Source organism: Dipodomys spectabilis, unplaced genomic scaffold (assembly GCF_019054845.1).
Source record: "Dipodomys spectabilis isolate Male_0828 unplaced genomic scaffold, ASM1905484v1 ptg000002l, whole genome shotgun sequence".
NCBI classification, from domain to species: Eukaryota; Metazoa; Chordata; class Mammalia; order Rodentia; family Heteromyidae; genus Dipodomys; species Dipodomys spectabilis.
Window position 1 is genome coordinate 10,905,339 of NW_024870679.1, and position 109,265 is coordinate 11,014,603.

Here is a 109,265-nt window from a genome sequence, read left to right on the forward strand (position 1 = left end):
TATTAAAATGTGCAATAAATGCACTGCCCAGTATTAAGAACACTATAGTAAAAGGTGAGGACCTTCACAAACCACAGCCTTATTAATTTAAATATTGTTGAACAGAATACACACCACAATTTAAAGGTACCTCCTTCTTATTTCTTCCCATTTTCACATATGTATAACTTGAAGATAACTTAATTTTATTTCAACGAATTCTAGATTTCTACGCATTTAAAGAACATTTATTGAACTCTAAAGAAAAACATTCTATTGGTAATGATAATTTTTCCTTCTGATTCAATCTGAGAGGTACTTTTGTATATTAAAAAGTTAAGAAGTCTGGCGCTGGTGGCTCACGCCTATAATCCTAGCTACTCAGGAAGCTGAGATCTGAGGATCGAGGTTCAAAGCCAGCCAGGGCCAGAAAGTCCATGAGACTCTTATCTCCAATAAAAACCACTAGAAAACCGGAAGTGGTGCTGTGGCTCAAGCGGTAGAGTGCTCGCCTTGGGCTGAAGAATGCAGGGACAGCGCCCAGGCCCAGAATTCAAGCCCTACGACCGACCAAAAAAAAAAAAAAAAAGTTAAGAAAAGAAAGAAAAAGAAGAGCTGGACTTGGTGGTATATGTCTATAATCCTAGCACTCAGATGCTAAGGCAGGAGTATCATGACCTCAAGGTTAGACTGGACTACATAGTGAGGCTGTGTCAAAAAAAAAAAAAAAGACAAAGCAATGCTTTCTAATTTACCTAACAGGGCATCAACATTATATGAGATTTAAAAACATATGACTTAAGCTTGTGCATGTAAGGCATTTATATTGTATTTTGACCCTATTATTCCATAGGTGGTTACATACTTATTAAATCTCCCTGTATTAACTATAAATCATAAAGTGTTTCAAGAACAGTAGCAATTGACCAGGCTTGTGTCTCACAACTAAAGGGACAGTACTGGCCATTCTCATTGGTTAGTTCTGGAAGTCCTTTCCATGGGGATCTAAAAAAAAAAAGAGAGAGAACATTTTAAGAGACATAATCTCACATACATTTAAGCAGACAAGAACAGTTATATTTGTCTTCTATTATAGGAACCAATCAACAATCATTTTAGTCACTTGATACAGAATGAAACCATGTCCTGCATCAATCAAAAGATATTGTATTTATAAACTGACATGTTGAATTGAAACCTCTTTTTACAACTACTTAAAGATAATAATAATAATACAAAAAAAAAAAAAAAAGAAGAACACATAGTCCATCACTGTTAGCTGCTAGTAAGACAAAAGAGGTAAGAAATACTTTTCCCCCCTGGTCATGGGGCTTGAACTCTGGGCCTGGGCACTGTCCCTGAACTCTTCAGCTCAAGATGAGTGCTCTACCACTTGAGCCACAGTGCCACTTCTGGTTTTCTGATGCTTAATTGAAGATAAGAGTCTCACGGACTTCCCTGTCTAGGCTGGCTTTGAACCCTGATCCTCAGATCTCAGCCTCCTGAGTAGCTAAGATTACAGGCGGGAGCCATCAGCGCGTGGCTTGACTTTTGACTCTTATTTCCATTTAAGAATCCCCAAATGAAAGCCAGATGTAGAGCTGTGGCTCAAGTGGTAAAGTACTAACCTTGAACACAAAAGCTCTGGGACAGAGTTAAGGCCCTGAGTTCAATACAAAGAAAAAAAAAGAATGAAAGTTTCAATTCTATTGTAATAACTTAAGTACACAAAAATGATAAGTATTATTCACCTAATATTTAATAAACTGAGCAGACATAAGTTGTGGAAATTATATGCCTGTGATAACTTACCTCTCCAGGTGAACATAATGTCGAGAAAGAACATTTTTAACCAAATATATAGTCTTTGCGGTAGTCTCTGGACCCAACAACTTGGAAAAATATAACTTTGCACGAAGAAAGTACCCAATAGGCCAAAGCCACTCCTAAAAAAAAGTATGATGTGAACATATGATTTAAATAGCTGTGAATACTTAACATTACTCAAAAAATACCTCAAACTGAGAATTCAAAGGAATGAAACAAAATTCTTACAGGTCCTTGGTGATAATTGAAACCTCGAGCAAGATTGTAGTTGTCGTTGTCTAAGGCATTGTCATAAGTTCCACAGTAAACCATATCACTGCAAAACAATGGACATTTAGTTAAGTATCATGAAGCAAGCATAGAAAAATTGCAACACCAAGAGAACTGAAAAAATAGTCAAATGAGAAATAAGAGAAACAGTCAAATCATTTTATCTGTTAATCTATGGCATAATACATTAGCCTTATTACATCATCTAACCACAAACAGTCTATACTGATAATAATGAGCTCAGGAAGGATAAACAAATAGTTATAATGAAAGCCCTTGCTTTCAAGGACTGAATACTATTGAGTTTCAAGTCAACTATTTTACTAGGTTTCTAATATCTGTGTAATCATTAAGAACTAGGATATGTCTATGATTTTTTTCTTTTTTTCTTTTTGGTTGTGGCGCCTGGGTGCTGTCCCTGTGCTCTTCAGCTCAAGGCTAGCACCCTACCACTTGAGCCACAGTGCCACTTCTGGTTTTCTGATGGTTACTTGGAGATAAGCATCCCTGGACTTCCCTGCCTAGGCTGGTTTTGAACCATGATCCTCAGATCTCAGCCTCCTGAATAGCTAGGATTACAGGCATGAGCCACTGGCACCCGACTGTCTATGATATTTTTAACAGGAGATCTCAATAACCCAATTGCTTTATGCATAGGACCATAAACAATGAAGCATATCAATATAACTCCAAGGTATGGGAACAAGAGGTTCTTATTATGTCCTATATAAAGTTTTTCTTTTTTTCTGTTTCTCTTCTTCTGTATCTTATGTTTTGAATCTAAGTTTATTCAATCTGTGGAAGGGAAAAGAAATCACAGGACAAAGGGCAAAGGATGAACTAATACAACATTGATACTCACTTGTCACTATACTGGATATGAACTTTACAAGGGGACTAGGGAGGGATAAGTGGGAGAAAATGAGAGATGGGGTAACAGTATTTAAAACAAATGTACTCATTACTTTACTTATGTAACTATAACCCCCTCCTGCTCATCATCTTTTCAAAAAAAATTCAGCTGGGAATTTGAGCTAGTAAAAATTAAAGTGCTGGGAACTAGTGGCTCACATCTGTATTCCTAACTTCTTAGGGGGTTAGGATCTAAAGATCACAGTTCAAAGCTCAAACAGGAAAGTCTGTGAGACTCTTATCTCCACTAAACTACCAAAAATCCAGAAGTAGAGCTGTGGCTCAAGTGGTAGAACAACTAGCTTGGGGGAAAAAGGTATGGGACAGAGTCCAGAACTTGAGTTCAAGTCCCAGGAACAGCACACACACACAAAAATTTAAAGTAAAGTTAAAAAGTAAGATTAGGGCTGGGAAGGTAGCTCAGTAGTAGAGTTTTGTTGGGTAGGACTCAGGGTCGGATGTTCTCCAATGGCTTTTTTTTTTTTTTGTCGGTTGTGGGGCCTGAACTCTGGGCCTGGGCACTGTCCCTCAGCTCTTCAGCTCAAGGCTAGCGCTCTACCACTTGAGACACAGCGCCACTTCCCGCTTTTTCTGCTTATGTGGTGCTAAAGAATCAAACACAGGGCCTCATGCATGCGAGGCAAGCACTCTACACTGAGCCACCTTCCCAGCCCTCCAATGGCTTTTTTTTGTTCATGTGAGTGCTATAGCACTTGAGTCTCCACTTTCAGCTTTTTGCTGGCAAATTGTAGGTGAGTCTTCCCTAGGCTGGCTTTGAACTTGGATCCTTAGGTCTTAACCTCTTTTTTTTTTTTTTTGGGTCCGGTCGTAGGGCCTGAACTCTGGGCCTGGGTGCTGTCCCTCAGCTCTTCAGCTCAAAGCTAGCACTCTACCACTTGAGCCACAGCGCCACTTCCGGCTTATTTTTTTCTGCTTATGTGGTGCTGAGGAATTGAACCCAGGGCCTCAAGCATGCAAGGCGAGCGCTCTACCACTGAGCCACTTTCTCAGCCCAGGTCTTAACCTCTTGAGTAGTTAGCATTACAGGCATAAGCCACTGGAGCCAGTTTGTTTGTTTTTTTTTTGGTTTTTGACATAGGGTCTTGCTAGGTAGCCCAGGCTAGCCTACGACTCTTTTACCCTTCTGTTTCAGCCACTCAAGTACTGGGATTATAGGAGTGTACTACCATGCCTTTCTGAGAATTTTTTTCTTTTTTTGGGGGGGGATGTGGGGCTTGAATTCAGGGCCTGGGAGCTGTCTCTAAGCTCTTTTGCTCAAGATTAGTACTCTACCACTTTGAGTCACAGCTCCACTTTTGTTTTTTGAGTGGTTAATTGAAGATAATGGTCTCATGGAGACTTTTCTGTCTGGGCTGCTTAGAACCCTGATCCTCAGATCTCAGACTCCTGAGTAGCTAGGATTATAGGTGTGAGCCACCAGAACCTGGAAGAAAGTTGTTTTTTTAAACTTTTTTATGGAGCCATTTTAAATAAATATAGTGTCAGATAACAAATAGCAACTGAATATGCATATTGTTATAATCCATATAATTTACATTTCTAAACACTACAATAAGCATATTATAACAAATAATGTAAGAGCTGCATTCGATTTGATATTTTTCTTTTTAGTGATACAGACATGGCCACATGAAGAAGCTTCAACTGTGAGTTTTAGTTTTATACTGTGAATAAACACACAGTGTGGTAAATACACACACATACAAATGTTTGCATCTCATGACTGAAATGAGGTCACATAAAGTAGGGAAATGACAAGTTGAGGCTCTGTCTTCTACTGATACATAAAACATGGGAATGACAGGGCTGGGAAGGTGGCTCAGCGGTAGAGCGCATGCCTTGCATGCCAGAGGCCCTGGGTTTGATTCCTCAGCACCACATAAGCAAAAAGAGAAAAGCAGGAAATGGCGCTGTGGCTCAAGTGGTAGAGCGCTAGCCTTGAGCTGAAGAGCTGAGGGACAGCGCCCAGGCCCAGACTTCAGGCCCCACGACTGGACCCCTCCCCCCCAAAAAAACATGGGAATGACAGGTAGCAGTCAAAGAAAAACAGAAAGGCTATTAGAAACATGCCATGAATACACACTAAAATAAAAATAAAACTGTTCACTCAAAAAAAAAAGTGAGGTGACTACATGGGAAGGATGGGAAGGTCTGGTAGGGAGGTAAGAACAGAACTGAATGTGGTCATTATTGACAGTACTTAAAATATAAAATAGTTGTAGATGCATGTTATTTAGAAGCTTGGAAGGAACTATTAGGAGACACAACTTTAAATATGATGACTGTCTCTGGGAAGAATTAAGACTAAGGAAATGTAGCAAGGGTAGAGGGCTTGCGCATGCTAGGCATGTGCTCTGCATACAGCTACAGCCCCAGCCCAATAGCTGTTGTTAGTTTATCTCTTTGTGTACACAGCTGAGATTTAACTCAGGAAAATACTTTGTGTCTGCATGCTATACCAGTGAGTTATTTCCTTAGCCCCAAACTCAGGAAATTTTTATACAGATTCTCCTAGGTATATGCATGTATGGTCTAAAAATGCATAGAAGCCATGAATGGTAGCACAGCTTGTAATTCCAGCTACTCAGTCAGAGAAGGCAAGAGGATTAGGAATTCAAGACTAGTCTAGGCAAAAAAGGAGCAATATCATATCTTAAATACAAAATAGAAAGAAAAAAAAAAAGCATATGGCTCAACTGGTAGAGTACTTGCCCAGCATGATCAAGGTCCTGGGTTCAACCCAGAAGAAAAAGGAAAAGAAGGGAAAAAGAAAAAAAAAAACCATAGATAAGATTGGAAAAACACAAGGCTGTAGTAATGTTTATTTCTGGTAAAGAGATTTAAAGCAACTTTACTTTTTTGTATGTATATTGATACTTTCAAATATCCACAATAACCACATATTACTCTGTGTGTGTGTATATGTGTTTGTGTGCATGTGCACGCTGCTACTGAGACTTGAATGCTAGGCCTGGGCACTGTCCCTTAGCTTCTTCATTCAAGGCAGTTGAGCCACACCTCTACTTCCAGCTTTTTTTGTTGACTAACTGGAGATAAAGAATCTCACCGACTTTACCTGCCCAGGCTGGCTTCAAACTGTAATCCTCATATCTCAGCCTGTTGAATAGCTAGGCATGAGCCATGGGCATGAAAAAGCTAAGAGATAACAGCTATGACCTGAGTTCAAGCCCTAGTACTGGCACACACAGAAAAAAAAGCATTAAGAAATATTCATGGCATATTAAGCTTTTTTTTTTTGTGTCGGTCATGGGGCCTGAACTCTGGGCCTGAGCGCTGTCCCTCAGCTCTTCAGCTAAGGCTAGCTCTCTACCACTTGAGCCACAGCACCACTTCAAGCTTTTTCTGCTTTTGTGGTGCTGAGGAATTGAACTCAGGGCCTCATGGATACAAGGCAAGCACTCTAACAATGAGCCACCTTCCCAGCCTGGCATATTAGTTTTATAAACTAAAAACTCTTTAATTGATGAGTGAATACAGGATTAGCATTTTAGCCCTGATGCTCAACGAAGACACCAAACACTTCACAAACTCAGTTTGAATGTAATTTCAGAGATGTTCTTGGTAAGAAAAGGTAAATGGCTGAAGTTTGTGTTTTCAGATACAACAATCCATGTTTAGATACAATACCAACAACATTCTTAATACTACTGTTCCAACTTACTCTGGATCTAAAGTTTTCATGCCAAGGGGACCAAGCAATTTTTTTTCTGCAATCTCCAAAGCTTTCCATGCTTTTTCTGTAGTGAAGAGTTCAGGGGCCTAAAGGAGGTCAAATTAAATACGCAAACATTTTAAGATCACAGAAGAATTAGCTCTCACTTATATAAGCTAATCATAAACTTAGAAAATACAACTTATTTGACAATGCAGTGTGGGTCATAATTTGCACAGATACTCAGGTTCAATCCCTGGGGTCTGACAGGGAGGTGAAAGCATATGGAGGTGACCATGACCCCTCCAAACTTCCAGACTGAACACTAGATCCCAAAGGAAGCTACAAGGAAGGCAAAACTCACTCCTATCTAATTGATTCTTTTACAAGATTTATCAGAGTTTCCAGTAAGTATATCTGAATCCATTTCTTTTAGTTTTAGGGTCATATGAAAATACAGAAAAACTTGTCCTCTAATAGCATGAGTAACATTACTTGTGATTTTTTTGCACAGGGAAGAGAGAGAAGTCTATATCAATTTCAATGACTAACTGAAGTCAAATGCAACTGCACAAAGCTGCTTTGTGTATCTTTAAGCATTCCATTCTGTACTACATTTAGTAATTTTTTTTTCTTTTTGCAATACTGAAGTTTTTTTTTTTTTCCTTTGAGGCTTGAAGTCTGGGCCTAGGCACTGTCCCTGAGCTTCTCTTTGCTCAAGCAAAGAGCAAATAGCATTCTACCACTTGAGCCACAGTGCCACTTCTGGCCTTTTCTGAGTAGTTTATTAGCTTCAAACCATGATCCAGATTTCAGCCTCCTGAGTAGCTAGGATTATAGGTGTGAGCCATCAGTGCTCAGCAGTACTGAAGACTGAACTGAGGGCCTTGAGTTTGCTAAGGAAACATTCTACCACTTGAACTATACCCTAAACCCTTTGTTTTGGATTTGTTTTTCAGATTGGGTCTTTGCCCAGGCTTCAGATCATAATCCTCCTGTCCAAGACACATGAATATCTGGCCTGAGTAGCTGGGATTGCAGGCAAGTACTACTACACCAGGCCAAGTCACCTTTTGCCAAAGCAGAAATACCTAAGCAGGCTTAGACAAATATAAACCATGATTTTAGTACTCTTATAGCTTATAGTTGATCTTAATGCTATTTAAAAAATAGAATTGTGAACTTTTGAGTAGATAAAACTAATTAGAATAATACAACAAAGAATGTGAGTTTAAACTATGCATGGCTGGTTCACTAGTTGAGAGCTTTCCAAATAGTGGTCAGAAGACTATATAAAACTAGTAAGGAATATGCTTTTTCAGCTAAATGAACTTGAAAACAAATAGGGAAAATTTGATCACCACCATGCTTGAGGTTTGAAAATAATGGGGAACTCACTGACCACGACCATGGTTATGGTGAAATTTGGCCTGAGCTGGTAGTCACACCAGGGGCTTGATGCGCCGTAGCTGTCTTTGTATATGCCACGCTTGTGAACTAGGTTCGGGTGCTTCTCATTAGGGTCTGATGGGTCTTCTGAAACATGAAACAGCTTTTCAAAGTTGTTTTGTATTTTTCTGTTCCATTCATCATAGGAGACTGTTGTAAATTTCCCTGGAAAAGGATGAACGACATAGTTTTAGATATTTAAAGCATTTCAAGCATCTAGTCATATTTAGTTTACTTATTTTTATCTTCTAGGAGGAAAAGATAGATGTCTACTTTTTTTTTTTTTTTTTTTGCCAGGCCTGGGGCTTGAACTCAGGGCCTGCGCACTGTCCTTGAGCTTCTTTTGCCCAAGGCTAGCACTCTACCACTTGAGTGACAGCGCCACTTCTGGCTTTTTCTGTGTATGTGGTACTGAGGAATCAAACCCAGGGCTTCATGCATGCTAGGCAAGCACTCTACCACTAAGCCACATTCCTAGTCAGATGTTTATTTTTTAAAGATCTTTCTGACTGGTCTAAATTGAGATGTGCTATGCATGAAACATATTCATAGGATTTCAAAGATTTATACATCCCAAAAAAGAATGAAAAATAATTTTCATGCAATAATTTTGCATTGATTAGACATTGAACAGTATTTTACCTACAGTAAGTTAAAGATCTTATAATTAATTCCATCTGTTTCTTTTTACTTTTTCCAAATGTGAATACTAGAAAATTTCATACTATGTATGTAGCAATACTGCAGTATTCTAGAATACAGCAGTATTCTAGAAAAACATGTGAAGACTTCAAAAGTGTGCATATACTCTGCTCTGTAATTGGAAAAGAAAATAGCACAACATGGAAATAATAACTAGGTAGATGTTCTTATCTGAGTTCAAAAGTACTATAAAAAGTGTGTGGTTGCTAGGTACCAGTGGCTCATGCCTATAATCCTAGCTACTCAGGAGGTTGAGATCTAAGGATTACAGTTCAAAGCCAGCCTGGGCAGGAAAGTCCATGAGACTCTTATCTCCAAATAATCACCAGAAACCAGAAAACTAGAAGTGGCGCTGTGGTTTAAGTAGTAGAGCACTCACCTTGAGCTGAAGAGCTCAGAGACAGCGCTCAGGCCTAGAATTCAAGCCCCATGACCTACAAAAAAAAAAAGTGTGTGGGGGCTGGGAAGGTGGCTCAGTGGTAGAGTGCTTGCCTTGCATGCATGAGGCCCTAGGTTTGATTCCTTAGCACCATATAATCAGAAAAAGCCAGAAGTGGTGCTGTGGCTCAAGTGGTAGACTGGTAGTCTTGAGCTGAAGAGCTGAGGGACATTGTCCAGGCCCAGAGATCAGGCCGCACAACCGGGGGGTGTGGCTGCCAAGTGCTGGTGGTTCATATCATATCCGTAATCCTAGCTACTCAAGGAAGCTGAGCTCTGATGATGATGTTTTGAAGCCAGCCTTGGCAACGAAGTCTGTGAGACTCATATCTGAAAGTAGAGTTGTGGCTCAAGTGGTAGAGCCCTAGCTTTGAGCACAAAAGCTCAGAGAGTACCCAGGCCCTAAGTTTAAGGTCTAGTACTGGCATGGGTATGTGTGTGCACACACACACACAGAGTGTGGTTTGTAACCAGGTTTGTTAAAATTTCCACACTAGGAAACTGATGATTTTCACCTCCTCTTGAGGAAATAGTTAACTGAGCCAAATGGTAATTATACTGGTGAAAATAAGCACAGTACATTAGAAATTTCTTGGTAAACAAAATGAACAGCTTACCATGTCTTTTTATTCTGACTTCTTGATAAGGGAAAATATTCTTTCTGGATAATTCCAGCAACCAACGGACGGTAGATTTACACAGGCCGACGATTTCCACAGCAGACCCATCTCTAAATTAAAAATAAACTTCATTATTCTAAGCTGGATTCATTTAAACACTATCTAAAAGAGAACTTGAGAAATAGCCTAGTACTGTATGGGTGGCTCAGTGGTATAAGACTAGCCTAACATGTAAAAGGCCCTGGGTTTGGGCTCTAACACTAAAAACACCCAACCAACCAATCACCACTTCAAGTAAAGACCCCCAAACAAGAAAAATTTTAATTAATATGACTAATCATGACTAATAGCTAACATGAATTTTTTATAAAAATTATAACAGTAATAAAATTAATTATATTAATCAACTAATGCTATGAGTAATGTTATATTTAATATTATGACTAATGTATAACTATGTACTAAAAAAAGTTCTCATTTTATTAGGAATTTGTATTATATCATGAGAAATGTCCTTTTACTATTTTGGCATTATTTTTGTAACATATTTATAAATAATCATTTCCAAGGAAAGTAAAAAGAAAATATAAGATCTGATAATGTTGGCCTGGGTTGGAAGAGATGGAGTGGAGAATGATGGAAGGGGAGACATTAATCAAGATGCACTGCATTCATAAATTGACCTGTTGGATTGAAATCCTTTTGTACAACTACTGAAAGACAAGACAAGACAATACAAACAAATAGGATTTTTAAAGAATTTGTAAGCAAGTAAAGACAGAAACTTTCTTTTATCTCTTTTTTTCTTGCGCTAGCAATTAAACCCAAGGCCACAGGCTAAGCAAGTGCTCTCTCTGAGTATCCAGTTCAAGATGAGCTATTTGATTAGTTTTGGTACAGTTCTGATGGAAGATAAAATCTTTTAGAAAACAGATTCGCAATTTTATATAGTATCAGGAGCAATATTTAGGAAAGAATCTATATAAGTCTATATAAATCATAAGAAAGAAAACTGTGGGGCTGGGAAGGTAGCTCAGTGGTAGAGTGCTTGCCTTGCATGCATGAGGCAGGCCCTGGGTTCAATTCCTCAGCACCACATAAGCAAAAAGAAAAAAGCTGGAAGTGGCGCTGTGGCTCAAGTGGTAGAGCGCTAGCCTTGAGCTGAATCACTGAGGGACAGCGCCCAGGCCCAGAGTTCAGGCCCCACAACCGGACCCCCCCCCCAAAAAAAAAAAAGAAAGAAAACTGATTAAGTGGCAAATTATAGGATAAAGGAAAAAAAAATTAGAGAGAAAAAAAGCAAAGTTCAGGAAGTGAAAAAATTTCCTGAAAGATGGACAACTGGTTACTTCTATGTTTGCAATAGATGGCATAATGAAATAGTTACACTGAAAGCAGTCTAGATTCAGAAAATGTCTTAACCACGTGCAAATCAAACATGAAAGTTTTCCTTAGCAATGTTTGCAGGGACGCACATCAACACACCATGAAAGCTTCCAGAGGAGAGGAGATAGCTCTTTGACATGACTGACTTACTCTAAGGAGATTGTGTGCTTCCACAAAGGAAGAGGAAGGGGTGAGTAGAAGAGGAAGGGCAGAAGGAGGAGAGAGATTCTGATTGATAAAATGGGAGGACTGAATTTGATGGAACTCTGAATTTCCTTTATTTGGTTAGAAAAGTAAAAGATTCAACAGGCATGCCTTTAAAAAAGAAATGGTAGATTAAAAGGGTATAAACAAGCCAGGAGGCTGAGATCTGAGATTGTGGTTTGAAGCTAGCCAGGGCAGAAAAGTTTGTAAGACTCTTATTTTTAATTAACCTTACAAAGGCTAGGAGTAGAGCTATGACTCAAGTGGGAGAGTGCCAGCCTTTAGGGGAAAAACTAAGGCCCTGAGTTCAAAAAAGCACAATCACATAGCAGTGTAAACAACACTACCTTGGTGTGGCCGGGATTCCTCTGTTTCTAGCTCTGTCACTTTCTCCCATTTTATCCATCCATGTGCCACAATTCAAGCGATTTCCTCCATAAACAAACCCCGTTTCTTCGTCAATCCCAGCAGTTATATTAAAGCCTCAAAGAGCAAAATAGAACATTTATAAAATAAGATATTGAGAACAATTATACAGTATAAATAGCATGTGGACATAAGTATTTAAAACATCTGTAAAAATTTAAAGGAATAAACTAGGACAATTACTCTGAAGATAAATTTCATATTACCTCAAAAGTTTAAGATATGCATATCCAACCTCATAGAAATTTCATTTCTCTCTCCTTAACCAGGTGCACATGGAAATGTCTATCAGGACTTTGATTATAACAGTGATTGCATTAGGAAATACATAAACCATCACTCAGCAGAGGAGTGGCTAGATTTTGTTTATACAATGGGAAACTGTATCATTTAAAATCAATGACTGAATTTACACCTATCAAAATGGATAAGTTCCCAAGATAAAGTAATTGAATAAACAGGATACAAAAAGATATACTAGTAAGGAGATTTTCTGTAAAAGTATATAATATAGATGATACTAACATATATATTTTTGTATGTCTAGTGCAAGTTTCATGTAAAACTTAAACAAGTTTCATTTAAAACTGAAACAAAGTATATATTACAGCACTGAATGTATACTACATAAAGAATATCACATATGATTTATATATATATATATATATATATATATATATATATATATATACACACATATACAACTCCTTAACATATGCAAGCATACAAGGAAATAGCACACCCTAATATGAGATAATCATTAATTCTAGAGAGGAAAGAAAGAAATGAAACTTTGAATATATCTGATATGGTTTCTTTCTTTTCAAGGTAAAACAGGAAGATCTGAAGAAAATATTAATACCTGTTTAAACTCAGTGCTAGGTTCAAAGTTAAAAGAAATCTTACTTTCTGTGAAGTTAAAATGTTAAAAAGTTAATTAAACTAAAATAATTCAGAGAAATCACAAGAAATGTTCTTTAAATATAAAATCTGTTTCTGTTGATTTCTCTTAGTGAAGGGGAGAATAGTATGTGATTATTACCAGGTGATTTGGGCTAATAATTGTGTTACCACTACACAAAATAAATGAACAATTTTTTTTGTTGTTGTTGGTCATGTAGCTTGAACTCTGGGCCTGGGCGCTGTCCCTCAGCTCTTCAGCTCAAGGCTAGTGCTCTACCACTTGAGCTACAGCACCACTTTCGGTTTTCTGGTGGTTTATTGGAGATAAGAGTTTCACGGAGTTTTCTGCCTGGGCTGGCTTTGAACCGAGATCCTCAGATCTCAGCCTCCTGAGTAGCTAGGATTACAGGTGTGAGCCACCGGCACCTGGCTTAAATGAACAATTTCTAATTTAATTGTATACAACATAATTCAGCAGAACACAGAATTAAGAAAGAATTAAGCTAAGTGTATATCAATATTAGCTAATGAGTTAGTGAGTTTGGAGCAGCCACAATAGATTATTCAAAAGCTTGTTACTATATGCTAAAAAACACCGTTCTTATATCAATATAGAGATGATAAAAGCTTATAATCCTATTACAAAAACAATACTCATGTATTTCCCTCTGGTCTTTTCACATAATAATATTTTCAGAAGCAGCCGGGTGCCGGTGGCTCACGCCTGTAATCCTAGCTACTCAGGAGGCTGAGATCTGAGGATCGCGGTTCAAAGCCAGCCCGGGCAGGAGAGACCGTGAGACTCCTATCTCCAATAACCACCAGAAAAACCGGAAGTGGCGCTGTAGCTCAAGTGGTAGAGCGCTTGCCTTGAGCTGAAGAGCTAAGGGACAGCGCCCAGGCCCAGAGTTCAAGCATCACGGCCGACCAAAAAAAAAAAAAAAAAATATATATATATATAAATCTATATATATATATTTATATTTATTTTTTTTTCAGAAGCATTTTTTCAAAGCATCATGATCATGGCTTAACGAGGATTATGGTTTGAAGTCAGCATGGACAGAAGTTTGCAAGTACCTTTCTCAACCAGAAGCTAGACATGGTAGCATGTGCCTGCTTTCCTATTTATATATTCATAAATCTTCCTAATAAAATATATTCCTAAACTGCTTTCAAAAAGAAATGAATCAGATGGGTGCTAGTGGCTCATGCCTGTAATCCTAGCTACTCAGGAGGCTGAGATCTGAGGATCAACATTCAAAGTCAGCCTGGACAGAAAAATCTATGAGACTCTTATATCCAAAAACTACCAAAAAGCCAGAAAAAGAGGTGTGGCTCAAGTGGTAGAGTGAAAAAGCTCAGGGATAGCACCTAAGACCTGAGTTCAAGCTCTAGGATTGGCACCAAAAAAATGCAAAAAACAAAAAACAAGTACACAAAAGGACTGCAGGTGTAGCTCACGGATAGATGGCCTACCTATTAAACACAAGACCCTGGTTCAAGCTCAGTATTCCCCCCCCCCCCCCCCCCCCCCCCCCGGTCTCTCTGTCTCTCTCTCACACACACACTACACACAGAAATCAAATTTTATCTTTCCTCTGGAAACTAAAAACCATGGTAAGCTCAAGAAGTAATCTTTCTCATCATTAGATCTGGAGGTTTTGCCTGCAAATATCTGCAAAGTTAAGGACCAATTGCAAGGTTTACTTTTACCACACAAGTGAATCTAGATGGTGGAGTTAGTGAGTGATTACCTTCGTCCTTCATGTTTCGATCTATCTGCGGCCCAGCATTCCTCTCCCGGAACTGAATGCCCTGCATGTGCCTCTGCATGGCTTCCTGTATGACTTCACACAGCGGTTGGTCCTGTTGCAGAGAGAGGGTGTTACCTCCATTACAAAGGACATGCCCTCCCCAAGATCCTCAACTAAGCAATGGGAAGAGAGATTAGGGACTGGTGGGGATGGGAGAAAAAAAAAGAAAAAAGCATTTCTTATACCCCAAAGGATACACTTGACATGTGAGTATTTGACATTACTAGTTTATTCAGGTCAGTGATTACTAAATCATTTGTAATTCTGTAGATATATGTAAAGGAATCTAGTAAGCATATATAGTTTCTATTAGCATAATACATAGTAATGTATCTAGTACATCATCCAGAACCTCCATTTTAAATTGACATACATACTTACATAATAATATATTTTATACACACACACACACACATATGTATAAGTAATATAGCTGGGTGCCAGTGGCTCACGCCTGTAATCCTTGCTACTCAGGAGGCTGAGATTTGAGGATCAAGGTTCAAAGCCAGCCGGGCAGGAAAGTCTGTGAGATTTATCTCCAATAAACCACCAGAAAAGTGGAAATGGTGCTGTGGCGCTGTGGTAAAGCACTAGCCTTGAGCTGAAGAGCTGAGAGACAGCGCCCAGGCCCAGCATTCAAGCCCCAAGACCGACAAAAAAAAAAAAAAGTATAAGTAATATAGGTTTTATATATATATATATATAAAATCACATTTATTATTTGCCTAATATTTATCATTTATTTACCTAATCTATATTAGGTAGTAGCAATAAATTGGTATAAAAGTTGTGTCCTCAAAATGGGGCTCTACCACAAATCTAGAAAATATCCTACCACTAGCCAGGAGCTAGGGGCTCAGGCCTGTAATCACAGCTGCTCAGGAGGCTGAGATCTGGAGGATTATATTTCAGGGCCAACCAGGGCTGAAAAGTTTGTGAGGTTAAATGTCCAATTAGCCATAAAAGCCAGGCTGGAGGTGTGGCTCAGGCAGTTTGTTGGAGGTGAGCAAAAAAGCTGAGTAAGAGCAAGAGGTGCTGAGTTTAAACTTTAGAACTAGCCAAAATAATAATAACAATAATAATAAAAAGAGCCAAGTGTTGGTATTCATGGCTGTAATCTTAACCACTCAGGAGCCTGAGATCTGAGGATTGCAGTTTAAAGCCAGCCCAGTCAGTAAGGTTGGTGAAACCATTATCTCTAACCAGCAAAATGCCAGAAGTGAAGCTATGGCTCAAATAGTAGAGTGCTAGCCTTCAGTTAAAAAAAAGCAAAAGAGAATATGAGGCTCTGAGTTCAAGCCCTAGTACCAGCACATCATAAATAAGGAAAATATTCTATAGTGAATGTAAGGAGTACATAAATAACTTTTTTACCATATAAATAACAAATGTGATATTCAAGAGATATATAACTATATTTTAAAAATAAGACGAAGCACATTAGAAGTAAAATGTTTAGAGCAATTCATTATATTTCATTTGAAAACCTCTGAACAAGACTATCATGTAAAAATTCTTTTAGAAATAATAAAAACAACTATGAAGCACCTTTAAAATGCTAAAGAATATTATTATTATTATTATTACTAACAAACTTCAGGAAAACAATGTAACTATCTAAATACCAGTGTGCTGGATAAAGTAAGCCTACAGTCACCAAACTAAAAAAGGTCAGTTGGCAACAGAGTATTAACAGAAATAATTTTGAAAAAGTGTCTGAGTACTTCATGATATAAACATCACGGGAAAAACAACCTATTCAAGGCTGGAAGTAGCTTTGACCCATACTATGGCACATGTGCAACAAATGATGAGAGCAGATCAGAAGTAGCCCCCGTGTTATCTCTGAGTAGAGAAAGAATTGCTCCCACATCTATGAAATGTTCAGAATGCCCTGTACTGGGGACCGAGGCCCTCACAACTGGCTCCCCCTTCCATAGTCTCTTACCACTGCTCACACTAGACTGAGCAGCAGGTCCTAAATTGCCTCAATGAATGAGTTTTACTATTTCTGTCATCCTGTGTGTGCCGAGCTGGGGATGGAGCCCAAGGTCTCATGCCCACCAGACAGGTGTTTACCATTCTTAGACCTCCTTGTAATGAGCACCCATAATTCCCCATCTCTCTTGAAATCCTACTCACCTTTTAGGTTCAGAGAAGGAATAATTTGGCTACTTTCAGAAGTGCTCCCTGAGACCCACTTCTAGCTCTCCACTTCCCTTTAATAAGACCACATAATACTTCTATGTCTTTCTGCAATGACATTTCTGTACATATCCCCACTTCTACCACTCTACCCCTCCTAGTACTAGTAGATTCTAAATAAATAGTGGTAATTGGAATATTTCCTAAGATTTGGATTCTAACTTATATTTTAGGTTCAACAACAACAAAAGTTATATTTGAGATGGGTGTTAGTGACTCACACTTGTAATCCTAGCTATAGCTGAGGACTATGGTTCAGAGCCAACCCAGGCAGGAATGTCCCTGAGAGTCTCATCTCTAATAGTCACCAAAAAGCCAGAAGTTGAGGTGTGGTTCAAGTGGTAGAGCGCCAGCCTTGAGCAAAAAAAGCTAAGTAACAGTGTCCAGGCCCCAGTGCTGGCACACACACACACACACACACACACACACACACACACACACACACACACACACACACACACACACACACACACACACACACACACACACACACACACACACACACTACTTACCACTGTGCCAGCAGGCAGAGGAGCAGAGTCGTCACTGGGATACATTCTGGACACAGGGCACTTGAGGATGTTGACACCATTGGGAACCATTTTACAGTAGTCCTGGATACACTGTAGCCACCACCACACAGCGTCCCGGCAATTGTACCTGGCGTAAGTTCCTTCACCGAGGAGATTGGGTATGAGACCGTGCCGCAGGGTACCAGCAAATGCTAAAATAATGTTCCTAAAACAACCAGGTACGTAGGTCATTTGAAATGAAAACAAATACTAAAAAAAAAAAAAAAGAGGACAAAAATGATCACTTTTGGTGACTATGTTTTAAGTGCATTTTCTCATTTGCCCTCACTTCTTTATCTGTTTTGTAAAGTCATATTACAGAACAAGCACTTGATTTATTCTTTTTTTTCCTGTACTAGGGTTTGAATACAGAGCCTTGGGCTTGCTGAGTGTGTGTTCTAACAGTTGAACCACATTCCTAATTTTGCTTTTTATTTTTCAGATAGGGTCTTGTACTACTGCTCAGGGCAGGACTAGGACCATAGTGAGTCTATCTACATCTCCTGGGTAGGTAGAAATATAAGAATGGACCACCACATATAGTTTGTTTTTTGAGATGAAGATATCATTGACTTTTCATTCTAAGAGCATAAAATGGTTTACAAAATTTAATTTATTGGAACAAATTTACAAATGATAAAGATAACTTTATCTGCAATATGGAAGATTAGAACTTAGTAACTTTTTCTTCCATTGAGTAAAGAGACTCAATGGAAGAGTCAATCCTATTCAATAAACAGATGAGAAAGGAAAAAATTTAAATGTATGCAGAACATACCACTGAAATGCTGGGAACAAATGGATAAAAAGGGACATTGGACAAACATGCAGAAAGCACTGATTTATAAATCTGCATTGCAACTTTTACAGAAACTCTTACCTGGCCTCTAAATGGCGTCCAGTAACAAGCAGTAGACCTCTAAGTGCAATGAATGTATCCCTGCCCCAGCAGCGGAAAAGACCAGAAGAAAAATGAGGTAAGCCTAACAGAAAAGATGACAAAGCAATAATATATCAATCATAATAATACAGCCAAACTATGAACTACAGTACCTCACAACACTAACCTGGGTAAGTGCCAATGATCTAAAATTATCTATGGAGTATATGTCTACATTTATGTCAACTTTTGTGGAGTGAGGTTGTGCAGTCTCGTGAGGGGATTCTTGAAGGTTAAGAACCAAAGCAAAACAAGCATTAGCTCTGGACTAAACCTCTAGCCCCAGGAACCACAAACAGAGGGATTCTCAACTGAATCCATTTGAATGTGTTCTCAAATAGGGAGCAATTTTCTTTTAATAAATTAAAAGCTTAAAAAAATCAGAGCTCAAATTTTAACATATGCCAGGCGCTAGTGGCTTACACATGTAATCCTAGCTACTCAGGAGGCTGAGATTTGAGAATCATGGTTCAAAGCCAACTAGGGCAGGAATGTTCACGAGACTCTTATCTCCAATAAACTACCAATAAACTACCAGAAAACTAGAAGTGGTGCTGTGGTTCAAGTGGTAGAGTGCTAGCCTTGAGCTGAAGAGCTGAGGGGCAGCACCCAGGCCCAGAGTTACTGGGCCTGACAAAATAAATAAATAAATAAAAATCAACATATGATGTAGCACTGTAATATAAATTATATACTCTACAAGATTCTCCCTTGATGTTAAGGAAATGATACACATTAGATGGAACCATTACCTGGAGGACACACTTAGCAAAATGTGTTTACAGATCCATTATTTTTCATCCAAAATTTAGTACAAAACTTTAAGGTATAGTGCTATATACTTCATACAAAATATCTATATCTATGTAGATAGATATAGATAGATGCAGATCTTGTGAATGATTTTTTAAAGTATTATAGTTTCATGGAAAGGCTTTTTTGTGTGTGTTTGGGTCCTGGGGCTTTAACTCAAGGCTTGGGTGCTTTCCTTGCGCTTCCTCCCTCTCCCCAAGATTTAGTGCTCTACCACTTGAGCAATACTTGCACTTCTGGATTTTTTAGTGCTTAATTGGAGGTAAGAGTCTCACGGACTTTCCTGCCCAGACTAGCTTTGAACCATGATCCTCTTAGCTCAGTCTCCTGAGTAGCTAGGGATACAGGCGTGAGCCACTGGTACCTGGCTTCATGGAAAGTTTTAGCATACACTAGTTATATGGGAGGGGGGAATCTCATTATGACATGTCTACCTCAGCGTCAGTGAGATTCTTCATCCTGTTTTCATTGATGATTGCAGTGTATGTCTAAATTATATCTGAAATTTCTTTGTTTCTTATTTATTCAAGGACCATATCTCCTATCTCCCCAGTAGAAAGTTAGTCTTAGGATGGCAGAAAACTTATTTGCTTTTTCACCACACTGAAAATTAGAACTGAAATTATTACTGAAAATTATAGGTGGCATATATTCCTATAAATATTTGTTGAGTAAATGAAATAAAAGACTAAAGGCTAGGGGATAAATTGAAACATGAAAGAACTTGACTAAGAAGAAAAATCTGGCAATTCTTACAAGTACTTCACAATGAAGTTTCTGGTTGTTTTGTTTTTTTTGTTTTTGATTTTTACTTTCTTGGGAATTAGACATTCGTTTCTTCTATTTAGAAAGATCAGAATTAGCCAGGTACTGGTGACTGTAATCCTAGCTGAACAGGTAGTTGAGATTTGATGTATTGAGGTTTGAAACCAGCCCAGGTAGAAAAGTTTGTTAGATTTTCATTTGCAAGGTAACCAGAAAAACATAGTACTGGAAGCATTGCTAAAGTAGTAGAGTGCCAGCCTAGCAAGCATGAGGCAAAGGTCAAACTCAAGTACTGAAGGAAAAAGAACAAAAGAAAAAATAAAGAATGAAGGCTTAGAGGCAGCATTAGACATTTTTTCTACCAAGTACTCAAAATGATGGTTCACAATTTCCTCAAACATGCTGGGTATTATTTATATATGGGTGACATATATAGATGGCTGAAGATGATTATGACAGTGACAATGGTTACCCACAGCACTTGTGTCACAGAGATTTTCCAGTGCTTTAACATCTTGTATGTGACATGTATTCAGACTCAAGAATGAGTCTGAGCTGGCATGTCTGAAATATCCAGTTTTTTTGTTAAGAAGTAAAAACTACCTAGGTACTGGTGGCTCATACCTGTAATCCTAGCTACTCAGGAGGCTGAGATCTGAGGATCGTAGTTCAAAGGCAGCCTAGGCAGAAAAGTCCATGAGATTATTATCTCCAAGAAACTACTCAGAGAAAGATGGAAGTGGTGCTGGGGCTGAAGAGGTAGCGTGCTAGCCTTGAGCAAAAGAGGCTCAGGGACGGTGCCCAGGCCCTGAGTTCAAGCCCCAAGACTGGAACAAAAAACAAAAAAAAAAAAAAAAAGGAAAAGCTTCTGTCCACTCATGTCCGTAATACTAATTACTCAGGAGGCTGAGATCTGAAGACTGTGGTTCCAAGCTACTCCAGCAGGAAAGTCTTATTGACAAATTAGTTACACAAAAACGAGCTGTGATTTAAGTGGAAGAGCACTAACCTTGAACAAAAAAACTCAGGGACAGAGCCTAAGACCTGAGTTCAAACTCCAGGATGGTCATACACAAACAAAAAAGGTACAAAGGTAAGTGAACATGGTGGTGCATGTCTATAATATCAGCACTCAAGAGGCAAAGGCAAAAGGATCATAAGCTTGAGGCCATTCTGGGTAACCTAGAAAGATCATGTCCCCAACCTCTCACAAAGAAAAAAAGCTATAAAAATCTCTGGCACTGATATAAGAAAATGTTTTTTGTTTGTTGGCTTTTTTTTAGTTAGTTGTGGGCCTGACTACAACTCTGGGCCTGAGCACTGTCCCTCAGCTCTTCAGCTCAAGGCTAGCACTCTACCACTTGAGCTACCGTGTCACTTCTGGTTTTCTGGTGGTTTATTGGAGATAAGAGTTTCATGGGCTTTCCTGCCTGGGCTGGCTTTGAACCTCGATCCTCAGATCTCAGCTCCCAAGTAGCTAGGATTACAGGTATGAGCCACCAGTGCTTAGCTACAAGAAAATGTTTATATCACATTTTTGACTTTTTTTTTTTTTTTTTGGGTCCGGTCGTGGGGCCTGAACTCTGGGCCTGGGCGCTGTCCCTCAGCTCTTCAGCTCAAGGCTAGCACTCTACCACTTGAGCCACAACGCCACTTCCGGCTTTTTTCTTTTTGCTTATGTGGTGCTAAGGAATCGAACCCAGGGCCTCAGGCATGCAAGGCAAGCGCTCTACCACTGAGCCACCTTCCCAGACCAACCTTTTTGACCTTTAAGAGTTTAAAACTTATCATTCACACATAGTTGGAGTTAAGTTGTCAATTATTGTAAAAGTTTACAATTAAAATTGTTTTGTAGTAAATTACCATAGAAAGCCATTTTCAGTGTCTTAAGATAAGCTCCCTCAAGACCTATTTGTGAGTTTGAGTGTAGCTCTATTTTTTGGTAGTATGGATCAGGCAAAAGACCCCATCAGGTTGCTGGAAGCAAGTATTAGAATTTGTTTCTACTTACGGATTCTACTTACATGCCTGACATATTTAATAACTTTTTACAATTGTCCTAAATAAAATGGCAATTTCTATTTCAGTTGTTGGGTATCATAAGCATTTCATCTGATCTGAGCAGATGTACAGTTAAAGAAATTTCACTAACAGAGCCAATATGTAATGCAATAGACACACAGATGGTAGAATTACTTCTCTCCTATGGTTTTATGTATTTCAGTTTAGTTTGGAGAGTTCTAAAGTTCAATGGCCTAAAATACTAAGTACTTTCTAGAAGTTTGATGGAAATTATTAAAAAGAAAAGCCTGTCCTTCAGTGGACTTTGCTTATTTGAATTTGTGACTCTTGGTAATTGCAAAGTTGGGTTTCTTTTTAAACACTGAAGAATAAACACAATTGGAAAAAAACAGACACTTGTAGAAGAAAGGTTTACCCAGCCACAATCCAACAACACATAAATGCTTGGTGTATAGTTATAAATAAATAATAAGTATGGTTAGTATTTTTACACGTGAGCTTCTATGAAACTTTACTAAGAAATAAAACAAAAATCTCCCATAAGATGATGAATTTAAAAGACCCAATCATTTCTCATGGGTTTTCCTTCTTGAACACAATGGACTTGCATGTTTTGCCCTCTCTAAGACGCCTTACCTGCGGCCAAGGAAGCACAGCACTGCTCCTTTTCTCTGGTGATCTGGTTCAGCCTGTACGGCACATCCACAAGGGAGGGTGAGAGGAGGGGCAGGGAGGGGAATCTCCCCACTCCACACATTTGCACAGACCCCAGGGAAAGGTGCTTCACAAAGGTTGAGCCGTTCTGAACAAAGCTGCAACAAATAGTGAACAGTTTAAACAGATGTAGAAATACCAAATATTTTAGCAGTCTTATTTCACTGGGTTTTCTTCCATCATGTGATTTTTTTATACAAATGTGTGTAATTGATACTATGACTTAAAAAATGTTGAATTTAGTTAGATTTCAAACCTGCTTTCATATCACTTTTTACTTATTTATTTATTTATTGTCAGTATGGGGGCTTCAACTTGGGAAACTGTCTCTGCTTTTTTTGCTCAAGACTGATGCTATACTACTTGAGTCACAGCTCTACATCCGTTTTTTGCTCGTTAATTGGAGATAAGAGTCTCATCTGCTCAGGCTGGCGTCAAACTGTGATTTTCAGATTTCAGCCACATGACTAGCTAGGATTATAGGCGTGAGCCACTGGCACCTGGCCACCCTTTATTTTAGTTAGCTATTGAAGTTCATGGTACTGTGAAACAAATGGTAGGTCTTTTTTCCCCTTGAAGTGATGTCCAAGTTAATTTGGTAGCTCCTGTGGGTACATTTCAGTTTGTCATATTATTTTACAGAATCTCACCACTAAAAGCAAATTTAATTTATAATAATAGCAGAGTATTTTTTCTTTTTAAGTGATGAAAAACTATATATTCTAAAAATATCAACATTCAACCATACTGAATAGATAAAACCAAATAATATAAAATACCATTTTAGTGGGTTTATAGAAAAGATTTTTAGTATCTGAATTTGCTTTGATAAACTATAGACTACAGACTAAAAGGTACTAATAAACTTAGTATTTAAAAACTTCTTCAGCTCTGAGTCTATGACAATTCCTTTAGTTTTGATCTTTTCTTCCTTTTTTAATTTGTGCTGGTACTGTTGTACTCTAGACTTTTTTACTCTCCTTAGGCTTAATTGTTCATGGCTGGTACTGTACCACTTCAGCCTTGTCTCTACTTCCAAATTTTTGCTTGTTAATTGGAAATAAAAATCTCATAAATTTGCTGGGTACTGGTGGCTCACACCACCAGCTACTCCTAGCTACTCAGAAGGCCAAGATCTGAGAATCATGGTTCAAAGCCAGCCTGGGCAGGAAAGTCCATGAGACTCTTAGCTCAAATTAGGCAGCAAAAAACTGAAAGTGGTGCTGTGGCTCAAAGTGGTAGAGCACTAGCCTTGAGCTGAAGAGCTGATGTCCTGTGCCCAGGCCCAGAGTTCAAGCCCCATGACCAACCTAAACAAACAAACAAACAAACAAATAAATAAATAATCTCATAAATTTGTCAGCTAAGCTGGCTTTGAACCTCAGTTCTCAGATTTCAGCCTCTTTTGTAGGAAGCATTAAAGCCACTGGCACCTAACTATGTTTTAGTTTTTTTACACCAATGTATCAAGTGACTCTGCAGATAGCTACTACACAAACATTTCTATTATCAGAGCTCTGTTGTCTATACCTTGACATCTGCTTCCATGCTGTATCTAGAAGAGTGGTATATGCACCAATTAAAATAGCATCGAAGTAACATGGGATGAGGTATCGTGGGATCTGCTTCAGGTAGAAGAACATAGCCTGTAACCATTTACCAACCTGTTATAAAAACAATTTAAAAGGTTAATTTGCTGTGTATATGTGAAAAGGTAAATCTAAACATGTAACTTTGCTATCCAGATATCAATTAACTAGATTTCCATTTATTAGAATTTAATGATAATGAAGGGAAGCAAAAAGCTCAAGAACATATGTAAATATTATATATAATAGTGATATAATAAAGCTTTACTTTACCTCAGCAATATTTCCTGATCGAGAAACAAGCCGGCCACTGACATAGTCAATCATCCAATCTCCAGATCGCAAATTATCACAGAAGGGATGCCCCAAGTCATTCTTTGGTCTTATTTCTGCCAATACGGACATTAATCCTGAAAATGCAGACATTTCTACATTACTAGCAGAGCTGAAATGCTCCCTAGACTTGAATGATTTGGGGTAAACACAGAGGAGAAGACACAAAGGCAGCCTGGTCCACAATGGTGCTTAGTGTGGTGGCAGGTAAAGGTGGTACAGGATAGAACAGGATACCAAGACAATGGATGGTGACTACTGCCACAGGAGCCAGAGCTTTCCCAGAGTCAGAACTTCTGGTACGCTTATTCAAATACACCTGTACTGACTTCAAGAAGAAAACGGACACGCCTGTATGTATTGATGTTAAGACATGGTAGACTCAGTACTATTCAGGCAGATTTAAGAAAATCATAGAAATGGTTTCAGAAAGAACAGGAAATCCAATGTGATATAAGAACAAAGCCAGGGGCTGGGAAGGTGGCTCAGTGGTAGAGCGCTTGCCTTGCATGCCTGAGGCCCTGGGTTCAATTCCTCAGCACTACATAAGCAAAAAGAAAAAAGCCGGAAGTGGCGATGTGGCTCAAGTGGTACAGCGCTAGCCTTGAGCTCAAGAGCTGAGGGACAGCGCCCAGCCCAGAGTTCAGGCTCCACGACCGGACCCAAAAAAAAAAAAAAAAAAAAGAACAAAACCAGCTTTGGAAAGAAGAAGCTGTTATGTTTGAAACATAACAGGAAACACTTGGAACTAACCAAAGTATCAAAGTGCAGTATTAGGCATCTAATGATTAGGCTGAGTTCTTAATCAGAAGTATTAGAATTCCTATGACTACACAGTGGATTCTGTCATTTAAATGATATAAGAACTGTACTTACTTCACTCAATAAGACAATGATTTCTACCTTTAAAAATATTTTGAAGCCAGGCACCGGTGGCTCACGCCTGTAATCCTAGCTACTCAGGAGGCTAAGATCTGAGGATCGCAGTTCAAAGCCAGCCCGGGCAGAAAAGGCCGTGAAACTCTTATCTCCAATTAACTACCAGAAAACTGGAAGTGGTGCTGTGGCTCAAGTGGTAGAGCTCTCGCCTTGAGCTGAAGAGCTGAGGGACAGCACCCAGGCCCAGAGTTCAAGCCCCACGACTGACAAAAAATAAAATTTGAGCCAGGCACTGGTGGCTCATGCCTATAATCATAGCTCCTTTGGAGACTGAAATCTGAAGTTCAAAACCAGCCCAGACCGAAAATATGTGAGACTCTTTATTTCCAAATAACTAGCAAAAAGCTAAAAGGGAGGTATGGCTCTAGTGTTAGAGCGCCATCCTTGAGGGAAAAAATGGCCAAGCAAGAGGACAAAGTCTTGAGTTAAACCCCTGATACTGGCACAAAAAATTATTCTGGCTTTACTGTGTCCTTTTCACTAAATTCATTTGGTTAGAATTTGATGGATTTTACTGGGTCAAGTTTTCAGAAATTAAAAATGAATACATTTAAGATATAGCTTTTTCCCCTTTTCATCTTCCCTGGTAAATAAACTTTATAAACAGACTAGGTAACAAGATAGTATAAAACACTGTTCTACGCATGTCCTAGCACTTTCAAGGAAGATGAACATTGCTCAGGAAATGCTGGCAGCACACTGACTAAGGAATAGCATGACGGAAGCAGTGTTTCAGAAACATCTGACAGAGACCAAGGGCAATGATTTGTGTGGGGGTAAGAAGAGATTGGAAAGCTAGTTAGCTGGCTTGGATAGGATGGTAACTATAGAAAGAGGAGATGGTCTGCAAAAGAGAATTTGAGAAAGTGTCTACACAGCATAACTTCTGATTACTGAGGAAATCTAACAGAATATGGAATATTACAAGAAGCAGGGAAGGAGGCAATGGAATGTTGCTTAGGAGAGAGAGATCAGGTTTGATTTTGTTTTAGGATGCTATTAACTGTGTTAGAAATATCCAATGTGTTGCTGAAACTGTTAAGCTGTTAAAGGTAGCCGGATGCTTTATAGGTGGCTCACATCTATAATCCTAGCTATTGAGGCTGAGATCAGAGGATTGAGGTTCAAAGTTAGCCCAGGCAGACAAATCCATAGACTCATCTTCAATTATGGAGTAAAAAGCTGAAGTTCCTCAAGTAGTATAATATCAGCCCTAAGCAAAAAAGCTAAGAGAGCCTGGTGCTGGTGGCTCATGCCTATCATCCTAGCTACTCAGGAGGCTGAGATCTGAGGACTGCGGTTCAAAGCCAGCCCAGGCAGGAAAGTCTGTGAGACTCTTATCTCCAATAAAAGCATTAGAAAACCGGAAGTGGCACATGGCTCAAACAGCAGAGTGCTCGCCTTAAGCCGAAGAGTGCAGGGACAGCACCCAGGACCAGAGTTCAAGCCCCATGACTGACCAAAAAAAAAAAAAAGCTGAGAAAGTGCTAAGCCCTGAGTTAAAGCCCCAGTACCAGTACAAAATCATCAACAATAACAACTATTAGATGGAAGAGGGATTGCTTGTAAAGTAAGAAGCAAATAAGATGAGAGTAATTGTATTTAGAAAAGGTAAGCATGGTCACTTTATAAGACAAAAATCAATTAAAAAAAGGTATTACAAAAGTGTGATATAGTAAATCAAGTAGTAGGAGTTCAATAGTTTAGAGCAAAAGCATAGTAAAATATTTGATTAAAACTTGTAACATAGATGCTTCTTTATAACTCATGCACAAAGTATTTTGCATTACAACAAGAATATTTTTAGGAATAAAATCCAAAATTTCCTAAGTATAAAAAGTCTCAGAAAAGTTCACTCCTGTTTTGTATGTGCTTGGTTTTCTAAGAGGGATAAAAGCTACAGAAAATAGCAATAACAATAATGGAAAAGATAAATCTGCTGGGTATGGAAAGTCATGTGCAATTCCAGTTACCCAGGAGACAGAGACTTGGAAGACTGTGGTTCAAATCCAGCCTGGATAATAAGACCATGAAAATTCATCTCAATAAAAAGCTGGGTGTGATGGTTCTAGCCTGTCATCTTAGCTATGTAGGTGGATCACAGCCCAGGCTGACCAGAGCAAAAAAAAGTGTGAGATACTATCAGAAAATTAAGTAAAGTAAGACTGGGGCGAGGAGGAGACATGTCACTGAAGGAGTAGAGGACCCCCCTAGCAAACTCTGGTATCATAAAAACATAAGTACGTAAAGAAACAAACATACACTCTACTTTCTCAAGGAACAATCTGTGCAGTGGAATTTTATATCGAAGGCTTTCCAAGTCCTTACCTTGAACTAAGCCTAATTTACAAGAATTAACTCTAAACCTATGCATAGACCCCACTGCAGGCATTTACACTATCTCCACTTTCCAGAAGAAACACTGACATGCAGAATCTAACTCTCTACTCCATGGTTCTTCAGCTAGTCAGTGTAACCCAACGAGTCTGGTGGTAACACCTATTTCTTAACACACGCACCCCCCCCACTCTCTCTCTCTTTCTCTCTCTCTCTCTCTCTCACACACACACACACACACAAATTAATTCCTCAAATAAGGGACCATATTCTCAGGGCAAGTAAGGTTATAGTAGCACAGAAGTGAACTAGGTACCAGTGGGAGAATAAGGACATTATTATGAAAAGGAGGCACTGGGAAAGCACAGAACCAAGAATACAGGTTCTATGGAAAATAAGAAAATCATAACAACCAGCCGGATTAAACTGATAGCAAATACTTAGTTAATTAGCCCATCTTACTAAATACATAATATTTTGCTATCCATTCTCTTTAGAGTATGAATCAAACATGTAATAAAAAATTCCAATCAGATAAAAAAGAAAAATGTGTTATATTTACAACCCATTCCCATTTGGAGTTCTACTGGGCAAGTTCTGTATTTGATTACAGGATAAACCAAGTCAAGAAATATTAATCAAGATTAATATATATTTAAGAAGCATAAATGACCTGAAGGAAAGACACAGAAACCACAATTCTAGGTTAATACTTATTACTGAGTACTTTGTGCCAAATCCTGTTTTTAGTGTTTTATGTGAATGATCTCATTTAATCCTCATATAGTCTTCTATTTACGTAATATTATTCAATTTTATTATTACTCTTTTTTGAGACAGCGTCTTGGTATGTAGATCAGTGTGGCCTCTTCCTACCTTGGCCTCCTGTGTGCTGAGATCATAGATGTGTACCAACCCACCCAGCTATTAGGCACATTTTGTTGAAGCAGAAATTGGGCTTTAGAGGTGTTATGTTCCAAAAGACAATGAATAAGGGGCAAAGTCATACTGTAAACCCAGGTGTTATGCTCTAAGCTCATACTCTTACTTCTATAAAGAAGACACTTAACTTGTTTAACCACTTTATAACAGCTTACCTTGGAGGCCTGCATACTTAAGCGATGACCAGTTTGGTATATCGTAACAGCCTCCACCATCTTCTTGTTCTTCTGACTCACATCGATAAAGTATCTGGTTTAGCTCAGCCAAGGTTAATTTAGAGGCAATACTAAGAATTAGAACATAAAGACAATTGAGTAAATACTGAAGTTTTACCTGTTTTATACACAAAAACAAAAGGAGAAAACCTAGGTCAGAAAAATGAAGTGCATACGTGTGTGTGTGTGTATCTACATGAATATAACATGACAAAGCACACATGGGCACAAATGAGAAAGCAATAGTAAACAAATGTCCCCAGCAGCGGGTGCTGACACTGCTGATCCTTGGACCATCCACTGAGTAAGCAGCAAGGCTATGGAGGCTATTTAAAATCAGTTAAGTCAGGCCAGTCACTAACACAATAAATCTCTACAGAATAAGGTACACTTACGAAGAAAAAGGGATTTTTAGTATAGGATCTGAGTTGTCAACAGCCAGGCTCCCAGATTTAAAGTGAGGACTGAACTGTGTCAGATGATTTCGAAGAATTCCAACAGCAACTTGGGCATGTGGATCAAGGCTAACTCTGAATAATGTGAATAAAAAAAAGTTAATTTTTAGGAGCAACGTACTCAAAATGAACAGGCTATAAAAACTATTTTAAATATAAGTAAGGTCAACAGTGTGTACTCTAATGAACATACCTGAATATAATAACACTTCCTGGAGATAAATTTTCAAATTCTATTTCTTGAATATATTCATTGGGTCCTTTTGTACCAACTCCAGCTTGTTTAACAATTTTACTTTCATTCAGCTTGGAAAAATTATTTAAAACAATTCATTCAACAAATAATTTTAATGTCCTTAAAATATTAAACAGAATAGAAATAAGTGCATCCCAATACCTGAATATGTTCTTTAATTTCTACTGTGATATTTGGCAATCCATTGATTGACTTCTCATCCTTCCTATAAGGATTTGTGCTTCTCTCAATAGTTCTAGCTTCAAGAACTACCTCTTCAATTTTGCCTAGTAATGCATAAAATTCTTAATGAAATATCATTCTTAAGATACACTAAAAATTAAATAGAAACAGTATTAACCATAATATTAAAAATTAAATACTAGTGTAACAGCACATGAGACAGTGAAAAATCAGTTTTGTAGCTGACAAAGGGAAATTTTTTTTTTTTTTTTTTGGGTCCAGTTATGGGGCCTGAACTCTGGACCTGGGCGCTGTCCCTCAGCTCTTCAGCTCAAGGCTAGCGCTCTACCACTTGAGCCACAGCGCCACTTGCGGCTTTTTTCTTTTTGCTTATGTGGTACTGAGGAATCGAACCCAGGGCCTCAGGAATGCAAGGCAAGCGCTCTACCATTGAGCCAACTTCCCAGCCCAAAGGGAAATGTTTTGAGAACCATCAATGACCCAAAGAAAGGTTGCACTAACACTGTACAGTGACTGAGTTCTAGATAAAGAAACTAAGTGGGGGAGCTGGGAGTACAGGTCAGTGGCAGACTGTATGCCAAGCACATGAGGTCCTAGGTTCAATCCCCAACATGAAAAATACAAACAACTACAGAAAACTAACATGAACACTATGAACCAGACAGATTACTGAATAGAAATTTAGGTATAATCAAGGAAAATGATGATCATTTAAACCCAAAACATTTCAGGTTGACCATTTTTCCAAATTGGAGTTATATGCATATTTAGAAACTAGCAATACATAACAGAATGTTATTATTTTTACGGGACTCTTCATTCTCTCAATGAACTGGTTAGTGGTTGATGCTTGCACAGAACCATGCTATGCTATAAAACACCATCTGTAACACCAAATAGAATATATCTAGAACTAAGCCACTCAATAAAAAAGAGAGTCTTGGGGACTTGTTTTATAACTGTTATATGTTTAGGGGAGACAGTGATTATTCAATTTTTTTTTTTTTTTTGGGTCCGGTTGTGGGGCCTGAACTCTGGGCCTGGGCGCTGTCCCTCAGCTCTTCAGCTCAAGGGTAGCGCTCTACCACTTGAGCCATAGCACCACTTCTGGCTTTTTTCTTTTTGCTTATGTGGTGCTGAGGAATCGAACCCAGGGCCTCAGGCATGCAAGGCAAGCGCTCTACCACTGAGCCACCTTCCCAGCCCAACAGTGATTATTCAAAAGAGGCAGAACTTCAGTTCTTAAAGAATATAAACAGCTGGGCCTTGGTGACCCATGTCTGTAATCCTAGCTACTAAGGAGGCTGAGATCTGAGGATCATGGTTTGAAGCCAGGCAGGAAAGTCTCTGTGAGACTCTTATCTCCAAAGAACCACTCAAAAACCAGAAGTGAAATGGTGCTGTGGCTCAAGTGGTAGAGTGCTAGCCTTGAGCACAAAGAGGATAAAGAACGGCACCCAGGTCCTGAGTTCAAGTCTCACAACTGAACCAAAAAAAAAAAAAAAGAATATAAACAATTCATGTACTGGTAGAGTAAGACTATTTAAAGACCAGTAAAAATATTTATGTGGCTAAAATAGTGGTATGATATGGGGCTAGAATGGTAGGTGAAGATGAATTTTTATGAAGAGGCTTAAAAATTAAGATAGTTTCCATTTTATATGTATACATATACTTAAATTTTGCTTTCACAATATATAATTATATATATATGAATACATACATGTGTAATGTGTATAAATATACAAACATATGTAAACATATACACATCATCATCATATATACACACACAATATACAAATAGATTGTCCAGGATGTGAGACAAATGTCCATTATATATGTATTAGGAAAAAAACAGAATATGTAAGATATAAACAAGAATATTTCACAACTCAAAAGCTTAATTAACATTTGAGGATATTTCTGTCCAGAGTTTGATTCACACAGAAAAACATGTTATATAAGTGTGGCACTTGTGGCTCCACCTGTAACCCTAGGTACTAAGGATGCTGAGATCTGAGAATCATGGTTCAATGCCAGCTTATCCCCAATTAACTACCACAAATATGGAGGTGGATCTGTGAGTCAAGTGGTAGAGCAGCAACCCTGAATCAAAAAGCCAAGTGAGAGTGTGAGGCCTGAGTTCAAGCCCCAGGACTGGCATACACAGGCAAAATACAAGCCAAGATTCTAATTCCTTTTCTCAATAGCATTTATGTTTGTCTTGCACTACACATGGCATATAAAGACAATGGCATGAAACATTTGAATACAGTTGAATGTAATGATAACAGTTCTCAGGTTACATTACCAGGGATACACATTTGAGGCACTTCCTTGCTGTAAAAGGAAGTTTTGGGATTCCTGAACGCAGTTCTGGATACAGCCACAACCGACTGGTGGGTACTGGGCGAGTGTCTCGTGACTGCCACTATGTCTTCATCAACCTGATCGACATACACCTGAGAAATGGAAAGAGCAAGGAGGTTAACACTCCACCTGGAAGCTGGTGGTCCTTCAGAAAGAAATGCAGAAAACTTAAGTTTCTTGCCTGAATGAAACCTTTGGCCCCAAGCTCTTGATGAAGTTTATTGACAGCACACCTGGCTGCAATAATTCCACTCTGGAAATTGACATCACTTGTATTGGATGGCGAGGCTCCAGGATTCCAAGAAGTATAAAATCTTTCTTCAGAAACCACTGAAATCTAAAGAAAGGTACAACTTGATCATGTATACATTACAGTTACAATGAGAACTTTGGATGAAAGTGATCAAAGTTGGTAGTCATGTGGCTGGTAAGGAACAGCCGGTGAACCAACCTGGTGAGGCACTAGCTCATCATAGCCTCGAGTGCTTCCACTAGCGCAGCATGCCATAGAAACAATAGTGGTACTCGGGAGAGCATCATAGGCAGATCTATGCTAGAAAATGAGAAGAAAGCAAAAGTTTACTTTCTTTCATATGCAAAGTGCTAGTATATAGCATAATGAAAAGGATAATAACATAAATACATTGTGTGTGTGTGTGTGTGTGTGTGTGTGCGCGCGCGCGCCCCAGAACTGGGGTTTGAATTCAAGGCCTAGGCAGTCTTAGTATTTTTCCTCAGGGCTAGCACTCTACCACTTGAGGGACATTACCACTTGTGGTTCTTTTGTTGGTTAATTAAGGATGGGTCTCATGTACTTTCTTGCTCTGGGTGGCTTTGGACAGTGACCCTCAGAGAGCTAAGCCTCCTGAGTATCCAGAATTACAGGTGTGAACCACAAGTGTGAACCACTGATGCCCAGCTTAAACATACTCTATTACAAACGTTTATTTAAAACATACCACAAAACATCCTAAAAACCATATAGTACAATCACTTTTAAGCCTAAGCTACTACTTTTTGGAGTATGTGGGTATTATAGATACTAAGCATAACTAAATGTCATGAATCTGTGAAAAGGACTGGTGCTTACCACAATAGGACATTCGTTATCATGGGTAATATCCATAAACAGGGCATGGGCGATAGCTGGCATCAAAGGCCTCAGACAGGGCTGAACAAAGGATCCTACAGGCTCTCCTCCATATCGGTAAACCAGCCTGCCTTCTTCATGACTGTTGTATGCGCTCATTGCCTCTGTCAAGCAATACAGAAAATTTTAACAATCAGTATTACTTGTGTCCAAGGAGAGGTTGCATTTCTTATCACGACTGATTTTTAAAATACAAACCTCATCAACATTATCACAAATAGGCAACTAAATGTTTACAAATCCTAAGAAGTCTTCTAATAACTGGAAAAATAGCTCTCGTAGAAAAAAGAACAGGGGATGGAGGGAGGCATGGCTCAGTGGTATTTTGCCAGCCTTTCAAGTGACAGGCCCTGAGTTCAAACCTCAGTACTACCAAGAGAAAAGAGAGGGAGAAAAAGAAAAAATGGTAACAGTAGTTTCACTTACGCATTTTTACATGATTTGTATCAAATCAATGAGAGAAAAACATAAAATCTAGTTAGGAGATGAAAAACAGATTTGTATATTTTCTATAAAAATGCAGTTTTGTTTGTGAACTATCAATTTACTCCACTGGATTTTTATTTTTTGAGAAAGGATCTTGTGTAGCTGGTGCTGGCCTTGAACTTGTACTGCTGTCCCTCTGGTCTTCCAATCTTAGTAAATTCTTTTTTTTTTCCTTCCTTCCTCCTTCCTTCCTTCCTTCCTTTCCATTCCTTTCCTTTTTTTTCTTGATTCTCCTTCCTTCACTTCCTTCTTTCTTTCTTGGTAATAGGGCTTGAACTTGGGGCCTGGACACTGTTTCTTAGCTTTTTCACTCAACACTTGCACTCTAACATTTAAGCCACGGTTCTACTTATCTTTCTATTTGAAATTAGTATCAACAAAAAGCAGAATTTTACTGACAAAAATTGGCTGAGCTTGGGAAAGGAGAATAATAGACACACTGATCAAGATGCATGGTCCACATAAATTGACATGTTGAACTGAAACTCCTTTGTACAACTATTTAAAAGAAAATTTTTAAAATGATTAAAATTAAAGAAATATATTGAGTTATATAAGAAAACATATAAACAATTTAATAGACTTTTAGCTGTGTTAAAAATTTTAAAGGTATTATATAACTTTTCATCTACTTAAAGAAAAGCTAAAGTTTTAGACAGGAAGTGGACTTCACCAACCTTACCTCTTATCAAGGAGCTAATGCCAAGTCTAGTCACAAAGATATTGTCCACCTCTTCACTTCCCGTGAACAGTTCAGCCACGACATATAAATTGGGTTGCAGTTTCCTAGCAGCATCCAACATGTACTGCAAAAAGTACAGTTGCATATGTAAAAGAGAAAGGAGGGCAAGGTGGACAGAGAGGAAGGAGGCACGGCTAGGTGTGGATTTGACACAGATTATGTGGTTAGACAAAACAGAAATTCAGAAATAATTTCCAAATAGATTTTGTACGCATGTAAGAAAACACCAACAGACCAGAATGCATAGGTAATATGAAAATGTTTACAGTACAGTAAAAAAAAAGGAAAGATTAGATTTTGTAAAGACATAGATAGGGACACAAGGGGGAAAAGGGAAGAAGAAAAAAATGTTAGTGTCGATAAAAAATGTAAACTGTGTGTATTTTTTTAATGCCTTTCTTAAGACTGTCAGTTTCCTGGTGGTTGACTAAGTTTAACTGGTAGGTACTATAAAGCTATGCTCTGAATGGCCAAACTAAAACCAGTACTAAACTCTTAACACTTTACAGTTTTCACATTGGTGCTAACTTTCAAGCTGAGAATCACAATATGCTGGCTTATAATAGGAAATCAGATTGGTTCTGATTTTTTTTTCTTTTTTGTGTAACATCTGCACAAAGGTAAATAAAAAATATTTGAGATTCTATCAGGTAAAAAAATACAATCCTACAGGGTTTTGTAATACCAAATGAGGGGCATTAATTTTAACCTCCATTTTTTTCTCATAATATTATAACAATGTTACAAGTATATTTTTAGGGTTTTTTTTTTTCTGTTGTTAAAGGAATATTTAAAAAACACACTTCAGGCAGGTGCCAGTGGCTCATGCCTGTAATCCTAGGTACTCAGTGGCTGAGTTCTGAGGATGGAGGTTCAAAGCCAGCCTGGGCAGGAAAGCCCAAGAGACTCTTATCTCCAAATAATACCAAAAAGCTGGAAGTGGAGCTGTGGTTTAAGTGTTTGCATCAGCCTTAAGCACAAAGTTCAGGAATAACACCTAGGCCCTAAGTTCAAGCCCCAGGACTGACACACCAAAAACAACAACAATAACAAAGACCCTCCAACACTTTTTACAGCTAAAGCAGCTTAACTAACATTTATTACTAAATCATTCCAAATTAAAAGACTAGATTTTTTTTTTTATCACCAAGCTAGAAATAGATGTAATACTGTCCTCAAAGTATAAGCGTAGATATTTTCAGACAAGCACGTATTTTCAAAGATCATCTATGAGTAGGAAGCTACTATAGATCTTATAAGGAGGTTGAAAAGTGTGTTCATTTGCAAACTTGTATTAGGTAGAATATAGTATTATAAATACTGGCATTGTTAAAAAGTTGCTTAAAAATCCTCCAAATGAATAGACAACAATTATGTTTATGCTTTTGTTTTTATGAATAATTGATAAGAAATTGAATCAATGCAGCTAAAATTAACTTCAAATGCCACAATGTCAATTCTAAATAATCACTGAGGAATAGGGGTACAGTTCAATAGTAGAGCATTTGCCTAACATATGAAAGGCTTGCCAGGCACTGGTGGCTCACACCTGTAATCCTAGCTACTCAGGAGGCTGAGATCTGAGGATCACAGTTCAAAGCCAGCCCGGGTAGGAAAGTTCGTGACACTCTTATCTCTAATAAACCACTCGAAAACCAGAAGTGGCGCTGTGGCTCAAGCGGTAGAGCACTCGCCTTGAGCTGAAGAGTGCAGGGACAGTGCTCAGGTTCAGAGTTCAAGCCCCACGAACGACAAAAAAAAAAAAAAAAAAAAACACAAAAAACCATATGAAAGGCTCTGGGGTTGATCTCTAGTACCACACACAAAAAATTAAAGCAAGCCGGGGGCTGGTGGCTCACGCCTATAATCCTAGCTACTCAGGAGGCTGAAATCTGAGGATCGCGGTTCAAAGCCAGCCCGGGCAGGAGAGACCGTGAGACTCCTATCTCCAATAAACCACCAGAAAACCGGAAGTGGCGCTGTAGCTCAAGTGGTAGAGCGCTCGCTTTGAGCTGAAGAGCTGAGGGACAGTGCCCAGGCCCAGAGTTCAAGCCCCATGACCGACACACAAAAAAAAAAATTAAAGCAACAACACTAACAAAAAACTTCATCAAACAACAAAAAAAAACTTCATCAAAAGATCGCTAGTTAGGTAAATTATGCAATGTTTAAATATTACCACCAAATCAATGTAGCTAACACAGTGAAACAGGTATCTACAAAGTCTATTTTTGTTGTTGTTGTTGTCGGTTGTGGGTCTTGAACTCTGCCTGGATGCTGACCTTCAGCTCTTCAGCTCAAGGCTACCATTCTACCTTTTGAGCCACAGAGCCACTTCTGATTTTTCTAGTGGTTAATTGGAGATAAGAGTCTCACCGACTTTTCTGCCTGAGCTGGCTATGAACCGTGATCCTCAGATCTCAGCCTAATGAGTAGCTAATGTTACGGGTGTGAGCCACCAGTGCCCAGCTACAAAGTCTATTTAAGGATAGGATACTGAGTGTCGATTCTGAATGGAGATGAACTGTGAATTGTGCTTCTGTACCTCAGCCACGTGGAGAGGTGTTGAGTGGCAGTTGTCCAGACGTACTCCCTGGAAATAAGTCGCAGTTATTTCCGTGTATTTTCTCATGTGTGCCCAGAGGTAGGGGCAGTCTTCTGGTTTACTCCCATAGCGTAATTTAACACTGTCTCCCCAGCAAATAAGCTCTCTCCTTAAATACACGTTTGAACCTGTTAAAAGAATCTTGCTTTCAATGGTTCAAGAACAAAAAATGAAAATAATTACACTAAGGAAACAATTTTTGGTTTTTTTTGGGTCCCATCATGGGGCCTGAACTCTGGGCCTAGGCACTGTCCCTCAGCTCTTCAGCTCAAGGCTAGCACTCTACCACTTGAGCCACAGCGCCACTTCCAGCTTTTTTATTTTTTCTGCGGTGCTGAGGAATCGAACCCAGGGCCTCATGCATGCAAGGCAAGCTCTCTACCACTGAGCCACCTTCCCAGCCCAGGAAACAATTTTTAAATTGCATTTTTTTAAACCACAATGACATATTGGTTATAATTTTATCTAAAATGGGGATGAGGATATAGCTCAGGGGCAGAGTATTTGTCATGTATGTGTGAAGACCTGGTTCAATCCTGAAGAACAAAATAAAAAAATGCTAAGATGGGAGATAAAGTTTCAAAAAATTAATATTAACTTAAATCTCATGCGTATTCTGCAAAAATTCTAGTATAGTCTCTTCTAGAAACATGGGTTTAGTTTCAAAAATCCAAGTTGTTTCTTAAGGAAAAATGGTAATAGAAATATAGAAATAACAGTATATATAAAAACTTTAAAGAATATAAACACACACACAAACACACACACACTTTGTTTTTTGAAACAGTTTTGCCCTGGGTCTAACCCTGAGTCTAACCCAGGCTGGCCTTGAAATCTCACTCCTATGACACATAAGATAGACATATAAATAGATATATAAAAGCTATTCAGCTGGGCACAGGTGGCTCATGCCTCTAATTCTAGCTACTCAGAAGGTTGAGATCTGAGGATCAAGGTTAACAGCCAGCCCAGGCAGGAAAAGCCATGAAACTCTTATCTCCAATAAACCACCAGAAAAACTGGAAGTGGCTGTGGCTCAAGTGGTAGAGTGCTAGCCTTGAGCTGAGGAGCTGAGGGACAGTGCCCAGGCCCAGAGTTCAAGCACCACAACCGACAAAAACAAAAACAAAAAACAACAGAAAACCTATTTAGTAGCTGGGCACTAGTGGCTCATGCCTGTAATCCAAGCTACTAAAGAGGTTAACATCTGTGCTGGGACTGTGGCTTAGTGGTAGAGTGCTTGCCTAGCATGCATGAAGCCCTGGGTTTAATTCATTAGTACCACATAAACAGAAAAAGCCAGAAGTGGTGCTGTGGCTCAAGTGATCATGCTCCAGCCTTGAGCAAAAAGCAACTCAGGGACAGTGCCCAGGTCCTGAGTTCAAGCCTCAGGACTGGCAAAAAAAAAAAAAAAAAGAGGCTAAGATCTGAAGACCACAGTCTGAAGTCAGCCTAGGCAGCAAAGTTCAGGAGACTCTTATCTCCAATTAACTAGCAAAAAAAACAAAACAAAACTAGAAGTAGAGCTGTAGTTCAAGTCGTAGACTGCTGTGCTACATTTGTGCAAAAAAGCGCAGGGAAGGCTGGGAAGGTGGCTCAGTGGTAGAGCATTTGCCTTGCATGCATGAGGCCCTGAGTTTGATTCCTTAGCACCACATAAGCAAAAAGAAAAGAGTCGGAAGTGGTGCTGTGGCTCAAGTGGTAGAGCGCTAGCCTTCAGCTGAAGAGCTGAGGGACAGCGCCCAGGTCCAGAGTTCAGGCCCCATGACAGGCCCCCCCACCCCCCCAAAAAAAAAAAAAGCACAGGGAAACAATACTGAGGCTCTGATCCTAGCCCAAAGCCCAACACACACACACACACACACACACCATTCAGTTTGAGAAAATGAGAGGTAGGAAGACAAAGAAGAAAGGAGATAAATCCTATCCTTTTTGTCAATACCTTCTCTTTTCTCTTAAACTGATGCATCTCTGATATCTCTGGTGAAAGAGCTTAAAAATCATGAGTCTAGTGAGGGGATAATAAACCAAGGGAGCTGATTATATTGTGAGCTTTCCATGATGTCTTCTTTCCCTGTCCACAGAGAAGTCAAAATGATGCACCTGGTTCAGCAAAGTTTCGAAGAGGATCATCTCCCATTACCCATCCATTGTGTGCCATCAGGAAACAAGCTTGGTTTGGGAGGTGGATCATAGATTCTTCTGCTGATAAGGCCATTTCTCCAAATGGGAAAGTAAAGTACCTAGAGAGAAAGAATTAAATTTAAATCCACACAGAGTCCTTGGAGAGAATTTTAATTAGCAATATTAAAAAAAAATTACACTTCTTCCCCAATGCGTACAATCAAGTAGTTTGCTAGTATTTATAATATATGTGCAAGATCATCAATAGACTTTTTCAGTAAATCTAGTAGGATTTGAAGAATGGAGAATATTGTAGCATGCAAGAATAACACTGTAAATAATTTTTGAAACCTCAAGAAATGATAAGAAAGGAGAACGGGTATTGCTTTGTGAAAGCCTGTTTACCCTCTAACACCCACCCTATGCTACATGTTTGCATTAATGTAAAGACCTATATACTTGTTCAATTCCATTAACAGGGAATTTACGAGTGGTATAGTTTGAATATGTCCTCCAAAAGCTCATGTGTTGGAACCATAATTCCTGTGTGTGTGTGTGTGTATAGTTTTTGGATTTTCTTTTTGTAAGGCAAGGTTTCACTATGTAGCTAGGCTGTTTCAAACTCTCAATCTTCTTGCGTAAGCCTCCTGAGTGCTGGGATTACAAGTGTGTGCCCTCATGCCTAGCTTGGAACCTTAAGTCCTAAACATGGTGGGGCATCAGAGTAGTTACTTGGGTTCTGGGGACAGAGCTCTCACAAAGGAACTAACATCTCTGTTCTGTGAATGAGTTCTTGCTCTCAAAGGGCTGAATTAGTTATCATAACAGTGAGTCTTTAGGAAGTAAGGCTGCCCTGGTGATTTCTCTCTTCCATATGCCCTTCTACTTTCAGCCATGTACTTTGGAAACATGAGGCTCTGTCTAGAAGCTGAGCAGATTTTGGTATTATGATCTTAAGTATTCTCAGTCTCTAAAACCCTAAATCAAATTAAACTTTATTTCTTTAAAAATTACCCAGGATTCTATTTTAATAACAGAAAATAGACCAAGATACTATTTAGTCTCTATACACATTAACAGAAATAATAAAAGTATAACTTGTCTATGCTGATGTTAGTTTTTCTAACTAAACATTTTCCTAACAAAATTAATAGTAACTCTACTTCTGACACAAAACTTCTATTTTAATTTCAGAAATGTCTTTAAATCACAGCACTAAGGAAGATGTTATGGTTAATTTAGAAAATTAAATATGGTTTTCCATTTTTAACTATCAACAAGAAGAAAACTGAAATGGAATACCTGGTAACTAAAGGGTACTTTCTAGTGACTGGTCCTAGTTTAGGACCATGGCCAGCTAATCGTTCATAATATACATTTCCCAGAAGGCAATTGACTGCCTGAAAAAAAAAACACGTTAAATTGTGTTACATAGTCATCATCAACAGCAGCACACAGACTTAAACAAAAGGCAAATCAGTAATTCAAAAATAAGAAAAATTTAAAAATAGGTAAAACCTGTTCCTGGTGAGAGTTGATGAGGTGACGCTTCTCTGAATTCAAGTCCTCAATTCTCTTTCGGAACCAGTTACAGCACTCTTCAATTGCAGCTGGCCCATTGCTAGTGCAGACAGCACAATACAAGCTCAATGAGTGGTTTCAAACAACCTTCATTCAAAAGTTTTCTAGTGAGAGTCATAGAAGCCCTAATTATATTGATCTTAATTATGACTGAATAACTTTTCGAATTGTAAAAATGTTTATATATCTACATAGGAAGGTGGACTGGTGCACAGAAAAACCAGGAAAACGTCGGGTGGTCAAATAGTAGAAATACAGTGCATTACTTTATTCTACTTTAGATGGAGGGCTTTAATGAATAGTATAAAAATCCTACTAGTCATAAAAGTTTATAATAAGATTATTATGATTTTTTGGTTGGTTGTGGGGCTTGAACTCTGGTCCTGGGCAGTGTTCCTGAGCTCTTCAGCTGGAGGCTAGTGCTCTACCACATGAGCCACAGCACCACTTCTGGTTTTCTGGTGGTTAACTGGATATAAGAATCTCACAGATGTTCCTGCCCAAGCTGGCTTTGAACCATGATCCTCAGATCTCAGCCTCCTGAGTAGCTAGGATTACAGGCATGAGGCACCTGCCTAAGATTATTCTTTATTTCACAGGATAAGATTATAACATACCCATGTGGTATGAAAGTTGTCAGTGCAATGTTCATATCTACTGTGCAGCCAAACCGTCTGTATTCAGGATCCTGAATAATCTTAAGATGTTGCCCTGGATCAGACTTGGTTACTCTCCTATTTTCTGGAAGAGAGAGAGAAAGCAAGAGAGAGACAGGAAATATACATGCCATCATGCCCAGATAGAAGAGATGATATCTTAAATGCAAATATTCACAGGGAGACTCTAATCTAAAACTTTAGCATAAAGCCAGGCGCTGGTGGCTCATGCCTGTAATCCTAGCTACTCAGGAGGCTGAGATCTGAGGATCGCGGTTCAAAGCCAGCCTGGGCAGGAGAGACCGTGAGACTCCTATCTCCAATAAACCACCAGAAAACCGGAAGTGATGCTGTAGCTCAAGTGGTAGAGCGCTCGCCTTGAGCTGAAGAGCTGAGGAGCTGAGGGACAGCGCCCATGCCCAGAGTTCAAGCCCCACGACCGACAAAAAAAAAAAAACTTTAGCATACAATTTAGTTCTTAAGAAACAAAATAAACTACTCCAGAGGCATCTTTTGTATCTACCCTCCCCATGTTAAGATCAACAGGGAAACTCCAATGTAGCTTTTACTTTGAACGGATGATTAGGGATGACTGGGTGTATATATATCCTTTACCTTGTGTGAGAAGTCTTCTAAATTGCTCCACTAATTTGCACACATCTACTTGGAAAAATTCCCAGAGTTGAATCTTTGGAAAAATGTCCTCCCACATTATTTGCCGAATGCACTGAAAGATGTCAATATTAAAATATATATGTAAAATGTTTTCATTGAATACTATTGCAACCATATATTTAACGTATACTTTAGAAATGTTTTTCTGAATTGGTGCACTCTAGACATACTTACATTCATGTGTTGGTCATTTTCAATCAAAGCAGGGACTCCTTTTTCTCTGTATTTCCCTTCTGCAACATCACAGGAGAAATGCCAAAGGGCTCTATCTAAAACCCAGGCAGGTTTTAAGTGTGGTGAGTTCACAAGATTATATGCAGATTCTGGATGTTCCTGGATCCACTTACTATTAGTAGCTTGAAGAAAAAGGGAACATGTGTATCATAATTAAATTAAAAATCCTATAATTAAATTGAAGATAGTATCTATCCATTGAAGAGAGTAGTTAAAGGAGAAATAAAATATCAACATCACTTCATATTAGATACTGATATTTTTATATGTCATATAAAAATTCCTAGGTTATCATTGTACAAATAGTTTCCAATTCAGTGTGCCAATTTATGTGCACAGTGCATCTTGATCAATGTCACCCTTTCCATAATTAATAATCCATTTCTCCTTCATTTCTTTGGTAGTACTGCAGTTTGAATTCAGGGCATTTTGCTTGCTAGGCAGGCATTTTACTATGAAGTCATACCTCAAGTTCATCTACTCTTGTTTTTCATCTACTTTTTATTTTATTTTATTTTTATATTATTTTTTTTTGGGGGGGTCCAGTTGTGGGGCCTGAACTCTGGGCCTGGGCACTGTCCCTCAGCTCTTCAGCTCAAGGCTAGCGCTCTACCACTTGAGCCACAGCTCCACTTCCAGCTTTTTTCTTTTTGCTTATGTGGTGCTGAGGAATCGAACCCAGGGCCTCAGGCATGCAAGGCAAGCGCTCTACCACTGAGCCACCTTCCCAGCCCCTCATCTACTTTTTAAACTTTTAATATTTCTTGGAAAATCTAGATGAAAGAAAAATCAGTTTTCTCAGAAAATTCCTTTGCATAGCCAATCCTAAAGGTTAATAACGAATGGTGCTTTGAAAATATTGAAATAACAAAGGCTGAGAAATTGCTAAAAGAAATACTCAAGGACTAAGGGTCTGGTTTGTATCTCATTACTCATTTGTGTCAGTAAGTTCATATCAGAATCAGGAGTTCAGCATGGTATTAAAGTATTTACAATATTAACACATATAATCTCTGTGTGAATGTGCTCATACTGAAGATGAACTCAGGGCCTTATGCTCTTGCTTAGTTTTTTGCTCAAGGTAGCACTCTACCAATTGAGCCACAGTTCCACTTGTGGCTTTTTGTGGTTAACTGGAGATAAGAGTCTTGTATATTCTTCTGTCTTTAGGCTGTCTCTGAATTGATATATCTGCAGATCTGAGTCTCCTTAGCAGCTAAGATTATAGGGGTAAGCCAAGAAGACCCAGCCATAATTTGTTTGATTTTTTACAAAGTTCTGACGGTCCATCAATTCATGCTGAGGAGTATGAAGAAGTTTCATTATATTTGTAACCTAGCATCACTATATTGTTTGATAAATTTGATGTAAATATTATAGAAGTCTAAGAAATGATCAATATATTTTTTCAAATGACAATGAGTTGTTGCATTAATTTTCAGTGTAGACTTTGAAGTGTGATTTCCAGATTCATATAGAAACACCACATTTTAGAGTGTATCTAAATTTGTTTATTTTGCAGGTCCTGGGGCTTGGGCATAGGTACTGTCCTTGAGCTTTTGTGCTTAAGGATAGTGTTCTACCACTTGAACCACAGCTCCATTTCTGGCTTTTTTGATTAACTGGAGATAAAAGTCTCATGATCTTTTCTGCCTGGGTTGGCTTTGAACCACGATCTTCAGATCTCAGCTTCCCGAGTAGCTAGGGCTATAGACATGAGCCACCAGTACCTGGCTTAGTTTTATTTTTAACCTACCTTTTTCTGCTACGATAATCAGAGATTATTGTCTATCTTAAGACAGCTCTACAGTTCTTTTACTGAAATTTTTTATTTAAGTAGTTGTACAAAGAGGCTCTATTCAGCATGTCAGTTTATGAGTACAATGCATTAGTCTCCCTCTTTAAAAGCTTTATATTTTCTATGAAACTTGAAAATATTTTGTGAAATAGCAGATATTGCTTTTAAAATTCTGGGCTACCTAGAATTCCTGTTCTTTACACACACATATTGGTGTTTCCAGACTTTCTGCGCTGTGACATAAACGGGATATGAGTAAGGTAGAACTGGGTTGCACTGACAGCTCAAGGATATAGATCACCAGGCTAGGCCCAGCTGCTCTAACTGGTCAACAATCATCTTCTTGATGATCACCATTTGGGAACATCTGATAAGTTTTATTGAATTATATACAGCTAATGTACTTTGGGAACTATGATAGTCTAACTTTATTCATTTTTGGTGCTAGGGATACTGAGCTAAAAATGCACATCTGAGAGTTTACCAATAATTTTCTCTCTAATAAGACAAGTCCTTCAATTTTTTTATATATATGCTATAGTATGTTAGTTGGAAAGTATTAATACTCAAACTGAAATATATGATTATGTCTTTATGATCACTCTCTTTTTTAAATATCACATACGAAGTACTTCTATGCTGTCCATATGCTCAACTAACACCATTTTCTTTCTTTTTTTTTTTTTTGGTCGGTCATAGGCCTTGAACTCTGGGCCTGAACACTGTCCCTCAGCTCTTCAGCTCAAGGCTAGCGCTCTACCACTTAAGCTACAGCGCCACTTCCAGTTTTCTGGTGGTTTATTGGAGATAAGAGTCTCATGGACTTTCCTGCCCAGGCTGGCTTTGAATCATGATCCTCAGATCTCAGCCTCCTGAGTAGCTAAGATTAAAGGTGTGAGCCACCAGTGCCTGGCCACCATTTTCTTTATACTATACAATAAAATGATTTTTAAAACTGAAGGGCATATCATTTTCGTCTTTTTTGCTCAAGGCTAGCACTCTACCACTTGAGACACAGCTTCACTTCTGGCTATTTTGGTGAATTAAGCTCTTACCAATTAATGAAGATAAGAGTATCATGGGTTTCCTGCTCAGGCCAGCTTTGAGCTTTGATCCTCAGCTTCCTGAGTTTACTAGAATTACAGGCATGAGCCACCAGTACCCAGCTTGTGTCTTTAAATTTATGTTATACAAAAGCTGGGGATATGTCTTAGTGGTACAGCACTTACCTTGCATTTATTAGGCCCTGAGTCTGATCTCTTGTAACAGAAGAAAAAAATTAATAAAGCAAAATGAAATAAAAACATCAAAGAAAGAAACAGAATTTAATATTAAAAATTAGTGAAGCTCATACCAGTATGATTGTAAACAACATCTGTGATACAAAGAATATTCCACTCTCTTTTCAGTTTTTGTACCAGCTGTCCCACATCATCCCAGGTATACTGTTTATTAGGTCTTGAAAAGTCAGGATTTAATTCTAACTGATTAGCCAAGGAGTAACATGACCTAGATAGTCCAAGAGTCTGTAACGGGGTGAAATGAATCATGTTATAACCTACAAAGAGAGAAAACAAAGGCCACTGTAAGAGAAAACAAACAAGAACAACCAACAATTAAACAAAGCACAAACATTAATTAAGTATAAGTAGGAAGTAAACATGCTAGTGGAAAAGGAACCAAAGACTTGGGTTCAAAGCCCAGCTGCCCCATAAGGCTTGAAGCACATCTACTGAATTCTATCTATTAGAGTCCTCAGCTACAAGACAAGGATGATGAGAAGTTCTTGGAAGCAATCACAAACATTGTTCAGTTTATAATTGCTGAATGGTAACTTTGTATGTAGAAAATACAGCCCATTCAAGTACATCTAGAGGGTTGGGGGAATGGTTTAAGTGGTAGAGTGCCTGTCTAACAAGCATATTAATATGTCTTTCCTACTTTTAATATTCCATGGTATGCATATTTATTCATAATACTTATGTCACTCAACTTTTCATTCTTTCATTCAATATTTAACTGAGGAATGGAAAATTAATGTCACTTAAAGTAAAATACTTAAGTAAAATGAGTGACATTAATTTTCTGCTCCTAAAGTTCAATAATACTTGCCTTCCACATGGAAAATGGCTAATCAATGTTTGTTAATTGAAATTATACATGATTATGCATTTAACTTCATACTTTAATATTTTACTACTAATTTTCATGTCAAGTAAAATCCTAGCAATAATAACTAAGTCATTTAATTATAGTTCCGCCGCTTACTATGTTGAACTATATAATTTGTCATTTTCATAGGTTAAAAATAGTCAAGTACAAGCCGGGCACCAGTGGCTCACACCTGTAATCCTAGCTAATCAGGAGGCTGAGATCTGAGGATTGCAGTTTGAAGCCAGCCTGGGAAGGAAAATATAGGACTACAATCTCTAATTAACCACCAAAAACTATGGCTGTGGCTCAACCAATAAGAGCACCAACCTTGAGCAAACAAAAACAAAAACAAAGAACTCCTCAGAGACAGCTACTAAGCCCTGAATTCAAGCCTCAGAAATCAATCTCTCTCTCATTCTCTCTCTCTCTCTCTCTCTCTCACACACAATCACATGCTGTTACCTACTTAATGTTACTAAATATTTTAATAACATTAATCTGTCAGACGAAAATTACATAATTTGTAAAATGAAGAAAGCAAGTTGACATTACCTGATTCTTTTGCAACCCTAAGTCTGCTTTCCCATTCATCAAAGGGTCCCAAACACTTAGCTAAAAAGGTCTGGAGAGTGACACAGTCCAGGGGCAATATGTGATTGTCAGCCCCAACACGTAAAACAGGGTCCACCACTATGTAACCTCCACCGCTTCTCTCGTTTCTGAGAAGATAAAAACAAAAACCTTTTAATTAATGATAGGAAAAGAAGTTCTTCATCTAAAGTCGGACCGGAAGTTAATTGTCCCAATTTGAAAAGCTTCCTTCAGCTGGGGCGCAGGTGGCTCACGCTTATAATCCTAGCTACTCAGGAGGCTGAGATCTGAGGATCTCGATTCCAAGCCAGACCAGGGAAGAAAAGTCCCCAAGAGACTCTTATCTCCAATTAACCACTCAAAAACAGGAAGTGGCGCTGTGGCTCAAGTGGCACAAATGGCCCAGGGACGACTCCCAGGCGCTGAGTTCAAGCCCCACAACCAACATAAAAAATAAAAATAAAAAAATCTTCCTTTTCATTTCATTCATTTGTTCATTCCTTCTTTTTTGGGCTGATTCTAAGTCTTTAAGTCAGGGCCTGGGTGCTGTCCTTGGACGTTTTCTTTTCTTTTTTTTTTTTTGGGTCCGGTCGTGGGGCCTGAACTCTGGGCCTGGGCCCTCAGCTCTTCAGCTCAAGGCTAGCGCTCTACCACTTGAGCCACAGCGCCACTTCCGGCTTTTATTCTTTTTGCTTATATAGTGCTGAGGAACCGAACCCAGGGTCTCAGGCATGCAAGGCAAGCGCTCTACCACTGAGCTACCTTCCCAGCCCCTCCTTGAACATTTTCTCAAGGCTAGCATCTATGCAGCCACAGCTCCACTTCTGTCTTTTTTTTTGGTGCTTAATGAGATAGAAATGTCACGAAGTTTCCTGCCTGCTGGCTTTGAGCCTCTATCCTCAGATCTCAGCCACCTGAGTAGCTAAGGTTACAAGAGTGAGTCACCAACAACTGGCTTAAAATGTTTATTTCTAAGCACATAAAACCATTTTTCAAAGTTGCAACAAAACAATGGAAAAACTTTCATCTTTTTCCTAATAATTATTATATAACAGAATATAGATGATTTTCAATACTGTTGTTTTAATGAAAAATAAATACACTAAAGTCTATCAATAACTACAAAGGCACTCAAGTTAATAGGTTCCTATCATCAGATTATAGGAAAAGAATATTTTCTTAAAATTATATCATCTTTGAATCTGCAATGCTACATAATAATCTTTTTTTTTTTTTTTTGCCAGTCCTGGGGCTTGAACTCAGGGCCTGGCCACTGTCCGTGAGTTTCTTCTGTCAAGGCTAGCACTCCACTACCTGAGCCACAGATCTACTTCTGACCTTTTCTGTTTATGTGGTACTGAGTAATCAAACCCACAGGTTCATGCATGCTAGGCAAGCACTAAGCCACATTCCCAGCCCGTAATAATTTAGAAGAACTATATTCTAAGCCCTGTATAAATTGCACTGAAATGTAGTAACTTTTGCAAATTATATAGCTTAAGGTTATCTAATACTTAAAAAAAAAAGAGCTGACTTACCCTTGGAGGAAGTGATACTGAAATGACCCTGACTGTTGCAGGTTAAGTTTACAGTACTTGTCAGAATCATCTTCTCTTTCTGTTGGATTTTCCCAATCCAAGGAATAGAACTTTTCTCGATTAAATGCTTCTCCAGGAAATGGGTAATTTGTATACACAGTTACTGCTTTCCCCTGCAAAGTTGGGCCCAATCGGAACTGTAGTTCAAACCCTGTAAAAAAGCGTATTTTAATAAACCCATTATAGGACTTCAGTTAAAAATGGTTAATTAGTATTAGTAGGATTACAGGTGTGAGCCCCCAGCCCCCAGCAACTGTTTTGAGAACCAAAGAGGAGGGAAGTCCTGCCTCGTGTTGATGTCACTGTCACACACACTGGGCCGCTGGGGGGGGGGGAAGGGGGAGACAAGGTTTGGGGGCGGGGTACCCAATATATATAGGCTGTGTGTTCCAGGGAAGGGGGAGACAGAGAAGAGAGACATGCCTCAAGAGACACGCCTCCCAAAGTGGAGCTGTACCTGGGCTCTCCTCAGGCCTGAGGAGAGTCAGGCAGCCTATGGAGAGCAGAGAGGCCTACACAGAGGCAAGAGGCCTGTGCAGAGGCCTGAGGAGAGTGAAGAGGTCTGTGAGGAGCAAAGAGGCCTGCACAGCGGCCTGCAGAGAGCAGAGAGGCCTGGGAAGAGGTCTGAGAGAGCAGAAAGGCCTGGGCAGAGGCCTGTGGAGACTGCACAGAGGTGAGAGTACTGCAGAGGCCTGTGGAGACTGAAGAGGCCTGTGAGGAGCAGAGAGGCCTGTGGGAAGGAGGAAAAAAGGGGAAAAAAAGCCTCCTTGGAGGTTGCAGCTGCTCCTCATTCTAAGGTAGCTCAGGACAAAGCAGCTGTAGAATAATAAAACACCATTGTAACCTTTAAATGTGCCTTTGTGGATTGTCTTGCTCCCACGTCATTACATTTGGAGGCCCCTGTGAGATAATTCACCTGCATGGCATCGGGCCATGGCCCCTCAGGAAAATCCCTTGTGCATGTGCGTGACTGCCTCAGCCTTTGGGAGAGAGCCTCCCTTGAACATCTGTTTCCAGAGAAACAATGTGGACAGGAGTCATTCAGAAACCCGCCAGTGGTGAGTCTGGGCAGGGCTGCATCTGCGGAGACTTAGTGGAAGGCTGGATGTAGCACTACTTCCCGAGTCTGAGGCTAGGATAAGACATCTCCCATGCCTCCTGGGTCTTCCTTGAGAAGCCATCTGGGACTTCCTTGGGAGGTCATCTGGGACTTCCAGAAGTTATCTGGGGTTTCCTTGAAAAGCCATCTGGGCTGGGCAGGCCTGCATCTTGGGAGACTCAGTGGAAGGCTGGACCCAGTGTTACTTCCCAAGTATGAGGCTGGGATAAGATGTCGCCTGCACCTCCTGAGGCTTTCTTGAGAAGCCATCTGGGACCTCCTCAAAATGTCATCTGAGATTGCTTTCAGAAGCCATCTGGGGGCTGGGAAGGTGGCTCAGTGGTAGAGCGCTTGCCTTACATGCATGAGGCCCTGGGTTTGATTCCTCAGCACCACATAAGCAAAAAGAAAAAAGCTGGAAGTGGCGCTGTGGCTTAAGTGGTAGAGTGCTAGCCTTGATCTGAAGAGCTGAGGGACAGCACCCAGGCCCAGAGTTCAGGCCCCACGACTGGACCCAAAAACAAAAACAAAAAAAGTACTTTTCACCTGACTTATATAAGTGTATAACCCCTGTGTACATCGCCTTTATAATAACAATTAAAATTTTTTTTTTAAAAAAGAAGCCATCTGGGGCTTCCTTGAGTGGTCATGTGGCACATGTGGGTGTCTGTGGCCACTTGTTTTAGTCTTTCAGTGTTGACACTGGGATTCCTTGGAGCCACTGATGGATGGCCTTGGCTGGCCGGCTAACAAGGGACAGAAATTCCCTCAGGGGAAGAGCCCTTTGAGATGTTTCAGGGACTATGATCTTTCCATCATGATCCACTCCTGGATGCTAGACATACCATAAAAATTCTTTTTATAGTCACTCAGAAATCTTTCATTAGTAAGTCAAGACAAATTGTCTTGCCTTCTGTTTGCATGTTTTCTCTACTTTATTCTGGGGATCGATCTGTCTGGAACAGTGGAGACAATGGGGAGTGGACAGTCTAGGTAACCCATCCACTATCTCCAAGAGTGCGATGGCACTGTGAGGTTCTGTTCTATAAGGCCATGGTTGAGGGAGACCACTCACCAAGGCAGTCTGGCCTTAGTTGGATTCTACCTGGCACCTGGTTCTGCTGAGGTTGGGGGGGGGTGGTTCTGAACAGCCCACCCGTTATCTGGTAGTGCTCTCATCCTATAAAATGGGGAATTTGGCTTGCTGAGTTGGCATGGCAAGCTCACTCAGCAGACTTTGAGTTCAACTTGCTGAGTGGGAGTGGCAGGACCACTTGGCAGACTCAGAGTCCTGGTAGGGATGAGCTTGAGGCCACTAGGCTCCAACTCAGCCTTTGGTTTTTGTCTTGTTTTGTTTTTGGAATTGGTACCAGTTTTAAATGTAGATCTGTGTTTTTGAAGCTCATTTGGACATCTCTGGGGGAATAAAAGTTCCAGCCTCCGGCTGGGCCTGATCACAGGCCTACTATGTCCCTCTCCCTGTGTGGTGGCAGTCAAGAGGCAGGGCACATGGGCAGTTGCAGGCCTGGTTTGGTCCTCTAGCAGTCTGGCTAAAGAGACTGCTGTGGGCCTACTTCAGACATTTGGCTGGTCCTGGCAGTGTAAACAGTTGTAAAGTGCTCTTGTCTAACTTGGATAAAAGACAGGGTGACCCCTATCCAGCCTTCCTCCAAGTGAAGGTATTCAAAAGGTCTGTGCGATTTTTAAATGTTCTATATAATTTCCAGTTTGGAGTAACGTATTCTTAATGACATCCAATCTTGACCAACCCCTTGGTAAAATAGGCTAAGGTTATGGGTTCCTGGCTAAGTAGGGTCAGCGCTCCTGAGTCAGCTTGAAGAAGTGTTACAGAGGATGGATGATCTTTGCCCATCAACCTCCTTTAAGATCAAGGAACCAGTCATTTTTTGGGAAATGAGGCACGATAAGATTAAAGGAAGAGGCATGAAAAACAGTGGTAAAAAGTGTAACAAGTATGGAAAATGCACTTGTGGAGGCTCAAGCCTTCTGCATCTGTCTGTATCTGGTTATTTGTCACCTTGGTAAATTGCCTCAGGCCTCTGCCTAAAACTGTCTTGAAAACCAATGGGGCCTCAGCCTTCCAAGCCTATGTAATATAACCCAGTCTATGTAGAAATTTGCAGGAAGCACAGCAGGAGGTGTGATAATCCATCAAAGCCGCTGGGAGAACCACCACAGCCCAGCCCAGATCCAGCCCATCTCTTCCAACCTGAAGATTCCGCTTGGAAAAAAGTTAAAGAATGGCCTGTTATTATCTGCTGGACCTGCCTCTTCTCCCTGGGGGAGTTTAGGATTTGGCCCAAAAGAAGGATGTAAACAAAAAAAAAATCAATGATTTGATTGGACATAAAAACCAGTGGGGAATGTGAGAATCAGAGGGGCAGGAAGTCCTGCCCTGTGCCGTCCTGTCATCACTGCCACGCATGCTGGGCCACTGGGGGCTGTGTGGTTGGGGGCAGGGCACCTGATACATATAGGCTGCATGTTTCGGGGGAACGGGGAGATAGAGAAAGAGAGACACGCTGCAAGAGACCTGCCTCCCGGAGGAGCAGAGAGGTGTTTGGTCAGGCCTGAGGAGAGCAGGGTTGGCGTAGAGGCCGGAGGAGAGCTGGGCAGCCTATGGAGAGTGGAGAGCCAGGCAGCCTGGCAGAGATGAGAGGCCTGTGCAGAGCAGAGAAGCCTGCAGGAAGAAGGAAAACAGAGAAAACAAAAAACAAAAAAACAACCTTGCCCCCTTGGAAGCTGCAGCTGCTCCTGGTTCTGAGGTAGCCCAGGACAAGGCAGTTACAGACAGACTAATAAAACTCCTTTGTAACCTTTCACCATGCCTCTGTGGATTTTCTCACTCCCAGGTCATCAAACTGTCAGTTTCTTAATGTCCATTCCCTGGAAACTGATTCTAGGCAGAGATACCCAAGACTCTCCAGCGGTCACAGTGAGAGAACTTTCTACACCGAGTAGAAGTGATGGATACACTGGGGTGAAAGGACAGATTTGAAGAGCTTAAAGAGACTGAATTGGAGTAGGGGGCAGAGTAAAGCAACAGAGACATATGTAAAAGTGCTCTAGAAATTTACTTAGGGAGACCCTGAATCCATCTAATACTAAGCTATACGTGAACAAAAGTTGACTACTGAGAGGTATAAGCTGAATAATTCACAGAATTCACCTAGGCCTGGAAGCCATTCAATTTCTGACCTCCAGGGAAACAAGATCTTGTTGAATCTTTACAGTATTCATTTAGAGATCTAGAAGAGTCATGCCTTTAGTAAAAGGGCAGCCAGGGTAAGCCAAGAAATCTTTTCTATCCAAGCTTATACACGAGCCTCAACAAGATTAAGATGACCCACAGGTAACCTAAATGGCTACTAAAATAAAACTCACCAGTCTTTTAAAGCAAGAAAACTAAACCCAGAAATATCAAAGAATATTCACAATGTCCAACATCCAATGAAACATAAACAGAAAGAGGAAGTTTACCACACAGTAAAGAGGCAGTTAACACACAGACACTTAGAAAAGAGGAAACAGGATAGAAAGGACCTGAAAAGTAGGGGGTTACTTCACAGACTCATTTCAAGAACCTTAGGAGGCAGAAATCTAAACTCTAATCCCAGCTCTGCTAACATAATTTGTAGCAGTGTGACTTGAATAACTATCATTCTACTTCTCAAGGTCCTAGCTTCTTGTAGTCAAGATCCTGAACTAGGATCACACTGTAGGTGCCCCAAGAGCTGAGGTTCCATATAAAGTCACAGAGAAAACCACCCAGGCAATGCCTTTTTTGAAGGGAGGAAATATTTATTTTGGCTCAGTTTTTGAATAGGGACAGTTGGAGGAGCTAGTGATGCCATTTTTTCTAACAGCACATGTATCATATTTAGTACTTAGTTCAAGCTTTTTCATTATAATTTTTTCTAGTCATCTGTGATCAGTGACCTCTGTTGTAATTGTTTGAGGGACACAATGAAGCATACCCGTATAAGACAGAGAACTTAACCGATAAATGTATGTGCTTTGACTGCTCTAGCAATAGCTAACCTTCCCATATTTCTTTCTCTTCTTGACCTCCCTGGTTCTTGAGAGAAAATAGAGATAGGCCAATTAATGACCCTACACTAACATTTCATATACAAGGAAGAGTTGCATGTGTCTTACTTTAAATCAAAAGCTAGAAATTAAGCTGAGTGAGGAAGGCATGTTAAAGACTGAGATCAGAAAATAAATAATCAAAACAAACATACTGAGTTAAAAGCTAGGACTCTTTCACCAAATACCTGGTCAAGCTGTGAATGTAAAGAAAAAGTTCTTAAAAAGAATTGGAAGTGCTCCTACTCTGAACACATGCAGAAGAAAGCAAAACACATTTATTGCTGACATGAAGAAAGCTTTAGTAATCTGGACAGAAGATTAAATCAGCCGTGATATTCCCTTGAACGAAAGCATTCTCTAGAGCAAAGCCTAAATCTGTTCAATTCCATTAAGTCTGACATGAGAAAGCTAGCAGAGCTTGGTTCACGAAGCCATCTCCCTAACATAAAATTCTCCATTGAACAGCAGGTGCCAAGGTTGAAGCTACAGTAAGCTATCCAGATCTAAACTGATAAAAGTGGGTACACTACACAACTTACGTTCAACGCAGATGAAATAGCAGCGCAATATTGGAATGACCTGCTATTTAGAACTTTGATAGCTAGAGAAGTCAATGTCTGGCTTCAAAGGACAGGGTGCCTCTCTTATTAGGGGATAATGCAGATGGTGATTTTAAATTGAAGCCAATGCTCAATACCATTTTGAGAACTCCTTAAGAGTTAAGGAAAATCAACTCTGACTATGCTCTATAAATAGAACAAAGCCTGTATGACTGCTTACAATATAGTTTACTGAATATTTTAAGTCTGCAGTTGAGACCTACTGCTCAGGGGGGAAAAAAAAGATTCCTTTTAAAGTATTGCTAATGGACAACGTACCTGGTCATCCAAGAATGCTAGGGGAGATTTCTAATGAGAATAATATTTCCTAGTCTGAAAAGACAACACAACCTCCATTCTGCAGTCCATTCTGCAAGTTCTTTATTATTTTAGAATATGTTCTCTAACGCTAGAGCAGCTACTAATAGTGACTCCTCTAATAGCTCTAGGCACAGCAAATGGAAAATCTGGAAGGGATCCACCATTTTTGAACAGTCATTATTCATGGGAGGAAGTAAAAATGTCCACAGGAATAGGAGTTGGAAGAAGTTAATTTCAATCCTCAGGTATGAATCTGGGAGGTTAAAGACTTTGTTGGGAGAGGTCACTGCAGATGTGACAGAAACAATAAGAGAACTAGGATTAGAAATAGAAGCTGAAAAAGATGTAGCTGAATTGGTACAATATCATGACAAAACTTTAGTGGCTGAAGAATTGTTTCTAAGGGATGAGCAAAGAAAGTAAATTCCTGAGATGGAATCTATTCCAATCTTGAAGATGCTGTGACATTGTTGAAACAAAGGATTTAAAATATGACATAAACTTTATTGATAGCTGGGTGCCAGTTGTTCAGGCCTGTATTCCTAGCTACTCAGGAGGCTTGTGTCTAAGGGCTGTGATTCAAAAAAAGCCCAGACAGAAAAGTCCATGAGACTCTTACCTCCAATTAACTGCCCCAAATCCAGCAGTGGGGCCTGTGGCTCAAATGAGAGACTTCTAGCCTTGAGCCAAAAAGCTAAAAGCACCCTGGCCCTGAGTTCAAGCCCCAATATTAGTGTACAAACACACGTACACAAATTTGTTGACAAAGCAGCACCAGGGTTTGAAAGGATTGACTCTTAGTTGGAAAGAAGTTCCACAATGGGTTAAATGCTGTCAAATAGCATCACAGACTACAGAGAAATCTTTTGTGAAAGGAAGTAAATTTGTACAGAAAACTTCATTAATGTCTTATTTCAAGAAATTGCCAGTCACCCCAATCTTCAGCAACCTCAACCCTGATCCATCAACAGCCATCAACATCAAGGCAAGACCGTCCCTCCACTGACAGAAAGTTATGATTCATTCAAGTCTCAGCTGACCACGAACATTTTTAGCTATAGACTCGTTATTAAGACACACACATTTTTGAAAGGCATAATTCTACTGCCCAAACTAGAATAGGATATAAACCTGCTACATGCATTGAGAAATTAAAAATTTTGTGTGACTTGCTTTACTGGAATAGTCTGGGACCCCGGCTCTGCAATAGCTACAAGGTTTGCCTCAGTCAAAAGATTAAAACTGGGGCTGGAAGGTGGCTCAGTGGTAGAGCGCTTGCCTTGCATGCCTGAGGCCCTGGGTTTGATTCCTCAGCACCACATAAGCAAAAAGAAAAAAGCCGGAAGTGGCACTGTGGCTCAAGTGGTAGAGCGCTAGCCTTGAGCTGAAGAGCTGAGGGACAACACACAGGCCCAGAGTTCAGGCCCCACAACTGGACCCAAAAAAAAAAAGATTAAAATTGTCATGTTCGATTTTATATCTGGTGAAAATAACTTCCAAATCAAAGGTTAGAAGAGCCAGGTTTTTCACTGCTGGAAGAGGATGTTATAAATAAGCAAGGGGGAAAGCTACAATGATTTCTGTGGTGCTGGATATGACTTAGAGGAATTCCAGGAAAATGGATGTTTATTTATACATTTTACTATTTTTTTGTTTGTTTTGCCAGTCCTGAGGCCTGAACTCAGGGCCTGCATACTGTCCCTGAGCTTCTTTTGCTCAAGGCTAGCACTCTACCACTTGAGCCACAGGTGCCACTTTCAGCTTTCCTGTTTATGTGGCACTTAGGAATGGAACCCAGGGCTTCATGCATGCTAGGTAAGCACTCTACCACTAAGTCACATTCCAAGCCCTGTTAATACAGTTTAAAAGTCTGTTTGGCTGGGTGCTAAGGGCTCATGCCTGTAATCCTAGCTACTCAGGATTTGTGGTTCAAAGCCAGTCGGGGCAGAAAAGCCCATGAGGCTCTTATCTACAATTAACTACCAAAAAAAAAAAGGAAAAAAATGGCCAGAAGTGGAGCTGTGGCTCAAGTGGTAGAGTGCTACCCTTGAGCACAAAAAGCACAGGGCCAGTGCCCAGGACCTGAGTTCAAACCCCAGGAAGACAGACAGACAGACAGACAGACACACACACACACACACACACACACACACACACACACACACACACACACAAAATCAGTTTTACTCAAGGCAAATTCTGCAATTGGGGGCATTTAGATATGTTCCAGTTTAAAATTGTTATTTTATAATTAAATCCTCAAAAGGATATTTGACAGGTAGCAAATTCTTCCACATCACAGTATTAATTATTAAGCAGATAAGATGCTCTGTGAACAAAAGGCATTAGAAGACTGCTGGATTCTTCAGTAATCACCAAGGTAAATATAAATGGTTTGTTTTCATACTGCAATATGAATAATTCTCACAGAAGTTCTAACATTCCTGGGGAAAGCTATTATACAGTGATAAGTACTGTTAGCTACATTTCTGAATTGGACCAAAATGTGGATGTAAATTTCTTCATAGTAAATAGGTTTAACAAGAAATAAAACATCAAATGAAATTATTAAATAGCTTTACAAAAATCCAGAGGCTCACATTTCATACTACCAGAGGGGCTCACATTTCATACTACTGCAAAAGAATTTCTTTTCCATGCAACTACATGCACATTATCTTCTATAAATCAATTTAACATTAATATATTGTTAATGTTTTTCAGCCACTCAGGGAGCAGCACCCAGGAGGGTCACAGTTGAAAGCCAGCTCAAGGAAAAAGTTATCAAGACCGTGATCTCAATCAATAAGCTAAGGCTGTGGTATGGGTCTGTCATCCTGGCTATATGGAAGGATGTAGATAGAAGGATCATGGCTGAGGTCTGAGCAGAAACAGAGGACCATGTCTGAAGTATAACTAAGGCAGAAAAGAGCTACAGGTGTGGTAGTAGTGATAGAGCACCTGCCTAGAAAGCTTAAGACCTTGAATTCAACCTCAGTCCTGGAAAAAAAAAAGAAGGAAAAATGGCCGGGCACCGGTGGCCATGCCTGTAATCCTAGCTACTCAGGAGGCTGAGATCTGAGGATCATGGTTGAAAGCCAGCCAGGGCAGGAAACTCTGTGAGACTCTTATCTCCAATAAACCACTCAGAAAAGCAGAAGTGGCGCTGTGGCTCAAGTGATAGAGTGCTCCCGTTCAGCTGAAGAGCTAAGGGACAGCTCCCAGGCCCAGAGTCCAAACCCCATGACTGACAAAAAAAAAAAAAAGGAAAAATGGTGTTTGTGTGTGGGCGCGTGCGTGTGTGCATATATTTTTAACCTAGTTTATATATGAATATTTATTATGGAAATAAAACCAGTCACTTAAATATAAATTAGATATAAAGAATAGATGGGGCTGGGAAGGTGGCTCAGTGGTAGAGCGCTTGCCTTGCATGCCTGAGGCGCTGGGTTCGATTCCTCAGCACCACATAAGCAAAAAGAAAAAAGCTGGAAGTGGTGCTGTGGCTCAAGTGGTAGAGCGCTAGCCTTGAGCTGAAGAGCTGAGGGAGGCCCAGAGTTCAGGCCCCACAACCAGACCAAAAAAAAAAAAAAGAATAGATGGATTTTACCATCACATTTATGACAACTAAATAAAATGATGACACCTGATCTCTCATAATTGAGAATAAGCACAAATACAGTATAGCTACAAGCTGAAATACAGTAGACCCTTGGTATCCATGGGTATACAGTTTCAAGGAGACCCATGCTGAGGACAAATTGCTTTTGCACAACACGCACAGAGACCAATACTGTACTGTAGATGATTATTCATTTTTCTGATAATACCACCTTCCTACAAATCTAAAAATGTTACTTGATCGCTTAAATTAAGCACATTAACTTTTACTTGCTTTTTGGGTACCATTGGGAAAACAAACTGTTATATTTGAGCTATATTATGTTGAGATAGATTGAAAAACAACTGCATAATTAAAAATGAGATAACATAGTGACTAACCAAATCATAAATACCTACATCTTTACAAACACAGTTAAATTTATTACTAGGAATAATGGTAATATTTTGAACATGTACAAATATCAGAGACGATCTGATTGATATTTAAACAACCTGTGTCTGTTCAGTTTATACAAACGTTGCTTTTATAATTGCACAAGAACTCAAAGAACTTGTACAAAGGTTAAACACATAAAATCTCTAAAACAGTATTTGGGTCAACTGGCCTTAGCTTTAGAAAGAAATGACAATCCCAAAATTGAATATATATCTATAATAGACTATGTGAACCATGAGACACCAAAATAAACTAAAGTGATAAGGTTTAAATGAAATAGACTATATTTTAACAACTATTTGTATTTATTAATAACTAGAAAAAGTCTTTTAGCTCTCATTAAAAGTTAATCCTAATACTGTCAGTGAAAACAATGCAATTAAATAAATTTTTCTTTTGTTCTGTGACTAGGACTTCAACTCAGTACCTGACACTTTTGCTCATTAACTAGCAGTCTCCCAACTCAACCATGCCTCCAAACCCTAATTCCATTATTTTTTTAAGTTGTTTTGATTTAATATTTTCCAACAAAGTGATTCAAAGATTCCAAGTTCTGTTTTTTCTGATAATTGATTTTAAAAGTCTCAAAAATACAAAAATACCACATAAGGATAACCAAGTCCAAATTAAAGTAATTTTTGGTATGTTTACTAACTCATAATATGAATTTTTCAATCTCATTCAATTATATAAAGACTTTTGGCTGAAGTGTAACTAGTAAATTTCTACTTTTCTTGAGTTGTTTTTAAACAAGCTACAAAGATGTTTTATATGTATACATTAAACCAATTATTTCCAAACCAACAGAAACCTTTAGATTAGAATGTTGTTACTATCTTTCTAAGGTGATTTGATTTATTTGGATATAAATTCATATAATAATAAAAATATACATTCAAAATGCTTTTGCAAAGGAAACTATATCCAGATGAAAGCGGATGCTGCAAACAAGCTTTTGTTGGAACACTCCTGAATTCATGCTGCAATGACAATTCATGCTGTGACAATGGCAACTAGCAACAATAGTGGATGGCCTACAGAATCTCCAAAAATCTTCCCTGTAAAATCTTATAAACAAACAAAAACTATGCCAAACTCTGTTCTGGCAGCACCAGTTTCCTTTAAAGAAGCAAGTCATGCTGTCATTTCCCCTTTACTTCAAAGAGTAAAATGAAGTGTGTTTTATTTTTCTGACAGCGTTTTTTGAGTATCATAGTATGGAAGGCTCGTTGTTACTCCTGAGAAAGGACAAATCTTGAAGGGCAAATCTCCAAAAGCACTTTCCCACTCAACTTTTAAGGGTGGCAGTTTCAAAGAAGTAAAAGAGATGTATGTGGTTACTCTTTCTCTGGTTACAAGGTTTTAGATTTTTTAAATGTTTATATTTTTGTGGGACTGGGGTTCCAACACAGGGCCTTGTGCAGGCTAAACAAGTATGCTCTCGTTGATCTATGCCCCCAGCCTCCTATTTAATGTAACTTGTGTCCCTACTTAACTTGGCTTAGGTAAAGGTGCAAGCATGACATCCAAGCATCTGTCGGATTCCGCATCTACACCTCCACTCTACCACTCACAAAGTTCGCTCTTGTTTTTTTAATATATCTGCCATAAGCATCAATATCAATTCATACAGTGGCCAAACTGAATTATTTAAAACTGAAAACAATATAAAAACACTCTATATTTCCTATCTTCATTTCCAGTATGTACAAGATCACTTTAGATCTCTAATTTAGTTCACAGGAATTTGAATTTAAATTTTACATACAGTGAATAAAATGTCAGAACATCTAGAGTATGTAAGATTCTACAATTAGCCAGTTAGTCTGCTAAAATTAGCTTAGGTCATAGCAGTACATAGTGTGGCTATCTCATTCCTCAAGCTAACACTAGGAGTACTGTACGTGGATTAGCAGAACTTCTTGTAGACAACTGGTCAGATGAGTGATTATTACTGTAAACTAAAATTCTTCTCACTACTCAATTTATAGAAACTCAGACTCTTAGTCAAGGAAAATACTTTATTTAAAAACTGCAAGTCTGACTCACCTGTGAAAGACTGAAGAATTCTAAACTTTATGAATACAGATTCTGTCCATTATTCTGGCACTTAATGAGATACAGAAGACTGGAAAAAAAAAGACACTGACTTTGCTAGGAAAAAATATCCAGTCTTCTACTTACTGAATTAGAAAATTCTAGAGATAATACTCTTGAAAATGATGAAGAATTCTTTCTTAGGAAAAAAAGGAAAAGAAAAGGAAGAGTTAGTGGTCAATTAAATATGAAGAACCAAAAACTACTATCTTTCTTCACATTTAACTGATCACTAATTCCTATGAATTATGTCCCATTTTTCAACTCTGATATCATTACTTATCATTAATCTGATGTGCATGCACGTGTGTGCCACTACTGGGGCTTGAACTCAGGGACTCGACTTCTTGCTTGGCTTTTTCACTGAAAGCTGGCACTTTATCACTTGAGCCACATCTCCCTTTCCTGCTTTTTGCTGGTTCATTGGAGATTCTAAAGTCTCATTGATTTGTCTGACTGGGCTGGCTTTGAACTGCAATCCTCAAATTACAGGCTCCTGAGTGGCTAGGATTACAGGCGTGAGCTAATAGTACTTGGCTCATTTTAAATGAGCATATTCAATAATTTACTGTCTCAATGTCCTCGCTTTTCAATTCATTATAACTTATTCCAAAATAATATATAATTTATATATGTACCTATTTTAAATAATTACAAATTACCTTCTAATATGATCACTTCGATACTATAAAAAAAAGTGGCACTGCCCTCTTTATAGCATTTGGATGGATTTATTGCTTTAGCCAATGTTAGATTCAAGCATATGAAATCTTCATAAACCTTTCAGTTTCAAACAGCTTAGATGAATTTACAATTTTGGCTAGTCTAACTAGTTTTAGGAGTATTTAACTAGCTTTTAACTAGTTTTAGAGTTTTAGAAGCCCATCAACAAAGATAGACTAACTGGTGCATATGGTACTAGGTGTAAGATAGGACTGTCCTTGTATTCAGAGATCTTAAACTATAGTTGGACACAGTAGGACTAACAAGCTTTAGACTCTGCTTCATTGTTCAGTACTTCATCGTTTTTGTTCAGTGCTCAATGGAAATCAAAGAAAGGGGATAATGAAAAGGAAGGAGAGACTTCACCAAGGAATTTCAGCTGGAAGTTGAACACTCACAGAATGACAATAAAGGGATTTAACAAATACTGAAGAATCTCAGAGTGGGGTGGGTATGAGTGAGGATGGCTATGAGAAAGCCTAGCATGGAAGGAATTAGCAGGAATGAATAAGGGAACTAAAGTATAAAGATGTTAAGACACTAAAGAGCAATGAGATTCAATCTTGGCTAGGGATGTTGGAGACCTATTACAGAATGTCTTGAAAGCCAAGCAGACATGTGAAATACATTTTTATAGATAGCAAACAATAAAAGGGAAAGAAATTGTATAAAAAATTATTTGGGCGCCTATGTTTAATCATACAGAAGAGACAAGAAATACACAGGAGAAAATTATAGAGTTTAGAAACAGATGACAAAGAGAAGAAAGCACAGGGGCTGGGAAGGTGGCTCAGTGGTAGAGCGCTTGCCTTGCATGCATGAGGCCCTGGGTTCGATTCCTCAGCACCACATAAGCAGAAAAAAAAGCCGGAATGGCGCTGCGGCTCAAGTGGTAGAGCGCTAGCCTTGAGCTGAAGAGCTGAGGGACAGCGCCCAAGCCCAGAATTCAGGACCCATGACCGAACCCAAAAAAAAAAAGAGAGAAGAAAGCACAAAAGAAGTACAGCTCTAAGCTGGGTGCTGGTTGGCTCAGGCCTGTAATCCTAGTTACTCAGGAGGCTAAGATCTGAGGATTACAGCTCAAAGCTCTGAGGATCACAGCTCAAAGCCAGTCCAGGCAGTTAAGTTGCAGTCTGGAGCAGTTAAATCTGTGAGACTCTTATCTCCAATTAACCTCCAGAAAACTGAATGTGGCGCAAAGTGGTAAATTACTAGCCTTGAGCTAAAGAGCTCAGGAACTGTGTTCAGGCCCAGAGTTCAAACTCTACCACTGACAAAAAAAAAAAAAAAAGAAAGAAAGTAAATCTCTAGATTAGGAAACAATGAAAATAGAGTCATCACTAAAATAAACAGGAAGCTTAGAATGGTTTTATTTGTTCGTTTTGTAAGTCATGGAGCTTGAACTCTGTGCCTGGGTGCTGTCCCTAAGCTTTCCAGCTCAAAGCTAGCACTTTACCACTTGACCCACAGTGTTCCTTCTGTTTTTCTGGTGGTTACTTGGAGATAAGAGTCTTTTTTTTTTTTTTTGGGGGGGGGGGGTCGGTAATGGGGCCTGAACTCTGGGCCTGGGCACTGTTCTTCAGCTGTTTAGCTCAAGACTAGTACTCTACCACTTGAGCCACAGCACCACTTCCGGCTTTTTCTGCTTATATGGTGCTGAGGAATTGAACCCAGGGTCTCATGTATGCAAGGCAAGCACTCTACCACTGAGCACTTTCCCAGCCCCAGAATAAGAATCTTATGGGGATGTTCCTGCCAAGGCTGGCTTTGAACTGAGATCCTCCCATCTCAGCCTCCTGAGTAGCTAGGATTATAGGCATGAGCCACAAACACCCAGCTAGTCTGGTTTGAACTTGGTGGATTCAAGCATAATCAAATAGAGCTAAGCCAAGGCCATTCTATGGTACAGTGTCAAATGGAAGCAAAGATGCAGGGTGGGACAAGAAGTCAGAATGATCTGTGAATCAATGTCTTATAATGAAGGTTTTATCACTAGAAAGCCATGTATTTATTGTTCATTTGAGCCTCAAAATTAAAGTTATGGAAGAGCAGAATACTTTCAAGTTAAAAAAAAAAAAGTTAATCTTCAGAATTAATGCTATATACCCCAATCTGTTAACAGTAGAGTCAGGAAAATGCTGGTTCCTCACTCATGTCATTAAACTATTCAAAAGCTTCAAAAAGAAGGTGAAGTTCAGAGCCCTTGGGGTTTTTTGGTTTGTTGTTCTGTTTTTTAGTCCTTGGCATAGAGGCGACAACTGAAGCCAGGAGAAGGCATGATTCTCTAAGAGTAAGAAAAAGAATTCCTAGCAGATACTCACAATGAATTAAAGTGCCAAGAGAGCCCAGTGAGAAACAGTAAGCTGACTGGAATACTCAAGATAGGTGGGAAAAAAATCAGAACCAGGAAAGTGCAAAGTCAGGAAAGCCAAAAATGGAACAAATACTGAGTGATCTTATATGCCCAAGGTAGAAGAGGAAGAGATGAATTAGTGATAACACATTAGATTAGATGGCTGAAATTTCTTTTAAAATTTAACTTTAGCTAGGGACCGGTGGCTCACACCTATAATCCTACTGGCTACTCAGGAGGCTGAGACCTGAGTATTATGGTTCAAAGCCAGCCCAGGCAGTAAAGTCCATGAAACTTTTATCTCCAAATTAACCAGCAAAATGCCACTCTGGCCTTCAGCCCCCTAAAAAAGTTAGAGATAGTGTCCAAGCCCTGAGGTCAAGCCCCAGGAATAGTACCCCCACCAAAAAAAATTAACTTTTAAAACATTAAAGAAATAAAAAAAAAACTTTTCTTCAAAATGTTTAGCAATATTCATTTGGTACACCCCTAAGGGGAACTTCATTTTGCTTTTCAAATATTAAACTTTTATTTCACAAGTTACATTCACATAAGTGTGAAATATTTTATAGCACTGAAAATGACAAAGTCTAAGAATATAAAGCATCTACTAATTTGTCTTATAAGAATACAGTTGGAGCCGGGCGCTGGTGGCTCACGCCTGTAATCTGAGCTACTAAGGAGGCTGAGATCTGAGGATCACGGTTCAAAGCCAGCCTGGGCAGGAAAGTCCATGAGAATCTTATCTCCAATAAACCACTAGAAAACTGGAAGTGGCACTGTGGCTCAAGTGGTAGAGTGCTTGCCTTGAGCTGAAGAGTTCAGGGACAGTGCCCAAACCCAGAGTTCAAGCCCCACAACCAGAAAAAAAAAAAAAAAAAAAAGAATACAGTTGGCTCTTTTATTTTATTTCAGTTGTGGTGCTAGGGACTGAGCCTAGGGCTTTATCCTTTACTACTGAACTACATCCCTCAGTCCCATGTGACATTTCACAGCTCAAATATATTTCAACATAACTTGATCAGCTTTTTGTATCTCTTATTTGGCAAGAAAATGTTTACAGCTTGAACCTTCTCCTGGAGAGGCGTTTAGTAAAATAAACAACAGCTTGCTATATTGGTTGCTGTAATCTCTTTTTTTTATGAATTCATGGGTTCAGTAAGAAAAAAACGTGCTATAAAAGTCAGTACATATATATTTAAAACAAAATATAAGGTATGTTACTAAGTATTGATACATTTAATTTTACATAAAATGGCCAGTCTCCTGACTACATATGTGATTCCTAGCTTTGGCTTTTTTTTTTCTCCCAGTGGGGGTGAAATTCAGGCTTTGACTGTGCAGATGTTCTACCACTTAGCTATATCCCCTAGCCTGCAGCTTTTGTCTTTTTGTGTGTGATTTTGCATGTATGTGTGTGTTGGCACTGGGCCTTGAACTCAGGGCCTGTGCACTGTCTCTCGGCTTTTTCACTCAAAAGTTAAGACTGTATCACTTGAGTGACAGCTCCACTTCTGGCTTTTTTGGTGGTTAACTGGAGGTAAGAGTCTCATGGATGTTCCTGCTTTGGCTGGCTTTGAACTATAGTTACAGATCTCATCCTAAGTAGCTAGGATTACAGGAGTGAGCCACCAGCACCCAGGGCAGGTTCCATCTTCAGAGGTAGTTAGTACTCAAAGAAAAGTGAATTATATTTTATCTTTGTTCTAACACGACAGAAAGTATGTTTAACTAAAATCAGTCTTTATTAGTAATACTTGTGGAACACAGCACTGTCTTGGCACAAATCAAGTTTTAGAAAGAGCCTAGGAACTTTTATGTAACTTTTTACAAAAGCGCTGTTGATTGTTTTTGGTACTGGTTTGGGGATTTAATTCAGGTCCTCACACATGTTAAGCACATATTCTTATCACCCCATGCCTACGTAAAAAAAAAAAAAATGTAATTGTCCATCGAAGGATTAAAATAAAATTTAAGACACAAATGAGCTAAGGATTTGCGACTGACCTTGTTCAAGCCTGAAGAGGGTCTTCTCCAGCTTTTCCATTTCGTTCAGTAGTAAGATTCGAATCTGTTTACTGTGTCCCATTTTGGCTTCTGGAGGGCTTGAACTCTTTGGGGAGAATTAGCAGAACGCCAACGTCGAATGAGTTGCTCCTATGGAACAAAAAGGAATTACAAAGAAAAAAAAAACACACAATAATTACAATTACGCTCAAACTCTCCAGGGCTGAAAGAGAGACACTTACATGTTCCAGATAGGTCTGAACCCTAGCAGAGCACTAACAAAGAATGGCTTAAAAATAAAGAGGCGAGAAGGGAAATGAATAGTTTTGTCTCCCTCCACTTGGAACCCAGCAAAGAAGGATGAAGCAAGTATATAAATATATATGTGTATATATATATATATGTATATAGAATTGTCGATTCTTGCACTTTAGGCAGAATACAACTAAAGAAGCTAAGCCATTCCCAGAGACAAGCCAGGCACGTGGGAAAGGCTGGAGCTGGGGATGGGAAAATGCCCCAGTCTCAAGCCAAATGGCCCGGCCGTCTGCAAGTGGCGTTTCTGCTTACAGAAGGTAACAGGTGGGAGATCGCCCCGTTCCCTAATTCGGGCGTGCGCCGCCCGCGGGCAGCCGCGGGCGCGGGGAAGCAGCTGTTGCCCCGGGAACGGACGTGGGGGGCCCAGGGCGAGCTGGACACCGCCGGCGGGCCTTCCCTGCACTTACGACGGGCGGGCGGGACGCCGGCGCCGGAGACTGGACCCCGCAGCTCCGAGGGGTCCGCGGTGGCGAGCCGGTGTAGGCCGCCGACGCAGCCGCGGCCCCGGGGAGGGCTGGACGCCGCCGTGAAGGGCAAAAGGCGGGGCGGCGGCCCCGGACCCTCCCCGGCGGCGGGTGAGTGACAGGCAGGGCACATCCTCGAGACCCCGCCCAGCGCGGGCGCCGGAAGTAGGTCTCACCCCCCCCCCCCCTTAAAGGACATGAACTGGTCCTCAGGCCCACTTCCGGGAGCTTCTCCGCTCGGGCTCGTAGATACCTCTAAGTCTCGCGAGAGTGCGGTGGTCGTGGGTGCCAGCGTGGGAAGTCACGGCCCTCCTCGTCGCCCGGAGCATCCGGGCATCCCGATGCAGTGTTAGTGATCCTGGGGGCGTGGAGCTGCTCGTTAGGATTGCTTTGTGGGTAGACTCAATGGCGGGAGGCTCGCAGCCTGGCTGCAGGACCTCTTCTGTGGCCGCTGTGAGGTCAGATCAGGGAAGATGGAATCGTGGGGTCTTTTTTACACCGTTGCAGGCCGCAGCCAGCCAGCCGGGCGTGGCCAGGGCCTGCAGCCCGCAACGCACTCAACACGGCTGGGAGACAGGCCCGGGAGGGAAGACAGGACAAACGCCGTACCGACACGCCGGTTCGGCCCCGGTGGAGGGCTGAATCGGGATGCCGTGATGACTGCAGACCAGCCACGAGACAGGACAGCAACACGGAGACTCGGGTGGCATGGCGATGCTGGTCCGGGCCTCCACAGAGCCGGGCAGGTGGCAGGGTCACAGGACACTGGACTGACAGGCTCAGCAACCAATCAGCCAAGGGCCCGCCCCTGCCTCCAGGGATCCAGGTGTGCCCATCACCTGAGGGGGAGGGGGGCGTCACCCTCCCCCAAAGACTAGCTGACATCTGTATTTCTCGGAAGCAGAATCCTCCTAGCAAACCTGGAGCTAGACATTTGCATTTCAAAGGATGGCTTGTCTCACCTGTAAGGGTTGGGGCTGGGTTAGAGGGACAGCTTCCCATCTCCTGCCTAGGCACCAGGATGGCTGCAAGAAATTATTTAGGCTCAGCCATCTTACTTCATGCCAATATGCTTTTTTTTAATTTTTTATATTTTTTTATTGTGAAAATACTGTACAGAGGAGTTACAATTACATGGGCAAGATAATGAGTACATTTCTTATCAAGCATTGTAGCCTCCTCCTTTGTTTCCCCTTCCCATCCCTTCCCATCCCCCCCCCTGCTTTTTTTATTTTTGTTATTGTTGTTATTGTTTTGTGGTGTGCCGGTTCTAGGGCTTGAACTCCCTGCACAACCTCCATTCCCATGGGAAAGGTTTTCTTCCCTCGCTGTTCTTCAATAAAAAGTCCTCTCCTGTAGATGATCGTGTTTGACCTGTTTCCTTACTTTCTCCTCCATTTTCCTAACACAATGTCCATTTGTGCCTGGCCAGACCTGATTGTCTAAGACTAAGGTAGGGTGCATTGGAGGCCAGATATTTACGACAGTGTAGAAGCCTAAGAAAGTTTTATGCCTGAGGGAAAAGGATCCTCCCCATTTTTTTTTTTTTCAGGCTAGTTAAAGTACCTCAGATAGTCCAAAGAGTGGATGGAAAAAGGAGTGCAAAGGTTTGTTCTGTGAAGAAGGGATGAAAGGGTGAACTGAGAGCTGTTGTCTCATATCAGAGAAAACAGGAATGACCATGGGCAAGTGAGAGAAACGCTCTAGGCAGAAGAAATAAGACTGAAAGAATCAGTCAGCATAAAATGAATATTTATTAGAAAATGCACTGAGATATACAGATAAAGATGGCTGTATGTCTATTCAAAGCTCCTCAGAATGCTTGGCTGTGAATCAGTGGTGTACGGGAATCTAAGCAAACATGTCTGCACACAAGTCCTGTTGAGGAATGAAGCTCGTTGCCACACTAGTGTAGAAATGTGCCAATTTTCCCTCTCAGGCCTATAGGATGGGGAGATCATGCTTGCTGGGTGTTCCCTCCTCACAGAATGGATGGACAGATGGGATACAAGCTCACAGATACTCTTCCCACATTTACCAATCAGGAGTTTCAGAGCAAAGAGAAGTTAGGGAGGGCACTGTTCAGGGAAGCATTCTGGGGGAAAGGGGGAGAGTTGGGCTGGTGGCTCACTCCTGTAATCCTAACTACTCAGGAGGCTGAGATTTGAGGATTGAGGTTCAAAGCCAGCCCTGGCAGGTATATGAACTAACTCAGTTCCCCAAGCAAGTACTATTCTTTCTCCCACTACCCCCACCTCACTTTTTGTTTCTTACCTGGGATTGAACTCAAGGTCTAGAGCCAAACCACACTAATTGAAAGAAGGAAGAGAAAGAAGCTAAATGCCCAAAGCTAACTTGTTTAAGGTTACGTAACAAGTGGAAAGATGTGCCTTTGTTCAGTAAGCCCTATAGCTGAGCTCACTGATGTCAACTTCCATGCTAGCTAACAGTAAAGACTTTATACATCAACGTAGTGCTGCTGACTTTACAGTGAGTTTGAAGGGAGATTCTGGCTCTCCTGTGGCCCAGTTTCCTCAGGACTTGGCCTTCAGGAAGCCTTTGCCTGCCTTGCCCTCCCTCCTCTGGGGCCTGGGCTCTGTGTTCTTCCCTGGGTGGCTTGTTGTATCAGGATGTGTGAGAAGTGCCTATTTTATTTTCTCCTTTGCCCTCTAGAGTCTTTGGGACAGGGAGTTTTCTGTCTCTGCATGGTAGTTACAAAACTGTTTACTCCACTTAGATACACTAAGAGAAATGTCTTATTCTTAGAAACATCTGTAAGGCTGAGTAAGTAGCTCAGCATACTACATTTGCTTAATATGTATGGGTTCAATCCCCAGCACTGCAACAAAAAAAGATTCCATCCCTTTACCATTAGCCACCTGCCAGGCAGGTACAGGTAAACAAAAGTAACTTTAGCCAAATATGTTTTAAAATGAATTCTCACAGTATTAAATAATCTCTTTAACTTCATCTCTTTAGAAAAATTATTATTATGGTGTCCTTCTTTCCCAACTGCACTTAAGATGGTGCTCGGCTCCCCACAGAGCAGATTCTCACATGAAGATGCATGAACTGGACATAGTGGATGGCCAATATCACCAGATATACAACTATCTAGTTTTGTTCTTTGTTATTCTCTTGGCACAGATGACTACTGTTTGTGGCTGATAACTTCCTGATCATTCTTTCTTGGCTTCATTAGAGTCCAAATCCACTCCCCCTCCTCCCCATTCCTGTCTCAGCCTCTTTTATTGTTGTTGTGTTGGTAGTAGGACCTGAGTTAGGGTCTCTTAAGTGAAAAAGCTGGCACTGTATAACTTGAGCCACGCCTCCACTTGGGCTTTTTTCTGACTAATTGGAGATGAGGACCTCTCAGATTTATCTCCCTGAACTGGCTCTGAACTTTGATCCTCAGCTCTCAGCCTCCTGAGTAGTTAGGATTACAGGTGTGAGCCACCAGCACCTGGCTTCAGCCTCTCTTGAATTTCTACATTTAGTCAGAAAACTCTGTGTATGAGAAATGTTCTCCATCCACCTCCTGAGTCAGAGTTTGCTCACCTTTGCCACAGTGGGTCCATGAAAAGTTTGCTGGTTCTGTCTGTAACTGATCTTCTTAATTTACCGCCCCCCCCACACACCACCTTGGGATCCCTCTTTTTAGAGCCCCACACTCTTCTTTTGCCTCACATAGCACTCTACACCCAAGAGTTCAGAACAAAAACAACTCTGTACATTCAACAAATGCTGTCCCTATGATGTGCTGGTTACTGTTTTGTGCCCTGGGCATAGAAAAATCCCTTGCTCACATGGGCTTTATAGTCTAATATTTCCCCCAACCAGTCACACTTGCTTCTATCAGAGCACACCAGCTTATTCCTTTTGCCTACCTTTCTCTAGCTTTTCTCATCTTCACAATGCCTCAAGCCCTTGTACCCTGTAACAATCTAAGTTTCTTACTGAAGTAACTCTGAGTGTCTGAGGGGAGAAATGAATGTCTGAATGGAGAAAAGTATTTTACATTCCAAAGGCAAATGACAAAGTACATTAATTTTGTTAAAACTACTAACTTCATTATACCAGGATGGGAGCTTTCTTTCTTTCTTTCTTTTTCTTGGTTAGTCACAGGGTTTGAACTCCAGGCCTACGGGCTGTCCCTGAGCTCTTCAGCTCAAGGCTAGTGCTCTACTAGTGCTCTACTATTATATTGCATTGCAATATAATATTTGTACTTTTGTTTCTGGTTTAATAAGTAATTTAGTTAGAATAGCCTTTTTTATTTACTTATTTCCCTCCTTTATGTTTCTTTCCTCACTCTTGTGTATTTTTTTTGAATGTATCTTGAAGCAAGGCTACCAGAACAGACATACATATTTCTTTATTTTTCCCCAAATTAAAAAAAAATCTTAAACTGGCATTTTGATTTATTTATTTTATTTTATTTTATTTTTTTGTCGGTTGTGGGGCTTGAACTCTGGGCCTGGGTGATGTCCCTCAGCTCTTCAGCTCAAGGCTAGCACTCTACCACTTGAGCTACAGCGCCACTTCTGGTTTTCTGGTGGTTTATTGGAGATAGGAGTCTCATGGTCTCTCCTGCCCGGGCTGGCTTTGAACCGTGATCCTCAGATCTCAGCCTCCTGAGTAGCTAGGATTACAGGCGTGAGCCACCAGCACCCAGCTTAAACTGGCATTTTGAATTGAAACCCTTCTATACAAGTACTTTAACATAATTTTTTAAATGGCAGGTATCCATAACATCAAGTTTACCTGTTTTTGTTGTGTATTTTTAATCTCTTGTTTTTTACACATACAATCTCCAGATGTTTTTTTTGTGAGTGTGTGTGTGTGTGTGTCTGTGTGTGTGTGTGTGTTGCTGAGGATCAAATCCAAGGCTTCATTACATGTTAGGACAATTTTACTACTCAGCTCCATCCCCAGTCCCAGAACTACAAAATTGACACTCTAGAGCTGGAAGTCCTTGGCTCATGCCTGTAATCCTAGCTACTCTGGAGGTCTGAGGATCTTGGTTCAAAGCCAGCCCAGGCAGGAAAGCCTGTGAGACTTATCTCCAATGAACTACCAGAAAACTGGAAGTGGCACTGTGGCTCAAGTGGTAGGGCGCTAGCCTTGAGTTGAAGAGCTGAGGGATAGCACCCAGGCCCAGAGTTCAAGCCTCATGACTGACCAAACAACAACAACAAAAAAGTTGACGCTGTGTACTCATTAGGTATTAATTCTGCTCTTCCCTTCTCCACCTCATGGTAAGCTTATGGCCAGTGTGCCATTCATTGATTACATTGCATGCATGTACTGTCTGTCATCTTTGTTTAGAATAGCACCTGTCCATTAACTTTGATAAGTTTTTCAGTATCATTCTCAGCCATGGTTGGGAATGGACTTGATAGCTGGTGCCTTGGGCCTTTGTCCATTTGGAAGGGTGGAAACAAGCAGATCTCGCAAAGCAAAGTAAGGGTGGTAAGCATCAGTGTGTGTCTGCCTCTCCTAATGGAATGACCATGGGAAGAGAAAGGGCTGTGTCTCCTGAACCTCCCACACCTACAGCATGGCCTAGTGCAGAGCAAATACTTTGCCTGCTGGGAGCGAATCAGAGAACAGCAGCATTTGCCTTGTCCTTTTTCCCCTGCCCTTGTCTAGGACAGAAAGCACCAAACTCAGTAACTTCCGCAGACTCGCTTACTGGATAACAATTAAGTATGGGACTGGGAAGGTGGCTCAGTGGTAGAGTGCTTGCCTTGCATGCCTGAGGCCCTGGGTTCGATTTCTCAGTATCACATAAGCCAAAAAAGAAAAAAGCTGGAAGTGGCGCTGTGGCTCAAGTGGTAGAGTGCTAGCCTTGAGCTGAAGAGCTGAGGGACAGCCCCCAGGCACAGAGTTCAGGCCCCACGACCAGACCCCCCCCAAAAAAATTAAGTATAATGTATAAATATGAAAGCATTTGAGTTTTACAAATAGTGCAAAAGCAAGCATTTATATTATTTGATTTTAAACTGAAAGATTTAGAATTTGGTATTAAGAAAGGACTGAATAAAAAGAAAGAATTCTGTTCTCCCTCCTTTCCTACCTCTTTCTTTCTTTCCTTTCTTCCTTCCTTCTTTCCTTCCTTCCTTCTTTCACCATGTCATTCTTGTCTTCTTTTCAAAGCAACATAGACTCATTATTTATTTCTCAACAGTTAAGTTGACAGGCCTAGAGAAGATGCTTCTCTATAGTCATATAAAGCAATATAAGCTGGGTGCTAGTGGCTCACTCCTGTAATCCTAGCTATACTCAGGAGGCTGAGATTTGAGGATGGTGATTCAAAGCCATCCCAGGCAGGAAAGTCCATGAGAGTGTTATCTCCTATTAACCAAGAAGTCAGAAGTGAAGTTGTGGCTCAAGTGGTAGAGCACTAGCCTTGAGCAAAAAAAGCCCAGGGACAGTGCCCAAGGCCCTGAGTTCAAGCCCCACAATGAGCACACACACACATAAAGTAATATAGTGATGTCATTTATACAGTAATGTGAAGCTGCAATTGTAAAATAAAGGCATTTTAATTGTTCAAAGTATGGTTTTTTTTTGCAGCTCATCACCATAGTACACTTTGAAAAGAGATGAAGAATAATGTATGAGTGTAACTGTGTCTAGATTCTCAGTTTGATGACTAGCACAACCTAACTTATGAGAGAACTTGCCAAAAGTATGTTACTGCCAGTCAAGTAAACTGGGAGGAAAGGTCAATGGTATAACTACAAAGGCCAATCTATTTTCATTGCCTAACGTTTAAAAAAAGCCCTCTTCTCAGTTTACTATGACGGAAGGAGTCATTTTCTTGCTTACACAGTGGTAAAGTGGTTGTATATCTTGAATGTAACATAGTGGAAAATCAGCAAAACACTAAGCTAATCAGTACTTTGGAAAGTTTATTTCATGAACATAGGTTATATGTCTTGTCAAGGCAAATGATTGTTCCTTGATTACATGGAAAATACCAATAAAGTTTCAGTGGGATCCTGGTTCAAAAAGTGGTAGAGCCCCAGCCTTAAGCACAAAAATACTGAAGGGCAGAGCCCAGGCTTTGAGTTTAAGTCTCAGTACTGGTATGTGTGTGTGCACAAAACCAGAAACTCTTCCTCAGGAGTAGAATGCACAGTGAGATACTACCAATGTTTCAGAAAAGCTGAGAAATTTGTGCTAGACACAGTATGATGATATTATGTTTTAGGCAGACTTGGAGGGACAAGCTAGTTCATAAGAAACCTGTTTCCTGGGCAGGAAGTCAAGAAATAGACACAGGATGAGGAAAGCTTCAACGATGCTGAGATTTGTACCAGGATTCCTCCTTTCCCTCCCCCCTCACCTCCCCCAGGGAACTCACAGAAATCCCAGGGGATCAGCATGGAAGTTCTGATCTTAACTTTACTGATGATGTTGTGTCTTCTACTGGTCAATAGTCTTGTGAAGAGCTAGCCCTCACTGCTCTCCTGCCATCTAAAGGCTCAGCCACAAATAACAATAACCTGTCAGTCTAGACTGATGAATAGTCCAGTTTGAGTAGCACTAAGGGTCTTCCTGCCTTACTCTCAGGCCTTCCTAAACCTCCATTTTAAGGGACCCTCTTATTCCTATTTTTCTAGGTTCTATAGACCATCAGAATAGCCCATTCAGTTGAATGATTTTTAAAAATCTTGATCCTTGTGGTATATATACAATGGTATTTTTCCTCATCTGTTAGAAAGAATGATATTGTACCATTTGTAAAGAAATGGGAAGACCTAGAAAAAAATATGTTAAATGAAGTAAGTCAGGCCCGGAGAGACAGAATGCATGATTTCCCTTATATGTGAAATCTAGATTTAGCTTATAAACTCGTGAATAAATACATTGGGTGGCATGCAAATATATTAACTGAAATGCAGTAGATTCAAAGGAGAACTCAAAGTGTATAATTCCTTAGAAAGACAAAGACAACATTTTTTTTTCGGTCATGGGGCTTGAATTCTGGGCGTGGGCGCTGTCCCTCAGCTCTTCAACTCAAGGCGAGTGCTCTACCACTTGAACCACAGTGCCACTTCTGGTTTTCTGAGTAGTTTATTGGAGATAAGAGTCTTGTGGAGTTTCCTGCCTGGGTTGGCTTTGAACTGTGATCTTCAGATCTCAGCCTCCTGAGTAGCTAGGATTACAGGTGTGAGCCACAGACACCCGGCAAAGACAACATTTTGCAAAATAAAACAAGGAGAAAGGGGTAGACAAATGAAGAGAAGGGGCGAGAATGCAGTCAAGAATCCAATGTATATCCTACATAATTAAGAGTGAAGGATGGGTGAGAATGTTGAGTTGGGTGACATTGTGATACATTTTTTTTCTTTTTTGGTCTGGTCGTGGGGCCTGAACTCTGGGCCTGGGCACTGTCCCTCAGCTCTTCAGCTCAAGGCAAGCACTCTACTACTGAGCCATCTTCCCAGCCCCATTGTGATACATTATACTCATAAACTACTTGTATACCTTGTATAACTACTTAAAGTTAATTTATTTTTTTATTTTTATTTATTTTTGCCAGTCATGGGGCCTGAGCTCTCGGCCGAGGCGCTGTCCCTCAGCTCTTCAGTTCAAGGCTAGCGCTCTACCACTTGAGCCACAGCGCCACTTCTGGCTTTTTCTGCTTATGTGGTGCTGAGGAATCGAACCCAGGGCCTCATGCATGCAAAGCAAGCACTCTACCACTGAGCCACCTTCCCAGCCATACTTAAAGTTAATTTTTAAAAAAGAAAAATAAAATCATGCTGTGTGCCCTAAATTGTCCCTTATGTATTTTGTCAGGCTTGGGAGATTTTGCTTTCTTTTCTATTCTTTTTTTTTTCATTTAAGTTTCTCATATTTCCCTTTCTCTCCTTGATAGATTTTTGGTTTTGGAGGCAAAACATTATCTCTAGCTTTCAGGGAACAGATTTGTTCCCTGATCAAACTGAAGCCTTGCTGCTCCCATGGCCTGTCGTTCAACAACATTGAAGTCCTGAGTTGTTTTTACTGTTGCTGTTGAGTCCTAGCTAGAAACATAAGTTGCTATTAATTTCTATATTGTACCTTTTAGGTAGCTTTAGAGTCCTTGCCTCCTTTTTTTTTTTTCTTTTTTTTAACTTGGTATAAACATTGGTTGCAATAATAAATGAAGGGAGGAAATAGCTCTCCATCATGGTGCGGTACCTACAGACCAAGTCAGGCCTTCTGAAAAGCTCAAGTTCCTTTTAAGTGAGAAACACCATACACAGGGACTGGGTTGTAGATTCCTCTGTCAAGCGCAGCTTTTCATTTTGTCGGGCTGGGAAGGTGGCTCAGTGGTAGAGCGCTTGCCTTGCATGCATGAGACCCTGGATTTGATTCCTCAGAACCACATAAGCAAAAAGAAAAAAGCCAGAAGTGGTGTTGTGGCTCAAGTAGTAGAGCACTAGCCTTGAGCTGAAGAGCTGAGGGACAGCGTCTAGGCCAAGAGTTCAGGCCCCATGACCAGACCAAAAAAAAACAAACAAACATTTTGTTTGGCTTTTACCTCTCTCTCAGCAGCTCCTATAATTTGTGTGTCTTAGCCATCAATCTTTTGTTATTTTATTCTACAAATCTAAGTTAAGTAAGGAAAAACCCTTTCTCTGTTCTTGCTGGATTGCCTTCATCCTTTACTTTCTGTCTCTGTCTCTCATCTTTGTCATGAAAGGAAAACACCCTCAGGAAACCTGCCGCCATTTTGAAATTTGGTATTGATGTTCTACTCGGCATGTACTTTTTGGTATATGTATGAGGAGTCCCATTTAAACACCCTCTCTGTGATTGCAGCTTAAGTGGTTTTACTGGTAAGTGGGAACAAGGCTTATTTCATAAGAGTCTTCACTTTGAGACCATATCCTGTTTCTCTGTTTTCTCTAAAAACCATACAGGATGATGAAGAAATAAGGTGACAAGAGTCTACAGAAACATACTTACAGCAAGCTAGTCTCAGTGTTGTTTGTTGGATGCTATAGAGACTTGTAAATTTTAGTCTTTTCTTTTTTGGTTCCTGGACTCAAGCCCAGGACCTCATGTATGAGCTCTCTACCACGGAGCTATCTCCTGGCCTTAAAACTATATAGCATTTTAAAATTTTTATTTATTTATTTGCCAGTTGTGGAGCTTGAACTCAGGGCCTGGGCCCTGTCCCTGAGCTTCTTTTGCTCAAGGCTAGAACTCTACCACTTGAGCCACAGTGCTCCTTCCAGCCTTTTCTGCGTATGTGGTACTGAGGTCTGATGAGGTTGTTGTCATGCTTGCCTGTAAGAAAGCAATGGTGGGTGATGTGTCTTTTCTGGAACACAGTTGGTCCCATGCATATCCTTCATGGGAGCAATCAGAGAATATGTGATTTCCCTGTGTCTGAGACCTATTTCTTGATCCCTAAATGTGATACTAGAAAATCCACCCTAAGCTCTGGTTAGCTTCAGGGGGCTACCACAAAGACAACCGTTTTGCATAATACACGTAGTGATTCCACTATCGACACAGCCCCCAGGGACCTTGATGATGCTACATTTCCTTTCTTGTGTCACTTGACAGCTCAGTGACATCGAATGTTAGTGACATCATTAACCTCTCCCTTTAGGCAGCGCTTTGCTTTCACCTTCAATAACTTACCATTCTGTAGATTTGGAGAAGACGTTACCGCCCCTTCCCCCTACCCCAACCCTCTCTGTCTCCCAAAAATCTCTTTTGCAGTTTTGGCCTCTGCCAATTGCCTTTGACATAATGGGATTTTCTTCTTGTTCTGTTTTCCTGGGGGATCTCATCCACTTTGAAGGCTTCGGTTTCATCTTAACATATCTGCTCCCAAGGCTGGGAATGTGGCTCAGTGGTGGAGTGCTTGCCTAGCAGCAGGAAGCCCTGGGTTCGATTCCTTAGTACTATATACACACAAAAAAGCTGGAAGTGGCACTGTGGCTCAAGTGGTACAGTGCTAGCCTTGAGCAAAGAATCTCAGGGACGGTGCCCAGGCCCTGAGTTCAAGCCCCAGAAATGACTAAAACAATAGCAAACAAACAAACAAAACCAACCAAACAACCAAACAAACAAACAAACCTATCTGCTTCCAAGCATGTTGGCCTGACCAGTATGGCAACAGACCAGCTCCTCCTATCCAGAGCAACAGAACTTTAGGGGTAGTAGTTCATTCATATCTTGTGAGCCTTTCTCTTTATATCTGTTTTCCCATTGCATAGCCAGTCTCTCACACTTTCTCATATTCATTAGTTTGTTCATTTAGTTGTGGTGCCCAGGGTCTTGAGTATATTAGGCAAGTACTATAGCACTGACCCTTTTGCCTAGCCTTCTCTTTCAGTAGGAAAGAAAAAAATCCTCCCCCCCCCCCCCATGTATCTCTGTGTTATGAAGTAGAACATTAGCTCTTAATCAGAAAAAATATAGATTTAAAATTTTTGTGTGCTAGATCTGGGGTTTGAACTCAGGGCTTGGAGGCTGTCCTGGAATTTTTGTGCTCAAGACTAGTGATCTACTACTTCACCCACAGCTCCACTTCTAGCTTTTTTTGGTGATTAATTGAAGATAAGAGCCTCTTGGTCTTTCTTGCCCAGGATGGCTTTGAACTGTGATCTTCAGCTTTCAACCACCTAAGTAGGAAGAATTATAGGCATGAGACACCTGTGCCTAGCTAGATTTACTATTTCTGTTTCTTTTTTTTTTTTTTTTTGGGGGGGGGGTCCGGTCGTGGGGCCTGAACTGAGCCTGGGTGCTGTTCCTCAGCTCTTCAGCTCAAGGCTAGCGCTCTACCACTTGAGCCACAGCGCCACTTCCAGCCTTTTTTTTCTGCTTATGTGGTGCTGAGGAATCGAACCCAGGGCCTCATGCGTACAAGGCAAGCGCTCTACCACTGAGCCACCTTCCCAGCCCCTAGATTTACTATTTCTTAAACTAGCCGGGAAGGACCATGTCCCTCTCTACCCTCCCCAGTCTTGCTCACCAGCCCTCTGTCAAAGATTTTCCATACTGTGAGAAACTTATTAGGACAGAGAGACATGGCGGACAGCTGAGCCCAGGCGGTGCTGAGCCGTGCTTGCTGTGTGAGTGTTGGGCAGGTTTATTTATGTAGTTGCAAGAACAGGAGACCTTTACCCCTGCCAACGGCCCTTTGGATATTTATAACATCATTCCATGGCCTAGACGTATTGGATTTCCCTTTGAAAAAAAACTCCTGGATTTATTGAATTTCAAGTTCCACCTGCAGTTGCCTTGGCAGAGCCAGTCCTGATAATTTCATGGACCTTAAAAGGGCCTTGGGGTGGTCTTTCTCACCACTGGTGGAAAGGCAAAAGCAAAGCAGAAGTGCATCCTCTGGAGGGAGGGTGGTCAGAACCCACAAGGGGGCGCTGCAAGGGCAATTTCAATAGGTGTCATCACTCTATTTTCCTACATGCAAATGAATGCTTTTCGTATTCATCCTCTTCCACCTTCCTCAGCCATCCCACTCCCTCTGTCCCCCCTCCCCTAAATACAGCCTGTTTGACTTACCTTTCTTTTTTTTTTTTTGGTTTGGTTGTATTAATTGTATCAAAAGGTTTCACCATGGTATATGGGTGTATGTACATTTTGCTCAGTTACTCTCTCCTACTGTTTTCTCCTGTCCTTCCCCATCCCCCACAACCCGCTGTTTGTTGATCAATAGGGTTCCTTAGGCTGTCTTCATCATACATGGCTACAAAGTGCTTTGGAATTATTCACCTCCCATTTTTCTGTCTCCCTTATTCCCCTAAGCAGTGCTATAATGGTTAGACGCATGTTCTATGTGGCATCAAGTCGCACTTGGAAAATGGGGTTCTGTGTCATTAACTCTCAGGACCAGCCAGGCCTGTGTATTATCCAATACTTCCAGGTTGGACAGTGGAGGTAACCTGGACCTTGGTCTGACTTGGGTTGTTATTGTCTATGGGTTGCAGATCAGCAAATCATTCTGTAGAAACCATTCATCTAGGTTGTGAGTCCTTCTCAACATCTGAGCCCTGCTTCTCAGCCTTCAGGTTTCATTATTCCCTGCCCAGCTTCCATCAAGGCTTGGTTCAGTCCTTTGAACTCAGGCTCTACCTCAGAGCTTTTTTTTTTTTTTTTTTTTTTGGTCAGTTGTGGGGCTTGAACTCTGGGCCCAAGTGCTGTCCCTCAGCTCTTCAACTCAAGGCTAGTGCTCTACCACTTGAGCCACAGTGCCACTTCCGATTCTCTGGTGGTTAATTGGAGATAAGAGTCTCATGGGCTTTCTTGCCTGGGCTGGTTTTGAACCCTGATCCTCAGATCTCAGCCTCTTGAGTAGCTAGGATTACAGGTGAGAGCCACCAGTGCCCAGCTATCACAGGGCTTTTTTTTTACCCTTTGGTGCCTTGCTAGAATTCCTTTCACACCCCTCCTACATACCTAACTCATTTTTCAGATGACAACTCTGAAAGGTGACTTACCTGTGCCTCTCCTCCACACTACATGGCATGGTTGTGGTTTTGCTTGTGTGGTTGATGATGTATAGTTAAGCAATTACATACTAGGAGTTTGGGGCCAAGACTTCTTGAATTAGAATCCTGGCTCTTTTCTTTTTCTTTTTTTTTTTAGTTTTTCCTTGACCAGGGTAACTTGAAACTTGTATCCTCAGATCTCAGCCTCCTAAGTACTGTAAGATTACCAGTTGTGGGGCTTGAACTCAGGGCCTGGGCCCTGTCCCTGAGCTTCTTTTGCTCAAGGCTAGAACTCTACCACTTGAGCCACAATGCTCCTTCCAGCCTTTTCTGCGTATGTGGTACTGAGGTCTGATGAGGTCGTTGTCATGCTTGCCTATAAGAAAGCAATGGTGGGTGATGTGTCTTTTCTAGAACACAGTTGGTCCCATGCATATCCTTCATGGGAGCAATCAGAAAATATGTGATTTCCCTGTCTCTGAGACCTATTTCTTGATCCCTAAATGTGATACTAGAAAATCCACCCTAAGCTCTGGTTAGCTTCAGGGGGCTACCACAAAGACAACAGATGACAACTCTGAAAGGTGGCTTACCTGTGCCTCTCCTCCACACTACATGGCATGGTTGTGGTTTTGCTTGTGTGGTTGATGATGTATAGTTAAGCAATTACATACTAGGAGTTTGGGGCCAAGACTTCTTGAATGCAATCTGTCTCTCCGGGCCTGACTTACTTCACTTAACATATTTTTTTCTAGGTCTTCCCATTTCTTTACAAATGGTACAATATCATTCTTTCTAACAGATGAGGAAAAATACCATTGTATATATACCACAAGGATCAAGATTTTTAAAAATCATTCAACTGAATGGGCTATTCTGATGGTCTATAGAACCTAGAAAAATAGGAATAAGAGGGTCCCTTAAATTGGAGGTTTAGGAAGGCCTGAGAGTAAGGCAGGAAGACCCTTAGTGCTACTCAAACTGGACTATTCATCAGTCTAGACTGACAGGTTTTTGTTATTTGTGGCTGAGCCTTTAGATGGCAGGAGAGCAGTGAGGGCTAGCTAGTGAACAACCAGAACTTGACTTAAGACAAGTGTGATCTTTGTCATTTAACTTAAAGGTGGCAGTGGGAAAGGGGCAATGGACTGGGTATGGTGATCATGCCTATAATCCTGTCCACGCAGAAGGCTGGCATCTGAAGATCATAGTTCCTAGCCAGTCAAGACCGAAAAGTCTGAGAGAGTCCATCTCCAAATAACATACAAAATGCCAGGCTGGAAGCATGGCTCAAGTGATAGAATGCCTTGACTGAAAAGGCTAAGGGAGGGTGAAAAACCCCGAGTTCAAGACCTAGTACAGAGAGAGAGAGAAAGAAAACTTTTGTCATCAACATGTATACACACATATGAGCAAGGTTTTCTAGTGGAAAGAGGAATAGCTACATCCATATTCATTATTGCTATGAAATTATTAACCTATGGATAAACTTTCAACCATCTTCACATTTAAAACTATTAAGTGCCCAACTTCAAAAAAAAAATGTGAAGTGGGACTGGGAAGGTGGCTCAGTGGTACAGTGCTTGCTTCACATGCATGAGGCCCTGGGTTCAGTTCCTCAGCACCACATAAGCAGAAAAAGCTGGAAGTGGTGCTGTGGCTCAAGTGGTAGAGCGCTAGCCTTGAGCTGAAGAGCTGAGGGACAGCACCCAGGCCCAGAGTTCAGGCCCCACGACCGACAGAAAAAAATATATATATATGTGAAGGCTTTTGAACTTAGGGAACATATTCAAAAATATTTGGAGACAAGTCTTCTTGACAAATAAAGGTCACAGAAATTAATCATGCAATACCCTTACTAGAGGCTGGCGGCTATTTTTAACTGTCCCGTTGGCTGATTTCTTTGGACAGCTGAATCGCCCCGATGGAGCTGCCTGGAGTTTGAAAGAACGCTGTGTAAGTTATTTGTAGTCATGACATCTTCTCTTCAAAGTCTAATATAAAAAAAAAGCGGCTCACACCTGTAATACTAGAGATTCCAGAAGCTGAGATAGGAAGATATGGTTTGAAGCCAGTCTGGACAGGAAATTGCATGAGATTCTTATCTCCAAATAGCCATCAAAAAGCTGGAAATGGAGCTGTGGCTCAAGTGATAAAGTTCTAGATCAAGTGCCAGAGCTGGCAGAGGGAGAGAGAGAGAGAGAGAGAGAGAGAGAGAGAGAGAGAGACAAAGACAGAGAGAGAGAGAGAGAGAAGGAAGGAAGGAAGGAAGGAAGGAACGAAGGAAGGAGAGTTAAAGAAAGAAAGAAAGGCAGAAGGGGGGAGAGAGAGATACTATGAGATACTATGTATTGGGCACTGTATTCAATCTTGAGCACCAAAAATAAAATTCAATCAAAACTTGAACTCCATGCTTGAGTTAGCATGTGGTGGAATTTGCACCTGTTGGGGTGCATTACACAGAGCGCTGACATCTCGGAGTCCGATTGGATCCATTTCCTCAAAGCCCTACAAAGGTACACTTGTGTAGTCAGTTTTTGTCAGTACATAAGGGCGAGTGCAAGCAGGGTGGTTGTTCCAGGCTGTCTGCCGCTGTCTTGTTCACAAGGTCACAAGTCTCCATTGGAAGAGCCCTGTCCTCAAGTTTGGGGTGTCTTCCCTGCATCGGGGTGGTTGCCCCCCCCCCCCGGCTTCAGGATGAAGCCATACATCAGTAATAGTGGGATCTGAGCCTGGGATGTGTTGCCCTTACCTCATAAGTAAGAGGTGGGGTGGGGGCTGTTCAAAATGGTCTTTGCAGAGGAAAAACAAATACTAAGGCTATCTTTCATTTCTGGGAACACAGAGTTATCAAAATAATGCTAACACACTAAAATTGAAAGGTTAAAGTTTGAGGCAGTGACCACTTGTTGCTTGTTTCTGTCTAGCAAAGCAACACATGGTGGCAATCAAAATACCTGGTTGATTGTGTGCCTATATAAGACCTGCAAATCCTTAGCTCTGGGCTCTCCTCCTAGGCTCCACTGTGTGGGAGTGTAGGAGGAGGCGGGAGTTGCAGCCCCTTAAATAAAACAGCTGTAGAGTCTGACTCTCGGTGATCTTCTTGCAGGGGGGTCCTGCCACCTTGGCATAACAAAAAGAAGCAGTGGGAGGTGATGCTGTGGCTCAAGTGGTAGAGCACTAGCCTTTGAGCATAAAGAGGTAAAGAGGCTCAGGGACAGGGCCCAAGCCCTGGGGTCAAGCCCCACAACTAACAAAAAATAATAATAAAATAATCACTGTAAGCCAAATAAAAAATTAAAACTAAGTGGCAGGGCACACCACTTGTTTGTTTGTTTATTTAGTTTTGGGCTGGCACAGGCTCTTGAACTCAGGCTCTGAGTGCTTTCACTTAGCTTTGTTGTTGTTGTTGCTCAAGGCTAGTTGCTCTACCACTTCAGCCACAGCTCCACGTATGACTTTTTGGTGGTTCATTGGGCATAAGAACCTCAAGACTTTCCATCCCAGGCTGGCTTGGAATTGTGATCCTCAGATCTCAGCCTCCTGAAGAGCTAGGATTACAGGTGTGAGCCACCAGCGCCTGGCTGACAAGGCTCTTCTTTATCTGGGTCAAACTGGAACCACTCTGAAGAGGGCTGACAGTACCCAATTCCACCTGTGTAGTTGCTCTTCTCAGCTTCCAAGCCCTCCCTCCGGAAGCATGTCCAGCTGTTGGCAAGATTCTTCTGGAAAAGTCTGGGCTGTCAGTTTAAAACAGATCGTCTTCCGACACCCTCTTCCTCTCAAATACACTGTGTTATACTCAGAAAATACACCATTTACATAATTCCAGCACCTTCTTTGTAATTGCTTTGTGCCCAAGGACTTTTCAACAACCTTGATCTGCTGCTGGTGAATACTGGTGACTTTCTAGGCTTTTCCATAGAGGTGAGAGGAGACTTCATCCGGTTGGTCCCTTATTTATATGATTTTTTTTCTGGTCTTAGGGCTTGAGTTCAGGCCCTGGGCACTGTCCCTGAGCTCTTTTTTGCTCAAGGCTAGTGCTCTACCACTTGAGTCACAATGCCACTTCTGGCTTTTTCTGTGATTAATTGGAGGTGAGAGTCTCACAGACTTTCCTGACCAGGCTAGCTTCAAAGTGAGATCCTCAAATCTCAGCCTCCTGAGTAGCTAGGATTATGGGCATGAGCCACAGGTCCCCTATTTAAATTCAGTAATAAGCATCTCTGGTCTCTGGCATATTAGAATGTGAAGTGAGACTGTTTCTCTTGCCTCAGAGTTACAGATAAAGTACACATTCTCCATATTCTACAAGAGCTTATATTTGCCTGCCAGGGCTGGAGGAAATCTAGAGAGTAGAATTTTTGTCAGAGACAAAATTAGCCTTGGGAGGAGTGCAGAGTTGCTCTGTGTGTGTGTGTGTGTGTGTGTGTGTGTGTGTATGTGTGTGTGTGTGTGTGTGCAAGGCAGGAGGCTGGAATTTGAGAATCAAGATTCAAACCCAGGGGGCTGGGAAGATGGCTCAGTGGTAGAGCGCTTGCCTTGCATGCCTGAGGCCCTGGGTTCAATTCCTCAGCACCACATAAGCAAAAAAGAAAAAAAGCCAGAAGTGGCGCTGTGGTTCAAGTGGTAGAGCGCTAAGCCTTGAGCCGAAGAGCTGAGAGACAGCACCCAGGCCCAGAGTTCAGGCCCCATGACCAGACTCCCCCCCCCAAAAAAAAAGATTCAAACCCAGCCTAGGTAGACAAATTTGTGGACTGTTATCTCTAATGAACCAGCAAAACAAAATTCAGAAGTGGAATTGTGGCTCAAGTGGTAGAGTATCAGCCTGGAGAAAAAAAGCTGAGGGGAAGCATGAGGCTCTGAATTCAAGCCTCAGTAATGGAACAGCGACATCAACCAAAACTGTGAGCATGTGCCTGTGTGCGCATGCTCTAAGGGAGCTATAGAGGAGACTGCTAAGCATGGAAGGAAGAGAGGGACATGTAGACACTTCCTCTGGGTTAGGCCTGTGTGACTTGAGGAGACCCGGGCCGATGTATCCATCTCCAACTTCAACTTCAAGGTATGCTTTTCTCAAGAAAGAACTATATCCCACATCATCCTTTCCCTCCAATGCGCTCTGCTTTAACTTGTGATTACTTGCAGTGTTGTTTTCTAATTGTTTCCTGTTATTCTTGATCTCTGAACTTGATCTATGGCAAGAACTATTTCTTTCCTTTCTTTTTTCAGTGCCTTCAAACTTTCATCGTCCTGATCTCTTCCTCCTGAATAGCTGGGGTTACAGGTGTGAACTACCATGCCTGTCCCCAATGGCTATTTTTTATTTTGTTAAGTAAAATGTGATAATGCCTGTGAACCAGATGCCTTTATTCAATATATTTTAATTGTTACAGAAAAATACTCAGAGGCTGTTATATCCTATAAACCAGACATTCAAGTGGATGAATGCTATAGCTGTAAGGTCCGCTCCTGGATGGTGAGCAGACTCCACCCTCCTCGCAGCAAAGTCTCCACCCAGTACCTGCGTTACCTAGGCAACTGGGACACCTGGAAGAGGTCACATCTGCATCCGCTGAGGTCACATCTGAATTTGATGTGGCCACACCTTTCTCCGCCCATACCCTACATAAGGCCTAGCCCAGGCCCAGACTCTCTCTCTTTCTCTCTCTGTTCGTTTCTAGCTCTTGCTCTTGCTCTTCTTTTCTAGCTCTGTCTGCTCTCTCTCTGCTCTAGCTCTTTCCTCTCTCTTTCCCAGCCACGTGGAGTGCCAACCTTGCCTGGTCCCAGCAGGTCTACTGAATAAACCTACCCCTTACCTGAATACCACGTGCGTGGTGCTGTTCTTACTCGGCTACCTCTTTTTAAAAACCTAACATAAATGGTGCCGTGACTCGGATAAAGGCTGAAAGTCAGGATAGCTGGGATTTCTCTGTTTTTTTCCTCTTTTTTCTCTTTTTGTTCTTCCCTTTTTGCTCTGAGGAATACCCACAGTTCTGACGGCCTTTTGCGAACCAGTCTGTCTGCGGCGGAATCAGCGCATCGATACCATTGCTGCCTTCACATTCACGTCCACACCACTTCTCTACTCTGGTGAGTGAAACTACTCTACGGCTCTCTGTTGCTCAGTCTCTGTCCAGACGTGGCGCTACGCCAGAGAGCTCCTACGGCCTTTAGCTGAAAGGCCGGTCACCTCTGAAGCCGAGGACGCTTGGCTTTGGGGGCTTGGCCATTTCTCTCTAGAGGGCTCTGGGGGAAGTCGGGACGCCGCTTCTGCCTGGTCAGCTCTCCTTCACTCACCAGACTGACTCTACTCATTTAATGGGGTGCTACGAATCACGCCTGAGCCGTGAAACCCCTTTGAAATGTCTCCTGCGCTCCCTGGAAAGCCAGAGAGCCTCATTTTTATGCCATTCTCAGAAGTACAGTTTTTGCTACTGCAATGGTAAATGATCAGAAGTCTGTTTACTTTCGGGCTCTCTTTGCTCTCTCTCTGCCATTCATGGGCAAGTTTCTACCCTTTTTTTTCTACAACTTTTTGGCTTGTGCCTTGAAGAGTGCGACGCAGGCTGGGTCCCAGGGACCGCCCTCTAGGTTCCCTCTCAAAGGCTAGCCAATGTAGGCTTAATCTATTCAGGCTTTCTTTGCATTTTTTCAGAAATGCGCCATCTTGAATTCGCCATCTTGGCCACGTGGTAGGTTAAGGGTTTGGCTCCATCTGACCCTTAACCTTCCACTAAGTTTACTACTCCATCTATTCTAAGGTGCCTTGCTAACAAGTAGCTCTTTTCACAGGCCCTGGTAATGGAGGCCCAACCAGCTGATATGTTTTGTTAGCAAAGATGTCTAAACGTTGTCGAAATTTTAGGTTTTAAGTTTTGCCTTTTTTGTTTTGTGTTGTGTATTCTACTACTGACTATGTGGTTCTAAAATACTGGGTATATCTGCTAAAATTCTCATCACATCTAATGAGTTTCATCATTTCAGAACATTTGTTGGCAATTCTTGATAAGAACCAGGTAAGCTCTACTTATTCTACTTGAGCTCCTAGTTGCTTTAATTGGAAATAATAAAGGGCTTTTGAGGCAAAGACTGCAGTTCAAAGCCAGCCCAGGCTGAAAAATCCCTAAGACTCCATCTCCCAGCTAAACTCTGCAAGTGGTACTATAACTCAAAGTGGTTCAGTGCTAGCCTTGAGCAGAAGTGCTCAGGGACAGTACCCAGGCCTTGAGTTCAAATCTTGAATACCAACTGGGACAAGCCATCCCAGCAATGAGCACCTAGACTCAGCCAGTCTGGGGAACAAGGGAACATGGAGAAGAGTAAGAGGAGATAATGTCACATCAGCTACTTTGTGCCTGCCCTTTCAAAATTAACCAGAGCCGGGAGGTCAGTGGAAGTAAGAAGCCTACCCAGCTAATGTCTATACCTGTGTACCTATTAACTGAACAGGAATTTATATTCTTGCCTTTGTCACCTGACTTCTCTACCTAGTAGCCAGATGTCAGAAGTAGCTAGGGACATTTCTAACAACATTTTCAGCCCCAAGTCCTTCCTCTTGCCATTTATTTGCTGTTTAGTATTTTTTTTTCCAGCCCCTCAATGCTCATGAGACTTCTCCAGACTTCACCTAAGGACTCACACCACCAAGGGACAGCTGCTGCTCACTGCCTTCTCTGGGAGGAGACCAAATTCCAGCCTTTTACCCCTATTGTCGACGCCCCTTGTCAGCAGGAAGTAGCCAGAGAGAATCCGCGCCCTATTTCATGATTATTAAAAGGCTGGAATGTAAGGTCCGCTCCTGGATGGTGAGCAGACTCCACCCTCCTCGCAGCAAAGTCTCCACCCAGTACCTGCGTTACCTAGGCAACTGGGACACCTGGAAGAGGTCACATCTGCATCCGCTGAGGTCACATCTGAATTTGATGTGGCCACACCTTTCTCCGCCCATACCCTACATAAGGCCTAGCCCAGGCCCAGACTCTCTCTCTTTCTCTCTGTTCGTTTCTAGCTCTTGCTCTTGCTCTTCTTTTCTAGCTCTGTCTGCTCTCTCTCTGCTCTAGCTCTTTCCTCTCTCTTTCCCAGCCACGTGGAGTGCCAACCTTGCCTGGTCCCAGCAGGTCTACTGAATAAACCTACCCCTTACCTGAATACCACGTGCGTGGTGCTGTTCTTACTCGGCTACCTCTTTTTAAAAACCTAACAATAGCCATTAGGCATCAAAGAGTGATAGTAAGCTCAAGAAACATTTGGCTAAAGATCTTTATACTTCTCTCTTCTTTGGTAACTCCAGTCCAACTGATCATCAAGTACTGCTGGTTGAACATCTAAAATGACTCCACAGATTGCGAATCGTGAATTCCATTAGTCCAGATTAAACTTTGCCCTGCTCTCTGACATGCTCACTACTGTCTCGCTTGTCTGTTCATGCCAACAAAGGATCATAAAGCAGCTGGCCCACAAACCATAGCCAATTCCTTCTTACTGTTCTGAAGGCTGCTCAACCCAAGATAGAGACTCTAGTCATGTCTGGTGAGGGCCAAGCCTCAGTTCAGGCTTCATGGATGGCTCATTTCCTCTGAGTCCTGACCTGATGAAAGGAGTTAGGTGGTAATTCTCTGGGCTTTTTTTCTTCCTTTCTTTCTTTCTTTCTTTCTTTCTTTCTTTCTTTCTTTCTTTCTTTCTTTCTTTCTTTCTTTCTTTCTTTCTTTCTTTCTTTCTTTCTTTCTTTCTTTCTTTCTTTCTTTCTTTCTTTCTTTCTTTCTATTTTTTTGGGTCCGGTCGTGGGTTCTGAACTCTGGGCCTGGGTGCTGTCCCTCAGCTCTTCAGCTCAAGGCTAGCGCTCTACCAATTAAGCCACAGCACCACTTCCAGCTTTTTTCTTTTTGCTTATGTGATGCTGAAGAATTGAACCCAGGGCCTCATGCATGCAAGGCAAGTGCTCTACCACTGAGCTACCTTCTCAGCCCCTCTCTGGGCTTTTATAAGGGTACTGTGTCTGGGAGGTGATTTAGCTGGTGTTTCCCGCCCCCTGCCCCCCACCTCTGGGATTTCTCCAGAGGAACAACAGAACTATAGTAGTGTACACTAAGTACGACATTGTTTTAATTAATGTGGCCCTGAAGCCTTTGGCTATTAGTACTTGACAAACATTTTCATGTTACCTACAATAAATAAGTACCCACTAAATAAATGTACTCCAATAAAATGTTATTCTAGTAGTGGTAGGAGGTGTGTGGTGCTCACTTAGGCCTGTAGTCTCAGAGATAATGTTTTAGAGGCAGTACTTTTCAGGTGGGTAGGTAGGAAGATAACACTTACTGCTTCTCTTTTCTAAGGATCAAGGGAAAATCTAGGTAAGTGGGAAATAACTTTCTGCATACTCTGAGCTGTGCAAAACTTTTAGAATTTACTGGCATCTCCTGCCACCTAGTGGACACTGGCATTTATTGAATTTAATTATACAAGTTTCCCTGAAAGGGCTGGTCCTAGGCCCTAGGCTAGGAAGAGACCAGATGCTAAGAATTGAAAGTTTGTTTATCTGCCCTTGGGGGGATAATCCTCTAAGTATCTCTAAGTTCTTTCTGTTCCTAAGTAGGAGCATTTGGAGGACAGCTCTTTAATTGTTGCCTCTTTGTCCTAAAGGAAGTTAGTGACCTAAATTCACCACAAGAAGGAGGGAGGGTTTTGGATGGTGACTTTTTTTCCCTATAGTTTTTGCCTCATAGGGTATTTGCTTGATTAACGTTTCTGGGGGAATTAAATTAGAATCATTGACACTTAGAGAGTGAGCCCAGTGGGGTTAGAGGGGGTAGTTCATTAAGACTTGATGATTACAGATGGGGAAAAAAGGTAGATTTGTTTTCCTTAGGTACAGCCTGGACCACCTAGCTGAGTTTCTACATCCCACCAAACTTGTTTGTCTTTAAGGACAGGATGCCTAGAGGGCAGATGTTTCTCCTCTGAGAGGCTAGCTGAACCAGATTAATCTAAGATGCCTTTAGCTTCATTGTCATCCAGTCTGCTTGTAAATAACACACTCCCAGGTACCCTGCCAGGAGCCATGGAAACAGTTGGTTAGAACTCTAAGAGGAACAAGAAGAGGTGCTGTTTCCATCTCTGGAAAAGTCCTAGAAAAGACAAAATTATTCTTCCCTTTATTATCTCCCCTCTGTCCTATCCACCCCTCATTTCTTCTATTCTGCACCTCTCATCTCCTCACTTCTAAGAGCTAAGTTGATTTTCAACGTGATTTTTATTTTTAATTTTATTTTGGCTTAAACTCTGGGCCTGGGCCCTGTCCCTAAATTCGTTTGCTCAAGGCTAGCGCTCTACCACTTTGAGCCACAGCGCCACTTCTGATTTTCTGGTAGTTAATTGGAGATAAGAGTCTCATGGACTGTCCTGCACGGGCTGGCTTTGAACCAGAATCCTTAGATCCTCAGCCTCCTGAGTAGCTAGGATGACAGGCATGAGCCACCAGCGCCTGGCTGACATTACAAATGTGTTTCTCACTTTTCCTAAAAAATTTTTTTTTGGGGGGGGGCCCAAAATGGAAATCTGCTTTACTCAGCCTTGTTATTGGTTCTACAATTCTGAGACTCAATTTTGGAGAGAAAACAGGTAACATCAATAAAGGACAATGGAGATAGAGAGGTCAGTAAGGCGGGAAGAAAAGAAAGAGTGGCAAGAGATATGTATGGTTGATTGTTTCGATTGCTACTGAGAACCTCTCTGGAGCTAAGCACTGACCGGTGAGCATGTTTTTCCAGAGCTATGAGTGGCCCAACCCTTGCTCCAGAATCATCCAGCTAGCTTCTCACAGTGAGGCCTTTGGATGTGCCTTAGGCCTGTCAGATCCAATTCCTCGGGGCATCTCCAGGAGTCTGCAGCTAAATAAGCACAGGCCATGCGTATGACCCTGAGCGCTTCGTCCACCTTTCCTCTAGGCCAGTGTCTGGCTAACATGCATCAGAACCACGTGGTGGGCTCCTTAGTATGCGGAGTCCGAGGTACCACCCCGGAGTTCCTGAGTCTGAAGGACTAGAATGAGCCTGAAAAGTCTGTATTTCTAAACTCCCTGAAAATGCCTGTAATCTCAGGACTTGGGGCAGGGATAGGGAGGTGAGGGTTGGAGAGGGTGAGAGCTGAAGTTCTTGGCCTCAAGAATTTAAGGCCAAGCTGGGTTATGTAGTGAGAACTGACTTAAAACAACAACACAAAGGAAGAAGGAAGGAAACGAAGGAAGGAAGGAAGGAAGGAATTCCTGTTGTGCCCATCTTAAAGAAAGATTTAAGGCAGAGAAGGGAGGGCACTTGGTCCCCTGGGGGCAGCAGGGATGCTGCCCAGTGGGACTGGCTACTGAACAGCTTTGCTAAGGACCAGGATAACTGGCAGGCTTAGTCCTCAGGACAGCTTCTGGCCCCTGGGAGGTAAGAGACTGGAGCAAGGGTATCTGATGAGTGAGGAAAGCAAGGAGAGACAAGATTGACCAAAGATCTGAACAGGAAAACACCCCCCAATGATTCTGATCTTTGCCAAGAAATAGGAAAATCAAATCATGAGTACTCCAAAGTGAAATAGCAAGGCTGAATGATTGAGCTCCTAAGGTTTAACATTCTACATGTGCTCACGTGACCAGACGCCCCGTCATAGCCGTGGGTAATTTGTGTCATCCATGGCCTCTGGCTGACAATTTTTCTTTTTTCTTTTTTTTGGGTCCGGTCGTGGGGCCTGAACTTTGGGCCTGGGTGCTGTCCCTCAGCTCTTCAGCTCAAGGCTAGCGCTCTACCACTTGAGCCACAGTGCCACTTCCGGCTTTTTTCTTTTTGCTTATGTGGTGCTGAGGAATCGAACCCAGGGCCTCATGCATGCAAGGCAAGCGCTCTACCACTGAGCCACCTTCCCAGCCCTGGCTGACGATTTTTCTACAGTATCACTTACTTCTGTTGCTACTTTGCTGTGGATAGATATTTGGAGCCATGGTTGAGGACTACAAAAACAAAACAAAACAAAACACAAACAACAACAACAACAACAAAACTACTGCCAAGTGCTAGTGGCTCATGCCTGTAATCCTAGCTACTCAGGAGGCTGAGATCTGAGGATCAAGGTTCAAAGCCAGCCTGGGCCCAGATGTCCATGAGATGGTAGGGGGAAAACAAAAGAGGAGGCAACAATGCTTGATAAGAAATGTACTCATTACCTTGCTCATGTAACTGTAACCTCTCTGTACAGTATTTTCACAAAAAAACTTATTAAAAATGAAAAAATTTTTTGCCTTATCATTCATTCATTCATGTAGGAAATGGCTAGTTCCTTCCTTGACACTGCTGTCTATATAAATGAAGGCAATATAACAACCTTCACATTTTAGAGGGACGATGTAGATATACAAAACAGCATTGTGGGAAAGCATCATGGCTGCTGAGAGGATATGGGGGGAAACAAAGGAAAGAAGGGTAGATTCTACTGTTTCTTGGGACATTAGTTCTTCTTTTTAAAAAATTGTTATTATAAAAGTGATGTATAGCCGGGCACCAGTGGCTCACACCTGTAATCCTAGCTATTCAGGAAGCTGAGATCTGAGGATTGTGGTTCAAAGCCAGCCTGGGCAGGAAAGTCTGTGAGACTCTTATCTCCAATTAACCACCAGAAAACCGGAAGTGGTGCTGTGGTTCAAGTGGTAGAGTGTTTGCCTTGAGCTGAAGAGCTGAGGCACAGCGCCCAGGCCTAGAGTTCAAGCCCCAGGATAGAAAAAAAAAAAAAAAAGTGAGGGCTGGGAAGATGGCTCAGTGGTAGAGCGCTTGCCTTGCATGCATGAGGCCCTGGGTTCGATTCCTCAGCACCACATAAGCAAAAAGAAAAAAAGCCAGAAGTGGCGCTGTGGCTCAAGTAGTGGAGCACTGGGCTTGAGCTGAAATGCTGAGGGACAGCGCCCAGGCTCAGAGTTCAGGCCCCATGACCGGACCAAAAAAAAAAAAAGTGATATACAAAAGAGTACATTTCTTTTTGGACAATGTTACCTCTTCCCTCATTTTCCTTCAGTTTTCCCCTCTTGTCCCCACCCACAAGTTGTAGAGCACATTTTCAATATAGTGTCCAGTGAGTATCTTGGGACATTTCTTAGGGAACTGACTTTTTTGAGTTGTATACAGCAGCATTTCTTGTGGAGGGGTTGAGATGAAGAAGGCATTGCAGTGAACAAAGGTGCTCATGGCTTGGCAGACCCTGGGTATTTGAGGATTTTCTTGCAATCAAGTTTGATGGATGCTTAAGTTGTCCAAGGATGGAAAGAAGAGCTAAAGGGAATGGATAAGCGACTACAGCAAGAAGACTGTTGCAAACGTTGGCCTCAGACTCTTTCCTTTGTGCAAGGGTGGAGGTAAGTCATTGAAGGACCTCTTAGCATATATATATATATATATATATATATATATATATATATATTTTTTTTTTTTTTTTTTCCTGGAGGGAGTCTTTAAATGTGTGTATGGAATAGGAGTGGTTAGGGTAGACAGTATAAGAGATCTACCCATTTATAAAAATATTCTCTATATTTTCCTCTACTAGGCCATGTTTTCCTTACTTTTTTTTCCAGTAAGTTTTATTAGATCTATCTTCAGAACCATTTTGTTTTTGGCTTCTTGGAGAAGGCTATAGGATTTGATCAAGAAAGGGGGAAAAAAAGAAAAAAAAAAGGAATTTAGCTATGATGCCAAAAGTGGAAAGGAAGGTGGAAAAAAATGAGCAAACAATAAAGAGAAAAAGAAAGTATAGCTAACTGACTAATTGCTTTTATATGAAAAGGACCAGAGCAAAGTCACTTAGTAGTTTAGGGCCAAATTAGCCCACACCCAGGATAGAAATCTGAATTCCTGTTAATCCAGAACTGATGGACCTCTCCAGGGAGCCCTCAGCATTCTGAGAGTTTTTGTTGGGAGAGTGGCCTTCCAGACTCCATTCCTTTTAGAATCTCACAGCTCGGCATTTCCGGCTTTCACACTTTCATAATACTCTCACTTCAGGAAAGAAATTCAACACAATGGGCAGAGAATGAGACCATTTATGTTGCAAAACAAGAATCATCTACATGGGCAGAGAATGAGACCATTTATGTTGCAAAACAAGAATCATCTACATTTGCAAGCACATGAAACTGATAGATGTCTTAGAAGGAAACTTCCTGAAGTGACAATTGATTCCTTTCCTCCTCCTCCTCCTCCTCCTCCTCCTCCTCCTCCTCCTCCTCCTCCTCCTCCTCCTCCTCCTCCTCCTCCTCCTCCTCCTCCTCCTCCTCCTCCTCCTCCTCCTCCTCCTCCTCCTCCTCCTCCTCCTCCTCCTCCTCCTCCTCCTCCTCCTCCTCCTCCCCCCCCCCCCTCCTCCTCCTCCTCCTCCCCCCCCCCTCCTCCTCCTCCTCCTCCTCCTCCTCCCCCCCCCCCCCCTCCTCCTCCTCCTCCTCCTCCTCCTCCTCCTTCTTTCAAAAATAAGGTAGCCTCTGGTGAGAACAATTTGAAATTTAACTTTGTCTCTGGTTTCAGTAACATCTGTGGATAGAGTATCTGTGCAATATAAAATAATTTAAAAACCAGACAAGAACATACTGACCAATTTGGGCTGGTAACTACACCTGGAGAACTTCAGAATTTGCAGACACCAGCCCATTATTACATGAAAAGTCACAGGGACTTCTGCACTGCATTGCAGTTTACTCTGACCACCACTTCTAACCCTCCACATTAACAGTCACTCCTGATCATTTTTGGTACTTAGACCTTCTTTTTTTGTTGTTGTTGTTGGTCATGGGGCTTGAACTCTGGGCTTGGGCGCTATCCTTCAACTCTTCAGCTCAAGGTGAGCACTCTACCGCTTGAGCCACAGCACCACTTCCAGTTTTCTAGTGGTTTTTTTGAGATAAGAGTCTCACGGACTTTCCTGCCAGGGCTGGCTTTGATCCATGATTCTCAGATCTCAGCCTCCTGAGTAGCTAGGATTACAGGCGTGAGCCACCAGTGCCCAGCTTCTCAGACCTTCTTTTGTTGGACAAATGTGTGCTGGCTACTTGCACTGATTAATGACAAGGTATGGATTTGCTCTCAAGGATGGCAAACAAAGTTTTAGTATTGTCACCTTATCAAGCTATCACCTTTAGTGTCTGCAAGATGGGTTTCCTGCAACTCGTTGCTTTTGGGCAAACACTTTTTGCTTTTGGATACAACACTAGGTGATTGGAAGGACAGAAAAACTCTTCCCTCTGATGGGGTTGAAGAGTTGGTATCCTAGTTTCCACAGTCTACTCAGGTTCTAGGATCACATCTCTGACCGTGTTTTCTGTTGTATTCCTTTTGTCTGGGATGCCATTCACCTTCCTAGCTGTGGGCAACTCCCAGTTTGCATTTCCTTTGCCGTGAGACTCATGCAAGCATCTAGGAGCTGATTTCTTGGCTTCCATATCTTTAATTAATCTCTCATGGCAACAAGCACATCATTTAAACAGGTGTATTCATCCCACTAAACTGGGAGAGTAGTGAGAAAGCCTCATGCTTTCTAGCCAGGTGCTTTACTCTTGGGAGGCATTGACTCACAAGACCTCATCTGAGTTCCTGGGTGCCTTGAGGGTGTGTGCTGGCATGCAGCCCTCTGGGGGGTGAAGGGCAACGCTCCTTCCTCCATGAGGGGCAAAGGTCCTGCGCCTGGTACTAGCCTCAGGTGATGGTTTTCGGGAAATGCCATTCATGCTCCTCCTAGTTAATTGTGTAGAGCTATGCCTCAAGATTCCATTTTGTGGAGCTGGGAAGGTGGCTCAGTGGTAGAGCGCTTGCCTTGCATGCTGGCGACCCTGGGTTCGATTCCTCAGCACCACATAAGCAAAAAGAAAAAAGCCGGAAGTGGTGCTGTGGCTCAAGTGGTAGAGCACTAGCCTTGAGCTGAAGAGCTGAGGGACAGCTCCCAGGCCCAGAGTTCAGGCCCCATGACCGGACCCCAAAAAATAAATAAGATTCCATTTTGTTTTTTAAATGAACCCCCACCTGTGCCTTGCTTCCTCTTTTGTTACCTTGGATGACTCTTTCAATCACCAGTTAAAGGTTGCTAATCATCCACATTCCCCAAGAGTTACCTTTAAGGTCATCTTCCTGTCCTGAGGTTGGCCTCTGACTACAGCCTTACCTTCTATGCCCCTATGTCCTATATAAGTGCATGATGTTTTAATAAACTTGGTCTATACCCGCATGATATGGTCCTTTTCTGACTTCCAGACACTGAGTTCCCGAGTCTTGCTGTGTGAACAGCAACACTTGACCATATGAGCATGCCTCAGCTCTTTACTTTTTTTTTTGTGATGGTTCTGGAGCTTGATCTCAGGGCCCAGTGCTTAGCTTTTTTTGCTCAAGGACGGCGTTCTACCCCTTGAATCACAGTTCTACTTTCAGGTTTGTTTGTTTGTTTTTTCTGGTTAATTGGACAGAAGAGTCTTTATGGTACCAGTAGAGTCCTCTGGGGACTGTGAGAGGCTGCAGAAGATGGTAGTGGAAGACCCTGGTTGTGTGTGTGTGTGTGTATGTGTTTATCCTGTGTCTAAAGATACAGGGTTATAAGTGCTTGACCTTTTGCATTCATTCCTGCCAAAAGACAGGAGAAGTCCTTGCATGTACTTATGTTGGTGAGGAAATTCCTGGATTCCTTTTGGCAACTGCTTCAGCACTTCCTGATTTTTGTCTTCTACCCCTGGGAATGTGCTCTTCATCTATTTTCCTGTAAACCCCCTAAGTTTGCCCTGGGCTAATTTGACTATGTAAAGCAGAAGTTGAGGGAATCATCTGGAGCTTAACCATATCTGATGGTTAAATTATTCCCAGCCCCCTGGTGTTAGTTGGACTATTAATTATTTAATATTCTGAATATCTGAAATATTCTGAAATCTGGCCTTGGGTATTTCTTCATCTATTGCCCCAGAATCTGCTAGTTGGAACAGGCAAGTCTTTAGGATTTGTCTTCCTTGGCTGGCTTCAAACCAGGATTCTCAGACTTCAGCCTCCTGAGTACAGAAGATTACAGGTGTGAGCTACTGACATTCAACTTCCAGTCCTTCTTGCTGTAGCTGCTTTTCAGGGATGGACTATATTCTTTGCTAGGTAGGCCTGACTGTGATCCTGTGACTTCTGCCTTCTATGTAGGGTCAGGAGCACCACCCTCTGGCATTTAACTAGGCTGAGATCACAGGTGTGACCCCATCACATCCAATTTTTTGTTGTTGTTAAGATAGGCTTTTGCTACCATTTTGCTCAGATTGGTCTCCAACTATTATCCCCATTTTCTGCCTTCCTAGAGCTGAGACAACAGAACTGAACCACTATCCTGACTAAATGACATTGTCAAAGTGTCTGCATTCAAGAACGATTAAAGCAATGCTCTGCAGCAAATTCTACTACCATTTCACTGCTATCATTTAGCAAATAAAAAACTTAGGTTATTGGCAAATGGACCTGATTCCTTTTCATTGTTAGGTTTCTTCTTTTTGTTGACTTTAAAAAGATTTACCAATATAAGTATATTGGAAATTTTGATGTAAGATAATCCTAGTTGATAGAAAATAGTAGAAACCATTGATAGTAATCACCAAGATTTTTGACTTTATGTCTCATCTACAAGTAACCAGCAAGGATTTTATTATATTTGGCTAAGCGGAGCAAAACTTTTGAAATTCTCCTTTGATCAGCCACACATCTCTCTGGTACGTAACTACAAAGCTTTAGTACTGTCTTGCACTAAGTTGAAATGCCACAAAAGAAAATTACATCATTAAAGAGGATTAAAATAAGAAAGTCTACCATGATTTCATTATGTCAGTAAGTCTGGCCTACTTGGGTACAGGTGGCTCATGCCTCTAAAATCCTAGCTGTTTAGGAGGCTGAGATTTGTTGGTGGAGATTCTAATCCAGCCTAGGCAAGAAAATCTGTAAGACTCTTATCTTTCATTAACCAGCAAAAAGCCAGATGTGGAGGTGTGGGTCATGCAGTAGAGTGATAGCTTGGATTGAAAAAGCAAAGTGAGAGCTCTTGAGGCTCTAAGCTCAAGTTTCAATACTGATTGGCACCATCAAATGACCTGAAACTCAAAATGAACTTGAAGAGGTTAAAAAACCAAACAAGAGGTTTTCTATCTTTCTACAGCTTAATTAAGATAAGACCTTATATTTAACATTCCTAGAAAGGCAAATTAAAATTAATGACATGGTCCCTTCTCTAAGGATGACCGAGTGTAGTAAGTATTGTGTAACATTTCATCTAGTGGTATGGAATCATACTGAAAAGTCTTCTAAGTGTTTTTTTTCTTTTTTCTTTTTTTTTTCTTGTTGGTCCTGGAGCCTGAACTCTGGGCCTAGGCGCTGTCCCTCAGCTCTTCAGCTCAAGGCTAGCGCTCTACCACTTGAGCCACAGCACCACTTCTGGCTTTTTTCTTTTTGCTTATGTGTTGCTGAGGAATCGAACCCAGGGTCTCCAGCATGCAAGGCAAGAGCTCTACCACTGAGCCACCTTCCCAGCCCCATACAATTTATTCTATTAAAAACTTTTAAACAGAATTAATAGAAGGTAATTTCTTCTAGCACTATAGGGTGAGCTATTATGTATTTATATTAGAGTGTAGTTTTATAACTTTACATCATCCCCAAGTGGTTTCATAATTTTAAAAATCCCATTATAGTAGAAAACATATTTTGAAAAGATTCATTCTCAATAAATACTAAATAATTCTAAACGAAATATTAGATGTAACTTTAATTACATATTTGAAAGAACAGGCTTCTAGGCCTAGGGTAAAATGACATGTGATATTCTGGATTTATTATCATAGGGAAGTCATATGATATTGAGTGATTTAAGGATTAGGTTAGGTTCAAAGGAAAATATGAGATGCCCATAAATCAGGGGTTCAAAGGAAAAAACTCTCTCCCTCCCTGCATCCTCTTTCTCTCTCTGCCTGGTACTGGTGTTTTATGCCTGTAATCCTAGTTACTCAGGAGGTTGGGATCTAAGGACAGTGGATTGAAGCCAGCCTGGGCAGGAAAGTCCCTGAAACACTCATCTCCAATTAATCAGAAGGGAACAAGTCAAGTGTGAATGAGAGGCCCTCAGTTTAAGCCTCTGTATCAGCACACACACACACACACACACACACACACACATACACACAGAGTCACACAGACAGACAGACAGACAGACAGACATAGATTACCTGTGTAATCTGCTGTGGTGAATGGCTTCATGTTGCCAGAGCACTGGTCAGACTCAGATTTAGTCAACTTGTGAATGGAGTTATAAGACAAAAGTTGTTGTTCTCAGAGTCTAGCTAGCCTTGGCCAGCTATCTCAAAATGCCCATTAGAGATTTCATTGATTTTGGCTTTCCAGGAAGAATGAGTAAAGGGGTTCAGTGACCCTAAGTCTATTGGGATACTGAGAGGAGATTCTAGACTGTACAGGGAGGTGGCAAGCATAAATAATCAGTACTGGTCAGACTATGCCCTGGTTGATCATTATCTCAGGATTGGTTGGGCAGGGCCTGTGATAAGAAGTCTTTGCTGACTGAGTCCAGGTTATGTGTGTGTGTGTGTGTGTGTGTGTGTGTGTGAGTCGTGGAGCTTGAACTCAGGGTCTGTGTGCTGTTTCTGAACTTTTGAGCTCAAGGCTAGTGCTCTACCTCTTTGAGCCACAACATCACTTCCAGTTTTCTAGTTGTTAATTGGAGATAGGGAGGTCTCACTGATTTCCTTGCCTGGGCTGGCTTCTACCCAGGATCCTCAGACCTCAGCCTCTCGAGTACCTAGGATTACAGGTGTGAGCCACCGATAGCACTGGGCTCCAAATAGCCTGTTTATCTCAGTCTCAAGATGATTATCAGTCCGTAATATCCTTCCCTTTCAGGAATCTACTACAATGATAGCAAGAGAGAGGGGCTGGAAAGGTGGCTCAGCGGTGGAGAGCTTGCCTTGCATGCATGAGGCCCTGGGTTCGATTCCTCAGCACCACATAAGCAAAAAGAAAAAAGACGGAAGTGGCGCTGTGGCTCAATTGGTAGAGCGCTAGCCTTGAGCTGAAGAGCTGAGGGACAGCGCCCAGGCCCAGAGTTCAGGCCCCACGACCGGACCCAAAAAAAAAAAAAAAAGTTGAGAATATAACCAGAGATTTTAAGGCAAACAGCACCTGCTTTGAGAGTTCCAAAAGATCAGACTCATTTACCTATCTCAATATATAAGTGGAAGGGCTGAGAAAGATTTAATTCAAAGCAGGAGAGTCTGGAAAACGAAGGGGTTCAGTGACCTCAAGATTGTCTTAAGGGACCTGGTGCTGGTGGCTCACGCCTGTAATCCTAGCTACTCAAGAGGCTGAGATCTGAGGATTGTGGTTCAAAACCAGCCAAGGCAGGAAAGTCTGTGAGACTCTTATCTCCAATCAATCACCAGAAAACCAGATGTGGCACTGTGGCTCAAGTGGTAGAGCTCTCGCCTTGAGCTGAAGAGTTCAGGGACAGTGCCCAAAGCCAGAGCTCAAGACCCATGACTGACAAAAGAAAAGAAGAAGAAGAAGAAGAAAAAAAAGATGGTCTTTAAGGGTCTTCTGGCCCTTTTGATATTTGTGGAAAAGAATGTAATTTCCTGTTGCCCCATGTATCTATCCTGTCTTATAACCATTTGGAAACATTTTACTTGAATGCAATCTTCTATGAAATACCGAGTCTAATTTATGAATGCCTCATGTGACTTCCTTCTGATTTGGCAGTGAATTTCAGTGGGGTCCTGGCTTAGAATCCTGTCTGCCTTTGCTCTGCCTGAACTTGGCCAATCTGCCTAGACTTCCAGACCCTTAGTATTCTGTAGAATGTCCAAAATTATACCTTTCACCTGGAGTCAGAGGTCAGCTTAGATAATGTATGTGCCTTGGTCAAATTGCAAGCTTAATAGATGGTAATTACTCTTCTTGTTATGTTCTCTTTGCCTTGTTCATTCTCATTTTCCCATGACTACACTGTACAAGATTTCCAGTGGCTGCCTGCTCTTATTTGAGATTGCCACAGACTGAATGTGGACACAGCCCTGAGCATCTTCCGTTAACAATGCAAAATGTTAAACAGTGGTACCATTAAATAAAAATCATGAGATTTTACAACCCCTGCTAATGCCAAAACAACAACGAAACTACAACAGACCATTGACTAAGCTTCAGCACAGGCCAAGCTAAAAACCAAGATGGAGTCAAAAGTACTAAAGTGCTGCATCACAGCTGAACTAAGCCTTTTTGTCTGATCTTGAGAACAATCAGGATTAAAGATATAGGAGAGACAGGAGCAACAGATTCTTGTTCTCCAACAATATAGAAATAAGTACGAGGAACAGCAAGCACAGTTTTAAAGAGTTTATTGAGTAAAGAGGAAGATAAGGTAGAAGCCCCTATCCTCCTCCCTTTCTCAGATCAATATCATATGGTTGAAGCAGGCTGGATCTTCTCTAGGGTGGTAGCCACAGGATGGTAGCCTAGCCTAGGCTTATGATTGGTTTGTTTGAAACAAGCCAGACTGTCTGGGTTCTGGTTAGAGAAAGGTAGGTGTGGCCTGAGACAGCAGGACCCAAGACTCTCCCCCAGGGTGGTGGCCACTGGCAGGGGAGGGGTTTGCTGATGTCCTATGTAGCAGCCAACTTGTCTTCAACAAGCCAGTGTCAATCAGTATAGAATTGAAACTCTGCTTTAACCCTTGCACTTTATAAAAAGGTAATCTTTCACTTTATAAAAAGGTAATCTGGAGGTAATTAGAAGTTAACCAATCCATTTGTTTCTGTTAATCTCTTTTCCTTTCCACACCTACAAGGAAAATGACTTGGAAATGACCAATCTGCTTTCTGTTTTACCTTCTGCTTTTTGCACCCCCTTATCTGTTCTCACAGTCAAAATCTCACATTGGGCCCATTGGAATACACTATTTTATGGAATGAAGTTTGCCTGATTCTAGAGTTGAGGATAAGTCCAGTCAAGATCTCTAAATGAGGTTGCTGTAGTTTTGTCTTTTGACAATATTCTGTGTGTGTGTGTGTGTGAGCACGCGCGCACACACACTTGTATGTATGTGTGTGTCTTGCGTGCACACACACACTTGTATGTATGTGTGTGTGTAGATATTGTGGCTTGAACTCAGGGCCTAGACACTGTCTCTAAGCTTCACAGTTCAAGGCTGATGCTCTATCATTCAAGCCAGAGCTCCACTTCTGATTCTTTTCTGGTTAGTTGGAGACTAGAGTTGCATAGCTTTCTGCCCACTTTGGCTTTGAATCCTCAAATCTCAGCCTCCTGAGTAACTGGGATTACAGATGTAAGCCACAAATGCCCAGCTTTACTCGTTTTCACTAAATATATATATATATATATATATATATATGTATATATATATATATATATATATATATTTGGGCAAAAACGTCGTGAAATTAATAGTAAAAATATATTCTATGACATGCAAGGAGCTTACTGTTGTCCTACAGTTCCATACAGTTATGAATGCATATTTAAATGTTTGTTTCAATGTTTGACACCCCCCCAAAAAAAGAGACAGCTATCACTCAATAAACATTTCTTTAGGGTTTACGAAATTGTATGAGCTGTCCAAGGCAACTTGTGAAAGCACAGGTCCGAGCCAGCTGATTTTAGGGCTTGTAAATGGGATCTGGCTGAGTGGCTTTGCCTTTCTGGAGTTCCAGCTCCATTCCTCATTTTAATAACTGGTTTCCTTGGAGGCAAGTGGGAGGAGCTAGTAGAAAGGAACTTCTGTGGGGAAGTGCTAAGAAGGAGGTGGGGAACTGTTAGGCCTGGGGACCTGGCTTCCTAGAAAATTAGACTCTCCATTTAATTTTCTTCTCTACTTCTTGTAATTTCCCGAGTGCTTTGGTTAGTAAAATTATATTGATGTATTCTAAGTGTGTGTGTGTGTGCACACTGATAGTAGGGCTTTAATCTCACAGCATTGTCTGTGTGTGTGTGTGTGTGTGTGTGTGTGTGTGTGTGTGTGTGTATGTGTGCCAGTACTAGGACTTAAATTCAGGACCTCTCACTTTTGTTTAGCTTTGATCACTCAAGGCTGGTACACTACCACTTGAGCTCCGCTTCTAGCTCTTTTTCTAGATAATGAGATAAGAATCCCATGGACTTTTCTGCCCCAGCTAGCTTTGAACAGTGATTCTTACATCTCAGCCTCCTGAGTAGCTAAGATTACAGGCATAAGTCATGGATGCCTGGTATATTCTAAGTATGCTTTGTTTTGTAGTTTCTTTTTAAAAATTATACTTTTGGCATGCTAAGTGAACAAAGGGACCATTCCCAGACAGGATCTAATTATAACAACAGGAAACTGTATCCCTACCTAAGGCTTTGGAGGACTAATGATCAGATGACTTAGTTTAAAAATATTCATGTTCCTAGCAGTTTTAGCATGGAAAATGTCTTTAAAATCCTGTAGACCTAGCTACTCAGGAGGGTGTGATCTGAGGATTATGGTTCAAAGCCAACCCAGGCAAGAAAAATAGGCAATATTCTTTTCTACAATTAACCAGCAAAAAGCCAGAAGGGGAGCTGTGGCTCAAGTGATAGAGTACCATCCATGAGCAAAAAAGTGCAGGGATAGTGCCCTGCCCTGGGTTCAATCCCAGTACTAACACAACATAAAGTAAGACAAAATCCTGTAGAGAGAAGCTCTTGTTAATTGTCACTGGTTCTGAGATGAAAGCAATGTGAATGTGGGTGTTCTTTTCCCACTCATTTCCTTTTAACATGAAAAGATTTACTAGTGTTGGCTAACCATACTCAGGTCAGCATGTGTCATGTTCTGGTTTTCCAGTCTGTACATGTTAGTTGTGGTCTGAAAGAGAGGCTGCAATATTTTCAGAAACCTTACCTTACCCTGATACTTTTCTTTTGCCTACGAATATAAAACATACATTTCCGATGGTATTTTGCAAAATTAAAAGGGATAGTTTGCATTGTATTACCCATACAAGCTGATCCTTTCATACTTTTTGTCAGTTGACTATATTTGTCAAGAGTGTTGCTAGGTAAAAATACAGGGCTATTCCTTCAAATTCCCATGGTAAGTTTGAATTTCAGATGAACACTAAAACATTTTCCTTTCTTTTCCCTCCCTCCCTCCCTCCCTCCCTTCCTTTTATCCTTCGTCCTAAACAGTGTATAAGATGCTGTTTAGGTTGCAAAATGAAATTCCAATCTTGGGTCCTCCTGTGAATTTGCTGAATTTGACTACCACGGTGCCTTTGTGCTCCTTTGCTTATCATCATGAATGGCAGGGGTGTATTTGCAAATACTTGTGCTGCTAAAGCTAAACAGAGTTCCTCGGCGAAACAATTATTAGTCCAATCGTCTGTCTGTCCGTCCATCCGTCCGCCCGCCTGCCTGCCTGCCTGCCTGCCCGCCTGCCTGTCTGCCTGTCTACCTGCCTGCCTGCCTGCCTGCCTGCCTGCCCGCCTGCCTGTCTGCCTGTCTACCTGCCTGCCTGCCTGCCTGCCTGCCTGCCTGCCTGTCTGTCTGTCTGTCCGTCCATCCATCACCCTGTGTGGCTAACCGACTCTTCATTTTCAGACAGCACTCAGCCACTCTGGAAAGTCAAGTTCTGCAGCTGGGCGGGGCCGGGCTTGCCCGGGCTGCGGAGCGAGCCGGCCCCGCCCACCCGCCGACCTGGGAGAGAAGAGTTGTCACCGAGCCGGAAGTCGGCAGGGCCGCCCTGTCCCTCCTGGAGGTGAGATTCCCTTGACTGTCCGGGGCGTCCGGCGGGGACTTGGCCAAGCCTTTGGACGGCGTGGGCAGTGGGAGAAGGGAGGCGGCGCGGGTCGCGCGCGCGCGGGCCGGGGGTAAGGCGCAGCGGGCTGGATGCTCGGGCCGCCCCGCGCTCCCCGCGCGCGACCGGGCGCGCTCCGTCCTGACCGCCGGGTGGCTGGCATCCTGGAAGAGGAGGCGTCGTGGAGACACGTCTGGGATCTGGAAAAGGAGGCTGTGCGTGCGAGCACAGTGACCGCATTTAAGCGGCGGGGACTCCGCATAGATGAGCCCGCGCTCACTGCTGGCTGTCACGCGTGGATGGATTGGGTGCAGTGTATCGGCTGCCCAAGGTCAAAGAGAGATTTTCTTTTTTAACTTTGTGCATGTGTTACCGGGAAGAGTTCTTAGCGAAGCCAGACGTTCACTGTGTTTGTTGTTATTTTCTTTTTCCTCTGAATTACGAAAGGGAATGGTTTTTCTTTTTGTTCTTGTTTTTTTTAAAGTCGTATTTGGATAGTACAGATGTGGAATGCGTGAAGTTTTGGTCTTGCTTGCTGATACACAGCTGGAATTCGGCCAGTGGAATGTGGCTTCTGCCTGTAATCTTAGCTACTCACGAGGCTGAGACTTGGGAGGTTTGCAGGTTTGAAGCCAGCCCAGGCAGAAAAGTTCTGCAGACTCCATCTCTGATTAATCAAGAAATTATATAAAGTGAAGTAAGCCAGGCCCAAAGAAACCTAGGTCTCATGGTTTTCCTTATTTGCCATAACTAGTGTATGTCTAGGACAAGCAGTAAAGGGCAAAAGCTATGTATCAGATAAGATGATGTTAAGCGAAATGAACCCCAAGATAGGAACACAAATATCTTTTTTCTTGCTTGCTATTGTTTCTAACGTATTTATAATGTACCATGTGATTTTTTTTTTTTGTTTCTTTGTATGTTCCTCCCCCATGGTTTAATCCCTGTTTTCACTGTATTTAATGTTGGTGCCCTGCATCTTGTATATAAATAGGGATACAGGTTGACCCATTGTAACCATGAGATATAGAAGACACTATGTTGAAAACGAACTTTACAACTTGTGGGGGAGGGGAGGGTTTAGTTGTGGAGGTGGGAGGGAAGGGATGGTAGGGGAAAAACAAAGGAGGAGGCAACAATGCTTGGTAAGAAATGTACTCATTACCTTGCGCCTGTAACTGTAACTCTGTACAGAATTTTTACAATAAAAAAGTACCAAAAAAAAAGAAAAGAAATGCTGTAGTAGAGCATCAGCCATAAGCAAGAGCCAAAGTCAGAGGCCCTGAGTTCAAGTCCTGGTACCCCACAAATCTAGGATTTTTTTGGAGGGGGGTTCAGTCGTGGGCCTGAACTCTGGGCCTGGGCGCTGTCCCTCAGCTCTTCAGCTCAAGGCTAGTGCTCTACCACTTGAGCCACAGTGCCACTTCTGGTTTTATTTTTTCTGCTTATGTGGTACTGAGGAATCAAACCCAGGGCCTCATACATGCAAGGCAAGCACTCTACCACTGAGCCACCTTCCCAGCCCCTAGGATTTTTTTCTTTTTGGCCGGTTCTGGGGCTTGAACTCTGGGTCTGGGACTTGTCCCTGAGCTTCTCCTACTCAAGGCTAGCATTCTACCTCTTGAGCCACAACACCACTTCTAGCCTTTTCTGAGTAGTTTATTGGAGCTAAGAGACTCATCATGGACTTTCCTGCTTAGGGCTGACTTCAAACTGCGATCCTCAGAACTCAGACTCCTAAATATGTAGGACTGCATGCATGAGCCACTGGGGTCTGGCTAAATGTAAAATTTTTAAAGAAAGATTTTGTATGCTAGAAGACTTCTAATTGGAAAGGCAAGCAGTGTGTTGATTCGTTTGGCTCCTGGATCTTTTGTTTCACACCTGTCTGTTTACATAATATCAGATTATTTTGAAATTCAATATAAAGCCAACGTCCAGAGGTTCATGCTTCTAATCCTACCTACTCCAAGGACTGAGATCTGAGGATCCTGGTTCAAAGCTAACTCAGGTAGACATTTAGACTCTTATCTCCAGAAACCAGAGGTATAGCTTAAGCAGTAGAGCACCATCCTTGAGTGAAAAAGCTAAGCAAGAGTGTGAGGCCCTTCCAGCCCCAGAACACACACACACACACACACACACACACACACACACGTGTTTATATTTACACATACACATACACATATGTATATTTATATATTGCACCTGGGGCTTGAACTCAGGGCCTGGGGGCTATCCCTTAGTCTTTTTGCACAAGGCTAGTGCTCTATCACTTGAGTCACAGCTCCATTTCCTTTTCTTTTTTTTGTAATGTTGAAAAGAGTCTCAGACTTTTCTGTCTGAGCTGGTTTGGAACCGTGATCCTTAGCCTCCCGAGTAGCCAGGATGACAGGAGTAAGTCACAGGCGCCCATCTTTTTTTAAAAATGGAAAATACTACATACTGAAAATCCATGGGTGTGCACACACATGTATAAAGGAGGTTAGGGAGAGGAAGTCCCTCTTCTTCCCATCCTGTTGAGAACGGTTAAAAGCCTGGTGCAGAGGGTTTTTCTTTTCCTTTTTTCTTCTTAAGTAATACTTACTTTGATGTACTATGCAGCATTTTGCAATTTGCCTGTTTTTACTTCTCAATGTGGTATGAGCAAGCTTCTACTTAAATATATACAGATTCACACTTGTGGATTTTTTTTTTGTTTTGTGAAATGAGTTAATTCTTGTCAAGCACTTAAAATGTGCTTAGGAAACCCTTCGTAATTATCAGCACTTATCTTCTGACTTCTGCTTCCTCCTTTTTAATGGGTGTATCTTGTTCTATAGTTTGGTTATAACATATATATTTTTTTTAATTTTGCTCAGGGCCTGTTTGCTGTCCCTGACCCTCTTTGTGCTCAAGGCTGGTGCTTTTCCACTTGAGCCACAACACTACTTCTGGCTTTTTTTGAATGGTTTATTGGAGATAAAAGTCTCATAGGCTTTTCTGCCCTGCCTGGCTTCAAATTGCAGTCCTCAGATCTCAGCCTCCTGAGTAGCTAGGATTACAGGTGTGAGCCACTGGTGCTCCACTCATTTAAATTATCTTACTTTTTTTTTTGCTATAAACATTTCATAATTGTGTGTGTGTGTTTTCCCCCTAAAGGGTAAGTTTCTAGAAGGGATAAACTTGTTAGAAGTTAAACATAGTTTTAGTTCACTAAGATGCTGCCAAATGTGAGCTAAAATGTGGTCTTTGACTCTGTTTAGATGGCAAGAGACCGTTGCTGATCTCCTCTCTTTTGCATTTTATTTTGTTTTTAAGGTGTGTGTGTGTGTGTGTGTGTGTGTGTGTGTGTGTGTGTGTGTGTGTGTGTGTGTGTGTGTGTGTGTTATTGTGGCTCAGGGCTTTGAGCTCTTGCTTTGCCTTTTTTCTCTCCTGACTGGCTCTCTACTATTTGATCCATGCCTTCAAAAATCTTGCTTGATATTTGGAGATTATGCAGACTTTTCTACCCAGGCTAGCTTGAAACTTTGATCCTACAGGTTTCACTTTCCAGCGTAGCTAGGATCACAAGAGTGAGCCACTGGCTCCTGGCTAGTCTTTTGCATTTTGTTGTATTATTATTATCATTATTACTGCTATTGTTGTTGTTGCTGTTGTTATTATTGTTATTATTTTGTGCTGTTCCTGGGGCTTGTACTCTGAGCCTAGGTACTGTCCTGAGCTTTTTTGCTCAAAGCTAGTACCCTAGCTTTGAGTACCATTTGAGCCACAATTCCACTTCTAGCTTTTGGGATTTAATTGGAGATAAGAGTCTCATGACCTTTCCTGCCCCAGCTTGCTTTTAACCATGATCCTCAGACCTCAGCTTCCTCCTCAGCTAGAATTACAGGCATGAGCCACCATTGCCTGGCTTGTCTTTTGCATTTTAAATGAAATAATAAGCAACGTATACATTTAACATAGTTTACATTTATTGTACAGAGATTTTTTTTCTTATTTCTCCATTCCATATGTAGTATGTATTTTCTATGAAGTGTGCTAGTTCTTACAAAGCACTTAATAATTATTAACAGCTATCTTAGTGTTCTGCTTCATATATTATTATATAATATTATCATATAGAGTATATGACATATATTTTATGCATTTGTATTTCTATAATTA

General features: G+C 41.3%; 2 protein-coding genes across 2 annotated transcripts; one reads left to right on the forward strand and one right to left on the reverse strand.

Annotated features, from left to right (window-relative positions):
- Nucleotides 1–783: 783 nt before the first annotated feature.
- Nucleotides 784–66,628, reverse strand: Agl (amylo-alpha-1, 6-glucosidase, 4-alpha-glucanotransferase). The gene is made up of 34 exons (XM_042682993.1): nt 66,614–66,628; nt 66,044–66,193; nt 48,612–48,822; nt 47,035–47,201; nt 45,683–45,886; nt 42,471–42,652; nt 42,237–42,348; nt 41,583–41,706; nt 40,903–41,005; nt 40,687–40,784; nt 39,364–39,503; nt 37,201–37,388; nt 34,596–34,719; nt 33,368–33,531; nt 32,729–32,830; nt 32,459–32,614; nt 32,219–32,369; nt 29,866–29,990; nt 29,662–29,774; nt 29,409–29,543; nt 28,954–29,084; nt 24,521–24,657; nt 24,189–24,322; nt 22,581–22,756; nt 18,285–18,387; nt 17,345–17,570; nt 14,568–14,679; nt 11,829–11,964; nt 9,889–10,001; nt 8,085–8,296; nt 6,692–6,789; nt 2,035–2,122; nt 1,792–1,925; nt 784–984 (listed from the first exon to the last, which is right to left on the reverse strand). The coding sequence occupies exons 2-34, from the start codon at nt 66,123–66,125 to the stop codon at nt 867–869; spliced, it is 4,599 nt and encodes a 1,532-aa protein (XP_042538927.1). The 5' UTR covers nt 66,126–66,193; nt 66,614–66,628; the 3' UTR covers nt 784–866.
- Nucleotides 66,558–94,447, forward strand: LOC122110486. Its single transcript, XM_042683067.1, has 4 exons — nt 66,558–66,932; nt 67,075–67,217; nt 67,333–67,963; nt 94,319–94,447. Exons 1-4 carry the CDS (start codon nt 66,558–66,560, stop codon nt 94,445–94,447), a joined length of 1,278 nt encoding a protein of 425 aa, XP_042539001.1.
- Nucleotides 94,448–109,265: the final 14,818 nt, after the last annotated feature.

What these genes read in the sequence shown, in the direction of transcription:
- Agl (XM_042682993.1), bottom strand. Translation starts at nt 66,125, where the DNA reads ATGGGACACAGTAAACAGATTCGAATCTTACTACTGAACGAAATGGAA. An exon ending in CACCTCTCCACGTGGCTGAG is followed by an intron (nt 34,720 to 37,200) that starts GTACAGAAGCAC and finishes TACTTTTTGCAG; the next exon opens with TACATGTTGGATGCTGCTAG. An exon ending in ATGAAAACTTTAGATCCAGA is followed by an intron (nt 2,123 to 6,691) that starts GTAAGTTGGAAC and finishes ATTGTTTTGCAG; the next exon opens with TGATATGGTTTACTGTGGAA.
- LOC122110486 (XM_042683067.1), top strand. Translation starts at nt 66,558, where the DNA reads ATGCCCCAGTCTCAAGCCAAATGGCCCGGCCGTCTGCAAGTGGCGTTT. An exon ending in GCCCCGGACCCTCCCCGGCG is followed by an intron (nt 66,933 to 67,074) that starts GCGGGTGAGTGA and finishes TCGGGCTCGTAG; the next exon opens with ATACCTCTAAGTCTCGCGAG. An exon ending in CTGCTCGTTAGGATTGCTTT is followed by an intron (nt 67,218 to 67,332) that starts GTGGGTAGACTC and finishes ACACCGTTGCAG; the next exon opens with GCCGCAGCCAGCCAGCCGGG.